General features: G+C 46.3%; 4 protein-coding genes and 1 non-coding gene across 6 annotated transcripts; 1 reads left to right on the top strand and 4 right to left on the bottom strand.

Moving 5' to 3' along the window:
* Positions 1-9,270: 9,270 nt before the first annotated feature.
* Positions 9,271-37,571, bottom strand: PARP6 (poly(ADP-ribose) polymerase family member 6). Its single transcript, XM_070953914.1, has 23 exons — positions 37,418-37,571; positions 34,822-34,899; positions 34,267-34,361; positions 32,237-32,297; positions 30,712-30,802; positions 30,065-30,131; positions 28,355-28,498; positions 27,927-27,932; positions 27,309-27,486; positions 25,905-25,958; positions 24,239-24,334; positions 23,473-23,565; positions 22,579-22,704; positions 21,008-21,073; positions 20,681-20,748; positions 19,064-19,112; positions 17,399-17,511; positions 16,609-16,681; positions 14,038-14,107; positions 11,676-11,755; positions 11,135-11,198; positions 9,935-10,019; positions 9,271-9,772 (listed from the first exon to the last, which is right to left on the bottom strand). The coding sequence occupies exons 1-23, from the start codon at positions 37,418-37,420 to the stop codon at positions 9,670-9,672; spliced, it is 1,863 nt and encodes a 620-aa protein (XP_070810015.1). The 5' UTR covers positions 37,421-37,571; the 3' UTR covers positions 9,271-9,669.
* A 10,175-nt stretch (positions 37,572-47,746) lies between these two features.
* Positions 47,747-55,709, bottom strand: SHF (Src homology 2 domain containing F). Its single transcript, XM_070953633.1, has 7 exons — positions 55,428-55,709; positions 54,052-54,181; positions 52,904-53,134; positions 52,093-52,287; positions 50,030-50,159; positions 48,448-48,567; positions 47,747-47,986 (listed from the first exon to the last, which is right to left on the bottom strand). Exons 1-7 carry the CDS (start codon positions 55,707-55,709, stop codon positions 47,779-47,781), a joined length of 1,296 nt encoding a protein of 431 aa, XP_070809734.1. The 3' UTR covers positions 47,747-47,778.
* Positions 55,710-57,952: 2,243 nt separating this feature from the next.
* TRNAH-GUG (transfer RNA histidin (anticodon GUG)) lies at positions 57,953-58,024 on the bottom strand. Its single transcript has one exon. It is a non-coding gene; the product is annotated as a tRNA-His (tRNA).
* Positions 58,025-64,584: 6,560 nt separating this feature from the next.
* LOC139323988 (sodium/nucleoside cotransporter 1-like) lies at positions 64,585-83,052 on the top strand. The gene is made up of 19 exons (XM_070953600.1): positions 64,585-64,653; positions 64,732-64,818; positions 64,897-64,956; positions 65,037-65,116; positions 66,084-66,184; positions 67,234-67,423; positions 68,645-68,786; positions 70,263-70,376; positions 71,676-71,753; positions 73,147-73,227; positions 74,528-74,608; positions 75,246-75,371; positions 76,708-76,838; positions 77,774-77,942; positions 78,034-78,231; positions 79,171-79,252; positions 79,479-79,577; positions 80,495-80,606; positions 82,923-83,052. The coding sequence occupies exons 1-19, from the start codon at positions 64,585-64,587 to the stop codon at positions 83,050-83,052; spliced, it is 2,130 nt and encodes a 709-aa protein (XP_070809701.1).
* Positions 83,053-84,811: 1,759 nt separating this feature from the next.
* ALPK3 (alpha kinase 3) lies at positions 84,812-125,969 on the bottom strand. 2 transcript variants are annotated; one of them, XM_070953768.1, is made up of 14 exons: positions 125,686-125,969; positions 118,673-118,711; positions 113,382-113,503; positions 107,590-107,707; positions 104,621-106,028; positions 96,574-98,437; positions 95,477-95,624; positions 93,764-93,891; positions 93,511-93,546; positions 92,165-92,439; positions 90,859-90,947; positions 90,340-90,560; positions 88,966-89,014; positions 84,812-87,815 (listed from the first exon to the last, which is right to left on the bottom strand). In XM_070953768.1, exons 1-14 carry the CDS (start codon positions 125,844-125,846, stop codon positions 87,473-87,475), a joined length of 5,001 nt encoding a protein of 1,666 aa, XP_070809869.1. In that variant the 5' UTR covers positions 125,847-125,969; the 3' UTR covers positions 84,812-87,472. The 2 variants fall into 2 exon arrangements, with proteins under 2 accessions (XP_070809869.1, XP_070809870.1); XM_070953769.1 differs by lacking the exon at positions 118,673-118,711.
* Between the last annotated feature and the right edge of the window lie 16,070 nt (positions 125,970-142,039).

Genomic DNA, 142,039 nt, shown 5'->3' with positions numbered 1-142,039 from the left:
GGTAATTTGTAGGGTTTTTTTTTTAAAAAAGGGGGATGGGATGGGATGCCAGGTTGAGCCGCCGAAAGGCGTATAACCTCCCTAAGAAACTCACCCTTGGAGAATAGCTTGACTGGCACAGTTGCCTGGAACTAACAGCTGGCTGGACTTTGGATCGAGATCAAAAGCCAACGTGGTGGTTTATTCTATCCATATTTCCTTCATCCCGCTGATCTCTCTTCATCATTTCTTAAGGTAGCTTCCCCAAAGCTGGGGACATTTGCCAGAATCCATAGCCAATCATCAGGCTGGAGAAAGCTAAGTTGGAGGGTGTTGTTTCCCTTGCAACTACTTCTATCCACCTTGAAGAAGACCTGCAAGGATCAACCTGCAAGACGCTTTCAACCGATGCACCTCTCCTTGCTGTTTTTGTTGGCAAGCCTTGGAATACGTGACTTGAAAAAGGATGCTTGGAGTAACGACAGAAACTTAGAATAGCTAGGTGGCAGTAGATGTAGGACTTGGGGGCTGTTCATTTTGGTCTTTTCCTAGCAGTTTTAAACCATTTCTCATTTCTGAAGGGTAGGAGATACTTAGTTGGGAAATGAAACATCTGCAAGCCAACGACCAAGTTCAGAGAATACCAAGAACTCCACACGGGAGGAAATCGTTCTGTAGGAAAAGGATGGACACATCATCTGAATACACCTCTCAGCTTCTTCTTATCAAATCAAATCTTTATGGTCAATGCACAACATGTGTACAATGAAATTTGAATTCCTTCAACCTTCACCTACTAGGACCCCATGTTTCATTTCCATTCTTTGGTCGCCCAAATAGTAGGTCATTGTTCACAAGCAAGGAAGCCGTCCTCGGGTTCTGAAGGTCTCTCGGTCATTGAACCATCATCAAAAAATCTTTCATTCACATAGGAGACTAGGCAGTGTGGAAAAGACAATGGACAACTCACTCATGAGAGGCAAGTTCATTGCCTATCTTCATCACAAGATCAGGACTTGGGAGAAGATATTCCTTGAGATAGTTCTTTTTCTCCAAGCTCTTCTGTAAGGGAAACATGGTGGAACACATGATTCCCTGGAGGGAATGTTGGATGGAAATTAACTTGTGGCTCAGGCCAAAGGTCTGAGGTTTTATTAATTCCAGGGGACTCGTGGAAGCTCTTAAGTGCTGTGGGGCCTTTCACTTTCTTCAGTGTCTAGGCCAGTGTTTCTCAGTCTTCTTTTGAATCAACCATCTGGCCTTTTGAAGGACACGTTCTGGCTCCTTCTTCTCTAACCCTGTTCACCTAAGATGATAGACCCTGCTAAGCTCATGTTTATGGCTTCAGAGGGTGTTAGTTCATGGCTCCCTCTTCATGATTATTTTCTACGGAGGTCTAGAACATAGAATCTTAGAGTTGGAAGGGATCTTGGAGGTCTTATAGTGCAATCCTCTGCTCAGGCAAGAGACCCTTGTACTATTCTAGACAACTGGCTGTCCAGTCTCTTTTTTTGAAAACCTCCAACAATGAAGCATCCACAACTTCCAGAGGTAAGATTGATTACCATTGATTAATTGTTCTCGACGTCCGGAAATGTCTCCTTGCATCTCTCCACCCATTGCTTCTTGTCCTGCCCGCTGCTTGCTTTGCAGACTAGATCGACCACTTCTCTGTGACAGCCTCTCAAGACTGCTATCCTATCGCCCCTCAATTGTTCATCGTAGGGCTTAGCCTCCAGACCCCTTTGTCACGTTTCTATGCACTCTTTCTGGAGTCTCAACATCTTTTTTGTTATCATGGCGAATAGAATGGGATGCAGTGTTCCAAATGTGGTTGCGATACTCAGAAATCCCTGCTGATGCTTTCCCAACTTTAGAGAGAGTCAAGAGAGAATGAGGAAAGGGAAGGTTGTTCCACACAACTTAGCATTTCAGTCTTGTCCGTATCATCGGCTATCTTGCCATCCACCACCTAAATAGCCACTCAGCCTGCTGTTACGCTGGTAAGGAATCTTGGTAGGCGTGCTAATCATAGACAAGGGAGGCTAGAGAGGCTTCTTTCAAGGCCAGCTGTCGAAAACCATCCAAGTTCCACTCTATAGTTTTCCAGCTACATTCACAAAAAAAGAAGACCATGTTATATCTACAAAGACAAATCTATAAATTAGATTTAGGGACAGTCCTGGTTACTCTCGCCAGATAGGCCTCTGTAAAGGGTAACTGGTGGGTTACAAGAAAATCTGTCCTTTGTCACGCTTGATTTTTTTTGGCCAAGGTCAAGGAGGGTTGGGGAGGGACAATGTTGAAGGGCTCTTGTAAAAAAAACCTGTCAAGGAAATCTGTCAGTTTTTTTTTTCCTTCCATTCATTCTATTAAAAGCACAGAAAGATGCATGCCACTTTCAATAATATCCCTTCTTTGCCAACCATTTCTTTTTCTTCCCAGATATTCGATCAGGAAACTATGAACACTATAATCGGTGGAATATGTTGGATGCACATATTGTGCCGTTGCGAATGTTGCGGGTTGCTTTTTTTATGTATCCATTCTCTACAACTGCTTGAATACCTTTTAACAATGATGACCAAGGACAAGGAAAAAGATTGATACCTCTGATTTTTTTTTGTTAACTCTCTAGGCTTGTCAGAATGAAGGGATCCGAGTTTTGCCTTACAGCAAAGCATTTTTTTAATGTAAATAACATTCCTTTTAGTTTTAGAAAAAAAAGAAGTCCAGGGATGGTGGAAATGAACATCCTTGCAGGGTATGAGGTGAAGGCAGACAATTTAAGGTGCCAAAGCCTGAATGTGTCCAGTTCTGTATATAAAATGGAAGAAAGATAACATATTGTGGTATCTCCTTCTTATTTCTAATTTAAGGACCTTCTCAAACATAGGTGCCCTCTAGATCAGGGGCCTTCAACCTTGGCAACTTCAAGACGTGTGGACTTCAATTCGCAGAAGCCAAAAATTCTAGGAGTTGGAAGTCCACAAGTCTTAAAGCTGCCAAGGTTGGAGACCCTTAATCTAGATGGGTTGACTTCAAGTTCAAGAACGTTCAGCAGTGGTCATGTCGCTCTTGAGCATTCTGGAATTTAAGTCCACACATCTGAAGAGTGTAAAAGAATGCTATCTATTCTGTTGGCTACCGTTTTCATAAGCTAAACCCCCAGTGTCCGTAACTCCTGAGTGAGCGATGATGAGTGGTGTGTGGGTCAGAGGTGGCTTCCACCCCCATATTTTAATTTTTTTTTTAATGCTAAACCATAAAAATGGCCACCGCAAAATTGTGATATAAATGCTTCATTTCGGCTGGACGCCTTCCAAAGCATTGCAAAGCACACAACAGGGGGTACCGGGCCAATGGCCTTGTTCTGTGCAGGCCACCACAACCTGGTCAAATGTGGGTCTGTGGTGCTACTGGACATGGGGGAGGGGGCATTAGCTGTCTCCTGGGGAAGAGGAGAAAGGGTTCATGGAAGGGTTTAACTCTCTCTGGAAGGAGGCCAAGTCGTAGAGTAGCCCTTCCCCCAAAAGAGTCAAGGGGGCTGGGCTTATCTATGGATTCTGTCTCTTGAGTTTTACTTCCCATCATCCCACAATCATCTTGAGGAAGGGGGTGGTGATGAAAGGAAATGTTGGTGTTGATCCTGTTGTAAGTATTCATTTCTCAGCTTCGTTTCAAAGACTTTTTTTTTAAAAAAAAAAAAAAAGGAAAGAGCCTGGCCTGCCATTTTCCCAGCCACTGAAAGTCAGGCCACCCCGTGGCATCAAGATATGGGGGTTCTCCTCTCCCTGCGACAATATATGGGGGCTCTCCTCTCCCTGCCCAGACTAACAGCTGACTGGATCAGCTGGGTCATTATCCAAACCCATCCGGAAGCGAGAACTCAAGGCACACAGACGCATCCCACCGAAAACGGTTGCCCGCTACTGCCATAAAGCACAAACCGCTTACATCTTTTTAAGGGCTATGTTTTTGTTATTATGGTCTAGACGTTAGATGGGACGCAGAGTGGGTCTTACTGCAAAAGCTACCTCCAATACAGAACCATCCTCCTTTTTGTGTGTGTGTGTGTAGCCGAGTCCTTGCTGAAGATTTTGTTACTCATCGTTTCCTAGAAAGCATGGTTTTGAAGAAGGTGACGTTAAAAGATTTTTTTAAAATAAACAAATAAATAAATGTATAAGGGATACTGTAAAAGAATATCCATGAAAACAAATATTTTGGGGAACTTGAGGGGCTAGGCTATGCCGCGAATTCAGATGGGATCGAGAGGACTTCCTGGTACGGATCCCTATGAATTCCAGCAGAACTGGCCCTTGCAACTTAAAGAGGAGGTCTATTAAAACGTATTTTGCTCAATACCCATCATCAGAAATAGTGCCATAAAATTAAATCTCCCTTTCTGGTTTCTTCAGTACAGACAACCTCCACATAGCTGGAATTAAAAGATCTTTTGGATCAAAGGTCTCCAAAGAGCCATTTTCCCTACATTGGGTACTAAACCAGATCTGGAAGGCACGTGTTTGTTCAATAAATCATTCTAGGAGAGCAAAACACAAATACTTCTACTGTTAATATGTCTATCCTGATGAATGGGAGTTGACCAACCTGAGTTTCTTTTACAGCAGTTGGAATATGTAGAACCTCTAAGCAAGATGTTAGAGAGGCTACCTGGAATGAGAATTTGCGGTTTGGCAAATGCTCTACGTTGTTTTCAGTAAACGAGTAGAAGGGATTTCTACTTTTGACACCAGGTTGGCGTTCCTTCTGCTGTTCCAACCTTCTCCCTTTCCTCCAGCTTCTGCTTGGGTCAATGGGTCAAGGCCTACGATGCCTCCTGCCCCCTTGAAACATCATCCTTGGTTGGGAACCCTCTTGGCACCACACTTGGAAGTCATGAGGACCCAGGGATGAAGTCTATGCCGAGTATAATCGTAATCTTTCTTGACAACCAAATTGATGGTGGATGTAGCGATGACCAACTCGCCCATGTGTCTATGCACCTCTATAGAGGGAAGAGTGCTTCTTTTCATTCACAAGCGTGACAAATTGGTGTCTCTAGAATTTAGCCCAACAGAAGGCGTGGCAAAGAGGCCACTGTTTCTAATATGATGTTTAAAGGCCACCGCCATTGAAGTGGCCCGTTTATGTAAAGGATTATGTTTGGGGAAATGACCCGTTTCAAAAAAAAACTTTCCACAATTGTTGTTCCTTTAAAAAAAAATCATGGTATGAATTGTAGATTTGGCTTTCTGTATGCAAGATATTTCTGCTCTTTCCCCCCCCCCCAAGCCCTTGAATAACCATCGGGTTCCCATCCAGATTACAAAGCACAGGGGAGTGGAAAAAAAAATTGGTTGTGAATACGGTTATATTACGGAGTCACAAAACCTTTTAAGAAAATCTGTACCTCCTGCATTTTTCCTCCCCATCAGGGTCATTTGAAAGCTGCCAAAAACTCGAGTGGACACACGGGATTTCAATAAAAATTACCTTCCCTCCAATCACTTCCTGACTCCCATGCTCCTCTGCACCCCTTCTGCATAATTGTTATTGTTTTCTTTCAGCCCCCACAAAAATTTAAAAAACGTCAACAGCAGGAAGAGGTCAACAGAGCAGTGGTTAGAGTGCAGTACTGCAGGCTACTTCTGCTGACTGCCGGCTGCCTGCAATTTGGCAGTTCAAATCTCACCAGGCTCAGGGTTGACTCGGCCTTCCCTCCTTCCAAGGTGGGTAAAATGAGGACCCAGATTGCTGGGGGCAAGAGGCTGACTCTGTAAACCGCTTAGAGAGGGCTGTAAAAAGCACTATGAAGTGGTATATAAGTCGAAGTGCTACTGCTAACAACTATTCCCCACTTCCTAAAATGTAAAGGTGTGCAGGAATTATGCAGGAAATGGGAAGGTTTGGGGAAGGTAAGAATGCATCTAAGGAAAATGGAAACGTCAGTCATCATTCCCCAATGTGGTACCTGCTTAGAGGCTGATAGAAATTCAAAATATCTCCATGATGGGGGAAATCTGAATTAAATGAGTTGATAAAAACAGCCACATTAAGATCCTCACCATCCAAAGTCTGCTGTTGGACCAACTGATGAGATTCCCACACCCCGCACTCCCGGTAGTTGGTTATTCATTTTAGTAAGATCTTTGGCTACAGAATTCTTATCCTGGATAGCCAGATTGAGGTCTCATTGAAGGTCCACATGCAACAATAGCTTGTGCCTAGTTTGGCTGTCTCAATGGCAATGCTCCCAATCTTAAGTCTCTTTTTCTGCTCTGCCCCACCCCCACCCCCCAACTCCTGAATTTGGAAACAGGAGCTTTCTTTAGGCCATCTATTTCCCCCTCCCCTCCCCTCCATTCCCATTCCCATTCCCATTCCCATTTCCACGCACACAAACACACATCCTCCATCCTCCATAGGAACACTGCCTCCCAACGGTGGGGAGCATTTTTTTGGCATTCCAGTGGATTATACGATTCTTTTGATTGGTCTTTCTTATGATTTCCTTGTAGTATAATAATAAAGACAGACAAATGGGCGTTGTGATCTCTGTAGCTCTGTAGTTAAAATGATATTCTGCTTAGACTGAAATAAAGCACAGTCCAGTGGGAATTTGACCGGATTGTTTGCGTGAGTCTCTTCTCAAAAGGTTTCTTCCTCCAAAGCTTCTTCGCTCTTTGGAAGCAGTCTACCGCTTTATTTAAGTAGTCCTACTTTAAATTTCACCGTACTCTTGTATTCTCGCTGGGCGAAACAGCACCAAAAACTTCAATTGGCTCATTGTTTATGCTTCATAAGGGATGCGGTGGCTCAGTGGCTAAGACGCTGAGCTTGTCGATCAGGTCGGCAGTTCAGAGGTTCGAATCCCTAGTGCCACATAACGGGCTGAGCTCCCGTTACTTGTCCCAGCTTCTGCCAACCTAGCAGTTTGAAAGCAGGTAAAAAATGCAAGTAGAAAAATAGGGACCACTTTTGGTGGGAAAGTAACAGTGTTCCGTGCGCCTTTGGCATTGAGTCATGCCGGCCACATGACCACAGAAACGTCTTCAGACAGCTCTGGCTCTTCGGCTTTGAAACGGAGATGAGCACCGCCCCCTAGAGTCGGGAACGACTAGCACGTATGTGCGAGGGGAACCTTTACCTTTACCTTTCCTTATGCTTCAATATCCAGTCTCTGGGAAATTCCTCAACAAAAGCCCAAACTTGAATCAGGGGACAAAGGAATTTCCTGGCTCCACAGAACCATAAATATGCTTTTGGGTTCTAAATGTTGAGAAGATGTAGCTGCAGGGCGGATCATTTGCCTCTGTGAGTTTTGAGTCCAAGACAGAAATATCCCTAGCTGAGATGAGGTCCCTAGCTCCAAAGGGATGGAGATAAGCAGATGAGGCCTAAATTTGACCAGGTGTTAAAAGAATCCAAAATGCACCTCCTCATAAGTTGCAGCTTACTTAGAAGAGGGACCCATTCATAGATACTGTCATCTGATAAGCATACTGGACAAAATTTTGGAAGACTGGTAGGTTTCCCGAATGACATATTGTTTAGACCAGCGTTCCTCAATCTTGACCACTTTAAGATGGGTAGACTTCCACTCCCAGAATTCCCCAGCCGGCATTCTGGGAGTCGAAGTCCACTCGTCTTAAAAGTGGCCAAAGCTTGAGGAACGCTGGTCTAGAACCTCTTGTGCTCGTCATCAAGCTTTGTCCCTTATTTTTTGCTCCACGATCTGTCAAGAGTATGAGGACTGGATTCCAGGTTCTGACCCCCAAATTCCTAACACCACAACTTTTTCCCAAGAAATCTGGTCCTATCTGATCTCCTCGTCATCTTTGATTTTCTTTCCTATCGGCCCTTCCTAAGACAGCACAGAACACAGCAGACAACAGAAAGTGGGAGGGGGAAGATCCAGGAGGCAAGGGGGCAGGGACCTTAACCTCCTCTTCTCCTAGTCCAGAAGTCCAAAACATACGAAGAACAGTTGCAGGATTCGGGTTAGAGAAAAGGACTAGGGAGGGACATGAGAGAAGTCTTCTAGTATTTGTGAGGCTGCCACAAAGAAGAGGGGGTCAGTTTATTTTCTAAATTATCAAAAGGCAGGACAAGAAACAATGGATGAAAACTAATCAAGAGGAGAAGCAACCTGGAATTAAGGAGAAACTTCCTAACAGTGAGGACAATTAATCAATGGAAGAGCTTCCCTTCAGAAGTTGGAGGCCGCCAACTTCTGAACCTCACTGGAGGCTTTTAAGAAGAGATTGGACAGTCACTTGTCTTAAATGGTATAGGGTCTCCTGCTTGAGCAAGGAGCTGGACTAGAAGATCTCCAAGGTCCCTTCCAGCTCTATTCTGATTCTGAAGTGGACAATCCACAAATATGGATTGACAATCCATAATTATGCGAATTATGTTGGCTAAAACCTGATTGTGTTTTGCTGCCATTGGCAGCGAAGAATCAATGAAAACTCAACACAAGGTGTCACAGTTCGGAAACCAAACAGAAAGAGCAACAACAGATCCTCACCTCCTATATCGATATGTCCATCAAAATATGTGTGATACAGACGAGAGGTGGGCTTCGTATAATTTAACAACCGGTTCGCCCCAGCACCGAAAATGTGAGAGCGCGTGCTTTGCTCGCGTGCCTTTGCACACATGCGCGCGGCTTAAAAAACACAGCTAAATAGGAGGGCATAGGGCCAGGGGGAGTGGGCAGGCCCACCTGCAGGTCACAACTACCGGTTCGCCAGAACCAGTACGAACCGGCTGAATCCCACCCGATACAGCCGCTCCTCCCTCCTTCCAACCTGCCACAAAAATGGTTAAATGTGGTCGTGGGTACACATCCAGAGATGGATTCCCCAGACCACCTGGGTAGAGGGAAGTATATTTCCATGGGGGGGGGGGATATATGTGAATAGAGTCCTTTCTTCATGTAGTCTGGGAAAAGGAGGGGAATAACAGAAATCCAAACCTTGGCACTTCCTAAATCCTAATCTGAACAAAAACCGGATTGTTCCATAAACGACTCGAAGGTCTGAAAGTATAATTGCAACAATGACAAAAACAACCACCTCATCAGACACACACACACACACACACAAATGGAGAAAGTGGGCGCAAAGGGAAGTGCACAGCTCTCCTGCAGAAACAAGAGAAAAAAAAACCTTAACATCTGTTGGCTGGTTTTGAAAAAGGACCGGCACGGGGGCACCGAGAGCTGCGTTTTTTTTCAAAGAGAATTTTAATAAGCTAAAACCGCTTGCTCGCACGCGCGCGTTCTCTCTCTCTCTCTCTCTCTCTTTCTCTCTCTCTGGGGCTGTTTCATTGTGGGGTTTTTTGTTTTGTTTTTGCTTTTTTGCTCGTTTTCACGGTTAAAAACGCCGTCGCCGAAAACGTGGGCATGCAAACTCTTAACCACTCCAACCGTTCACAGGAATTGGTCCAAGTCCACCCGCTCAACTCTACGGATGGGGAAGGATGGAGCTGCTGCGCCCCCTCCGGGGCTGCCTGCCCTGGCATCCGCGGTCCAGACGTTGACAGTGGTTGCTCCCTCCGTTTGGGTCTCAAGTCTTCAGCCAGGCAGAGTCCATGTACGGTCTCCAACAACGGTCCCTTTTCCTGCCCCCCCCCGGGGCAGCGCCAGCACAGTCTGAAGGGAGGGGCTCCTCCACCCTCTCAGTTTGTATAGACCTGAGTGCCAATTACACGCATGATCTCCTTCTGAATTTTAGGGTCCTGAGTATTGATGTTGGCGTCCCCGACTTGGCCGTCTTCGTACCTGTGAGGAAGGGGGCGGAAGGGGGGAGGACTATGAAACGGGTCTCTTTTTCGAGGGTCCCTCCTTCCCATCAAGCCCACTGTTGTGTATCTGGCTCCTGAGCTGTCCCACCGAGAGAGCAGCCTCTCCTCCCACGTGGTTAAGGGGACTGAGCTTACTCACACAAAGAAAAAGCGGGTGCAGACGTGGTCAGACACAGGACAAACCCAGATGTTGCCATGCTTCTGGAGATCCTTTGATGTGATCACTGCAAAGGAAGAAGGGCTCAACAACAGAACAGGGAGAGATTGACATAGCTTGCACCAATTTGCCCCCTTTATGCCAGAGAGGCAAATTGAAGGGTTCCAGAGTACTGTTGTGGCCCGCCAGCAGAGCTGGCAGCAGATTCAGACAGTGAGAGGTTGGGGAGGAAGATGGGCCAGTCCTGGAGTCTGGGGAAGGCTCTGATAAGGGCTCTGCGTCGGAGGCAGAGAGGGGGCCAGGACCGGATGCCAGTTATCAGCTGCCTTCGGAGTCAGACATCAGTGAGGCAGACAAACAGCTGGAGCCTGTTCCCAGTGTGTGCATGCACAGGGTTGCCAGACAAAGGGAACAGCTAAAGAACAAGGGTCGACTTGGGAGTAAGGCCACAGGTGGACAATGAATGGCTCCTCCCAGAGGGAATAAAAGAGGAGCGAACGGGGAGTGGAGTTTACAGGAGACAATTAGTTCACTTAATTGGTTTGTGACTCTCTGAGACTCCTTGCCAAGTTTTGAAGATATCGGCCTGGCAGCTCTCCAAGCTAGATAAGGTCTGTGACTGTAAATTCTCCCTTTGCTGAAGGCGAATGAGAGGAATTCACTGTTTGCTTAATAAAAGGGGTTTTCTTGGGACCAGGATTCTGCTTTGTGCTTTTTGGGGAAGCCTGGGTCAGAAAAGGTACCAGCTTGGCCACTATTGAAATGAACTGCAGGAGTAATCGGGCCCTCAGATTAACTCTGCAAAGCCTGCATGATGTCCCAAAGGTGCTTTTTCCAAAAAGTTTCCCAACTGGACTGCCTTGGTTTTTCCCTTGAAAAGAACTGAAGAAGCTCCTTGGATGAGAAGCAAAACTTATCCCTTGCCACTAATTTCCCCATCCTGCCCTGCTTCAGGGAAAATCAAAGACAGTCCAGTTGTCTTCTGAAAAAAAGCTTCTTTGGGACAACCATGACCTGAATGACTGAAAATCTCCATAGATAAGATGTTTCCACCTCTTTTCTTTCTGTGAATAATCCATCCATTAGCATTTGCACAAACAAAGGAAGTGGACGAACAGGATGAGTAAAATCTCACAGGAGTGAACCGGAGAAGTCAACTGAAGGCTCGCTTTTCAAACTCACCTTCACAAAGCGCGATGCAGTTCAGATTGCGACTCTGCAGGAATCTGGACTGGATGGATCGCGTCTGGGGACGAAAGCAGAGATCCAGAATCAGCCTCCTCGCCCCTCTCGTTTGGCCCTTGCCACAGATTTCCCCATCCTGCCCTCCTTGGCTTCTGTCCCTGAGCTCCCATAGGTGCTCTCCCTAAAAGAAATGGGCGTGTCCCCCCCCGCATCACAACAAAAGTGCAACAAAGAGAGAGCATGGGAAATCAGGAAATCCAGGCAGTTCAAACGAATACAAGGGTTGATTGCAAGCTTAAAGTTCTCTACAAGAATCTGAACTACTAACGGTCAAAGCAAATTGGCGGTAGATAAGAGTCGACGGAATTCAAGGTGGGCTGGACTTAGATCTTTTGTGGGCCTGAAGGGACTGACGACGCGGCTGACCCCTCCTTCAGGCTCAGCTGGGTCTCCTCCTACATCTGCTTATGACACCCAATGTGGTAGGTCCACAGCAGATCCAAAGATCTGCATAACCACTGTGCATGCAATCCGTTACCTGGGGAATCGTGTTCATTCGGTTGTACCTCTGCACCAGCTCATCCTTGGAGGGCATCCGGTGCTGCCCTTTCCCCATCCCTGCGTGGACAATAAAGAAGGTAAGAAGAAGCCGCCATGGGGGACACCGGGACGTGCTTGATCTCCTAGCCTGCATGCGAGCGGTGCTCTTAGTCACTGATGCAAAGCTTTGTGGCGAGTGGAGTAATGCGAACAGCGAACATGATCAAAAGAGATCCAGTGAGTCAAGCACCCTTGACCTAACACGTGGCTTCACAACAGATTCCTTGCTGCCTGCCAAGCTTTCCCCCCCCTTCTTTTAATCCTTCAATCAAAATAAAACGAGCACAAAGCTAACACGCCGCAAAGCTAAACTCCAGCCTCAGTGATATAATTCTGTATCCCACAAAGACTTCAAAGGCATTTTCAGAAAACGAAGACTTTGTAAGTGGTCATCAAGAAGAAACAGGGTTCATCTCACATTCTCAACTAATTTGTAAGGCAAGGTCTAAACATTCATTTGGCGTGTGGTTGGTATCCAGCTGCTTTCTTTATTCCTACACAGGAATAGACCTTAAAGTCTGCGTTCATAAGTATATGTAACCTGGTTACCGAATTAACCCATGTACAGGCTTTGCACAATACACTGAACCTTAAACTAATCAACAAGCTGAGCTCACAATAACATATTCGGCTACAAAAAAAAAAAAGAAGAAGGATTAAAACTAATTTAACACGTTGCCACCTGCAACCCCTTGATCGGGGATGGCTGCCCCTCACTTTCTCACTCCAGAACCAAATGGTATCGTGTCTGTGAAACAAAAAAATGGGAGGTATCTATCTGCAGATCTTCATTCTTTGGAGGAGGATGGGCATTTTTTAAAAAAAATAAAATAAAAAATAAAAAAAGGACTCTGTGACACTGTCTCATTCAGTGTTTTTCCATTTTGATCCATCTGCTTAAAGAGCCAGCCAACTGATTTGGATGAACGAGGAGGTTATAGTATCTATTCTTAATAGTACAAAATAAAATAAAATCAGAGGATAAAACGAAGAAGCATGAAGTCAACCCTCCTGTTTTGTTTGCTTAGCTGCATTCCAAATGTGTTCCTCTCAGTTGGAGACGGAAGAGACGGAAGAGTTGGGGCCCAACCTATCTGTAGGACATCAACCTCAGGAAGCTGGAGAGAAGCTCCTGGCAGGCAGCAGAATAGAAACCGTAAAAAGCAGGACGTCTGGGAGGGCTAAAGGCCAACCGTGCCTCATTTAATAAAAATAAAGTCTCTGTGGAGACTTGGAGGCAAATGTGCAAGTAAGGCGGGCCCCAGGTGCATCATGCAATGGTGACGGGGATCGCATCTGTCCCAATTGTGTACCTGGTGTACTTGGGATATTCCCTGACAGTCTTAAAACAAGCTTAAAACAAGCCAAGGCACACCGTATCCAGGGGTGGGCTCCTGGGGGTTCGGCAGGGTTCAGGCGATCCTCTAGCCAAGGATTGCTGGAGTTCGATGAACCCCCAAATGCCACCCCTGGCTGGCCCCCCTCACCCCGTCCCCTCCCCTCCCAGGAGTCTCCACATGGCCCGTTCATCATTCCAGGTAAGTGCAGGGGCCGCGTGGAAGGTCTGCGAAGGCAAAAAACAGGCCTACCAGAGGTTCTGGAAGTCCAGAAACGGGCATGTTTCCAGCCTCTGGAGGGCCTCCGGACTACGGGGGGAAGCAGTTTTCGCCCTCCCGGAGGCTCAAGTTAAAGCCTCCGGAGCCTGGGGAGGGCGAAAAATGCCCCCCTCCCCACTGTGGTGCAGGCAGCCGACTAGGCCAGGCCCACCATGGCCATGCCCACCCAGCAACGGGGCAGCGAACCCGTTGCTAAAGGATCTGAAGCCCACCCCTGACCGTATCCCAAACTTCATGACAGCCCACTGCGACGGGACGGCAGAATCCACCCATTCCGATGGCCTCAAGCGAGCAACCTGCTCCGCACGTACGCAACCTTCTCAGGACACAACGGAGGGAAATCATCCTTAAGGGCAGGAGAACCTTCTCAGGAGGAGGAGGAGGAGGAGGAGAAGGGGCCCTAGGTCAGGCTCCCCACCCCAAAAGGGGGGGGAAGAAGACAGGGCCAAGGTTAGTGCCGGCTGCCGACCCCAGTTCGAGATGCTCGAGATGTCCGCCAAAGGAATCAACCCAGATGCGTGGAGTGAATGGTCCCTTCCCCACCCTCGGAGCATGTGGATGAAGAACAGAGGGGGGGAGGGGAGGGGAGGGGAGGGTGAGAGCGGCTCTTGGATGCAAGGCAAGCGCATGTGCAGGACATGAGGTGCACTGACAGATGGAGGGACGACGGGAAGAGCCGCTTACCTGAGTATCCAAAGGAAATACTGGAGATGGGGCTCAGATAGATGCCTTTGCCATAGGCTGCTCCATGCAGCTTGCAGAAAAACACCAATGTGAGCCAGAAAAAACAAAAAAACAAAAACAAAAACAAAAACAAAAACAAAACCAGGCTAGGGCAGGAGTGTCAAACTCAATTTCATTGAGGGCCGCATCAAGTTCAGATCTCACCAGGCTCAAGGTTGACTCAGCCTTCCAATCCTTCCGAGGTAGGTAAATTGAGGACCCAGATTGTGGGGGCAATAAGCTGACTTTGTAGAAACACCGCTTATGGGGGGGGGGGGGGCAAAAGCCCTACTAAGCAGATATATACAAAAGTATGAAGGCTATTGCTTAACGCATTGTAAGCCGCCCTGAGTCTTCGGAGGAGGGTGGCATATAAATTGAACTAATAAATAAATAAATAAATAAATCAGGGCTGGGGTTGCCCTCGGGGGGGGGGGGGAACAGGGCGGGCATGGCTGACTGGGTGGGTGTGGCCAGCTTGACGCCACTCCCCAAACTGCTGACATGTTTCCTCTTCGCATTGGGTAAACCAAGATAGCCCCGCGGGCCGGATCCAACCACATCGCAGGCTGGATCCGGCCCACGGGCCTTGAGTTTGACACCCCTGGGCTAGAGGATAGGACACGGGACGGTCTGGGCCCTGAGAAGCTGCGGTGTTGTCTCTCTCGGGAATTATCTAGAAACATATTGGCCTTTCTCCAGCCCGGCTGCGGAGTCTCCTGCTATGGCTAGTAAGTTCCATTCTGCACAGTAGCCAATCACTGATCAGGGGGTGGGGGTGGGGGGTCTTCCCCCAGGCTACCTCATTCTAGAGAAGCTGGCTGCCACTGAGCCAGCCTTCCATGCGGGGCCATGGGATGGTGCATCCCAGCCCACCCCTCCTGGAGACAGCACGGGGAAATGCGGGGAGGGGCTCTCCTGCAAGGCTCTCTCTGCTAACTTCTCAGCGTATAACCACGTTAAGGTTGTTGCTTCGATCCGCTTGATAAGAGCGTTCAGCTCTTCAAATGAAGACAGGGGTTTTCTGCAGGGGGAAGTAGGCGTGGGAAAGAAAGAGTTAAAAACCTGTAGGGGAGGGTGGCTGAAAAAGCCTCCTCCCCCCCCCCTCGTATTTCCTTCTTCGCTCTGTCCAAGCCAAGTCAAGAGTCGGTTCTTGGATTCCCCAGAATTACTTGGTCTTTTCAGGTCTCCTTTTAGGGACACAGTATCATCTGCTCCCACCCCCCCACCTCCCCCCTAAATGTCACAGCTGCAGCTATTCACTGTTAGGCTCATAATCAGAAGAAATTCCCCCTCAACCACAGAGCTGACTCCGTGGTTTAAAGAGGAGGGCTAGTTGCTGCAAGGAACTATTTAAAGTTGTTGTTGTTATTATTATTATTATTATTATTATTATTATTATTATTATTATTATTATTATTTATTATTATTTATTATTATTTACTTTATTCATTAAACATGAAACAGGGTAACTGAACCTTCAAAAATGCATCACAAATTATTATTATTATTATTATTATTATTATTATTATTATTATTATTATTATTATTATTATTATTACACCACTCCATAGTGGCGCAGTGGTTAAGAGTGCTACTTCTGCTGATCACCGGCTGCCAGCAGTTTGGCAGATGGAATCTCATCAGGCTCAAGGTTGACTCAGCCTTTTATCCTTCCGAGGTGGGTAAAATGAGGACCTGGATTGTTGGGGACCAGAGGCTGATTCTGTAAACCGCTTAGAGAGGGCTGGAAAGCTCTGTGAAGCGGTATATAAGTCTAAGTGCTATGGCTATGGCTTATTATTAGTAGTAGTAGTAGTAGAAGTAGAAGTAGTAGTTGTTAAGGACAGGAGGACAACGTGTCCTCTTGAATCCCTCAGAAGAAAGGGTAAGCAGAAATAAAATCAGATTTTTAAGGCCATAACGCACTTGTATGGAAAAATAATGTTTGGCGTGTCTGTAGGTGTCCAGGTGTGTGGGTGTATTTATTTCAATGAACATAACTGAAAGGTGCGAAGTGCAAAGCATTTCCTCCAAGAAACACCATTAGGGATGCGATGCAGTTCATCCACGCTGAGTTGCTAAGTCATGCCAGCCTCGAGGGCTGGCACAAGGCCCTGATGCATCGAGTCACACGATGCTATTTCACAAGGGCACCGAGGGGATTGAAGCTGGCTGCAGCCCAGCACACCGAGCCCTTATGCTTTACCAGGGGACTCGGACTGCTGAAGGGCTGGCTGAAGAGCGGCTGGGGAGGAGAGGTCAGTGTCCAAAAGGTCGCTCCGAGAGAATCTTGGGAGTGGGGAGGGGCAGGAGTATCACGGGGGCGGGACTGAGGGGAGGACATCCAGAGCTGCCTGTAGCCAATTGGACAGGAAGGGATCCCAGATGAAGCAGGACCAGTCAGCTGGCTGGCCATGATTATCAACTGAAGAATGGGGGGGGGGGGGGTTGTTAGACTAGGAAGCCCACAGCCTCCTGCGATTCGAGCTGTCCCGTTGAGAATGTCAGGAGCCCACCACAGTCCCTTACCTGCAATTTGGTGTAGGATGCGTTGACCAGCCCATTGCGCAGAATGGAATGCCAATTCTCAATGTGAGAGCCACTGGGGGGAGCGGGGGAGAAGTGGGGGGAGAGAAAAAGAAACTTGTCACTCGCCAGCACTGTCTGCTGCCATAGATAATCACACGAGCATCAATATAAGATCTTGTGGCAGAGTACAGACCACCAACCCCCCCAGGCTAAGTGGTATCTGCAGAAATTGCTTGAAAAACCACTGCTTCCTGAAGGAAAGGCAAAAAACGAGGAGAGAATGCCGGGGGGGGGAGGGGGAAGAGAGAGAGAAGAGAAAAAAATAGAAAAGAGAAAAGGAAAGAGAAAAAGAAAAAAGCCAAGAAAAGAGAAATGAGATGGGGAGGGGAGGGGAGGGGTGGGGAGAGAGAGAGAAGAGAAAAAAAGAAGAAAAGAAAAAAAGAAAAAGAAAAGGAAAGGAAAGAGAAAAAGAAAAAAGGCAAGAAAAAAGACAAGAAAAGAGAAATGAGGAGGGGAAGGGAAGAAAAGGAAAGGAAAGGAAAGGAAAGGAAAGGAAAGGAAAGGAAAGGAAAGGAAAGGAAAGGAAAGGAAAGGAAAGGAAAGGAAAGGAAAGGAAAGGAAAGGAAAGGAAAGGAAAGGAAAGGAAAGGAAAGGAAAGGAAAGGAAAGGAAAAAGAGAAAAGGAAAGCCTGAACATTCTCTTGATAAAGCACCATGAATCACCCCTTCTCATCCTGATCAGACTGGGAGAGGGACTGGGAGAGACTGGGAAACGGAGTCTGGAGACTTACTGAAAGGCGAAGGTGCTGCCGTACAATTTCTTGGCTGTCCGGAAGCGAGCCTCCTTCGCAGGAGGACTGCTCAGCAGGAGAAATTGGTGTGAGGTGTGCATAAATTTCAGCTGCTACCAAGGGAAACGGACCCACGTGAAAAGGAGAAGGGGGGGGGGAAGAGGGGCACAACAGCACAGAGAGAGAGAAAGAGAAAGAGAAAGAGAAAGAGAAAAAGAAGGACCATCATGCAAGGTAGTTTCTGCCAACAATCTCCAATTCTGATTTAACAGCCTGCCTTTTCCTAATCCTGTTTTGTTTTTAAAAAAAGGTTTTAATGAGCATTTTAGAAGTCTTTTTACAAATGGTAAAATATAAACACAGGGCTTCAAGGGGGTATCCGATACGTTCGTTGACTCTTACTTAGAAACGGTAGTGCAACTGTGCTGTTCTTTTTACCGAGTAGCTCTGGGAGAAAAGTATAAGTATCGCGAAGTGCTAGTGCTAGTCGTTCCTGACTCTAGGGGGCGGTGCTCATCTCCGTTCCAAAGCCGAAGAGCCAGCGCTGTCTGAAGACGTCTCCGTGGTCATGTGGCCGGCATGACTCAACACCAAAGGCGCACGGAACGCTGTTATCTTCCCACCAAAGGTGGTCCTTATTTTTCTACTTGCATTTTTTACCTGCTTTCGAACTGCTAGATTGGCAGAAGCTGGGACAAGGAACGGGAGCTCACCCTGTTACGCGGCACTAGGGATTCGAACCGCTGAACTGCCGACTTTTCAATCAACAAGCTCAGCGTCTTAGCCACTGAGCCACTGCATCCCTTAACTTAGCGATAATTAGTAATAAAATAACAAATCATTTGGAAGGATCCCAACGAAACCCAATTAACAAAGGCCATCGATAAGGGCACACTTACAGCATGTTGTAAAGAATGCGAACTCCAAAGGGGGGGGTGGGGGAATGGGGGTTACTCCCAGGGAAGTGGTTACAGGAGGACAGCTTAAGGGGGCCTAACTTCACAGCATTTAAAAGGTGTAGATGTTTAGGGAACCAGGTGAGATGGTTGCCAGGTGAGTGGTTTGCCGCATCCTTTTAACTGGAAGAGATAGGAAAGGAACGCGGGACTGGCTGCGTGCAAAATCTGTCATTTACTACTGAGTTACGGGCAGGGGTGGGCTGCTGGGGGTTCTCAGGAGTTCAGGAGAACCTCTAGCTAAGATTCTGTGCAGTTCGGAGAACCCCCAAATCCCACTCCTCACTGGCCCTGCCCACCCCGCCCCTCCCATCCCCGGAATCCCCACACGGCCCGTTTTGGATGGTACGTGCAGGGCGTGCATGGAGGCTCGTGGAGGGTGAAAAACGGGCCTAAAAGAAGTTTGGGAAATGCAGAAACAGGCCCATTTCCAGCCTCCAGAGGGCCTCTGGAGCCTGGGGAGGCTGTTTTCACCCTCCCGGAGGCTCAAAAAAAGCCTCCGGAACCCGGGGAGGGCAAAAACACCTCCCCCCCCCCTCACCATGGTGCAGGAGGCCAACTAGGCCACACCCACCCAGCAACTGGGCAGAGAACCCCTTGCTAAAATCTCTGAAGCCCACCCCTGGTTACAGGATGCTTCGCTGTTCTCGTGCTCGGCCTTGAGCGGCTGGACTGACTACAAGCGAAAGAATGGAGGCTGGTGACATACCCTGCTGAGAGGTAGCTTGACAATGTGAGATCTGTTGCTGGAAATGATCCTAGGAAGGGCAGAGAGAAAGTCAAGGATAGGGAAAAAAAGATCATTTAATCAAACACAATCCAGAGAACGGCAATCTAGGCTACCGGAAAAGCATTCGTCCACCGAGGCCAATTTAGGAGAAGATGCCTGACCAGAGTGTGGAAAATTTATCTCCCTGCGAGCAGCTCGTTTATTTGGCCAACCAGCGCCATGATCAATCTATGGCACCCATTCAAACCTCAAATGTCCTGAAATCAAACCAAGATCTAACGCAGAGGTGGGCAACTAAGCCCCCCTTTTAGGACCTGTGGACTTCAACTCCCAGGATTCCTGAGCCAGCGTGGGTCTTAAAGGGGCCGTAGCTGCCCAGCCTTGGTCTAGTGGGAGAAGTGTCAATATGGAGGTGCTTAAGGACCGCACCCACCAGGTCAACCCCTGAAGTGAACCTGGCTGAGGCCATCTTGAAGGCTTCAGGGTTGCCACACAACAGTGGGAGGGGGAGTAATGGTTAGACGGGGCCAAAACCAGGAGTCCTCAAACTTGGCAGCTTTAAAACTTGTGGACTTCAACTCCCAGAATTCTATAGCCAGCATAGCCTCAATTCTGGGAGTTGAAGTCCACAAGTCTTAAAGCTGCCAAGTTTGAAGACCTATGGCCAAAACAATAAAAGTTTTCCTGTGGGACCCAAGGACATTCTCACAGGTGGCTGGCCAGAGGAGGAGCGAAGTAACCAAGCAACCGGCCAGCAACTGGATTGGACAGCATGACCAGTGACTTGAAGGGAAAAGGGGGAAACTTTTAATTAGGGGAAAGCCGCGGGAACTTTCAGAGTCGGCTTTCACCCAGTTGTGCCAATAGGATGTATCCAATAAAACCGTTCTTTGGGGAAAGATTGCCTGCCTCGGAGTTCTACACTCTATGGGTGCGTTACTTGGAACGCTGACACATCGCAGAGATCATCCCGCTTACTATCCCAAGCCCATTCTCATGCCTTACTCTTATTTGACTTCCCAGCAGCCTCTGCACCATAGTTACGATCTGCTTGCTTACCACCAGGGGTGAAATGCTCCTGATTCAGATCGGATTGCTTGATCCGGTAGTGATGGTGGCTGGTGGTTCGGAGAACCAGTAGCAAAAATCCCTACCCATCCACCCACCCAAGCCGCGCGATCATCAGAGGCTTTTTTTTTTTTTACTTTTAAAAGCATTTTTTCTACAACTTCTTCGGCTGAAAAAATGCTTTTAAAAGTAAAAAAAAAAAAAAAAAAGCCTCTGATGAGGCTCAGCGGCTCAGCTGGTATCATCAGAGGCTTTTAAAAGCTTTTTTTTTCTTTTTTTCGGCCGAAGAGGTTGTAGAAAAAAAAAAATGCCTTTAAAAACCTCTGACGATACCAGCTGAGTTACCTGATTGTCAGAGGCTTTTAAAAGCATTTTTTTCTGCAACCTCTTAAGGTTGTAGAAAAAATGCTTTTAGAAGTAAAAGGAAAAAAAAGTTGGCCACGCCCACCCAGTCACATTACCCCCACCACCACCAAGCCACGCCCACAGAACCGGTAATAACAAATTTTACATTTCACCACTGCTTACCACTGTAGGAGGGGATGGGCCAAAGGATCTAACTTGTCCATTTGCTTCTTGATCTCCAGGTAAGAACCCTGGGAAAAAAAGAAAAAATAAAGGAAGGCAGCCAATTCAGAGGGATGGCATGGCTCCCTGCCATCCCTCTGAACGAGCCAATGTACTGATTTCACAACTCTATACAGGAACGCGCTATGTACAAACCTACATCGACACATACAGGGGGTTCGTGCGCTCTAGTTCGCACAACTTCTACGCAATCCCATCCACATCGGAGCTCCATCCTGACCAGAGATGGGCTTAATCTAACCCAGACATAAAAGTGCAAATGCCTACTTGAGTCATTTCACGGATTGACATGACGCTGTCCAGGGCCTTCTGCAGCCTCTCGTAATTCTTTTTCTATATGTCAATGAAAAGAGATACGGATCAAAAAATGCAAACAAAACACGTTATTTGCCCATAGCAAGAAAGCTCCGAGAACCAAAGGCTGCCCTGATTCAACCAGTTAAACCAGAATTGCTGATAGGCTACAATGTTCCTGTCGCTGACCATGGCCTCTCGGCAAGGATCTGAGCCCCCCTAGCTCAATGCTTCCCATCCGTAACAGCTTTAAGAGAGCAATAGCACAAATTTAGTTGAGATTACTAAAAACTGCTTAAATTTGTGAACCCGCCTATACTCTGTTCAGAAAAAATACATTGTATGTTTGTTTGTGTGTTTGTGTAAAAAATTTAAAAAAACTTTCTTAAAAAAAAAAGATAGCAATAGCACTTAAGACTTATATACTGCTTTACAGGGCTTCACAGCCCTCTCTAAGCAGTTTACAGAGTCAGCATCTTTGCCTTCCACAATCTGGGTCCTCATTTTACCCACCTCGGAAGGATGGAAGGCTGAGTCAACCTTGAGCTGGTCAGGATTGAACTGCTGGCAGTTGGCAGAATTAGCTTTTAATACTGCATTCTAACCACTGTGCCACCACTGCTCTTCCTTCCTTCCTTCCTTCCTTCCTTCCTTCCTTCCTTCCTTCCTCCCTTCCCTTCCCTCACTCCCTTCCTCTTTCTCCTTTCCTTTGTTTTTTCTTCTTTCATCCTTCCATCTCCTTCCTTCCTTCCTTCCCCTTTAGACTTATATACTGCTTCACAGTGCTTCACAGCCTTCTCTAAGCTGTTTATAGAGTCAGTCTATGGCCCCCAACAATCTGGGTCCTCATTTTACCCACCTCGGAAGGATGGAAGGCCGAGTTAACCTTGAGCCGGTCAGATCAAAGTCCTGACTGAGCAGTGAGTTAGCCTGCAATATTGCATTCTAACCACTGCATCACCACGGTCCGTCCTTCCTTCCTTCCTTCCTTCCTTCCTTCCTTCCTTCCTTCCTTCCTTCCTTCCTTCCTTCCTTTCCTTCCTTCCCCTTTAGACTTATATATGCTTCATAGTGCCTTTACAGCCCTCTCTAAGCGGTTTAGTGTCAGCCTATTGCCCCCCAACAGTCTGGCTCCTCATTTTACCCTCCTCAGAAGGATGGAAGGCTGAGTCAACCTTGAGCCTGGTGAGATTCAATCTGCCAAATTGTAGGCAGCCGGCAGTCAGCAGAAGTAGCCTGCAGTACTGCACTCTAACCACCGCACCAATGTGGCTCATATGTGGACTTCAGCTTCTAGAATTCCCCAGCCAGCATGGGTGGGGAATTCTGGGAGTTGAAATCTAGCCATTTGTGATTTCAATTTTAGGAGTTGGCCCACTCATCTTAAAACTGCCAAAATTGGGAGACGCTGTTCCAGCTAAACAATAAAGCAACAGGTTAAGTGGCTTCTATAACGGAGACACTGGATTCGTAGTGTGAATGTTATTGGTGATTGTAAATCCCATCGCAGATAAGGCGGCTTCCTCCCGAAGAATCGCACCAACCTTGGGGTTGAAGGCAAGGGTCTTGGGGTCACTGGGATCCACAACAGATGGGTAAGGCTCAAAGATGATGCTCTTGCGTGGGGATTCCAAAGCCGCCCGGCACATGGCCACCAGCAGATCGACTACCTGAAGGAAAGCAGACACGGAGGAAAGACTGGGATGGGGCTCGTCTCCATTATAGCATCTCTCCTACTCTGACATTGTCAATTGATAGCCCAGATTGTGAGCCGCCCAGTGTCATTTGTTGAGATGGGGAAAGAAAGAAGGAAGAAAGAAAGAAAGAAAGAAAGAAAGAAAGAAAGAAAGAAAGAAAGAAAGAAAGAAAGAAAGAAAGAAAGAAAGAAAGAAAGGAAGGAAGGAAGGAAGGAAGGAAGGAAGGAAGGAAGGAAGGAAGGAAGGAAGGAAGGAAGGAAGGAAGGGGAGGGAGAGAAGGAGGGAGGGAGAGAAAGAAAGAAGGAAAGAGAGAGAGAGAGAAAGAAAGAGGGGGGGAGGAAAGAAGAGAAGAAATGTAACATTTCATTTCCATCATAGATAGATATGATAGATAGATAGATAGATAGATAGATAGATAGATAGATAGATAGATAGATAGATGATAGATATATGGTATGATATGATATGATATGATATGATATGATATGATATGATATGATATGATATGATATGATATGATAGATGGATGGATGATAGATATAGATGGATGATAGAGAGATAGAGATAGATAGATAAGACAGATGATAGATGGATGATAGATAGATGATTGAGCGGGGTCAGCCAGTCCTTGGAACAACCGGTTCAGCAAACCAGATTAAAATTAATGTCCAGTTCGCCAGAACCAGCTGAAGCCCACCCCAGTATCCCACCGCTTCTGGTTTGGCATCCCAACTCTTGTACCTCTGCTCCTGTGGCCACCTCTTCCGCAGCACCAGACATCACACCCAAGGTGTAGAAAGAGAAGACACAGAGTTCTCGTGTGCACACGGCTGGCTGAAAACAAAAGACCCACCACTAGTGAGAAAGGACCCCAAAGCCAAGCTGAAGAAGCTTCTCGGATGAGAAGCAAAACGTCTTCAAAGAAAAACCAGAAAGTCCAAAGTTGCCTCTTGAAAAAAGAAAGAAAGAAAAGCACCTTTGGGACTGTTATCTGCTACATACAGGTAATCCTTGAGTTACGACCGCAACGGAGCCCAATATTTCTGTGGCTAAGTGTGACGTTTGTTAAGGATACTGCAAAATCCCCATTCCTTCTCCACTCCTGGGGAAGGATACTACAAAATCCCCATTCTCTCCCCACTCCAGGGGAAGGATACTGCAAAATCCCCATTCCTTCTCCACTCCTGGGGAAGGATACTGCAAAATCCCCATTCCCTCCCCACTCCTGGGGAAGGTTGCTGCAAAATCCCCATTCCCTCCCCACTCCTGGGGAAGGATGCTGCAAAATCCCCATTCCCTCCACCCTCCTGGGAACTACTCAAAATTTCCACTACTGGTTCTCCAGAACCTGTCAGAACCTGCTGGATTTCACCCCTGGAGCAAACCCGACACACCCACCAGCACTGATGATATAACCTAGTCCGGTAATGAAACGTCGGCAAGCCAACAACCAAGCCCAGGAAGCACCTCCTCAGAGAAACCAACACTTATGATCAAGGTGCAGTACCTTCAGCATGGACCCATTCTGGAAGACGTGCTGCTCGTCACATACCACACAGTACTCATTCAAAGTAGGAATCCTCTGCTCTGCATATTTCATAATCTGAGAGAGAGAGAGAGGGGGGGGGAGAGAGAGACCACAGCTAAGTCAGTATCCCCCCTAAGCCTGGGGAAGAGAGCAGAAGAGTGGAGCCTTAGCACGGAGAAGGTTCAGAGCCGATCCTTTCCCATTAGTGGATCTCAAAGCAGATTTGGGAAAGCACTGCCAGCCCACTCAAATCAACCTCACCTCAGAAGCAAGGGATCAGTTTAAGAGCCGCGCTGGCGCAGTGGTTCGAGTGCAGTACTGCAGGCTACTTCTTCTGCTCACTGCCGGCTGCCTGCAACTTGGCACATCGAATCTCACCAGGCTCAAGGTTGACTCAGCCTTCCATCCTTCTGAGGTGGGTCAAATGAGGACCCAGATTGTTGGGGCCAAGAGGCTGACTCTGTAAACCGCTTAGAGAGGGCTGGAATAGCACTATAAGTCTAAGTGCTATTGCTAGAGCTCTGCTAAGAACAACACAGCTGCAGGGGAGTACAGAAGGACCATGTCTAATGCTGCCCCTTTTGGACCCATCAGAACCAGGTGCTTCCAGCCGATCAGCCTATGAGAATATGGCCCTCAAGGGAAAAGAGAAAGTACAGCCCACCCCCTCCAGTTCAATCCCACCGAACTATATACACCAATCTGTTGACCGGTCATAACTCACCAGAATTCCAGTCTCACTACAGATGCTGGAAAAACAATCCCCAGGATTCTCAGACAAATCAAAATTTTGGTGGACATTATGCAGTTTGTGGACCCAGACACAAGGAAGGCAACTACCGTATTTTTCAGAGCATAAGACGCACCTAAAAGAGGATGAAAATTTGGGTGCGTCTTATACACTGAATGTAGCCCCGCCCACCCGCCAGCCCCCACCCTTTGGCCTCTGCCGTCTAGCAATTTACCTCCTTGCAGCAAACAGCCCGTTCCAGCTTCAGCACAGCCTAATTAGCACAAGCAGCTGATTGTCGGTTGGATCAGCCTCCCGACCCTCAGCTGTTTCAGGCTGCAAGGGATTGCCATAGCCTATTGCCATCTCCACGGGCCTCCGCTGCTTGCTGCAAGGAGGCAAATTGCTGGGAGGCAGATTTTTTTTTTTTTCTTTGTGCTAATCAGGCTGTGCTGAAAATGAAAATGAAAACTAAAAGAGGCTGTTTGCTGCAAAGAGGCAAATTGCTGGGAGGCAGATCTTTTTTTTCTTGTGCCAATCAGGCTGTGCTGAAAATGAAAATGAAACTAAAAGAGGCTGTTTGCTGCAAGGAGGCAAATTGCTGGAGGCAGAAGCAGATTTTTTTTCTTGTTTTCCTCCCCAAAAAAGGTAGGTGCGTCTTAATAGTCCGGAGCATCTTATACTCCGAAAAATACGGTAGCTGTCAGCTTTCCCACTTGTGCTTGCTGAGACACAGGTTTTTTTTCTTTTACTGGAATTCCTAAATTCTGCCCAGACAAAGAAGGTTGGGTTGGATCAGTTGGGTCTTTGATTTCAATCAAATCAAAACCAAATTGGTCTATTACGGGACAGGGGTAGGATATAACACTGAGTGTAGTAGAATATGAAAGCGAAGGAAGATGCACAGATATTTACCTGGACGAGAAAGCCATACTCCAAGGTGGGGATGTTTTTGCAGTGGCCACCAACCTGTGGACAAAACACAAGGAAAGAGACCACCGCATGACTTGGCACCTGCTCACTCATCATCTGGAGGACCCCTTCATCCACAGCTCAGACTTGTTGTCATTCCAGGAAATCTCTTCAGGAAGGAACTCTGGGAATCTCAGCTGAGAACTCAGTAGCCTCAGTGGGCTCACTATCTTTCTAGGGAGGGGAACCCGTGGCCCTCTATAAGTGGAGTCTACCATTTCCATAATCTGCAAGCATTAACAACTCGGGTTGAAACTGTCATATCTGGGAGGGGGCAACAGGCTTCCTATCACTACCAATGTGCCAAGGAAAACTGCTTGCTTATCACCACGGGGTGAAGAAGGAAAATTGTTCCTTCAACTTGTAGGAAGGAGCACTTCGAGAGGATGTATCCAAGATGCGTGGCTGGAGAATTCTGGGAGTTGAAGTCCACACATCGTCCAGCGGCCAAGGTTGAGAAACACTGAATTAGATGGACTAAGTAGATAGATTGACTATGGCATTTGCTCTGCTTTCCTCAGACAGCCAGTCAAATCTGGCTTCCTACATGTGGGGGATATGAACATGGAAAGAGGGATGCTACTGAATTCACAAGGCAGTAGAACCTCAACATTCTGCTCAAGGTGCTAATTTTGAAATTGCAGGTAACGGTTCCCCTCGCATATAAAGGTATATGCATAAAGGTAAAGGTATATACAAAAGTATGAAGGCTATTGCTTAACGCATTGTAAGCCGCCCTGAGTCTCCGGAGAAGGGCGGCATATAAATCGAACCAATAAATAAATAAATAAAGGTTCCCCTCGCACATATGTGCTAGTCATTCCCGACTCTAGGGGACGGTGCTCATCTCTGTTTCAAAGCGCCGAACAGCCAGCGCTGTCCGAAGACGTCTCCGTGGTCATGTGGCCGGCATGACTCTCAATGCCAAAGGCGCACGGAACGCTGTTCCCTTCCCATCAAAGGTGGTCCCTATTTTTCTACTTGCATTTTTTACATGCTTTCGAACTGCTAGGTTGGCAGAAGCTGGGACAAGGAATGGGAGTTCACCCTGTTATGTGGCAGTAGGGATTCGAACCACTGAACTACCGACCTTTCGATCGACAAGCTCAGCGTCTTAGCCACTGAGCCACCGCGTCCCTTGAAATGGGGTAGTTTAGTAGAGAGAAGCTTTCAAATCTGTTCTTTTCCCACCTGCAACCCAAAGTCTTTAACACAGGTCTATCTCCAGGAGTCTGCTGATGATCACCTCTTTCGATTCTAATTTCTCCAAGGAGAGAGGCACAACCCCCCCAAAAAAGGAACTCTACCCAACCAGCCCGAAGGGACAAGGGCAGAGAGGGAACCCACCAGGATGTTGAATGGGACGACACCTGCCTGGGTGCTGGGAGGGTAGCCAAAAACTTCCACCTTAGAATTCTTCATCGTGCAGGAGATAGAGCGGTTCATCAGGCGGTTGACCCGTAGATCTGGCACGCCAAGTTTGCCCTTGAGCATCGAGTCCTGGATGACGGGGAAACTGGGAGACCTGTATAGCCCAAAGAGATGTGCATCAGTTGAGGGATGGCAATTGGAAAAGGAAAATCGTGAGAATCTTTACTGGGTAGGGCTGGGTTTCAAAGCTAGGGGGCCAACAATTGTGGTTGAGCATTTTGGCTTCCATCCATTTCCACGTCCATGTTCTACTTCCATGTTTCTGTTGTGGCCAGCCAGTGGCCAGCAGATCTGGCAGCAGATTCGGACAGTGAGGAGGTTGGGGAGGAACATGGGCCAGTCCTGGAGTCTGGGGAAGGCTCTGATGAGAGCTCTTGCCTCGGAGGCAGAGAGGGGGCCAGGGCCGGATGCCAGTTATCAGCTGCCTTCGGAGTCAGACATCAGTGAGGCAGATGAACAGCTGGAGCCTGTTCCCAGTGTGTGCATGCACAGAGTTGCCAGACGAAGGGAACAGCTAAAGAACAAGGGTTCGACTTGGGAGTAAGGCCACAGGTGGACGATGAAGGGCCCCCTCCCAGAGGGAATAAAAGAGGAGCGAAAGGGGAGGGGAGTTTGCAGGAGACAATTAGTTCTCCGAGACTCTTTGCCAAGTTTTGAAGATATCGGCCTGGCAGCTGTCCAAGCCAGATAAGGTCTGTGACTGTAAATTCTCCCTTGAAAAGACTTTGCTGGATGTGAATAAGAGGAATTCACTGTTCGTTTAATAAAAGGGGTTTTGTCGGGACCAGGATTCTGCTTCGTGCTTTTTTGGGGAAGCCTGGGTCAGAACAGTCTCCCTTAGGAAGGAAGGAAAGAAGAGAGCAACCCAACCACCTCCCACATCCAATGGAGGCTTCCAACCACCTCCACAATCCCTCTTAGGAAGAGAGAAAAGAAGAGAAGAGAGCAGCCCTACTTGGGATATGGGTGAAAAGATGCTGAGACCGGCACGGAATTTTTTGATTGTGCCACTGGCTTTGAACCAGCTGTGCCGCTTTTCTTGCTGGGTCTTGAGGAAGTCGTTGCTGAGGTGTTTCCATTGCTGGGATGTGAACATGCCCAGGATTCTGTGAAGATGATTTGACAAGGATTAGATAGAACAAGATGGTAGAGAACATACCCACAAGGCATACTCTGGGGGTTTCCCTCCCACCCACCCCGATTGGAATGGGCGAATGAGAAGAGGAAGGAAGGGCAGAGAGAGAAAAGACCTCCGGGCTTTGTCCTCCCCATCACTACTATCAACTTGCAAAGCTTTCAAGTTGCCATGAGCAGGAGGGAGGGAGAACTGATAGAGCCGATTGATTTCCCTAACTGAAGTGCATTCCATACATTCTTCCTGACCGCAATCAGCAGGAGGGTGTTGGATTTCACAGCCAGCCAAAGTGGTTAATTGGAGAATGTGATTTATGACATGGCCAGAGAGGAGGGGAGAGACAGGGTCATAGGGGAACGTAAATCTACGTGGGATTAGTTCAAACTGCATCCGAATATTGCCAAAATGGTGCTCCTAATAAATGACTGTATTTCTTTTGAAGTTCGGCTCATGGCTCATGAATTAATTAGGGCATCTTTCGGAAACTTCACAACTACATCTCCAGGCACATAAAAAGACACAAAACCAAGAACATTCCTATGCCACCTACCCTTGAAGTTTGTCACACCCTGGTCCTCTCTGAATGGGTGTCGTTCTAAAAATAAATCAGTTCCATCACTAGAGAGATAAATTTAAGAGGAGTAGCGATGAAAGCGTCTATGGAGATTCTCCGTCATCCAGGTCATGGTTGTTCCAAAGGTGCTTTTTTTCAGGAGGCAACTGGACTTTCTGTTGTTTTTTTTTTCTTTGAGGGCGTTTCGCTCCTCATCCAAGAAGCTTCTTCAGCTCAGAAGAAGCAGCTTCTTGGAGGAGAAGCGAAACGCCTTCAAAGAAAAACCAGAAAGTCCAGTTGCCTCCTGAAAAAAAAGCATCGGATTTATTTGCAGAAAGATGCCCGTTCAGAGAGGACTGAACAGGGTGTGACAAACTACTTCGGGGATAGGTTCAGGGGTGGGCTTCAAAAATTTTAGCAAGGGGTTCTCTGCCGGGTTGCTGGGGTGGGCGTGGGTCATGGTGGGCATGGCCTAGTCCACCTCCTGCACTTGCCCTCCCTGGGCTCCGGAGGCTTTCCTCGAGCCTCCAGAAGGGCAAAAAACAGCCTCCCCAGGCTCCAGGGGCCCTCTGGAGGCAGGAAACAGGCCTTCCTGAACTTCTGGTAGGCCTGTTTTTCGCCCTCCCCGAGTCTCTGCACGCACCCTGCATTTACCTGCATCCAAAACAGGCCACGTGCGGATTCCTGGGAGGGACTGGGTGAGCGGGGTAGCCAGGAGTGGGATTTGGGGGTTCTCCGAACTGCACAGAATCTTAGCTAGAGATTCTCCCGAACCCCTGCGAACCCCCCAGCAGTCCACCCCTGGATAGGTGGCAGCACAGGAATGTTCTTGGCTGTCTGCCTTTTGCATACTTAGGCATTTTGAGGCAGGAGAGGGATTTGGTTTTTCCTTGGCAAGAAATCATCCCTCGGTTCCGCACTCAGAGGCCTTAGGAACGGGGTTGCTATATCACAGAGGATTCAAAGGACCAACCCTTGACTCACTTCTTCAACTGCAGGCCCAGTCCAAACCCTTCCTTGTTGGATGGTTGGAAAACCTCGATGGATGGTTCTGGAGAACAAAGCCAGAGTTAATGCTTAGCATTTGAACAAGGATTCTAGGGGGAAACCCTCCGTAACCTTGATGGGAATGTTTTTTCTGCACCAACTCAGGAAGCTCAAGTTCTACAGAGGAATGATTAAATGTGTCATCTGCACCTCCATAACTATCTGCTGTGGTTCTGCAACCCAACAAGACAGACACAGACTTCAGAGGATAATTAGAACTGCAGAAAGAACAATGGCTACCAACTTGCCTTCCATGGAGGACCTGTATACTGCACGAGTCAAAAAGAGGGCTGTGAAAATATCTGCAGACCTCTCGCATCCTGGACATAAATTGCTTCAACTTCTACCCTCAAAACAACTCTATAGAGCACTGCACAACAGAACAACTAGACACAAGGACAGTTTGTGAAGTTGAGGCCTCCTTGAAATGGCAACTCAAGGACTGGACATCCGTTCCTCAAATTAAGGACACGTCAGATAATAAACAGCTAAGGTTTAACGGTGCCCCTAATCTTGACCAAAAGGTCAACAAGCAAAAAAATGAGACTCTTTAATTCTCCTTCATCAAGAGGCATGTTACTCACCGGGGCCATCCAGATACTGGGAAAGGGAGAACCGCAGTCGGAGAACGATGGGTTCGGTCCGTAGGACCTTCCAGGCGGTGGCAACTTCTTCCTACAATGCGAAACAATAAACTTTTGAGGTGGGAGGGGGATTTTTCTCATTTGCCAGTTTTGATGAGCGACAGAGCAATTCCAGACCAAGCACACTAGGCGCTTTTCTGGGCAAAATAAAAATTGGCCAAGTTTCAGCAGTGCTAGCTCTGGGTCTCTGAGGAACCACTGGAAAACCTACCTGCCAACGGAAGAGAGTGTTTGCAGCTCAGGGTTGAATGGTGGAGACCTTGGGGGCTCGCTGGGCTTGGCTGTTTTGTTGCAGACATTTCATTACCCAAGTAGGTAACCTCATCAGGGCTAGAAAGGAGTGGGGTCTTTGGAGGAGGATTGGGGGGCCCTGGGGCTCCCTGAGCTTGGCAGTTTTCTTGCAGATGTTGCATTACCCAATTACCATATTTTTCAGAGTATAAGACGCACCTTTTCCCCCCCAAAAAAGAGGGTGAAAATTTGGGTGAGTCTTATACTCCAAATGTAGCCCCGCCCAGCTTCTCAAACAGGAGGTTTCAGAGGCTGAAAAAGCATCAGAAACAGAGCTTCAGAGGCTTTTTTTCTGAAGCTGTTTTGGAGGCTTTCAGAGGCAGAAAAAAAAGTTTTTTCTGAAACAGAGTTTCAGAAGTTTCAGAGGCAGGAAAAAAAAGCAAAAAAAAAAGCAAGGCACAGAGCTCACAACCAAGGAACCTGTTGCTAAAATTCACCTCTGGGAACAGCTGATTGGGGGTATTCCGGGAGGCCGATCCACCTGCCAGTCAGCTTTTTTCTTATTCTCCTCCCCAAAAACTAAGGTGTGTCTTTTTTTTTTTTTAATTTGATTTATATGCCGCCCTTCTCCGGAGACTCAGGGCGGCTCACAATGTGTTAAGCAATAGCCTTCATCCTTTTGTATATTTATACAAAGTCAGCTTATTGCCCCCACAATCTGGGTCCTCAATTTACCTACCTTAGAAAGGATGGAAGGCTGAGTCAACCTTGAGCCTGGTGAGATTCGAACCTGCAGTAATTGCAGGCAGCCGTGTTAATAACAGGGTGCTTTAAACCACTGTACTACCAAGGCTCTTTAGGAGTCTTATACTCCTGTGTATCTTATACTCCGAAAAATATGGTAGGTAACCTCATTAGGGCTAGAAAGGAGTGGGGTCTGCATAATTGGGTAATGAAACTTCTGCAAGGGGGGGAAAAAATGAGCTCAGAGAGCACCAAGGGCTCCACAGACTACTTGCTACCTACTGCCCACTTCTGATTTCAGCAACTATTTTAGTCCATCTCAGCTCTGCTTCATGCTTGCACGGGGAACAACAAGAGCGTCGTTCTCTGTTCAGGACGAAATAATACCAACCAGGGGAGGAAAGAAATCCACAAAGGGGCAACCAGGCAGCCCTTTGCCAGCCTCCCTCCCTTCAGCACAAGAGAGGCACTAGCGTGGCCGGCAACTTACATCTAGGAAGCCGATGTTGATAAGAAGGTCAATGTCCACATCATCAATGGTCCCATATTCCCTACAGGGGAAAAGAGGAGCTTAGGAAAAAGCCTGGCACACCAACGCTGTGGGGGCAGAGGCAGAAGGAGGAGGAGGAGGAGGAGGAGGAGGAGGAGGAGGAGGAGGAGGAGGAGGAGGAGGAGGAGGAGAAGGGGCAGAGGCAGAAGAAGGAGAAGGAGGAGGAGGAGGAGGAGGAGGAGGAGGACGAGGAGAAGGGGAAGGGGAAGGGGAAGGAGAAGGAGGAGGAGGAGGAGGAGGAGGAGGAGGAGGAGGAGAAGGAGGAGGACGAGGAGAAGGGGAAGGGGAAGGAGAAGGAGAAGGAGAAGGAGGAGGAGAAGGAGAAGGAGGAGGAGGAGGAGGAGGAGGAGGAGGGGAAGGGGCAGAGGCAGAGGCAGGAGAAGGAGAAGGAGGAGGAGGAGGAGGAGGACGAGGAGAAGGGGAAGGGGAAGGGGAAGGGGAAGGAGAAGGAGAAGGAGGAGGAGGAGGACGGGGGGGGAAGGGGAAGAGGGCAGAGGCAGAAGAAGGAGAAGGAGGAGGAGGAGGAGGAGGGGGAGTGGGAGGGGAAGGGGAAGAGGAAGAAGAAGAAGAAGAAGAAGAAGAAGAAGAAGAAGAAGAAGAAGAAGAAGAAGAAGAAGAAGAAGAAGAAGAAGAAGAAGAAGAAGAAGAAGAAGAAGAAGAAGAAGAAGAAGAAGAAGAAGAAGAAGAAGAAGAAGAAGAAGAAGAAGAAGAAGAAGAAGAAGCTGGCTAACCCACAGAAGTTTCTCCCGTGTTATGATTTATGGCTTAAGATGATTAGACAGGGAAAGATTATGGAAAAGAAGAGAGTTAAGTTGTAATCACAGAATAAGCAGTAAATTTTCTGCCAATAACTGCTAGGTATCCTAGCCATTCCGACACTACCTATCTTCAGTGGCTGCTTCAGGATGAACAGTCCATAACTACAGCGCAGGTGGCCAGATTCTGCGCAGCAGCACTGGGGATTCGTCGCAAACATGTGTCTTCTCCACCGTAGCGATGTTATATGACAATTGTGGCAGATCCCTTTGCACTGCTTGGGCATTTCCCTTTTAGCTTTGGACCTACAATGGGCCACACAGTTTAGGGATTGCAACTATCGTATAGTCAGACCATGTATAATTGACACTGGATTTTATTATTGATTTTAATTGTTATTTATTATTTTATATTAGAATATATATGTATTAGAATTTTTAAGGGTATATATACTGAGTGCTTTTATTTGTTCTGGTCTAAGACTGTAATAATAAATTATTATGAAGGGAAGGGAAGGGAAGGGAAGGGAAGGGAAGGGAAGAAAGGAAGGGAAGGGAAGGGAAGGGAAGGGAAGGGAAGGGAAGGGAAGGGAAGGGAAGGGAAGAAAGGGAAGGGAAGGGAAGAAAGGGAAGGGAAGGGAAGGGAAGGGAAGGGAAGGGAAGGGAAGGGAAGGGAAGGGAAGGGAAGGGAAGGGAAGGGAATCCAGTCCACTCACCTAAGCCTTCAGCACATAGCTACTCCTTTCAGGACTGTTTCTGCTCTTTCCCAGCTCTGCAGGCCACATCCCACTCCCTTTGGCTTTGATACGCTTCACTAAAAATCCTCCCTGGTTTATTTCTCTGACCTTAACATTTCTGCTGCTGCTATCTAATAATTGCTGCTTCTGCTTCAGAAGGCAACAAAAGAAGCAACTTGTCCTCAGGGCACAAGCAGCTCTCAAATACACACAAACACACACACATACCAAGACACACACATACAGAGAAAGAGAGAACATTGTCCTGGAAATCACCTGAGAGAGATTTGATTGCTTCTCCAAGGAACTATATTTAGGCAGGAAATGATACAGTTCTTCTCCATTGCACGTATTTAAGCTTAACTTTGCATTAAACCAGCACATGCATGTTCTTCAACGCTCCAACCTCAAAGCAATTCTTGTTTTGTCTCGTCTTGTTTAATAAAAGGCAGTGGCCAGACTGCAGGACAGGACTTACCGGACAGAGACGGAATTCTCGCTGTAGAGTTCCTTTACGGCTTCGATGTCCACATCCAGTTGAGGATGTCGATATAGGTCGGCGGCACAGGTTCCCTGCAGAACGACAGAGAAAACCGTCATGGAGTTGTATCCAGAGACATTGGTAGGTTCGCACGTTTCGTCAGCCGTAGTTTGGCGGACGAGCCGCGATGCTTGGTTCGCACAGCGGGCTAAGCCAAAATCTCATCTAACCACATCGTGGTTTAGCCTAAACTGTCCAGAGCAAAGACAGTGAGGCGCCAAGTCCTTAGTCATTTAATCGGGATTCGTGATTAGACTTTGGTATGAAACGATAACATTATATCTAAGTTATTCCAAGTCAGAGCATTTGAAAAACAGAGGGCTCTGCATTGGGGATCCAATAATCCAGGTAGGATATACAGAATGATTGTTATTTTATTTGAGTGAGTGCGGTTTTATGCTGTCCCAATGTTTCTAGGAAATCCTACTCACTCCCACCTTAAGTAAGCCACAACTCATCATCTTGACCCTTCAGAGGTCACAGGGGCCTGACCTGTACTCCATATAAAAATTCCTCGGACTCATTTTCTCCATCAGAATCATCATCGGTCCAGTACTGGCCTTTGATGTCCTAAAAAGACAAGAAAGGTATCTGAGATTTAGAGCTGGAAAATCAACATGTTCACCCCTGCTAAAATTGCATATCCTGAATCACAGAAGTGCTTCATCTTTGGGTTTTTTAAAGGTTTTTTAACAACAAAAATATTGTTACTCCTCGGCAATGAAGTTAACACCCATCTTAAATTATTTTAAATCTGCACGCAAAATATAAATTGGCATATTTTCCCCCATCGCTCTTCTACTTTCCTTCCTGTTTGTTCTTCCATCTGTGGAATCAGAAATTACATATTCCTCAACGAGAATCCAACTGCCTTCTTCTGGTTACAAACAGTTAACCAGGAATCACCATCATTAGCCACTATGACTATGCCATGAGCTGACTCACACACACACACATATAAAAATATAATTTTATTTGTATATAATTTATAAATAACTTAATTGTTTATAATAAAGTACTAACTGATTTATAAATAGTGTGATTTACACACACACTTAAATAAACAAAAAAGGCTGAAAATAACAACAACAACAAAACAATAATAATAATAATATAATGCCATGGGACTTTTAGATTCAAAGAGACAAACATTTGGCCCACAACACACCTGACATCACTATTGTGGAAAAGAAAAAAGTCTGGTTCATTAATATTGCAAAACCAGGTGAAGAGAAACGGCTAGAAAAAATAACAAAAGATCATGATTTGCAAATTGAAGTTGAGCAATTTTGGAGGAAGAAATAAATGGTTGTACCAATAGCCATAGGAGCCCTGGGAGCAATACCCAAAGGGCTGCCTAGATACGTGGAAAGTTTGAATTTATGAGACCTGAATATCCTGACTTTGCAAAAAACCACCTTACTCAGAACTGCCTATGTACTTAGATGCTACCTTAACGGCTCTTAGGTCCTAGTTAGGACTTAAACTGTCACGTTTTTACCAGCACCAGACTGTGAATTGAATTGAATATTAAATATTATTATTGTTGCTGCTGTTGTTATTGTTGGTATTATCTCCTTTATTCATTAAACATGCAACTCAGTCAACTGAACATTTGTGATAAAAATGTATCACAAATATCACTGACTGACGCTGAGGGTTGACACGGGTTGAAGCCAGCATCCTAGGTATCGACCAAGTATCTTCTTAAAAAGTTGTTGTTGTTATTAACCTAGATGTATTGTTATTATTTTATTACCCAGATTATTTATTATCGTTATAATTTGTTATTACTTTATTCATTAAACATGAAACTCAGTCAACTGAACATTCAAAAATGCACCACAAATTATTATGATCTCTTTTATTCATTAAACATGAAACTCAGTCAACTGAACACTTAAAAATGTATCACAAATATCATTGACTGGAGCTGAGAGTTGATACAGATTGAAGCCAGCATCCTAGGTATTGACCAAGTATCTTCTTAAAATGATGATGATGTTGTTGTTGTTAACCTAGATGTATTGTTATTATTTTATTACCCAGATTATTTATTATTATCGATATGTTATTATTATATACTTTATTCATTAAATATGAAACTCAAAGTCAACTGAACATTTAAAAATGTGTCACAAATGTTCAGTTGACTGAGTTTCATGTTCAATGAATAAAAAGATAATAATAATTTGTTATATATTATTATTATTGTTATTATTATTATTATTGAGCCTTGGTGGCGCAGCGGACTAAAGTGCTGTTAAGTAGCACCAGCTGCCTGCAATTACTGAGAGTTCAAATCTCACCAGGCTCAAGGTTGACTCAGCCTTCCATCCTTCCGAGGTAGATAAATTGAGGACCCGGATTGTGGGGGCAATAAGCTGACTTTGTATAAAAAAAGAACACCGCTTGGGGGGGCCGAAAGCCCTACTAAGCAGGTATATACAAAAGTATGAAAGCTATTGCTAATGCATTTAAATAAATAAATAAATAAATAAATAAATAAATAAATAAATATCATCATCATCATCATCATCATCATCCAGATGCCATCATCATCATCAACAACAACCAGATGCCATCCCTGGGGGTGGGGGCTGTTTCAAGCCATCTTCCTTTAAGTTCCACCCTCCAGGGACACAAAGGGTCTCCTATTTGCAGGGATTTCCCCCCGCTCCGCCCCACTCCCCAGCTCTTGGGTGGGTTTGAACCCCAGGATGGTGGCAGAAACCGATCTCCTGGGACTCTGGCTGCCACACAGGGCCTGCGAGGGGGTCCTAAAAAGAAACACCTTGAGAAAATAATACCAGAACAAGGTTGAAACCCCCCCACCCCACCCCCACCCTCCAGAGAGGGCTATCAAACCTGGGCTGCAATGCTCGCCATGGGCACTAGAGGGCAGCAAAGACAAGCCGGGCAACGGCCCCCTAGCGGAATCTCGGGGTTCTGCAGGCCAGAATTGCCCTCCCAGAGGGTCCCCTTTCCTCCCTCCCCAGGGCCCAACCCGGGTGGGGGGTGGGGGGGGCAGAGCGGGCCCCTCCCGGGCGCCGCCCCTTCCCCCCCCCCGCCGCCTTCCGCCGCTCACCATTTGCCTGGCGGGTTCAGAGGCGCTGCTTTCTGCTCAGGGCCGGGCCTCGCCCCTCCATGCCACCCTCCGCCGGCCTGCGAGCTGCCAGACGGGCATCCGGGCCGGGCGAGAGGAGAGGAGGCCTCGGGGTCAGGCCGGGCGGCCGATTCCTCCGTCGCCCCGGCAACCAAAGGATCCGTCCGCGAGGAAGCGGCGGCGGCGCGGCGGTGGTGACGTCAGCGCTTCCTCATTGGTCCGGAGAAACTCCGCCTCCTGGAGGTGGGAGGGGGAGAGAGAGAGAGAGAGAGAAAAAGGGGGAAGCCCGGGAGCGTTTGATTGGCTTGCTGCCGGGGCGCATGGGAGTTGTAGTCCCATCTCATCTGGAGCTGGGATAAGCTGCCTGGCCCTGAAGTCTCTCCTTCCTTTCCCTGCCTTGGAATTAATTCGGAATTAATCTTGGGCTTTCTTGTAATAAAGGAGGGAAGGACGGTGAGGTGGATGGAGATGAGCTGCTAGACAATTGGGGAGAGAGAGAGAGAGAGGATAAGATATAAGTAGGCAGGCAGACAGACAGACAGATGATAATATAAATGGAGCTAGAAAGGGAGAGAGAGATGATAAGAGATAAATGATAGATAGACAGACATGATAAGATATAAATGGAGAGAGAGAAGGAGAGAGATGATAAGATAGATATAGAGAGATAGATGATAAGATATAAATGGACAGATAGTAGACAGACAGACAGAAGAGAGAGAGAGATAATGGATAGAGATGGATGGATGGATGGATGATGGAGAGAGTTGATAGATAGATAGATAGATAGATAGATAGATCAATGGATGGGTAGGTAGGTAGGTAGGTAGTAGATAGACAAGAGAGAGATAATGAATAAAGATGGAAGATACAGATGATAAGATATAAACAGAGATAGATGATAAATAGACAAATAAGAGAGAGATACAGATGATAAGATATAAGTAGGTAGGCAGGTAGGCAGACAGACAGACAGAGATAAATGATAGATAGACGGACAGACATGATAAGATATAAATGGAGAGAGAGAAGGAGAGAGATGATAAGATATAGATATAGAGAGATAGATGATAAGATATAAATGGACAGATAGTAGAGATAGATCATTTATATCTTATCATGATATAAATGGACAGATAGTAGACAGGCAGGCAGACAGACAGACAGAAGAGAGAGATAATGGATAGAGATGGGTGGATGGATGGATGGATGATGGAGAGAGATGATAGATAGATAGATAGATAGATAGATAGATAGATAGATAGATAGATAGACGATAGATAGATAAATGGATGGATAGGTAGGTAGGTAGGTAGATAGACAAGAGAGAGAGATAATGAATAAAGATGGAAGATACAGATGATAAGATATAAAAAGAGATAGATGATAAATAGACAAATAAGAGAGAGAGAGAGACAGATGATAAGATATAAAGTAGGTAGGCAGACAGACAGACAGATGATAATATAAATGGAGCTAGAAGGAGAGAGAGATGATAAGAGATAAATGATAGATAGACAGACAGACAGACAGACAGACAGATGATAATATAAATGGAGCTAGAAAGAGAGAGATGATAAGAGATAAATGATAGACAGACAGACAGACATGATAAGATATAAATGGAGAGAGAGAGGGAGAGAGATGATAAGATAGATATAGCTATAGAGAGATAGATGATAAGATATAAATGGACAGATAGTATTTATTTAATTAATTAATTAATTAATTTTTATACCGCCCTTCTCCCGAAGGACTCAGGGCGGTGAACAGTTAAAATAACATACATATAAAATGTGAATATAAGATGATTAAGCCAATTTGGTTCATCGGTTAAGAATTTTCAGCAATTAGAGCAATTAGAAGAGATTTATGCCAGCCTGGCTTGGTGAAATAGAAAGGTCTTAAGTGCATGATGGAAAGTACGAAGATCTCGGATCATTCGTATCCCTGGGGGTAACCTGTTCCAAAGGGTAGGTGCGCCCACAGAAAAGGCTCTTTTAATAGCCTTTTTAGCTTTTTTTTCTAGTAGAGATAGAGAGATCATTTATATCTTATCATGATATAAATGGACAGATAGTAGACAGATAGATAGACAGACAAACAGACAGACAGACAGAAGAGAGAGATAATGGATAGAGATGGGTGGATGGATGGATGGATGATGGAGAGAAAGATAGATAGATAGATAGATAGATAGATAGATAGATAGATAGATAGATGTAGATAGATCAATGGATGGATAGGTAGTTAGGTAGGTAGATAGATAGACAAGAGAGAGAGAGAATGAATAAAGATGGAAGATACAGATGATAAGATATAAACAGAGATAGATGATAAATAGACAGAGAGAGAGAGATACAGATGATAAGATATAAATGGAGATAGAGAGAGATAAGATATAGATGGAGAGATAGGTAGATGATAGACACAAATTGGTAGAGTGTAATAATAGATGATAGATTGATGATAGATAGATAGATAGATAGATAGATAGATAGATAGATAGATAGATAGATAGACAGTCCCCTAATCATCTTTGTTGCTCTTCTCTGCACTCTTTCTAGAGTCTCCACATCTTTTTTACATCGTGGCGACCAAAACTGGATGCAGGATTCCAAGTGTGGCCTTACATGTTGGAATACGATGCAGGAAATGGCCATAGTCTTTTTTTCTTCCTTGGCCATAAATAGTTAATTCAATAGCCCAATTGAATCATTTCATTCTCTTGATATCCTGCCTCGGCAACCTTCAGATCAAATGTGCTTTTTTAACCTACGTGGGGGAGCCAGTCACTTTCAATTCATATATTAAGAAATGAGCAAGGACTAATTTTCTGGCCTAAAACCCTGATGTGACACTCCTTCCTTCCAACACAGCCCTTCGCACACCCCAGTTGTAGGGAAAGGATCTGAATTTAAAAGCCCTCTAAAAGGCCACTTGCGGTTAAATGTCACCTTCTATTCTTCAAAATCCCTGCTTTGTTCCTTAGGAGGTGAATTAGAACTGTGAAGCGTCTAACATAGCCTTACAAATTCCCTGCAGTGTTACTAACCAGCAAGACCCAATCCTCTTATTATTTACACACAAGGACCGGAGGACACCCCCCCCTCTTTTCCAAGAAGAAACCCCCCCAAAACTATCCATATGTGCATGAATATGCATGAGCTAAACCAACACACACACACACTCCCATCCTTTGTGCAAGATTTACAATACCAGATTGTGGTCTCCCTCTCTCCCCAGGCAAACCTTTACAAGCAAAACAGAGGCAACGGTTGTGGGAAAGAGTTGCTATGTAGCAGTTGGAGGGTGGGAAGTGGTTAAGGATCCTGGCTCCCCCCTCACAGCAACTCTTCTCCCAGTCTGATCCATGAGCCTGCTCTCTCTCTCTCTCTCCCTCTCCCTCGCTCTCTTTCTCTCTCTCTCAAAACCATCCTCCCCTTCCGCCTTACTCACAGCGATTGCCACCCTGATGGCGGGACCCTCTGCGAGGAGATGCGCCAAGGGGACCTGGCTAGGAGACGCCGAGTGCCAGACGGAGACCGTAGGATCGGCCCCCCTGCAGGAGGAAGCGGCTCACGAGAACATCCCCGAGCTGGCTTGTCAGTCTTGACGGAAACAAAAGGCTTGCATTTGGCCAGCTGCTGCTCTCTTTGTTGTTCTCCAGAAGCACCTGCCTGGCGGCCCAGATGGTTGTGCCCATGCTCGGTGCAACTCTGGGCTGGGGGGGGGTGTCATGTGATGGTTCCCTGGCAGCAGAATGGTGCTCTGGAGAGGGTCTGCTGGCAAAGGAACAGCCATACACCGGGATCGGTGCACGCACAGGGGGGTGTTGCCCGAAACAGCGCCAGCCGGCCCGCAGTCTGATCAAGAATGCAGCCTTTTTAACCTGCTGGCACGCAAGTCCTCCGATGTGGTTGGCACAGGTGTGCCACCGAGGAGGAGAACAGGTGTCGAGGGTCTGAGCCTGGCACAGGGATGGGCTTTCTTTGAACCAATAAATAAATAAACAAACAATGCAACAGGGGGGAATCATGATGCCTTTAAACGGCGCCTGGAAGACCAATACTCGGATTACAGGCAGTCCTTGACTTATAACCGATATTTAGTGACTGTTTCAAGTTCAGACGGACCCCTCAGGACCCGAGTTTGATCTCTTCCCACAGTCAAGGGACAGATGCTAGGCAACGGCTCGCATTTACAGCCGTTCGCAGCTTCCTGCCGTCACGTGACTGCATTTTATGAGATTTTTGCCTTAAACCGGCATTGACTTCCAATTTTTGGCACAACCGGCCCATTGTGAACAATGGGTTCGCTGTCAGCCCTGGAGCCATTTTCCCCCTGGCACCTTCAGGGTTGCCCCAACGGAGATGAGTCGAGCTGTGGGAATGAGAGGGGGAGGTAGAGATAGTTGGGAGGATTGTAGCCAAAATAAAATTCTTTCCTCTGAGAATCAAGGACTTTCCCACCAGGTGCTAAGGAGGCGGGATCTAGGACCAAGTGACCCTTGGACTGTGACCTGATTGGACCATGTGATGGACTGCATGAGCAGTGGGAGGAAACCTTTACTTTTAACTAGGGGGAAACACGGGGGGGGTTAATGTTGGGTTTCCCCAGATGTGCCAATTTGTTGTTGGTTGCGAAGTCATGTCTGGCCCATTGCGACCCCATGGACAAGGTTCCTCCAGGCCTTCCTGTCCTCTACCATCCTCTGGAGTCCATTTAAGCTCACGCCAACTGCTTCAGTGACTCCATCCAGCCACCTCATTCTCTGCCGTCCCCTTCTTCTTTTGCCCTCAGTCTTTCCTAGCATTAGGCTCTTCTCCAGGGAGTCCTTCCTTCTCATGAGGTGGCCAAAGTATTTGAGTTTCCTCTTCAGGTTCTGGCCTTCTAAAGAGCAGTCATAGTTGATCTCCTCTAGGACTGACCAGTTGGATCACCTTGCAGTCTAAGGCAGGGGTGAAATCCAGCAGGTTCTGACAGGTTCTGGAGAACCAGTAGCAGAAATTTTGAGCAGTTTGGAGAACCAGCAAATACTACCTCTAGCTGGCCCCAGAGTGGGGTGGGAATGGAGATTTTGCAATATCCTTCCCCTGGAGTGGGGTGGGAATGGAGATTTTGCAGTATCCTTCCCCTGCCATGCCCACCAAGCCACACCCACAGAACCGGTAGTAAAAAAAATTGGGTTTCACCACTGGTTCAAGGGACTCGAAGGATTCTTCTCCAGCACCAGAGTTCAAAGGCCTCCATTCTTTGGCGCTCAGCCTTCCTTACGGTCCAACTTTCCCAGCCATCCATTGCAACTGGGAAAACCATCGCCTTGACTGTACGCACTTTTGTTGGCAGGGTGATGTCTCTGCTTTTTAGTACGCTGTCTAACTTTGCCATAGCTTTCCTCCCCAGAAGCAAGCGTCTTTTAATTTCTTGGCTGCAGTCTCCATCTGCAATGATCTCAGAGCCCAGGAAAATAAAATCTGTCACTACCTCCATTTCTTTCCCCATCTATTTGCCAGGAATTGAGAGGGCCGGATGCCATGATCTTAGTTTTCTTAGATGTGCCAATATGACATGCCTAATAAATCTATACTTTGAGGAATACGTCTGCCTCGGAGTTTTGATTCCGTTGAGTGTCTTACTTGGAACCCTGACATTCGCTTTGTGACCGCTGCAAAAAGATTGTAAAATCTGATAAGGGGGAGGAGGGGGGGGAATTGACTTGTTTTATGACCGTTACGACTGTAATGGGTAGTCCTCAGGACAGTCCTAGCGGGAGAATTACCTGTATTATGCAAGCTTCACCAATCGTGTCATGCCTTCTAGAGTTCTTCTCCCAGGAGCTGTTGGCAAGCCCATCTCTGGGAGAGCTGATTGACGAATTCTTCGATTCTGCCAGGGATAGGTTTCAAACTGGGGAACACCTCGACACCCCCCCCTCCCCGCACTTATCACGATAAATCCATTTCTGTCAGTCCTCCCACCCGTCCCTCCAAGAACGACAGCTAAAGAACAAATAACAACGGTTGGCAGATGGTTGGTACAGATGGCAAGACCCACAGATTAAGCTCTCTTTCCAACCCGCTGTGGGTTTCGCCCAGACAAGCCAGGATCCAATCATGACAGCGTTCTCCCCAGGAACCGTCTTCAGAGGTGGGGGTGGGAGATACCCAAAGGGGACATGTCATGCTCCTTCTAACATCTTGCCTAATTATGATTCTGCCTGCAAATGTTCCTAGTTTCCCCTCAGGCTGAAATCTGTGTTGTTGTTTTTAAGTGACCCATTTGAATTGTTTGTGATCCTGATCCCCACCTGGGGGAAGGAGGGTAGTCTAAGCAGGCTTTTTCAAAGTTTGTCCTGCAAAACGCCCCCCCCCCCCGCCGAGAGCCAGGAGATCCTGAGGAGAAACCAACGGCAGAAAAAGAAAGAAAAATATTCTGTTGAACAAAGCCAATTTTCTATCAATAGAATGGAATGGAATGGAATGGAATTAGAATAGAATAGAATAGAATAGAATAGAATAGAATAGAATAGAATAGAATAGAATAGAATAGAATAGAATAGAATAACAGAGTTGGAAGGGACCTTGGAGGTCTTCTAGTCCAACCCTCTGCTTAGGCAGGAAATCCTACACCACTTCAGACAAATGGTTATCCAACATCTTCTTAAAAATTTCCAGTGTTGGGGCATTCACAACTTCTGGAGGCAAGTCGTTCCATGGATTAATTGTTCTAACTGTCAGGAAATTTCTCCTTAGTTCTAAATTGCTTCTCTCCTTGATTAGTTTCCATCTGTTGCTTCCCCAATAAAATGACCTTTATCTATTCTGTGTTTCTGGTTGATAAGACTTGATTCCTCTCCCGCCAAGACATTTGAATCCAGGGAATGGAGTGCCCCTTTGATGGTTTTAATTACCCCATTTGGTCCCATAAGTCCATGGTATATATTTCCCTAGTTTTTAAAAATGCTATATATTTACTCTTATTAATGCTATATATTTACTCTTATTTTCATCACATGCAGCTCAGAAACTTCATTACTTTAGCAGATTAACAGAGTTAATCCAACCCACTGTCCTAGCAGAAGACCCTACACCATTTCTGACAGATGGCAGTCCAGTCTCTTCTGGAAAGCTTCCAGTGATGAAGCTCCCACAACTTCTGAAGGCAACTTCTGTTCCATTGGTTGATTGTTCTCACTGTCAGAAAATGTCTCCTTATTTCCAGGTTGAATCTCTCCTTGTTCAGTTTCCATTCATTATTCCTTGTCTGGCCTTCGGGTGCTTTGGAGAATAGCTTGGCCCCCTCCTCCCTGTGGCAGCCCCTCAAATATTGGAGTACTGCTATCCTGTCTCCCCTGGTCCTTCTCTTCACTAGACTAGCCATGCCCAGTTCCTGCAACCCTTCATCGTTGAGTTGGGCGGTCTTATAGATGTATGAAACAAACATTTTTACATTAGGGTTTTTTCTATCACCATTGTTATCTGAACAACCGGATCTTTTTCTATTGCTACGCTTGAATGTTTGTGGCAGGTGTCACCTCAAATAAAAGATGCCATCACTTCTGCTATTATATTCCAAGCACTGTATTTTTACTTTTAGCGAAGAAGAAAACAGCGTTGACATCCAGTTCTATACAGTCGTTCATTGTTAGTCAGGTAATTTCAAGATTCTTCTCACTTATTCTTGATACAGAATCATTAGAAAAAAAAAAACTGGACATTGCCTGAAATGTTTTATAATTTTAAAATTTCCATTTCAGTAGAAAGTTTTGCTTAAGATGATTGCAAAATAAATGGATGACTTGAAATTGTAGCTTCTCTCTCTCTCTCTCTCTCTCTCTCTCTCTCTCTCTCTCTCTCTCTCTCTCTCTCCCTCCCTCCCTCCCTCCCTCTCTCCCTCCCCCTCCCTCCCTCCCTCCCTCCATCTCTCTCTCTCTCTCTCTCTCTCTCTCTCTCGTGCAGTTGGACAAATACACTTCACATACAGGGATGGTGTAGATAAATTATGATGTTTTCTTCTGCTGTGGCTGAAGGCAAGAGCTTTTTTTAAACTCCCAAACTTGCAGCAATTTAGCAGAGGACAATTTTAATCATTCTCAAAATCTTCTTTCCAGAATTTGAACCTCAAGAGCAGACAGCTACGCATTCCGTTTGAAGGTTCGGGAAGGATTGTTGTGGAACACTAGTAGCCTGTGGAGCTTGCAGCAGAGTCAGATAGTGAAGAGGCTGGGAAGGACAATGGGACAGTCCTGGAGTCAGGGGAAGGCCCGGACAAGGGCTCTGCGTCATAGGCAGAGATGGGGCCAGGACCATCTGGGAGCGTAGCGCAGACTCCGGAGCCTCCAGAGGCGGATAGCAGAGAGGCAGAGGAACAGAAGGAGCCTGTTCTTAGTGCACGCATGCAAAGAGTGGCCCGAAGGCAAGAGCAGCTAAAGCAAAAAGGACAACTCGGGAGTAAAGCCAGGAGATGATTGGCCCCTCCCATAAGGCTTAAAAGAGCAGCAAAGCTCTTGGGCTCTTGTAGGAGAGCAACGTTGCTACATTTGTTTCTTGTCAGTGTCACTTGTTTCTGAACTTCCTGGGGCTTTGCCAAGAAAAGCCTTTGGCAGGGTGCCAAAGAAGACAAAGGTTTGTGATAAGGCCGAAGGACTTTTTCTGAAGGACTTGTTTTGGAATTAATTTGGACTAAGCTGGGAATGCAGTAATTCCCATCTGTTATAATAAAATAGGTTTGTTTAAGACTAACTGTGTCTTTTATGCCTAAGTGAGCCTAGGTCACAACAAGGATTTTGAAAGTTTGGCCAACTGAAATGGCCATTTATATTCCTTGCAGACAGCTGGTCATTTGCATCCTTTTAGAGAGCCGTTGAGGCTACTGTGTCCTCAAGGAATAGAAATCCAGTTAGAGCTGAAGAAGCTTCTTGGATGAGAAGCAAAACATCTTCAAGAAAAACCAGAAAGTCCAGTGGCCTCTTGAAAAAAAAAAACACCTTTGGGACAACCATGTAAACACAATGAGTAAACCAGTTCTCCAATGAGTAAAAGTTACCAGCAACAAAGAAGACAGCAAATTTAGATTATATGCTATTTTGATTTTTTATTATTTGCTTGAAGGAACCAACAAAAGACAACTCTTACCAAAGAAGGATTTCACAACGCATCCTGGATAAATTCATAATACTGAACTGCTTCTAGCCACATGCAAAGACTCTCCAAAACAAGCCATCTGCTTCCAGGCCAGCTTCTTCGTCCATCTAGCCCACACTATTGATGCAACCAGTAGTAGCTCTCCAACACTCCGGCAGGAGTTTTCCACATCATAGTATAACTTGGTTTTTTTTTTTTAGTGGAAGTTCCTGGGAATTAGATTTGCAACCTTTGCACACCAAACATCCAGTCTGGCACTGAGATATGGGCTCTGTTTTTGTCTAGCTTTCCAGTCTATTAGCCATCAATCCAGATAGCAATCTTCTCAATGCATCTGCTCTCCAATTAGCAACAGCAGAAATCCATCAGTACCGAGAATCAGGTAAAACATCTAAGAGAAATCTGTTCTCTTAGTTGAGAAATTAAAACTGCCTTCTCTATCTGTAAAAATAGAGAACCCCCCCCCCCCCCGTTCGATCATGGGATGGAACCCACCAAAATTAATCTCATAGCTCATTAAACCTAGTTATGTTGATCAGGGCTTCTTGGCTGCCTATCAAGTTACCATAGACCGTGATCTAAAGAGTGGCATAGATGTATAAATGACTCGGTGAAGGAATGACATTTCCACAGTCAGGGATGAAATAAAGGGGCAGTTCAGGCATTAGGTCTTCTCTTGATGTCATCAAATATTCAAGCTGCCACCAAAAAATGTTGATGGACACAATATTAGATCCTACAAACATTGGATCTGCAAGGCCTCCATTGCAGAGGCAGCCATGAAGAATTAGAAGAGAGGTACCCAAGAGGTAGGAATGGATGAGCACTGATGGAATTCAGGATTTGGGAGGCGAGGGGGTAGATGCAGGGACATCGGCGCAAAAGTCTGGATCTGATGACGCTCACAAGGTCCATGTCAGAACTGACCACTCCTTACATGGAGAAGGATGACCTGGCACCCTTCAAGAATGCTTTGGAGTCCAACATGCAAGGTGTGGCTGTATTGGCAACTATAAAGCATAAGATACAACCATTCTTGGATCTGCAGACCTCTGGTCCGTCAATGAACGGTTTCCAACCTCAGGTGCTTCCTGCCTGCTCCGTGCAACAAGAGCCTGTGGACCACAAATGGTCCCACCCAACCTGGGATTTTCATGCACACCTCCAATCCGTGGCTTTTGGGCCCTTCCGTGCAAGTCACTGCTCTGCGGCCAGGCAGCTGGAGGGCTGAGTAGAGACCGGGTAGAGCAAGGACATGTGTTCTGCCCCCTGGATGGGCAGCTTGTGGCTGGCATAGTGGTGGATAACTTCTGGGATGTTGTTGAAGGGAGGGCTGTGCTGGCCCAGGACAAACTTATTGTCTTCTGTCTGCAAGAGTTTCATGTGAAGGAACCCTTGGCTGCTCCTAGGAAGAGAGAAAAAACACATATCTGCAATCAGGGTGCCAGCCAGGAGTGGGCTTCAAAAATTTTAGCAAGGGGTTCTCTGCCCGGTTGCTGGATGGGCGTGGCCATGGTGGGCGTGGCCTAGTCGGCCTCCTGTACCATTGTGGGGGGGCGTTTTTGCCCTCCCCAGGCTCCAGAGGCTTTCCCCAAGCCTCCGGCAGGGAGAAAACGGCCTCCCCAGGCACCGGAGGCCTTCTGAGGCTGGAAATGGGCCCATATCTGGCCTTCCCGAACTTCCAGTAGGCCCATTTTTCACCCTCCCTAAGCCTCCGTGCGTGCCTTGCACTTACCTGCATCCAAAATGGGCCACATGGGGACTCCTGGGAGGGGAGGGGCTGGGTGGGCGGGGCCAGCCAGGAATGGGATTTGGGGGTTTAGCTAGAGGTTCTCCCAAACCCCTGCGAACTCGTATTATACTCACTTGAGGGAGAGGGAAAAGGCATCGTGGCTACTTTCACTGTTCCGAACCAGGTAACTGGCTTCCCGGCAAAGTCGGAGAAGGCTCTCAGCATCCACCCGACTCAAGGTCCCATGATACCACCTACAAAGAAGAGATTCCATTTTTTTCCCTTTTTTAAAAAAAAATATACAAAAAGTTAAACTACATTTTTTTTCCCTGTCATTTAATGACCCTGTAATCCTTTGCACCGTGGAGTCGGGGCAACTGAAAGGAGCTGAGTGTTTTACTGGCCAGATGCCCTTCCTGTCACCAATGCTGAGTTTTGTTCAGCAGATAAATTCTCATTGTGCCCAGAGAGAGAAATATCAGCCTCTACCTAGGATCGAACTCACAGCCTCCTGATTGTGAGGCAAGAGCTCCACTTCTAGGCCACTGCACCGCTCCTTCCCAGAGATACTTATGACCCATTTTTTGAAGTTCCAAAAGCTTCAAATCCCTACTCCCCCCCACACACACAACTTCTGAAGTCAAATGAATTTGGACCAGGGGTGAAATGCTCCCAGTTCGGACCAGATCGCCCGATCCGGTAGCGATGGCAGCGGGTGGTTCGGAGAACCGGTAGCAAAAATCCCTGCGCATCCCCCCCCCCATGCCCAGTGAGCCGCGCGAACATATATTTTTTTTTACTTTTAAAAGCATTTTTTCTACAACCTCTTCGGCCGAAAAAATGCTTTTAAAAGTAAAAAAAAAAATGCCTCTGATGATCGCGCAGCTCAGCTGGGATCGTCAGAGGCTTTTAAAAGCATTTTTTCTGCAACCTCTTTGGCTGAAGAGGTTGTAGAAAAAATGCTTTTAAAAGCCTCTGACAACTCCAGCTGAGTTGCCTGATCGTCAGAGGCTTTTAAAAGCATTTTTTTCTTGCAACCTCTTTTTAAAAGTTAAAAAAAAAATGGCCACGCCCACCCAGTCACTTTCCCACCACCACCAAGCCATGCCCATAGAACCGGTAGTAACAAATTTTACATTTCACCACTGATTTGGACCCTTGTCAACTATCTTGCATTTTTGTGGCTAAGAGTTAACATACAAATCCCCAAACATAAAAGAATTACAAGCAAACAAAAACAAAAACACCAAACAAAATGGACAAAACGTTTAAAAAATGCCCCTTAAAAAGAACAGAAAAGAAATATGCAAAGAAGGGATTCCTCTGTCAGGTTTCGATGTCATCTCAAATAAATTACACTCCCAAACAATTAATCTTTGCTGAAGTATTCCATTTATTAAGTACGACAGATCTGGCCCCAACTTTGTCGTAGCCGATACTAACCCTCTGACCCCCAAACTCTTCCCTTTCCGTTCCCCAATTCTCATCTTCTCATTGGCCATCTTCCAAGTCAGTCTCCCCAGCTTCTGACCTCACCCCAAAGGAATGTTCCCCCCTCCCATCCCATCTCCTAGGGGATATTATCTACAGAGAAAATAAGTAGGTGAAAAGTCAAGCCTCGTCTTTTTATGGCAGCATCAGAATGCTGACATCTTCTACATAGGGTCAGGGTCTCCCTGGGAGTGAGGGGGGTGGTCTCTAAATCAGCCTACTTACGCTTGGCTCTCCAGTGGCAGTGCAGGATTGACATATTCGCCAAAAGCTGCCCCATCCTCTGGGCTCAACCAGCAGGGGGTGCTCTTTCCCTCTATGGACACGGGCACGTGGTTTCTCACCGTGGCTGCACCTTGGAGCAGAAGCACATAATGGAATGTGAAAGGTGGAGCGGGAGCGGTGGGACGCGGCTGCAGGACAAGAGTGAAAGGCAGGATCAGGCCCCGGGGGATTATGGGAAGGGGTGAATGAGATGGAGATGAAAAATATCGCCAATGTGCTGAGGATTTGGCAAAGACAGGGATACCTGTAGTAGGAGCAAGAGGATCAGAGGTGGGTTTCAGCAGGTTCTGACCAGTTCTGGAGAACCTGTAGCGGAAATTTTGAGTAGTTCGGAGAACCGGTAGTAAAAATTCTGACTGGCCCCACCCCCATCTATTCTCAGCCTCCCGAGTCCCAGCTGATCGAGAGGAAATGGAGATTTTGCAGTAACATTCCCCTGCCAAGCCACGTCCACTAAACCATGCCATGCCACGCCCACCAAGCCACACCCACAGAACCGGTAGTAAAAAAATTTGAAACCCACCACTGAAGAGGATCTTTACAATTGAGGCTCCACCCCTTGTTGACACATTATATATTGTGATAGGTGAGGAGGTAGATTCCCCCGGAGTTGCATTCCAAAGGAGCAAGAGGTAACTCAGCCCAGATATTTTGTATGAGAGAAAGAGGGTGAAGACAGCGTCTCCTCAGTCGTTCCCAGAGTATAGCGTAGATGCAGATAGGAGAGTTTTCAGTCTGGGAAGATTCTGTCTATAGGTGCGGAACAATAAATAACTCAGCCGGGTAAGAATTGTCATGTGTCATTCCTGGTTTTGGGCCCGAGATATGGTGACTGAGGTGTTCTGGGACTTGAAGTCCACACACAGTAGCTGATGAATTCTGGGAGTGGAAGTCCACAAATGACGTGATAGAAGGCAGTGAGGAGGTGGATTCCCAGGAGGGAAAGGGTGCAATCCAGAGGAGGAAGAGGCAACTGAGCCCTGATATCATGTGTGAGAGAAAGAGGGTGAAGACAGCTCCTTCTCAATAGGTGCCAGATTATATTATAGAGGCAGATAGGAGAATCTTCAGTCTGGCAAGATTCAGTCTATAGGCTTGGAACAATAAAACACTCAGCTTGCAAGATTCACCGTGTGTCACTCCTGGTTTTGGGCCTGACACTCGCATGTGAAAAAAGGGTGTGTGCAGTGGTGAAATCCAATTATTTTTACTACCGGTTCTGTGGGTGTGGCTTGGTGGGCGTGGCAGGGGAAGGATACTGCAAAATGTCCATTCCCATCCCACTCTGGGGCCAGCCAGAGGTGGTATTTGCCCATTCTCCGAACTACTCAAAATGTCTGCTACCGGTTCTCCAGAACCTGTCAGAACCTGCTGTATTTCACCCATGGGGGTTGTCAGGTTTCGAGGTCGTCTCAAATAAATTGCATTTCAAACAAAGTCTTTGATGAAAAACTCCCATTTATTAAGCACGACATTCTAACTCCGACTCCATCGTAGCCAACACTGACTTCCTGACCCAAAACCCTCCCTTTCCTTTCCCCGCTCCTCTGCACTCATTGGCCATCTTCCAAGTCACTCTACCCCTAATCTACTGCTCCAGCTCAAAGGAATTTCCCCCTTCCCATCCCATTTCCTAGGGGATATTATCTCCAGGGAAAATAAGTCGGTGAAAAGTCAAACGTCCCTTTCCAGACGCCTCTGCTTCTCCTTCTTATGTCAGCGCTAGAGTAAATGCAGCCTGAAGTGCTGACATCGGGTGTGTGTGAAGCTTTGAATAAGTGGTTGCAACCAGCTTGACTTCCGCCCCCCGCCCCCACCCCGGTCTCCTACAAAAAGACCCCTTTGGTCACAGGACGAAGCCCCAATTCTGTTGTTAAGCAGCCGTTCATTAAGCGAGGACTACCTATAGCTGACAGTGCAGTTGCCATTTTGCAAAAAGCTATGTGCTTGTTTATACTATTTTAAGGGCTGTAACACACCCACACCCACTGTAGCTTACTCACTATTGATTTCCAGAGGACAGGACAAAGCAGAAGAGTCCGGAGTGCTGGTACTAGCATTCTGGAGGCCCGGGGGAGCATCTCTGGAGCAGGTGCTTTGGAGAAGGAGGTGTTTCTCGGCTTCCACGTGGTTAGTTGAACCATCAAGCTGTCCAACCGGAGGAGGCCACGGCAAGTCTTTGATCCCTTCAATCTCCACTGGGCAAAGCATCCCAAGAGAAAAATTTCAGGAGGAAGGGGTGGCTCTGAAGATGTTCAGAGAGCAGGAGGAGACCACCGGGGGTAGGTAGCCTTGTTGTGACCACGGGTGGGAGAAGACCATCAGAGTCCAATTCTCAGGACCTCTCCCACTCAGACCAAAGGAAAGAAAGGTGGAGGGAATCCTACAGCTGTGGATTCTGGAGGCTACAGGCAATGTATCTTGCAATGGGGTGATGGGGTGGGGAGGGAAGGGAAGGAGAGAATGAACAAATTGGTGGAAGGGTTTTAGCCTCCATTTTATTCCTCCTCTGATCTACACCTACCCAGAGATGCTTCATGAGAGGGAGGGAGGAAGGTGAGAAAGGAGGAGTAGGAGGAGGAAGGAGGAGGGGAAGGAGGAGGAAGAGGAGGAAGAGGAAGAGGAAGAAGAAAGGAGGAAGAGGAAGAAGAGGAGGAGGAAGAGGAGGAGAAGGAGGGGAAGGAGGAGGAAGAGGAGGAGGAGGAAGGAGGGGGAGGAGGAAGAGGAGGAGGAGGAGGAGGAGGGATTTGACATCTGTACTTCAACTGGTCCCTATGGTACTAACTAAGGGTAGAGCGTCTTATCTTGGCTTACCAGCAAAGACTCTGGAGATCCGTTCCTTCTTCCACTCCCACGGCTGGTCATACTCCTCTGGAGGCCTCTCATCATCTTCTGGCAACCACGAGTAGCGGCAGGAGACGGCCGGCTGAGAAGAAGCCTGGTCCTCTGGGCCGGATTCATTCTCAGGGGCTTCGTAGGGAGTGTCGTACAAGTGCAGAGGTTTCTGAGTGGCAAGTTCTTCCTGGGCTCCATCCTTCTGAACCTCTAGGTTGCAAAGAGGGAAGAGAGTCTGCTTGAAGACTTCCCACGCCTGGTTATGCAATGCATCACGACACCAACTCTCCCCTCCAAATAGAACTTCTTCTAGCATCTTGGAAGGACATTCTGCTGTGGAGGAGGAGGAGGAGAAGGAGGAGCAAGAGGAGCAAGAGGAGAAGGAGGAAGTAAAGGAGAGAAAGGAGATTGAGGAGGAGATGGGAGGAGGAGGAGGAAGAGAAGCAAGAGGAGAAGGAGAAGGAGAAGGAGAAGGAGAGAAAGGAGGATGAGGAGGAGAGGGGAGGAAGAGGAGCAAGAGGAGAAGGAGAAGGAGAGAAAGGAAGTTGAGGAGGAGAGAGGAGGAGGAGGAGGAAGAGAAGCAAGAGGAGAAGGAGAAGGAGAGAAAGGAGGAGGAGGAGAGGGGAGGAAGAGGAGCAAGAGGAGAAGGAGAAGGAGAGAAAGGAAGTTGAGGAGGAGAGAGGAGGAGGAGGAGGAAGAGGAGCAAGAGGAGAAGGAGAAGGAGAGAAAGGAGATTGAGGAGGAGAGGGGAGGAGGAGGAGGAGGAAGAGGAGGAGGAGGAGGACTGTGTCTCTCTGAGCTTGATAGTTTTCTTACAGACTTTTCATTACTCAACTACATAATAGTCTCTGTGCACTGATGGTATTATCTACTTGGGTCATGAAACGTCTGCAAGAAAACAACCAAACTCAGAAAGCAATAAGGACCCCACAGTCCTCCTCGTCCACTCCGAAAAGCCCCACTCCCTTCTAGCACTGATGAAGTTACCTAGTAGGGTCATGAAACGTCTGCAAGAAAGCAACCAAGCTCAGAGAGCAACAAGAACCCCACAGTTCAACCCTGAGCGACCAACATTCTCTTCCATCAATTAACCCTCCCCACCACCACACACACACACACACACATACCAGCCAGGAGCTTCTGAGCTTCGAAAGGTTCCATGTAGCCTTCATCATTGTCCCTTTGCTGCTCCTGCATCTGACTGTGAGTTTCTGGCCTTGTGTCGAAGGGCTCTGAATAGTCTTGCAGAATCGTCATCTACAAAAGGAAAGGACCATCGGATTCAGCCGTAGCAGGAGAAGACCATCTTTGGCCTGGGGACTAGGAAGAAGGACCCTCCAAGCCATGTCTTTAACTCTGAAGATCCAATTCGACGTATTTTGTCCTGGCCATGCTGGAGGATTTTGAGATCTATTTATTTATTTATTTATTATTTGTTCAACTTGTATGCCGCCTTTCTCCGAAGACTCAAGGCAGCTTACAATGCATTTAAAAACCATATATAAAAACATTAAACATTAAAACATTAAAAACAATTAAAACCCATTCACACCATTCATGGCCGGATCTCGCCAGATCGCAAGAGCGAGATCAATGGCCCCAGGCCTGCCGGAAGAGCCAGGTCTTCACCGCTTTTCGGAAGGCCAATAGGGTGGGGATGGTCCGGATCTCAGGAGGTAACTGGTTCCAGAGAGCTGGGGCAGCCACAGAGAAGGCCCTCCCCCGCGGGCCCGCCAGCCGGCATTGTTTGCTGTTTGCTGTTGCGATCTGACGAGATCCGGCCATGAATGGTGTGAATGGGTTTTTTAAATGTATTTAATGTTTTTAATTTTTAAGTGTTTTTATAGTGATTTTTTTTGAATGTATTGTGAGCCGCCCTGGATCTTCGGAGAGGGGCGGCATATAAATTGAATGAATGAATGAATGAATGAATGAATGAATGAATGAATGAATAAATAAATAAATAAATAAATAAATAAATAAATAAATAGAATGGATGAATGAATGAATGAATGAATGAATGAATGAATGAATGAATAAATAAATAATTAATTAAATAAATATACATCCAAACCAACACACACCTACACACATGATCCCTTGACCCCCGCTACCCTCCTTTCTCTCCCAACACGGGGGTGGGGTGGGGGGCATCAAAGACAGAGTGTGCCCTCCTCCCAGAGGCTTCCCACAGGACCAATTCCGCAGACCCTCGCCTTTAGCAGTGGCCCATGGACGTTGGAATCCCAAACAGCTCAGCTTGGGCGCAGCCCAGCCAAAGCAACCAACCCACCCCCCACCCCCCCACTCCTCTTCTCCCAGCCCTGGAAGGCGAAGGGGGGGGTCTTTCCCTCGCCCCCCCCACCCACCCACCCACCCACCCACCCCGGCGGGGAGAAAAGCCCCTTCCCTTCCTTTGCAGGGGGAAGCGCACGGCGGGGATGCTCAGCCTTATCCAAGCCCCCCCCCCCCATCCCCACCTCCTTCCTTCCCACCGCAGGACCTTGTTCTCCTTCTGGTCCGGCGATTCCCCCATCCCGAGGGAGGGGGGCGCCCCCCTCTCCGCTTCCACCCGGATGAGCCTCCGGCGAGGGGATCGGCAGCGTCGGGGGGCGGCCGGAGGGGTGGCGGAGCCCCCGCCGTAAGGATCCTCGAAGTCGCGCTCGCGTTGCAGGCGGTAGGCGGCCAGCAGGTCGGGCTGCTCGGGACCCGCCGCGTAATCCGGCTGCGGGGGCTCCGGCTTGGCGCTGCGGAAGAGGAGGCGGTCGCGGAGCCAGCGAGCCATGATGCGGAGACCCCCCCCCCACACCCAGCGGACCTCCAAGCCGCGGGCCCGGGGACTTAGCCGGCCGTCCCCACCGCCACCATCATCCCCGATCCTCTGCAGACCCCCGGCTCGCCTTTCCCCGCGGATGCCCGCCGGCCCGGAGCCCCTCGCCCACCCACCCTCTCGCTCGCTCGCTCTTGCCCGGCCCGGATGGTCTCTCTCCCCCCCACTCCCCCCACCCCCAGGCGCCCAACGCCGTCTTTAAACCCGCATCCTCCGCCTTTTTACCTTCCAGATGCTGCGGGACTACAAAGCCCGGCAGCCTCGGGCGGGCGGGCCCTTGGTGAGGGATGATGGGAGCTGTAGTTCGCAACTTCGGGGGAGTCTTCCTTCCCCCCCCCCTCCCATCCACCCCCACCCCGCGCTCAGCCTCTGCTCAGAGAAGAAAGCGGTGCCCCTGCCAGATGTTGCAGGCGTGCAGGAGTTCCATGGGGCCCGGCCATTGGCAGTGGCCGATGGGGGTTTGGAGATCCCCCAATAGGGGTCCATCATGCTGGACTGGTTCGGTCCGAGCGACCCAGGAGAGGCGAGCCCCAAATGCGATACGATAATAAATTCTGATCGTTTCTATCAACCCATCTCCTCCCACTTATGACTGCATGACTGTAACTTGTTGCTTGTATCCTTAGGATTTATATTGATATTGTTTCCTGATTGTTTATTTGTTCCCTATGACTATCATGAAGTGTTGGACCTTATGATTCCTGATGAACGTATCTTGTCTTTTTATGTACGCTGAGAGCTTCTGCACCAAAGAGAAATTCCTTGTCTGTTCAATCACACTTGGCCAATAAAGAATTCTATTCTATTCTATTCTATTCTATTCTATTCTATTCTATTCTATTCTATTCTATTCTATTCTATTCTATTCCTATACCTATTCCTATTCCTATTCCTATCCTATCCTATCCTATCCCATCCCTATTCCTATTTCTATTCTATTCTATTCTATTCTATTCTATTCTATTCTATTCTATTCTATTCCTATTCCTATTCCATCCTATCCTATCCTATCCTATCCTATCCTATCCTATCCCATCCCATCCCATCCCATCCCATCCCATCCCATCCCTATTCCTATTCCTATTCTATTCTATTCTATTCTATTCTATTCTATTCTATTCTATTCTATTCTATTCTATTCTATTCTATTCTATTCCATTCCATTCCATTCCTATTCCTATTCCATTCCATTCCATATTTTCTATTCTATCCTATCCTATCCTATCCTATCCTATTCTATTCTATTCTATTCTATTCTATTCTATTCTATTCTATTCTATTCTATTCTATTCCTATACCTATTCCTATTCCTATTCCTATCCTATCCTATCCTATCCTATCCCATCCCTATTCCTATTTCTATTCTATTCTATTCTATTCTATTCTATTCTATTCTATTCTATTCTATTCTATTCTATTCCTATTCCTATTCCATCCTATCCTATCCTATCCTATCCTATCCTATCCCATCCCATCCCATCCCATCCCATCCCTATTCCTATTCCTATTCCTATTCTATTCTATTCTATTCTATTCTATTCTATTCTATTCTATTCTATTCTATTCTATTCTATTCTATTCCTATTCCTATTCCATTCCATTCCATATTTTCTATTCTATCCTATCCTATCCTATCCTATCCTATCCTATTCTATTCTATTCGTTATTCCAAAATTCTATTCTATTCTATTCTATTCTATTCTATTCTATTCTATTCTATTCTATTCTATTCTATTCTATTCTATTATTCTATTCATTTCAAATTCTATTCTATTCCATTCCATTCCATTCCATTCCATTCTTCCATTCCTATTCCTATTCCTATTCCTATTCTATTCATTGGCCTTAAATGAGTTAAATAATCTTAAAAACAGCAAAATGCACACCTCCAGTGCAAAATGCAGGCGAGGGTATTGCGCGTTGCTTTCCAGCAAGCTTACAACGACACCTCCAGCAAACGCACGCAAAAACATACATTCAGAAGCAATTCACTCCGAATCTAGAACCGGTTTCCTGCAGGAACCCAAGTTCGTTTTCCGCCCCGACGCTGGGCTTCATTGGTGCATTGACGTTTGCAAGAGCCCTTCTCTTTTCCTTTACTGTCGAATAATTTAAAAAGCACAGAGAAAGTCCCTTTGTTATTAAATGTTGTAAATCCGAATTTAGAAAAAAAAAAAAAAAAAAAAGGTACACACCCCTGCCGTGACTCGGATTCGAACCGAGGTTGCTGCGGCCACAACGCAGAGTACTAACCACTATACGATCACGGCGAGCCACCCAGGCGCTGGGGAAACAGCTTGGCAACCACCTTCTTCATTTCTACGGTCCCTGACGTCATCGCTTCTTCGAATAGGGATTCACGCCCGTCTCGCACAGCGCCACCTCTGGTGAGTTAGGCTGCAGGACAGGATGGGAGGAAATAAACGGAATTTTTGGAACAATAGATAATTTGCAGAGGCTGGCAGTGGCTTTTAAACGGTACTGCAGAATCCCAGAGCACCACTTAGGGATGCTTTGTATCTTTCCAACCCTATGATGATTATTTCCCTTTGCATCTTTAAGAATTTTGCATGCTTGGCTTTGCATTTGGCTGCCACAAAGAAGAGGAGGTGTCAACCTATTCTCTAAAGAACCTGAAGGCAAGACAAGAAGCAACGGATGGAAACGAATCAAGGAGAGAAGCAACCTAGATAATGGAAGGAGAAATTTCCTGACTGTGGGAACAATTAACCAGTGGAACTGCTTGCCTCCAGAAGTTGTAGGTGCTCAATCATCGCTGGAGGCTTTTAAGAAGAGATTGAACAGCTCCTTGTCCAGAATGATATAGGGCAGAGGTCTTCCAACTTGGCAGCTTTAAGACTTGTGGACTTCAACTCCCAGAATTCTCCAGCCAGCTAGGATATGAATTCTGGGAGTTGAAGCTATGTTGGCTGGAGAATTCTGGGAGTTGAAGTCCACAAGTCTTAAAGCTGCCAAGTTTGGGGACCTCTGATATAGGGGTCTAGAAGATCTTTAAGATCCCTTCCAACTCTGTTATTCTGTTATTTCCAGCACACTGCTAAATTTCAAGGCACTTTGCTCAGGATGGAAATACGCATTCCATCTTGTATTGCGTACACATTCTCTTCATTGTCACTTATTATATCTGTGACAGCTTTGGAAGAAACCACAGTCTCAGATTAGGTCCCATCGCGAAAAATCTAGTTGTACTTCTGTAAACACACAAAAGTTTACTTTCTGCAGCTTTCCCTTTAGTGGGTTGTAGTGCTGCAAATTGCTTTTGCATCTCTTATCTGTCTAGGTCAGGGCTTCTCAGCTGATGTAAGATGAGTTACGTTCTTTACTTTCTTTACTTATTATCACATTTCTACGACGTCCATCTCATCTGCGTGGCTTTGATAATATATCACAGAGGAAGTTTATAAAGTTTTCAAAATGAGGTCTTGGTGGATTTCGCTCACTTGCTGGACCCAAGATTACAAAACGCAGTGTTAAGGATATTCTTGGCTCATAAACGATGTTATGGGTTATTGAGCAGATTACCCCTTGAGTATGCACATGAAAGCGGCTGAGAGTGAATAACCACAGTTAATATACTGACACACTGAGTTGTGGTAGTCTTTTACTTTTTAGAAAAAAGTAAAGCAAAGTCCAATAACAATCCAAGTCATACACAGATAAGGAGATAGTTAAAATATCAATTCAGGGATATTCCAAGTACAAAGTCTTCTTACCAGTTGTTGTCATTACACAATAAAACAGTTCTTCTTGAGTTTCAAACAGGAACAAGTTCAGCATTAAAACATTCAATAAATAATAGAAAGCAACAAGTAGCAATGATCAAACAGTGATCATACAGAGAGAACAGGTAGAGAGTAACAGCAAATAAGCAGATAAAATGGTGTAGTGTCCACAAGCCATGATTCAGGCTTCCCCTTAAGTACATTGGCTACAGAGCTTAGCCAATCAGGATACAGGATGATACAATACAGTCTTAAAGCAATATAATACCTTTTGACAAACATGTATCGATAGTTTATATATTGCCTGACCAACTAGTTAGACAATAGCCATTTCCTAACATACAGTGGCTTGTGTTCGCATAATACTGATATAGGTAGTTCTTGACTTACATCCATTCATTTAGTGACCATTGGAAATTACAACACTGAAAAAAGTGACTTATGACCATTTTTCACACTTACGACCATTTTTCACATTTATGACCGTTTTTCACACTTACGACCGTTGCAGTATCCCCATGATCACGTGATCAAAATTCAGATGCTTGGCAACTGATTCATATTTATGACGGTTGCAATGTCCCGGGGTGGTGTGATCTCCTTTTGCGACCTTCTGACAAGCAAAGTCAACAGGGAAGCCAAAGTCACTGAACAACTGTGTCACTAACTTAACAATTGCAGTGATTCACTTAACAACCAAGGCAAGAAAAGTCATCAAATGGGACAAAGCTCACTTAACTGTCTTGTTTAACAAAAGATAGATAAAGGTAAAAGCAAAGGTTCCTCTCGCACATATGTGCTAGTCGTTCCCGACTCTAGGGGATGGTGCTCATCTCCGTTTCAAAGCTGAAGAGCCAGCACTGTCCGAAGACGTCTCCGTGGTCATGTGGCCGGCATGACTCAATGCCAAAAGCGCACGGGACGCTGTTACCTTCCCACCAAAGGTGGTCCCTATTTTTCTACTTGCATTTTTTTAACCTGCTTTCGAACTGCTAGGTTGGCAGATTGTTGTGGCTTAATTGTGGCCCTAAGTTGAGAACTACCTGTACTGACGTGAGATTGATTAAGAAACCTTTTTTATCTGGGTGGCACCCAAGCGTAAAGTCTATCAGACATTATGGCACCTAAAATTGATATGGGCAGTGGTGGGATTCAGCCAGTTCGCACTACTTCGGGAGAACCGGTTGTTAACTTTCCGAGCAGTTTGGTGAACTGGTTGTTGGAAGAAATCATTAGGGCAGAGAACCGGTTGTTAAATTATTTGAATCCCACCACTGAATATGGGGTGTGTTTAAGTGAGTCCTCTGGAGCTGCCGTCCCCCCCCCCCCCACTTTTGATAGAATTGCTGGGTTGTACTTCTGAGATCTGGTTGTTATCTCCACTGTCCAAAGTTGATAGTTACGCAGTTGGCACCTACAACATGCAAATAACATTCTGCAAGGAAGCGTGGCTGCATTGTGTTCTCCTTAAGCGATTATTGAGAAGCGTAAAGGTCATTCTTCAGCTTCTGATTACATGTTCTTATCATTTTATCGAATGCCCTTTGATGCTGGCTATTTTTGCAAGCCGATGTGCAATTTTTGTTTATTCATCGGATATGGCATTCATTTGTCATGCCACAGACTCCCAGAATACATCTTATAAATATTAGGTACGAATACTACGGTAATAAAATTATGACTCATCATCATATGTAACCCTCTCTACATGGGGGGCCCCCTTGAAGAGCACCTGGAGGCTCCAGCTGGTCCAGAATGCGGCCATGCGGGTGATTATGGGGGTGACTCGATGCTCCCATGTAACACCATTCCTGCGCGAGCTGCACTGGCTCCTGGTGGTCTTCCGGGTGCGATTCAAGGTGTTGGTTGCCACCTTTAAAGCGCTCCATGGCTTAGGATCTGGATACTTACGAGACCGCCTTCTGCCTCCGATAGCCTCCCATCGACCAGTACGCTCCCACAGAGAGGGTCTCCTCAGGGTGCCGTCGGTTAGACAGTGTTGACTGGCGACTCCCAGGGGGAGAGCCTTCTCTGTGGGGGCACCTGCCCTCTGGAACGAGCTGCCCCCGGAGATTCGTCGGATTCCCGACCTTCGTACCTTTCGCCGCGTCCTTAAAACACTATTACTCCATCAAGCAGGGCTGGCCTAAAATATTATTTTAATGGGTTATTTTATTTTAGATTGTTGGCCAAATTATTTAATAATTTTACATTGTTTTTTAACTTTTATATTGTTGGTTTTTAATCTTGGCTGTACACCGCCCTGAGTCCTTCGGGAGAAGGGCGGTATAAAAATTTCAATAAATAAATAAATATATAAATAAATAATAATAAATAAATAAATAAACAGGAACCTTGGTAGTACAGTGGTTTAATGCACCCTGTAATTAACACAGCTGCCTGCAATTTCTGCAGGTTCGAATCTTACCAGGCTCAAGGTTGACTCAGCCTTCCATCCTTTCTAAGGTAGGTTAAATGAGGACCCAGTTTGTGGGGGCAATAAGCTGACTTTGTATAAATATACAAAAGTATGAAGGCTATTGCTTAACGCATTGTAAGCCGCCCTGAGTCTCCGGAGAAGGGCGGCATATAAATCAAATTTAAATAAATAAATAAATAAATAAATAAATAAATAAATAAATAAATAAATAAAAGTAAGAACTGGCACAGTTAAAGGAAGAACTGAACAAGCTTCTTGGATGAGGAATGAAACATTTTTAAGGGTTACAAGAAAGTCCAGTTGCCTTTTTGTATGTCCTTCGGGACATACAGCTGGGAGAAATTTCAAGACCATCCAATTGTAGATGCTTCAACACTGGAGGTTTTAAAGAAAAGATTGGACAGTCGTTGGTCTGAAATGATATAGGATCTTCGGTTTGAGCATGGGGTCGGACCAGAAGATCTCCAAGGTCCTTTCCAACTCTGTTATTCTGTTCTCTTCTGTTTGACATTTTTTCTTTGTTTCCTTAATGGCTTGGTTTCTTCTTATCTATTTCCCTTTCTTATCTGTCTCCTGAAAGGATCTTGTAGAGTAGATTCCTGCCTTTTCTCCTCCCTGCTTACTGTACGTATCTGCTTCGTCTTGAGGTATGGCAATTTCAACCCAAAGTTTGGGAATGAATTGTCCATTGTTGAAGATCCATCTTGAGTTTTCCTGGGCTTTATTCCATCCAGGCAAATTTATGTGGCTTCCGATTGTTTTCAAGCTATCCGAGAGTTGCGTTGTTTAATGTGTAACTATCACCTGAACAACTCCAAGGTTGTTGTTGAAACATCAGCATGTTTTACAGTACAAGGGGGCACGCACCTGTCCTGCTGAGCACATGGTCAAAAATTATGGGAAGGTGGTGGTTTACAGAGTTTTCAGTTTTTTAAAGGAGATCCTAACATTGCAAGGACTACTGGAATTCCAGTTGATTGGAATTTATTGGAACCTGCCCAAGTCTACTTGTATTCCTTCTTTTTTACCAAATAAAATCAAGGCAGGGTTATTTTCCTTTTCTTTTTTCATGCTTTCCATTTTTCCAATGCTGACTGGGCTTTTCTTCTCTTTTAATTGCTCCTGCGTACCGAGGTGATCTTGGAAACAGAAGATCAAGATGATTTTTGCATTTCTCTACAAGGGTTACACCGAAGACTCTGCCTAAAACATGACTTGAAGAAGCTAGAGAGAGCGAAAAGGTTGGCATCCATTCTAGCTCTTCTCTGCTCTTGACCCTAACTTATTTATTTATTTATTTATTTATTTATTTATTTATTTATTTATTTATTTATTTATTTATTTATTTACAAAGTCATCTTATTGCCCTCACAATCCGGGTTCTCATTTTACCTACCTCGGAAGGATGGAAGGCTGAGTCAACCTTGAGCCTGGTGAGATTTGAACTCGCAGTAATTGCAGGCAGCTGGCAGCGAAGTGCTACTTAACAGCACTTTAGTCCACTGCACCACCAAGGCTCCCTTGGTGGTGCGATACTTGAATGTATCATTGGCATTTAGCCCTAGGTAGCCTTTTCTGCTACAACCTGTTCTGTATTTAAGGAGTAGGGTCCCTTTTCTGTCTAAAACCAGGTGGGTTTCATATCTAAAGGACATCAAGAGGACCTCAGCAGGACTAACAAGTCTCCAGCAAGCCCTCCTGGAGATTCTGTCTGCAATCTACTATGTCCTTGCCACCCCATTCCTTATAGTTGTTGGAGAACGGATCTTGACTTTGGCTGGATGGGGATTTTCCTTCTCAGTTCCGTGTGTGTGTGTGTGTGTGTGTGTGTGTGTGTGTGTGCGCGTGCGTGCGTGTGTCTGTGTGTCTGTGTGTAATTAAGTTCTTCCTGGAAATAGGTAGATTGAAATAAATGGGATGTTGAGACATAATAAAACTCCCAGGTGGGTGAGAATGGGGAGGAGGAGGACTTTTACGGGCTGAAAGGACTTTGGACTGTGAAGTTAATTGATTGCTGATTTATGATCCTTAAATTACTGACTTAAGGATAAGTAGTAACAAAAGGATTTCTTCTTGGTTCTGAGGGTAAGCTGGGAAGAGACTGATTTTGTTGGGAGTTATTTACCATGGATATGGGTAGGATCGCTGTCAACATTGGGAAGAGAATTAGACCCATTAAAGGGGGATTAAGGAACAACTGGTTCCCCTAAATGAAGGAGCCACACAGCAAAAACTGTGGGATCTGGCGTGGGATCTCCTTCAGTTGTGGGAGGAAATACAGTGGAAAGAATCACGGTGCGTCTTGTTGCTTGAGAAGGAGAGCTGCACATTGCGATAGCAAAGGTGCAACAAATTCACCATCCGGTACGCTCAACTGAACTAAAATAGGTAGTGTCAGGTAATTGATTAACTCGACAGGTTTGTAGCCCCTACAGATCTTTGTGGCCCATGGACGGAGGCACTCTACCTGGAACTGGGATTATAGGATTGAACAGCTAGAGGGAGGGAGGTTGGGAAGGATAGGGGTGTGACCATGGCTGTTTTGACATCAGGAAGGTGCTCTGGGGTGCTACTTGCACAACAGACAGTGGGTCTTGTCTTCCAGAACACACCAAGGTGGAGGTAACAGCTTCAGAACCACAAGACGATGGGCGAAGTCAAGATTTCACTTAAAAACAGTGATATGGGCGTGGCAAACCCAACATTTGAGCCTTCGGTAAGTTTTTCTTCTTCTCCTTTGCTTTGTCCTTCACACTTTCTTCAAAGATGGTAATGGTGTATGTGGTTTTGGTAGGAATCAGAGACAAATGGAGTGGAGGAAGTCAAGATTCCACCTAAAAATGGAGATATGGGCATGGCAAACCCAACATTTGAGCCTTCGGTAAGTTTTTCTTCTTCTCCTTAGCTTTGTCCTTCACACGTTCTTCAAAGATGGTAATGGTGTTTGTGTTTTTGGTAGGAATCAGAGACAAATGGAGTGGAGGAAGTCAAGATTCCACCTAAAAATGGAGATAGTGTTGTAAGTTTTTCTTCCTCTCCTTAGGTTTGTGCTTCGCACGTTCCTCGGAGATAGTGAATGGGGTCTATGTTTTTTGGCAGGAATCGGAGACAAATGGAAAGGAAGCACCATCTCTTGAGTTTGGGGAAGAAAATTCTGTCCAGGACCGTCGCTTTGGGAGGTACTAAATATGGATGACCAAGGAAATTTGGTGATGTTGTTTCAGCTGGACAGTTAACAGTTGTTTAATACTATAAAATCCCCAGATGTTTCCCTTCTTAGAACAGCTGTTTCGTGTGAGCCCCTTTAGATTGGCAGCCCTAATCTGAGATTCCAGTTTGTCTTTTCATCCCAACTCTTGCAAGGAAGAATAGAATAGAATAGAATAGAATAGAATAGAATAGAATAGAATAGAATAGAATAGAATAGAATAGAATAGAATAGAATAGAATAGAATAGAATAGAATAGAATAGAATAGAATAGAATTCTTTATTGGCTAAGTGTGATTGGACACACAAGGAATTTGTCTTTGGTGCATATGCTCTCAGTGTATATAAAAAGACAAGATACATTCGTCAATTACCTCTCAGAAATGCCGCAGAAATACGATAGCTTCTTTGGATATTGTTTGTTATTATTACTATCGTTTGTATGCTGCTCCATTTCTATAAACTCTGAGCTGTTTACTGTATTAATGGAGTGAGATTTTTAAAAAGAATAATTAAGTCATGGGATTAATCAAGCTGATGTGGTCCCATATGGAAAGAGCCTGATTTTATTCATCCTTGAGGGTCTTTGGGGAAAGCCATGTTTTAATGTTTGCAACTCCCAAAAGAACTGTTTTACTGCATATGACTACAACAACTGGTAAGAAGACTTTGTTCTTGGAATATCCCTGGATTGACAAATTAACTATCTTTATCTGTGTATGACCTGGATTGTTTATTGGACTTTGCTTTACTTTTTCCTGAAACTAAAAGAATATCACAACTCAGTGTGTCTGTGTATTAACAGTGCTTATTCACAATCACTCTCAGCCGTTTCTCATGTGCACACCCTTGCTACTCAAGGGTTACTCTGCGCATATTACTTAACAATATCCCTTCCAGATGTTCTTTAACGTTGATTTTCTTGATGTGCCTTTCAGCAGGTTCAAGAACGTGACTCAACCTTTCTCGAAAGCAAAGAGATTTTGCAAGGCTCATCGTGAATTACTCCACAAGGTCTTCTTAGGCATCTTATGTCTAGGTAGGTCTTTCATTCTCAGGTCAAAAATGGTGATCATATGACCCCGGGAAGCTGCAACTGTTATAAATACATGTCAGGTGCCAAGCGCCTGAATTTTGATGACATGACCATGGAGATCCTATGATGGCTGTAAGTGCAAGGATCGCTTGTAAGTCACTTTTTTTTCCAGTGGCGTTGTCATTTTGAATGGGTCACTAAATAAATGTTCATAAATAGAGGACTACCTCCATTCCAGCTGCTGCTGGAACTTCTGCCCCAAACCTTTGAGAATGGCACCGGTCTAAATGAGGTGTATGGATAAGCTGAACCTAATTTGCAATGGTTTCTGATGACTGGGCTGTTTGATGCTTTGATGTCTTGATGTTCAATGCCTTGAGCCTTGGTGGTGCATTGGTTAGAATGCAGTATTGCAGGCTAACTCTGCCCGCAGCCTGGCGTTCGATCCTGACTTGCTCAAGGTTGACTTAGCCTTCCATCCTTTTGAGGATTTATTTAGTAAAGCAAGGACTTTGAACGGACTTTGTGTGTGCTGCGTTCCTTGGGGTCCGTAGCTGGGGCAGAACAGTCGGTAAAATGAGGACCCAGATTGTTGGGGGCAAGAGGCTGACTCTGTAAACCACCCAGAGAGTTCTGTAAAGCACTGTGAAGCTGTATATAAGTCTAAGTGCTATTCCTTCCTTCCTTCCTTCCTTCCTTCCTTCCTTCCTTCCTTCCTTCCTTCCTTCCTTCCTTCCTTCCTTTCCTTCCTTCCTTCCTTCCTTCCTTCCTTCCTTCCTTTCTTCTTTCCTTCCTTCCTTCTTTCCTTCCTTCCTTCCTTCCCTCCCTCCCTCCCTCCCTTCTTTCCTTCCTTCCTTGTGATTAAAATGCAGTATTGCAGGCTAATTCTGCCCACCGCCAGCAGTTCAATCCTGACCGGCTCAAGATTGACTCAAGTCTTCTTCCAAGATGGATAAAATGAGGACCCAGATTGTTGGGGGCAAGATGCTGACTCTGTAAACCTCCCAGAGAGTGCTGTAAAGCACTAAGTGCTGTTGCTATTCTCATTTTAGGCTACCTGGCCTACTTCATTGCTGCTTGTTACCTGGACTACCATCGCGCTTTGGCGCTGATCATTCTAACAAGCTTGGCTGTTGCTTTCCTGGCTTATAGCATAGTCAAAAACTGTTTGGGAGCCAAGATTATCCAGATGTTGAGCCCCTGCAGGAAATGCTGTCAGAAGGCCTGGCCGTGGCTGAAATGGTAAGGGGCTGACCAGCTGCACAGATCAGTTTTATAGTCAGGTTTTTTTTCAAGAAGCCATGGTGAGCCAATCTTCACTTTGCTCCTTTAGATATTGGAGCATTTTAGAGAATTTTTAAAGCATTGAGCTGATGGTTGGATTGAGTGCAGTGGTGGGATTCAAATTTTTTTACTACCGGTTCTGTGGGTGTGGCTTGGTGGGCGTGGCATGGCTTGGTGGGCGTGACAGGGGCAGGATACTGCAAAATCTCCATTCCCTCCCCACTCCAGGGGAAAGTTACTGCAAAAAACCCATTTCCTCCCAATCAGCTGGGACTTGGGAGGCAGAGAATAGATGGGGGCGGGGCCAATCAGAGGCGGTATTTACCGGTTCTCCGAACTACTCAAAATTTCCGCTACTGGTTCTCCAGAACCCCTGATTGGGTGACCCTACAGGTGAGTTTGCATCCTGTGATTCTATGATCATAGAATAAATGCAATGCAGTGCAATGCAATGCACCACACTGTCACTGCGTTTTTGTATTTACCAGTTGAGCTCTTATTTTTGAACTTTCAGACTTACCGTAGCTTGCCAAGTTCTTATCTCTAAGCTAACTGCGCATGTCCACATTCTTTCACTTTCTTCTAACTTTCTTTGTTCTCCGGCCAAGAGAGGTCCGGCAGGAACGCTGCCAAGATGTAACTAATTAGATTAGTAAGATGTTTTATTTTCTTTATAACAAATAAATGAGTTTTTCTTAGAAAATATATCTTCGGGTTTATTTTCTTAAAGTATACTTCAAGGAAATAGTCACGATCCATTCTCTAAATCAAGGTGCAATTACCCAAAAACAGAATGGGATTAATTGCCACCCTGACAAACACAACACAACACAGCACAACACAACACAACACAATGAAAGAAATAATATAAGTGAGGGAAAATAAACATAATATCGTTGATTAAAAAAAGACTTAAAAATTGGATTCTGCCCTAGGATCCTCAGCCAGGCAAATAAAATATAAATATACTAGCACAGAATATAAATATCAATATTCTGGAAAGTAAGATGGGATAAATTTAAGTCTTGCGATGAGGACTTTTCTTATATCGCAACCTATTATCTTTTGTGTTGTCCCCCCCACCCAAGGCTTATAAAGAATGTATATTTAATAAATGGCTTATCGTGGATGGATGTTTAATCTAATATATATTATTCTGCTTCCCCTGTAATTTTCTAGGGTTTTGTGTGCCATTCTTCTAATAGCTTTGATCACCTGGCTGGTTCTGGACATGTCCCAGAGGAAAGAGCAGTTGGTCTCATTGGGTGGCTTCTGTGTGCTCGTCTTCTTGTTATTTCTCTTCTCCAAGCATCACATGGCTGTAAGCACCATCATCATCATCATCATTATTTTTTTTTTTTAGTTTGGTACCTTAAACCTAACCAAGATTCAATATAACAGGCTTCGGCTTTGGCTACTGCTTCTTTCTTCACTCTAGCTCCAGTCAGGGGTGGGGCCTGCTGGGGGTTCACAGAGGTTCGGGAGAACCTCTAGCTAAGATTTTGAGCAGTTTGGAGAATCCCCAAATCCCACTCCTGGCTGGCCCCGCCCACCCCACCCCACCCCTCCCAGGAGCCCCCATGCAGCCTGTTTTGGATGCAGGTAAGTGTAGGGCACAGGCGGAGGCTGGGGAGGGTGAAAAACAGGCCTACCGGAAGTTCGGGAAGGCCAGAAACAGGCCTCCAGAGCCTAGGGAGGCCATTTTCGCCCTCCCGGAGACTCAAGGAAAACCTCTGGAGCCCGGGGAGGGCAAAATCCCTCCCTGCCATGGTGCAGGAGGCTGACTAGGCCACGCCCACCATGGCCAGCCCACCCAGCAACCAGGCAGAGAACCCCTTGCTAAAATTTTTAAAGCCCAGCCCTGCCTCCAGTTCCACTTCACAAAGCAGTCTATAAATTCTCCATGATGTTGGCTTAGGTAGAAGTGATCTGTTCATTGAAGACAGCCAACTGTTCCTCTGGAACCTGGTTTGATTTGCAGCATTAGGAAAGTTTGAGTTAAGGCGACGCTGAGCCCTGACTGATTTTTCAGTCATATATTTGTCTGTCTTTGCCTCTTTGGCTACTGAATGTCTGTGGAGATTCTCAGCCATCCAGGTCATGGTTGGCCCAAAGGTGCTTTTCCAAAAGCTAACTGGACTTTGTTTTTTCCTTGAAGACCTTTCACTTCTCCTCCAAGAAGCTTCTTCAGTTCTGACACGAGTCCAAGAAGCTTCTTGGATGAGAAGCGAAACGTCTTCAAGGAAAAACAAAGTCCAGTGGCCTTTTGAAAAAGCACCTTTGGGATTTAGGTTACTGAGTTCTAGAGATCAATGGTGGCTTAACCTCAAGGCTTCCATCTCTCCAATGTGCAAATCTGCCGTCTCTCGTGGGTCTAGAACAGGGGTGTCAAACTCAAGATCCGGGGGCCAGATCTGGCACACGGGGTGTTTAGATCTGGCCCGTGGGGCTGCCATGGAAACAGCAAAGGACCAGCCCGCAGTGCCTCTGCCAGCGAAAACGGAGCTCCGGAGGGCTGCGTGTGGCCCTCCCGAGCTCCGTTTTCACTGGCAGAGGGTTGCAGGAGGCTGTCCCAGCCGAAAACGGAGCTCGGGAACCTATTTTTGCTAGCAGAGCCCTCGGGCCTCCACAGGCGCCCCCGACACGAATGATGTCGAGTTGGCCATGCCCACCTTGGCCCCCCCCGCCCCCCCCCCCCCATTCCTCCAAGGCCCACACAACCCTGATGCGGCCTGGAATGAAATCGAGTTTGATACCCCTGGTCTAGAAGATGTTCACAAAATGTCCTGGATTGCAGGTATCCTGGAGAGCTGTGTTGTGGGGCCTTGGTCTACAGTTCGCCCTTGGACTCTTCATCATCCGAACTGAACCTGGATTTCAGGCTTTCGAATGGCTGGGCCATCAGATTCAGGTATGGTAGAATAAGGTTTGAAGACGTTATATCCAGAGGTGGGAGTCACTCACCTTCCCTACCGGTTCGCAAATATGAGCGTGCGCACTTTCCACTTTCCTTCTACGCATGCTCTTTGCTCACACGTGCACCTCCCGTGCATGCGCGCCTCCCGTGCATGCACACGGCCTCCAAAATGTGGCTAAATAGGAGAGAATTGTTGTGACCCAGGCCCAAGTAAGTAGTAGGAAAAAGAGTAAGTGAAAAAACAAACAAACTTTATTCGAACAGCTGAGAATGACTTCATTCCCAGCGTCGTTCAACTAAATTAAAGCAAATTCCTCCCAACACAAATTCCTCAGTCCTATCGCAAACCTTGGTCCAATTAGGCAAACTGCCAAAGGCCTTTCTTGGCAAACGTTCAGAAGTCCCAGATACAAAAATAAATACAAGACGTAGACGAAGAAGAAGACGAAGCTACCAACGTTGTTTTCCGGCAAAGCCCAAATGCTGGTCTGTTTTAAGCCTTATGGGAGGGGCCAATCATCTCTTGGCCCTACTCCCGAGTTGTCCTCTTTGCTTGAGCTGCTCTTGCCTTCTGGCAGCTCTTCTCATGTGTGCATTAGGAACAGGCTCCTCCTGTTCCTCTGCCACACTCCTATCAGTCTCTGGAGGCTCTGGAGTCCGTACCTCACTCCCCAATGGCCCTGGCCCCATCTCTGCCTCCGACACAGAGCCCTCATCCGGGCCTTCCCCAGCCTCCAGGACTGGCCCATGTTCTTCCTCAGCCTTGTTGCTGTCCGACTCCGCCGCCAGCTCCGCAGGCTGCTGGTGGACCACAACAAGAATTACATCCGGGCATGTGGGCAGAGTCTACCGCAGTTGGTGCTACCGGTTCGACAGAACCAGAGAGAACCAGCTGAATCCCATCACTAGTTATATCCCACATTCCTCAAAGGGACAAAATCTCACAGGTCTTACAAGTCACACGTCCACTAGCTTCAGTTCAGAAAGATCCCCTTTGAATCATTAGCCAAATCAACTGTCTGGCTTCACACAAGACAAGGCCCAGCTTATGATGGAAAGATCTAATGGGGAAGGAGAAGACTTAGACAGGTTCTCGAGCAACAAGGACAACGATTTTGAGTGATTATCATGATTATCATTGAATTTGCGCTTGAGCTTCTGTAGATCCAAAGGCTGCTAAAATGATCAGGAATCCCTCGCGTTGAATCACAGGTGTGCCGTAATGTCATTTAAAAAAAAAATGAACATGACTCTTATTTCCAAACATTCCTTCTAATATTGTTCCTCTCACAGACATTCCTCAACTACACGACGGCAGGATCCAGCTTCGTCTTTGGGGAGAAACTGATTCAAGAAAGTTTTGCCTTTCAGGTGAATGTAGATAAACATATTCTCCTTCCCCTCCTCTTTCTGGCTCCCACTTTCTCTTGAAGGTCTTAAAAATGGCTTCACAGGTGCCTCAGCCAGGTCTTCAGTTCTTTATGCTTGGGTGAAAGATGGAGTGGGACACTTCAGCTGGTCCATTCTGTGTCCTTGCTTCTGTCCACTGCTGTCTGCTTCTGTCAATTAGGGCAGGGGTCCCCAACCTTTCAGACCTCAGGGACCACTAAATTCATAATTTTAAATCCCACGGACCACTAATACAATCTGCCTAATGACTGGCTGGGTGGGCGTGGCTAGATGGTCATGTGACTGGGTGGGCATGGCCAAGTCGATGGCCAACTAAATGTCACTCACATCGAGGGGCGCCTTGCCAGCCTCTACTCACCCCTCCCCTGCCAGCCTCTCCTCGCCTCCTGACCTGGGCTCCTTAGGGCCCCAAGAGGAAGCAGTTGTTGGAGCTAAGCAGCCACCACGAGAAAAAGTTGGCAAAACAGCTGGCTCAGTTCAGATTGGATCTCACTGAGAAGGAGGCTCAGCAGAAGCACCTCACTGAAGACTAGGAGCATAGGCTTTCCAAGCAGAGGGAAGACCTGCGGGAGTGCAAGGCCAGGTACCGGCGTCTGGAAGCTCAGCAGGCTGAGATGGTCAGCCAGTTCCAGGCCATGAGGCAGTCCCACTGGAACAAGGCCCTCGGGCTCTTCGCCACCAGTGGCACTTCCCTCCAGTCTTCACCCAAAGCCCTGCACCAGGAGGCCGAAGCAGACCCCAAGTTGGAATTTCTGTCCCCCTGTGACCCACACAAAATGACCCCGAAGGGGGAGACTCTCTGCAGCAACACAAACGTTCATTGCACTTATCCGGCCCAGGGGCCGTAGTTTGAGGACCCCTGATTTAATGCAATATAAAAAAATGCAAATAATTTTTCTCGCAGACCACCAGTGGTCCACAGACCACCAGTTGGTGATCACTGAACTAGGGAGCATAACATCACGCCCCCAAATCCTCCAAACTGGATGTGGGCCCCACTGAGCAACTTGCTTTCTTCCCAAATTTGACCGAGCAAATCAGAAGATGGTTGCTCACCATTGTTTTCTGCACAAGAGGTCCATCAATGTGCAGATATATTTTAGAACATCTGGTCTGTTCAGGGTGCTCCGTGTTTTAGTAGGAACCTAAGTTTAGTCTGACGGATTTTTTTCCCTAGGCTTCAAACTTTGCAAGAACCATATGATTTCTGTATACGAGAGTGTGATACTTTCCTCCAATTATCCTTCATTATTAATCATATTGGCTAGGGTTGATGGGAGCTGTCATTCACCAACATCTGGAAAGCTGAAGATGTCCTGTGCTAAAGATGCATACTATTCTATTTTGTCTCCAGGCCCTGCCTATTATCGTCTTCTTCAGTTGTGTTATGTCCGTCCTCTACTACTTGGGAGTCATGCAGTTTATAATCCTGAAGGTAACGCTGAGCTTTCAAGAGTAAGCTTATAATTTTCCTGGTGGAGCTAAACAATATATTGATCATCCATATATACCAAACATCTGGCCATAAGGCACCTTGGAGAGGCCAAGATCCATTCTAAGGTACCCAAAGAGAGTAGTATTACTTCTTCCGCTATTAGAAAGTACTAACAGAAGGGACACAACAGGATAATTTGCAAGGAAAGGGGTTATGATGAAGTAGTCGGTGCAAAACAAAGAGTTGCCAAATCAATGGGGGGTATCAGAGATTGAAGAAGAGAGAAAAACATGGAAGATGCTACCTCAAAATGAACATGAGGGAATCTTGGTTGATGAACACCACAAGATGGGGGCGACACAGGCGGTGGGGTAAATTCTGTTGACTGTGACATCTCTCCTGCCTGTGGGCTTCATTCCAAGTCAGACCCCACTGCTCCATCTAGGTTACTCTAGACCAGTAATGGCTAACCTTTTTGCCATCGCGTGCCAGGAGCGGGGGGGGGTGTCGTGCATGCGCATGCCCACACCCATAATTCTATGCGCCCTGCCCCTGCGCATGCGACCCCCCCCCCGCTCTCCTTGCTCCTGGCATGTGATGGCACAGTAGGCCCATTTGTTGCTCTCCCCAGCCTCCAGAGCCTTTCTAGGAGTCTGGGGAGGGTGAAAATGGCCTTCCCCACCCCCTCGGAGGCCCTCTGGAGGGCAGAAACAGCCCATTTGCCAACTTCCGGTGGGACCAATGGGACCGGAAGTTGGCAAATGGGTTGTTTTTGGCCGCTGGATGGCCTCCAGAGGGTGGGGAAGGCCGTTTTTGCCCTCCCCAGACTCCTAGAAAGGCTCTGGAGGCTGGGGAGAGAGAAAAAAATGGGCCTTCCCCACCCCCACCCCCAAGGTCCTCTGGAGACAGGAAACAGCCTGTTTCCCTACTTCTGGTGGGCCCAGAAGGCCCGAAAATCAACTGGGAGCTAAGCTCATGTGCCCACCGATATGGCTAAGTGTGCCACCTGTGGCACGTGTGCCATAGGTTTGCCATCCCGGCTGTAGACTGACTTTCTGGAAGAAGCTCTTCAGGATTTCAGATCCTTTAATTCCATTGAGATGTATCAATAGGAGCAAAGGCTTTCTGGAATGCAAAGCATATGCTTGCCACTGAGCTATGGCCCCAATAGCTAAAGATGTGTCATTGCTGCAAGATTGGCAAATGAACCAGCAAGAGAATTAAATCTAGGATATTCTGGGCAATGACCCATAAGCTGCCAGTGTCCTCCAAGTCACCCTCTCCAACCTTCTTCCAACAGTTGTCCTGGCTCCTGCAAATCACAATGGGCACAGCGGCCACCGAATCTCTGAGTGTGGTGGGGAATGTATTTGTGGGGATGGTAAGTGGTAAGTGATCTTGACTTCCTCCATGAATGCCCATGACTGGTCCTCTCAACCTTCTCCTCTCCAAACAAGAGAGGGAACAGACTTCCATTCTAATTTCTTTCTGTTTTTCATTTTCCGAAGCTATTTTGTTTCTGCATTCGAGAATAGTCTCTTTTCTCCCCCCTGACGATTTGGGGAAAAAAAAATTGCTGGGAAAAGGGATACGTACTTTTGATTTGAAAATACATACATACATGGATTTTCTCCGAATATCTGCATCTTTGCCTTTTTCTTCGATATAACCTTTCTTCTTTTTATTCTGCTTTGCAACATTTAAAGAAATGCAGATTTTAGAACTGGCTAATGTTTGGATTGCATTTTGGTTCTGAAGTGCAAAACGAGGTTAAGTTTGCATTCAGACGAATTTCTCTTTCATTTTTTGTTTTTTTTTTTTTTGTAATGTGAAACAATCACAAAACTGGACACTCTCTTTCTCGTCGTTTGTTCCAGAACTGAGTATTTTATTCTCCTGGGCTGTGGGTTTAAGCAAAACATCGAATCATGCTATCTCCTTGTTGTTTCTGAGATATATTTCTGGGGTCTGCAGATGTCTTGGAAAACCTCTATTTGATTTTATCTTTTGTCCTCCAGACTGAAGCACCCCTGCTCATCCGCCCCTACCTGGGGGACATGACACTTTCAGAAGTCCATGCTGTGATGACTGGAGGCTTTGCTACCATTGCTGGTAGTGTGATGGGTGCATACATTTCATTTGGGGTGAGTCTGATGAAGTATGATATCCACTCAGTCGTATCTGACTCTTGGCGATTCTATGGGCCAGGTCTCTCCACATCTTCTGATCTTGCACTGTTTCTTTGAGTTGCCCTATGCTCTGGCTCTAGGCCAACTTACGCTGGATCATGGAGAAAGCTAGGGAGTTCCAGAAAAACATCTACTTCTGCTTCATTGACTATGCTAAAGCCTTTGATGGTGTGGATCACAACAAATTGTGGCAAGTTCTTAAAGAGTTGGGGGTACCAGACCATCTTATCTGTCTCTTGAGAAACCTGTATGCAGGTTAAGAAGCAACAGTGAGAACTGGACACGGAACCACTGATTGGTTCAAAATTGGGAAAGGAGTCCAGCAAGGCTGTATACTGTCACCCTGCCTATTTAGCCTATACTGCAACGCTCTCTACATGGGGCTCCCCTTGAGGAGCACTCGGAGGCTCCAACTGGTGCAGAATGCGGCCGCGCGGGTACTTACGGGGGCGACATGGCGCTCCCACGTGACACCTCTCCTGCGCGAGCTGCATTGGCTTCCGGTGGTCTTCCGAGTGCGCTTCAAGGTGTTGGTTCTCATCTTCAAAGCGTTCCATGGCTTAGGACCCAGTTATTTACGAGACCACCTTCTGCCTCTGATAACCTCCCACCGGCCAACACGCTCCCACAGAGAGGGTCTCCTCAGGGTGCCGTCTGTCAGGCAATGTCGGCTGGCGACCCCCCGGGGAAGAGCCTTCTCTGTGGGGGCACCCGCCCTCTGGAATGAGCTGCCCCCAGGGATACGACTAATCGCGGACCTCCGGACCTTCCGCCGGGCCCTGAAGACTTTATTTCAGCAAGCCGGGCTAGGTTAAAAAATTTTTAATTGGGTGAATTTTATGGGTAACGGGGTTTTAAATTGGAGAAGCCTAAGATAATTTAATTTTGTTTTAATGTATTTTAATATTTGTATTGTGTGTTTTTAAGTCTGGCTGTTCACCGCCCCGAGTCCTTCGGGAGAGGGGGCGGTATAAAAATTTAATAAATAAATAAAATAAATAAATAAATATGCAGAGCACATCATGAGAAAGGCAGGGCTGGATGAATGAAAAGTTGGATTGCCGGGAGAAATATCAACAACCTCAGATATGCAGATGATAACACTCTAATGGCAGAAAGCAAAGAGGAATTAAAGAGCCTCTTGATGCAGGTGAAGAAGGAGAGTGCAAAAGTTGGCTTGAACCTCAACATTAAGAAAACTAAGATCACGGCTTATGGCCCTCTCAATTCCTGGATTAAAGAACACCGTATCTGTCGACTCTTCTGTGACAATTTGTGATCCTTTTTGCAGATTGATGCTTCGTCTTTGATTGCAGCCTCAGTAATGGCAGCCCCTTGCGCTTTAGCTATGTCCAAACTTGTCTATCCAGAAGTGGAACAGTCCCAATTCAAAAGCCAGGAAGGCATCAAAATTGCCTGCGGGTAAGAAGCAGCTAAAATCCATGAGGTTCCCATGGCTTGTATAGAGAGATCTAGGAAGCAGGTTTCAAGGAGAAGATGGAGAGAAAAGACGAGAAGACCAATGTGTCAAGCACAACTGGGTGGGGAGAAGGTTGGAGAGATACAAAGGGAAGGTGTGGTCCCAGCTTCCCAGCTATTTTTACCTGGGCTGGCAGGAAGGCTATGGTTCAGGTCCCATCAATTAAAGAATGCCACCTAGCAGGATCTCTCTGTCACAGAGCCTCCACAGCCTCTGAGTGGGATTAGATTGGCCCTGACTCTGTATAGCTTTTTTCAGCATGCATCTCAGTTGTCTAGAAAGGTATGGACGACAAACAAATTTAAGAAGGAGGGAGGAAGGAAGGGAGGAAGGAAGGAATAGGGAATAGGGAAGCCTATTGCCCCCTCTCCCAACCATCTGGGTCCTCATTTTACCAACCTCAGAAGGACAGAAGGCTGAGTCAACCTTGAGCTGGTCAGGATCGAACTCCTGACAGTGGGCAGAGTCAGCTTGCAATGCTGCATTCTAACCACTGCGCTACCACAGAAGGGAGGAAGGAAGGAAGAGAGGAAGGAAGGAATATTTGATGTTTTTTACTTCTGGCTGTTCACCGCCCTGAGTCCCTCGGGAGAAGGGCGGTATATAAATTTAAATATTAAATTAAATTAAATTAAATTAAATTAAATTAAATTAAATTAAATTAAATTAAATTAAATTAAATAATTAAATTAAATTAAATTAAATTAAATTAAATTAAATTAAATTAAATTAAATAATTAAATTAAATTAAATTAAATTAAATTAAATTAAATTAAATTAAATTAAATTAAATTAAATTAAATTAAATTAAATTAAATTAAATTAAATTATTCTGGACCATCTCTCCATTTCCTTCTCTCTTTGTACCTTCCCGCAGGGAGGAAAAGAATATTCTGGAAGCTGCTGGTAACGGTGCCTCTGTCTCTGTGGGACTGGTGGCCAACATTGCAGCCAACCTCATTGCCTTCCTGGCTGTGCTGGCCTTCATCGATGCTGCCCTCAGTTGGCTAGGAGGCATGGTTAACTTGCCCCAACTCTCCTTCCAGGTATCTCCCACAAGACTTAAGTTGCTAAGTTGCTTATGACAGGATAACGAAAACATCAATTTCTTAAAAGAAATTGTCTTCTGGCTTTCAGCTGATCTGCTCATACGTCCTGATGCCTTTAGCCTTCTTGTTAGGGGCCAGCTGGGAAGAGGCCTCCCTGGTCGCTGAGATGCTGGGAATCAAGTTCTTCTTAAATGAATTTGTGGCCTACCAGCAATTGTCGATCTACAAAAAGAATCGTCTGACGGGTCTTCCCGAATGGGATGGTTCTCAAAAGCAGTGGATTTCGGTAAGTACCCGGGTCATAATAGTGTCTGGAAAAGAAAGCCACTGCCCCTTCTCCTCCTAGCCCACCTGCCCTGCCCTCTTCTTCATCTCAGAAACAAAAGTCCTGGACGTCCCGATTGGCATGGGGTTACAGGAGGTTCAATGGGCTTTTCTTCTTAAGATCAATGCTTTTGGCAACTTTAAGATGGGTGAATTTCAACTTCCCCATGCGGGTTGGAGAATTCTGGGAGTGAATTCCACGCATCCAGAAAGTCCACCCACCAGGGATGAAATCCAGCAGGTTCTGACAGGTTCTGGAGAACCGGTAGCGGAAATTTTGAATAGTTTGGAGAACCAGCAAATACCACCTCTGGCGGGCCCTCCGAGTGGGGTGGGAATGGAGGTTTTGCAGTATCCTTCCCTTGCCACGCCCACCAAGCCACGCCCACGGAACCAGTAGTAAAAAAAAAAATTGGATTTCACCACTGCCACACATCCTAAAGTTGCGGAATGGGACAACTCACCAACTCGCTGCGACCAACTCGCCATGTAGTATCTTTGAGATTAGCGTAACTCTTGTCCTGCTGCGAGTTGGCCGTGGTGAGTTGGCCACGGCAAATAGTCATAGACCCCCAAAGTTGACTATCCTTGGTTGAGTACCCAATAGCAAGTGCTGAGCAAGGAAAACTGGAAGATGCCAACTGAAGGAGGAATGAATGGGTAGAGGATTTATTCTTTATCACAACACTGATTTCTCTCCCTCCCTCCCTCCCTCCCTCCCTCTCTTTCCCTCTCCCTCCCTCCCTTCTCCTCTCTCCCTCCTTGTTCCCCCTCCCTCCCTCCTCTCTCGTTCTTCCTCCTTTCTCCTGACTCTTTCTCCTCTCTCCCTCCCTCTCCCTCCCTCTCTCCCTCCCTCTCTCCCACCCCCTATCTCCCCCTCCCTCCCTCTCTCTCTCCTTAGCCCAGAGCCGAAACCATTGTAACTTTTGCCCTGTGCGGATTTGCCAACCTGAGTTCTATTGGGATCATGCTGGGTGGCTTGAGTAAGTCAACAAATGGTGGGAGGAAAAAGACTCTCTTTGCTGCCAGGGGCGGGGAAGGCATGGACTGCCCCATAGCTACGTCCTCTGGTCTTAAGCATCCCAACCTCTCCTCCCAACCAAAGGCTTGGTTATTCCCAGCTACCAAAAGGGGTTTGGTCCTGAGGAGAGCAATTTCAAAGTTATATAGCTATTCACGTCTTCCCTCTGCTTTTCTTTTAACATGAAGCTTCGATGGCACCACAACGCAAGGGTGAATTTTCCAGCATCGTTGTACGAGCTTTGCTTACCGGGGCCTGCGTCTCTCTAATCAATGCCTGCATCGCAGGTACTGCCTGGGGGAGGTTGGGGGGGGGGGACACGGTTAAAAGGGAAACAACTACAATTGAGCCCCACATTTTTATTGCTAAGTGAAACGTGTGTTAAGTGAAACGTGTGTTAAGTGAAACATGTGTTAAGTGAAACGTGTGTTAAGTGAAACGTGTGTTAAGTGAAACGTTTGTTAAGTGAAACGTGTGTTAAGTGAAACATGAGCTATGTGTTAAGTGAGTTTTGCCCCATTTTACAACCTTTTCTGTTAAGCGAATCACTTGCAGTTGTCAAACTAGTAACCCGGTTGTTAAGTGAACCTGGCTTCCTCACTGACTTTCCTTGTCAGAAGGTCGTCAAAGGGGAATCACGTGTGACCGCCCAGGACGCTGCAACCGTCATAAATAGGAGTCAGTTGGCCAAGCGTTTGAATTTTGATCACCTGATCATGGGGATCCTGCAACGGTCGTGTGAAAAACGGTCACAAGTCACTGTTTTCAGTCCCGTTGTAGGTTCGAACGGTCACTAAATGAAACTGTCGTAAGTGGAGAACTACCTGTATAGGGTTCTTACGATCTCTCAGCACAAGCTCGTGTTTTTTTTCTGCACGCGGTTTTCTTTGCAACAAGACAGACCGGTGGGTTTGAACCAGGGGTGGGTTGCTCCCGGTTCAGTCCGGTTCTATAGAACCGGTAGTAAAACTGGCGGGAGGCTCCACCCACCTGCCATGACGTCATCATGGGTGATCTGCGCATGTACAGAAGCGCGAGAGAGAGAGAGAGTGAAGCAAGCGCAGGCAGGTGCGAGCTCCCGCTGCGAATCGGTAGTAAAGGCAAGTGGAACGCACCTGTGGTTTGGACCCACCAGTTGGTGACTTCCGTTCTCTTTAAGCAAAGGTGTGGCTTTTCCCACAAGCTCTGAATTTCCTACCCACAGGAATCCTTTATGTGCCCAGAGAAGTCCCCGACTGTTTAGACTTCTTCAGCAGTACCACCATCAACTCTACCAGCTACTCTCTCCATGAATGCTGTAAAGATTTGTTCAGCAGGTGAGAGCTTCCAGGTGTGGCGCGTGGGAAATACGCGGTGAAAGAAGTGACTCCCCCCCCCGTGATGGCGAACCTATGCCACGCAGAGCCCTCTCTGTGGGCATCCGCGCTGTCGCCAGCTGCTCTTCAGATTTCCGGCACGTGCATCAGCAGTGGGTTGCAAAACCTGTCGCTACCGGTTCACTCGTGCAGGCCTGTGCACTTGCACGCATGTGCAATGCTTCTGTGCATGCACAGAAGTTTCTGCACATGCACAGAAGCGTCCGGTGCAGGTGGGCGGAGCCTCCTGCCGCCGCCGCTACCAGTTCGCCGATCTGGGTAGAATCAGTAGCAACCCACCCCTGATCCACAGCTTCCAAGATGCCTGGAGGTTCCCATGTTTGAAAACTGTGTTTTTGAAATCCTGGCCATCAATGCAGCCCTAGGAACCCCTCGACTGTTGTGTACGTGGTCTTCCGTTTCCTTAAAAATCCTTATTTTTTTTTTTTTTTAAATGACCATGAGATGGCACCCTTTCGCCTTGGGAAAAAAAAACCCCACAGCAAATCGATACTCAACTTCGTAGTGGCTTAAAAAGTACTATGTTATCCATAGTGGAGTTAAGGTTTCAGGGGGGGATTTGGTAGTTTAAGAATAAGTTAATTTAGCTTATGATTGTTAATTGAAATGCCCTGTATTTTGCTCTGGGAAGTCTGGGGGTGAGGGAGGGAGGGTGGGGGGAATATTGGGGGGGGGATTTTCTTTGTAAAACTTTTCAATAAAAAAAAAAAAAAACTCAGGGAAGTCTGAGACCCGGAAACCATCGTCAGTTGTCCATAAAAAGATTAATAAACCAAGATCATTAAAGCAAAAAAAAAAAAAAAAAAACAGTTCGGCATCACTATGGCCGGTCATTTAATTTCCAGAAAGAAATATTGCAAATACCTATCAAGCGCCGAATAGATTTCCACATCACATTGGTTGCCTTTTTTCTTTTTTCTTTTTAAGTGAAATGACCTGCATGACAGGTTCTCCTATTTTTTTATGTTGGCATTATCCATGGAAAATGAGAGGCTGGAGAACCGCATTTCAGAGAAGGCAGAGAGCCCTGGTGACGCGGTCATTAGAATGCAATATTTGCAGCCTAACTCTGCCCGCTGTCACTGCGTTTTTGTATTTACCAGATGAGCTCATATTTTTGGACTTTCAGACTTTCCGTAGCTTGCCAAATTTCTTATCAGTAAGCTAACTACGCATGTCCGTTTTCCTTCACTTCACTTTCCTTCTATCTTTTCTTTGTTCTCCTGCCAAGAGGTCTGGCTGCGGAGAGGTGGCCGGCAGGAACGTTGCCAAAATGTAATTATTTAGATAGCGAGATATTTTATTTTCTTTCTAACAAATAAATGAGTTTTTCTTAGAAAAAAAAAAGATCTTCGGGGTTTATTTTCTTGCAAAAGTATGCTTCAAGGAAAAGTCTCGATCTACGTCTCTAAATCAAGGTGCGATTACCCAAAAGCAGAATGGGATTAATTCGCACCCTGACACCCGCAGCCAGGAGTTCGATTCTTAGTGGCTCAAAGTTGACTCAGCCTTCCATCCTTCTGAGTTGGATAAAATGAGGACCCAGATTGTTGGGGAAACCACTCAGAGAGGACTGTGAATCAGATCACATGCAACCCCAAACTTGGAGGACTAATTTGGTTTGATTTTTGCATGGACTGTGGGGACGGTCAGAGGTGGGCTGCTGGGGGTTCGCAGGGGTTCGGGAGAACCTCTAGCTAAGATTCTGTGCAGTTCAGAGAACCCTCAAATCCCATTCATGGCTGGCCCTGCCCACCCCACCCCACCCCTCCCAGGAGTCCCCATGTGGCCCGTTTTGGATGCAGGTAAGTGCAGGCTGCGTGCGGAGGCTCTGGGAGGGCGAAAAACGGGCCTATTGGAAGTTCAAGAAGGCCAGAAGCGGGCCTGTTTCCGGCCTCCAGAGCCTGGGGAGGCCGTTTTCGCCCTCCCGGAGGCTCGAAAAAAGCCTCCGGAGCCTGGGGAGGGCAAAAACACCCCCCCACACACACACACCGTGGTGCAGGAGGCCAACTAGGCCACGCCCACCATGGCCACGCCCACCCAGCAACCAGGCAGAGAACCCCTTGCTAAAATTTTTGAAGCCCACTCCTGCCTGGCACCCTGATTGCACATATATGGTGTGTTCCTCTTTTTTCCTCTCTCTGGTGCTGGTCCCTGGCCCAGGAGTTGCAGTCCCCTTCAGAAAAGCACTATGGGTCAGTAAATAAGTGCTGTTGCTATTTAACCCTCTAATCTCTCAATTTTTCTTTTCCGCAGTGCCTTACCCAGTTTTAATGGATCTCTCTCCTTCGGTGGCATCTGGGAGACGCTACATGCCAACACAACGCAGGGCTATCTCCAGGAATGCTGCGGTCATTATACCTCCCTCGTATGTCCCAAGCCTTAACGGATGAAGAACGAGATGGCGGAGCACAAGACAGCACATTGGATGGATACGTAGAGGATGAATAAAGGAGGGAGGTGGCAGTTGAAAAAGTTCACAGGATTGTGAGAGAAAGAAGAGGGGTTTGGGGGAAAGAGCGAGGAGCAACATTTCACCTTCGACTGTAAAAGGAAGGCTTTTTATCAACGCCAACGAAGAATGCAAAGGGCTCAAAGCTGCACTGTGATGTATGAAAAAGAAATCCTCTGTTTTTGGGGGGTTGGAAGTACTCCAGGCCACACATCATGCAAATACAACACTCCTTTCAGTGGTTTAGTTTTGTGGCCATGCGAGAAAGAGTTGAAGCAGTCAAGTTGTTCCTGGCAGAGATGGGCAACTGTTTTTTTTTTTTTTTTGCAATTGAACCCCAAGAGTTCATCCAGCCTTCCTTTGATCTCTTTGCACTCATTTCCTATTGGCTCTTCAGTTGCGGAGGTGACTACGACACGCCAGAGGTGGGTTTCAGCAGGTTCTGACCAGTTCTGGAGAACCGGTAGCGGAAATTTTGAGTAGTTCGGAGAACCGGTAGTAAAAATTCTGACTGGCCCCGCCCCCATCTATTCTCTGCCTCCCGAGTCCCAGCTGATCGGGAGGAAATGGGGATTTTGCAGTAACCTTCCCCTGGAGTGGGGAGGGAATGGAGATTTTACAGTATCCTTCCCATGCCATTCCCACCAAGCCACGCCCACCAAGCCAGGCCACGCCCACCAAGCCACACCCACAGGACTGGTAGTAAAAATTCTGACTGGCCCTGCCCCCATCTATTCTCTGCCTCTTGAGTCCCAGCTGATCGGGAGGGAATGGAGATTTTACAGTATCCTTCCCATGCCACTCCCACCAAGTCACGCCTACCAAGCCATGCCACGCCCACCAAGCCACACCCACAGAACCGGAATTAAAAAAAAATTGAAACCCACCACTGCTACACGCGGTCCACCCACGGATACGCCCCACTGAATTTCAATGAGATTTGTGCTCAAGAGAAAACCCCACTCACACCACGGGAGTTTCTTCCCAAGTAACAATAATATTTTTTTTAAAAAAAACCCTCAAACTTGCAGATGGCAAAATTACTTGTTTTGGAAATAAACCAATGTCCTCATTCGTATTTTCCAAGAAACCGTGTTCTCAAGTCTACGCTTACCAAAGTCTTGGCCACCAGCCAGATTTCAACAGAGAAATGTGCACATACAGTACGTAAAATTCAGAGACGATCTCAGCTGCTTCCACAGACAAGTTACATCCTGTTTCACTTTATTCAGCAACTCTTGAACCCCAGGTGGTTTATTATGATTATGAATATTATTATTATTATTATTATTATTATTGAGTCAGCATTACACAACCCAATCAGTCCCATTTTTTTTTTTAATTTGATTCATATGCCGCCCTTCTCCAGAGACTCAGGGCGGCTTACAATGCGCTAAGCAATAGCCTTCATCCTTTTGTATATTTATACAAAGTCAGCTTATTGCCCCCACAAACTGGGTCCTCAATTTACCTACCTTAGAAAGGATGGAAGGCTGAGTCAACCTTGAGCCTTGGCGAGATTCGAACTTGCAGTAATTGCAGGCAGCTGAATGTTAATAACAGGCTATTAGTCTGCTGCGCCACCAGGCTCTTGTTTTTCTCTCGGTATTCTTGTAAACCAGGGGTATCAAACTCAAGGCCCGGGGGCCAGATCCAGTCCGCAGAGTGCTTAGATCTGGTTCATGGGGCCACCTGGAAACAGTAATGTTCTGGCCCGTGGAAGCCTCTGCCAGCAAAAACAGAGCTCAGTTTTCGCTGGCAGAGGGTTGCAGGAGGCCATCGCAGCTGAAAACGGAGCTCGGGAGCCTGTTTTTGCTGGCAGAGCGTTTGGGCCACCACAGGTGACCCTGACATGAGTGATATCGAGCTGGCCATGGCCACCATGGCCACGCCCACTCCAGACCCCCAAGGCCAAACACAACCCTGATGCAGCCCTCAATGAAATTGAGTTTGACACCCCTGTCGTAAACCCTTGTCCTCTAGGAGGGCGTGTAGCTTCATTCCTGCACCTGAAGGAGCTTCGAAGACAAGGTTTTGGCCCTGCCACTTCGACATCACAGCTTCAACAGAAGTTCCGATACATCAAATGAGGTTCTACGTGGTTTCTTGGATGACCCACCGTGGGGGAAAGAGTCCACAAGGGGAACTCGGCTCCCTTCTTTGGCTTGGGGCAACTCAAGCACGACTATCAAGCAGCCATATTGAGAATGAATTTGTTTTCGAATTGAATGGCACGTGAAGGTAACATTTTAGAAGGACAACCCATACTCCTTGATGTTACTCATCCCGCCCTGCTCCTTACATCGTATCGGAGGTCCCTTTGGGGTTCCTAAAATGTTCTCTGTCTAAGGTCATGATAGAGGACAATAGAGATTTATTCACAAGTTTCCAGATGGTGATGGATTATACAGTAGTCTTTGGTGAAGAAACAGCTGATGGGGCACCTATGTTCTATAGGCTGTTCCAGGGTTTTCTTGCTCAGTGACATCTCCATCCTACCTGTAATTCGATTGAGCTCACAGCTATAGGGCAATTTTATTTGACAGTAAAAGGTAAAGGTAAAGGTTAGGATACATGCTAGTCATTCCTGACTCTAGGGGGTGGTGCTCATCTCTGTTTCAAAGCCGAAGAGCCAGCACTGTCCGAAGACATCTCCGTGGTTATGTGGCCGGCATGACTAAACGCCAAAAGCGCACGGAACGCTGTTACTTTCCCACCAAAAGGTGGTCCCTATTTTTCTACTTGCATTTTTTACCTGCTTTCGAACTGCTAGGTTGGCAGAAGCTGGGACAAGTCACGGGAGCTCACCCCGTTATGCAGCGCTAGGGATTCGAACCGCTGAACTGCCGACCTTCTGATCGACAAGCTCAGCGTTTTAGCCACTGGGCCACCGCGTGCCATTATTTGACAGTAGGGGGTGCTTAAAATCTTGCTGGTTGCAGCCAATTGCTACACAGCCTACATTTATCTGCTAAAGAGAAATTTGGAAAAAAAGCAAAATATATAAAGTGAATCAAGAGAATGTTGTTCAAGAGAGAGATTTCTATCTAAAAGGCCTTCCCTAATTCTACATCCTCAAGAGGTGACCAACCTGTACTTCCACAATTCCTAGGGTTCTGAATCCTGGCTAATCCCAACACATCTAGAAGAAATTAGGCTGAGGAAGACTGCACACTATAGCTATATATAGTTCATACAATATCCTTGTCAGCTGTAAATTTAGGAACTGCATTCATACAGTCTGAACTTGGTTCCTGTTAACCCGGTTTATGGGAGGAATTTGGAGTGCGAATCCAGCTTCTTTGGTTAACTTATGGGTCCGTGTGTGATGTGAATCCAGAAAAAGAAAGTTAGCTCAGTAACCAAGTTAAGCCCGTTATGTGAATGCGAGCTATCTGTGGTCATTAACGGGTAAGAAATATAACAAGAACTGCTTTGAATATTCAGCAGCAAGTTCCAGAGTCTCGGATAGCAAGGTTTCTCTTACTCTTGGATCTCTTGACTGGTTGACCAAAACATCAACTGAAATCAGAGCTTTCGGTGTGCAAAATATGTGCTCCATCTGCACCCTGAGTGGATGGAACAGGAAGGGTAGTTGAGCAAGAAGCGTTTAATCTTCTGTTAATCTCAGCAGCCTCACTTGATTGACCAAATGTCCTCTCCGTGACATATTTGACACTTTAATTGTCCCCAAACACAGGTGCAAGGAGGTACCACCACAGCCACGTCACATGGAGTCCCGTCAAGGAAGCAGCATCTCCCTCCGAAGGAGAAGGGAGAAGTCAACTCTCTTCTCCTAGGTGCTGTTTTGGGGATGGACGGGAAGAGAGGATTGGGCCGAAGTTAATTCTCAAGAGTCTCACTGGGGTTGTGGTGGCCCACACCATCATGGGGAAAAAAACAGAGAGCATTGGGTCTTTGGTAGGGGACGTATTGCGGTCAAAGTCCTGAATTACAGCCCAGCAGAACATAGGTCCACCTGGCCACCTGGCATCCAGTCCCCATCTTGGACTTCAACCTATTGGGAGCTGTAGGACAGGCTCAATATTCAAAGCACCAAGGAGAAACAGAATCACACGGGCACTTAAGTCGGGTGCCAGGCTCCTGCCTCGTGTGATGGGACTGTGAAGACAGACGTCACTCTCTGCAGGGTCAGCAGTAGTGACCACACGTTGCATTCACACATCATTCCTGAGGGCATCTAAACCTGCCCAGAGAGCCATGATCAGCATGGCTCTTTCCCTCAAACACCACACACAGACCTCACGCAAGGAAAGGTGGGGGGAGCCACAGGAGGACAAGGCGACCCTGTCCCCTTCCTCAGGCACACACAAGGTGCCCCCACTGCCCATCATCACTGCAGCTGTCCCATCTTGTCGCTGTCTCTTCCTTTGGGCCATGCCGTCGATTGTGATTCCACCACATGTTCTGGACATTTCTGGGCATTCTTGGGGCTCACAGACCCTTTTCTGGAAGCCTGGGGACTAGAGAGGCCTTTTTTCTGGAGCTGAGGGCTGGATTGAGCCGATGAGGATTTTCTGCCCACGTTGGGGCTTCGAGAACCTTTGCTTCTCGGCGGAGGTTGAGGAACCTCAAGGCTTTTCAGAGCCAGGAGCTCACAGTAACGGTTGCATTGATGGGAGGTAACAAAGTGATTGAGGAGGTTGGGGTAACAGCTCTCCTTCAGGCCTTGGTACCTGGCAGAGAAAGAAGGTTACTCCCCAAGATAAATTCCCCATCCATCTTTGACATGCTTGTAAATTATGGGAGTCACTGATGCTTCCCCCTGGTCTTGTATCTGTTAATGGATTAGCTGCAGGGGTGAAATGCTACCAGTTTGCTCAGTTCCGGTAGTAATAAAAATTACCGGTTCAAGTGAACCGATAGTAAAAAAAAATGCTTTAAAAAGTAAAAAAAAAAAAAGAGATTCCGACAATCACAGCTGTGCCGCGCGAATATCGGAACCTTTTTTTTTTTTTTTACTTTTTTCAAGCATTTTTTACTACCTATTCGCCCGAACCGGTAGTAAAAAAATGCTTTAAAAAAGTAAAAATAAAAGGCTCCGACGATCACACAGCCCAGCTGTGATCGTCAGAACCTTTTTAAAACTTTTTTAAAGCATTTTTTTTACTACCGGTTCGGGCGAGTAGGTAGTAAAAATTGCTTTAAAAAAATTTAAAAAAAATTAAAATGTCCACACCCACCCAGTCACATGACCCCACACCCACCAAGCCACGCCCACCAAGCCACGCCCACAGAACCAGTAGCAACAAATTTTACATTTCACCACTGATCAGCTGGCATCTGAGAGACAGCCTCTGCGTTAGTAGGCACCGTAGAAAATTGCAAAGGATATATCTGAAGAAAGATTTCAGGAGACCTGTGGGTGACTAATCAGGGTTTAAATGCCCATATCTCAAAAGATCTCCTGGCCTGGATTGTATAAGAGTTTAGCATGGAGCTGGCCAATCTTTGTCTTTTGCTAAGCCATGATGGACAAAGATGTCATGGATTCCCAGTTCAGGAGTATGAGCTGCACGGAAATCTGGTACAGCAAGAGATTACTATCGTGGTTTCAACCTAGAAGGAAGCTATGGATACCCTGAAATACCCTGAGATTTGAGTAAAAAAGGTGCCAAAGCTGTTTATTATTTGGCGGGAAGACAGAAACTGTTAGTGAGCGATATTGGCAGATTCCTTTATGTGCCAAAAATAGAGAATTATAGGGCTGGAAGGGATCTTAGAGGTCTTCTAGTCCAACCCCTTGCCGAAGCTCTTGTCTTGGCTCGCTCCGGTTGAACCCACTTATCCAGCCTGGAATGAAAGCTACACAATGTGATTACTTACCCCTTGATTTTGGTAGCAATCTTCACGTTGGTGACTTTCCACCCGACTCCTGCAAGAGAAGCTCTGTGTCAGTTTTGGAAGACAATTTTCTTTTTTGCTTCTTAACTGCCACCTATTTTAGCTGGGGAAGTTGGGAGGTTGTTGGAGCGGTAGAAAGTTAGTCATAACAACATTCCGTCTTCAAGGACTTTTGCCTGCATCTGATGGAGACTGCCTGAAGATTGCATCCAGCGGAGTGTGAAGAGTTGATTGGACAATGTGATGAATTTGTGGGTGCGGGGCGGGGCTGTAAACTGTTAGCTGGGTGGAGAAAACCCGGAAGCTTTCAGATTCGGGTTTTCCCAGATGTGCCAACATGACCTCTCTAATAAATTGGAACTTTGAGGAACCTCAGGCCTCAGAGTTTTATTTCGTTGGAGGTGTTCCTTGGAACCCTGACACTCCGATGAAATCATAAGGTAGGTCCACCACTCCTCATCTTTGTTTGAGCGACAACATAATGGCTGACTCTTAAAAGGTCACACTGAAGCCAGCCTCAATCCATTCATCTACAGCAGAGATGCAAAAATCTACATTCCTCCCAGTGGTGAAATGTAAAATTCGTTACTACCGTTTCTGTGGGCGTGGCTTGGTGGGGGGGGTAATGTGACTGGGTAGGCGTGGTCAACTTTTTTTTTTATTTTTAAAAGCATTTTTTCTACCACCTTAAGAGGTTGCAGGAAAAAAAAAATTCTTTTAAAAGCCTCTGATGATCAGGCAACTCAGCTGGGATCGTCAGAGGCTTTTAAAGGCATTTTTATTTCTACAACCTCTTCGGCTGAAGAGGTTGTAGAAAAAATGCTTTTAAAAGCCTCTGAAGAGCCCAGCTGAGTTGCCTGATTGTCAGAGGCTTTTTTTCCTTTTAAAAACATTTTTTCTATAACCTCTTCGGCCGAAGAGGTTGTAAAAAAAATGCTTTTAAAAGCCTCTGATGATCCCAGCTGAGCCGCGTGATCATCAGAGGCTTTTTTTTTTACTTTTAAAAGCATTTTTTCCACTGAAGAGGTTGTAGAAAAAATACTTTAAAAAATTTTTTTTAAAAAGGCCTCTGATGATCGCGTGGCTCAGCTGGGCATGGGGGGGAGGCAGGGATTTTTGCTACTAGTTCTCCGAACCACCCGCTGCCATCGCTACCGGATCCGGCGATCCGGTCCGAACCGGGAGCATTTCACCCCTGATTCCTCCCACTGTTGCTGACCTCCAACAGTGTCTAAAACTCCCAGCATTCCTCAGAACATCAGGCAGACAACAGATTATCTATCTAGCGATCTGACCTAGAGAAGCTTCCCTCTAAAAGTTAGAAGGTGCACCAAGTTGCCCACACAAGAACCTCACCTTCCAGGTCTGTCACCAAGATATTGCCATTTGTCCACTGGTAAAGCCAGTGCTGGAAAGCAGAGCATTTTTGCCCAATCTCGGAGGGGTTGGGTGGAGCCAACCTGTTGCCGTCTCCTTCTCGTCCACAGTAACACTGAAATGAGCCGGGCAGGTCTTGCTCCATGGTTGCATAAGGAATATTATTGGCTGGGCGATAGATTAGGTAAAGTGGGATTATCCTGTGTCAAAAAAGAGAGAAAAGAGTGCTTCTATTAAAGGTAAAGGTTCCCCTTGCACATATATGCTAGTCGTTCCCAACACTAGGGGGCGGTACTCAACGCCGTTTCAAAGCCGAAGAGCCAGCGCTGTCCAAAGACGTCTCTGTAGTCATGTGGCCGGCATGACTCAACGCCAAAGGCGCACGGAACGCTGTTCCCTTCCCACCAAAGGTGGTCCCTTGGTCAGAGGTCTAGGACCACCTACAAACCTATGAAGATTTAAACAGGCAGTTCACAGCCCTAGAAAGAAACAACTTACTCAGGTATTGAGCCAAAGTCAGCAATGGCTCTCGTCTCTGCCGCAAAGATCTTGCAGTATTCCCGACTTGAATTCTGGATTTTACACTCCTGCAAGGAAACAGACAGCTCTTGACATCTAACCAGACGGTAATGGGACAGAAGTTGGCTTCGGAAGTGGTGGGAGCTTCATCACTGGAAGCTTTCAAGAAGAGATTGGACTGCCATTTGTCAGAAATGGTGTAGTAGGGTCTCCTGCTCGGGCGGAGGGTGGGGGTTGGACGAGATGACCTACAAGATCCCTTCCAACTCTGTTATTCTATATTCAATGGAACAGAAGTTGCCTTCAGAAGTTATTGGAGCTTCATCACTGGAAGCTTTCAAGAAGAGACTGCTTCTTGAACCCAAGCTTGTGGGCAGAATTTGCCTGCAATACTGCATTCTAACCACTGGGAGGGAGGGAGGGAGGGAGGGAGGGAGGGAGGGAGGGAGGGAGGGAAGGAAGGAAGGAAGGAAGGAAGGAAGGAAGGAAGGAAGGAAGGAAGGAAGGAAGGAAGGAAGGTAGCAATAGCACTTGGACTTCTATACCACTTCACCACTTCTCTAAGCGGTTTACAGAGTCAGCCTATCAGCCCCAACAATCTGTGTTCTCATTTTTACCGACCTCGAAAGTATGGAAGGCTGAGTCAACCTTGAGCCTAGTGAGATTCAAACTGGCCAAACTGCAGGCAGCTAGCAGAAATAGCCTGCAGTACTGCATTCTAACCACTGCGCCACCACGGCTCTTAATAAATAAATATTGCCCCCAACAATCTGGGTCCTCATTTGTCTGACCTCGGAAGGATGGAAGGTTGAGTCAACCAGGATCGAACTGCTGGGCAGAGTTTGCCTGCAATATGGCATTCTAAGCACTGTGCCACCATGTCCCTTCCTTCCTTCCTTCCTTCCCACTTAGCAATAGCACTTAGACTTATATACCGCTTCACAGTGTTTTTACAGCCCTCTCTAAGCAGTTTACAGAGTCAGCCTTTTGCCCCCAACAATCTGGGTCCTCATTTTACCCACCTCGGAAGGATGGAAGGCTGAGTCAACCTTGAGCCGGTCAGGATCGAACTGCTAAACTGCTGGCAGCTGGCAATCAGCAGAATTAGCTGCAGTACTGCATTGTAACCACTGCACCACCACGGCTCTTATGACGATAATTCCATGCTCAATTGCGGTTCGTAGGGTCAAGCACCACCTGTACTTTGTCTAATTCTTGATGACTGAACTTGAAGATCTGCTTGACTACAGAACTGGGGTCAAGGAAGGGATCCCCTTCTACCCACCTGAATGGTGATATCGTAATTCCTCTCCACCAACGTGTTCTCACTGCGTCCACCAAATGCAATGAGGTTGTGGACTTTAATAATGCCAGTGTGCCCAGACTCGAAGACTGGCTCAAGGCCATAAATGGCACGGGCACGGCAAGCCTTGCGTAGAAATCCTTCTCCAACCTCCAGGTCCTCCACCATGATCCGACCAAAGAGTTTATCCCCCCAGAAGCCAGAGTCAGCTAAACCTTTGGCAAACACCATGGGGGTCATCTCGATCTCCTCTCCAGCTGAAAAGAATAGAAGAAGTGCCTTAATTTTAAGACTGGGATTCCTAGCAGTGAAGGAGGAGGAGAAGAAGGAGAAGAAGCCACCAGATGGTCATCTGGGGCCATGTCTACTGCTTGCAGCAATGGCTGAAGTAGGAAATCAGGCATGGGTTGATGCCACCAAGATTTGCTGGTCTGATTCCATAAACAACATCGTCTGCAATGTTGGTTCATGTATGGACCAAATCAGTGGTGGGTTTCAAAAATGTTTACTAAGGGTTCTGTGGGTGTGGCTTGGTGGGTGTGGCTTGGTGGGTGTGGCAGGGGAAGGATACTGCAAAATCCCCATTTCCTCCCCAATCCAGGGGAAGGTTACTGCAAAATCCTCATTTCCTCCCGATCAGCTGGACTTGGGAGGCAGAGAATAGATGGGGCGGGGCCAGTCAGAATTTTTACTACCGGTTCTGTGGGTGTGGCTTGGTGGGCGTGGCAGGGGAAGGTTATTGCAAAATCTCCATTCCCTCCCCAATCCAGGGGAAGGATACTGCAAAATCCCCATTTCCTCCTGATCAGCTGGGACTTGGGAGACAGAGAATAGATGGGGCGGGGCCAGTCAGAATTTTTACTACCGGTTCTGTGGGTGTGGCTTGGTGGGCGTGGCAGGGGAAGGTTACTGCAAAATCTCCATTCCCTCCCCAATCCAGGGGAAGGTTACTGCAAAATCCCCATTTCCTCCCGATCAGCTGGGACTTGGGAGGCAGAGAATAGATGGGAGCGGGGCCAGTCAGAATTTTTACTACCGGTTCTCCGGATTACTCAAAATTTCCGCTACCAGTTCTCCAGAACTGGTCAGAACCTGCTGAAACCCACCTCTGGACCAAACCAATGAAACAGGAAAAAGGCACAGCATTTTGCTCCAAACATCCATGAATAAAAATATCTTCCTTGCTTGGATCTTTGGCCTCAGTATGGAACAGGGTCACCTCAAGCTCTTTCCTTCAACTGGAAAGTCATCCGTGGTGAGGAGCTTGATGGGGGTCAAGTTATCTCCAAGGGCATTGACTCACCATACCTTTTTTTGGTGTACTTTACCTTCTATTTCTTCTTTGGAGATAAATCCGGACAGCACTAGGAAAAAAGAGCAAGATAGGGAAAGAGATATATTATGATTATTCTCTTACTTAGAAGAAAATCGGAAAGAGATCTTAATAGAGTTGGATCCAAACTGCATTCCTGGACTTGTTCTTTTAGAATGTAGGCTAATTCCCGAGGGAGGGGTCAAGCAAGTCATTAGCCTCAAGTCCCTTCATGCCCACGAGGGATCTACTGAGCGACTAAATCTCACCTTCAGAGCTCAGCAGGAAGTCAGTATTGTCAGTCCCGTATTCATTCTGGATGGTACACTGGTACACCCCACAATCCTTCAGGGACATCTGCACAATAGCCAGAGCTGCCTGTCCTTCATCTCCAGAGCTGAAAGACATCAGAACTAGAGTACACACTGCAGGAGTGACTAACCAGATGCTTCAAAATTTTCATCGAAAAAAAAATTAAAGAAATGAAGCTGGGCCTAATCCAATTTATGGGGGCCGTGGTGAGAGACCATTTTGTGGAACACAACCATCGGGACGGGTGCAGGGGTGGGCGTGGCCATGGTGGGCATGGCCTAGTCGGCCTCCTGCACCACGGGGGGAGGGGGGTTGCCCTCCCCGGGCTCCGGAGGCTTTTCTCAAGCCTCCAGGAGGGCAAAAACAGCTTCCCCAGGCTCCAGAGGCCCTCTGGAGGCAGGAAATAGGCCTTCCTGAACTTCCGGTAGGCCCGTTTTTTGCCCTCCTTGAGCCTCTGCGAGTACCCTGCACTTACCGGCATCCAAAACAGGCCACATGGGGACTCATGGGAGGGGAGGGGCGGGGTGGGCGAGGCCAGTCAGGAGTGGGATTTGGGAGTTCTCCAAACTGCACAGAATCTTAGCTAGAGGTTCTCCCGAACCCCTACGAACCCCCAGCAGCCCATCCCTGGCCAGGTGCAACTAGCTTCTCACCAGGCTGAGTGAGGCAAGGGGTGGGAATTGGTAGAAGCACCTTGACAGAGAGAATAGCAGTGACACTGGTGGGGGGCTCCTAGCTGCAATGGCTATTTCCTCTTCTCCACCATTTGGTAGGTAAGTAGGAGATAAGTAGCAAGGAGAATTTTTAGGGCTCCTTTCTGAGGATCAAAAAGCTAGAAGAAGAAATGGAGCTACCATGACCTCTGTAAATCCAAAGTGGACCTTTCCAAGTTCTCAGGAGGAAGAGCAATACTGCCCTCCTAAACTAGGGATGATGGACAATGTGGGGCCTCAAAGCTATCCTCTGGCTTGCGAAAACCACCTTCAACCATGGCTTCCTGTCATTTTGAGATGAGGAAACATTCGAAAGACACAGTCTAACTCCAAAATAAGTTCAACATTGTTAAGAAAAGGAGATCCTGTCCCTTTTTCCATTTCATCACTGGCCTCATTTGCTCCTGGTCCTTCAAAAGATTGTCCAACCCTTTCAGAAACAAACAAGAAAAGGAGCTTAAAAAAAAAAACAATCGACAACGTCCTATTGAAGTTGGGCATTATATATGTATGGCATATAAATATTTTATTATATCAAAACTCCTGCAGGCATTGAAAAAAAAATCTGGCTTTCAGAAAAGGCTAATTAGCTTGTGGTTGACACTTTCTTCCCTGGAATTACTGTTAGGGCAAAAGGCTAACAAAATAAAAATAGATTGTGAATCAAGATAACTTTCTGGTTGAATTCAGTAAGGTAATAGCCCTCTCCAATTTGCTACCTGCCAGAGGTGTGGGATTTAACTCCCAGAATTCTTAACAAGCATGATCTGCTGATGGCTGGGAATTATGGGGGGTGAAATCCATCCCTAATCTATTTAGAATGTTGGAGAAGGACTGAAGATAGGAGTTAGGGGTGTGGTGGGGAAATGTAAGACAGGGCAAGAATTATGCGGGAGACACTGCTCAGACCATGACATTTCTACTGCAGCCCACTGGAGACGTTTCCACAAGGCTCACCTTCTTTTGACCTCTGCTATGGGCACCTCATCCTTGTACCAGATAAGCTTGGAGTCACTCAAGATATTGAAGAACTGACACCATAGCTTCAAGTTCCCAGAGGCATCCGAGAACTGTTCTGCTCGGATCTTGCGAACGACTTGCGGTGCTAAGAAAAGATGACAAATTAGAGCAGTCAATTCTCAAAAGTCCACCAAACGTGAGGTTGGGATTAAATGAGTTGCAAGTCCTCAACTCGCTTGGCTTTGAAAAGAACATTTTGGATTCTAAAATATACATCCGTATTGTGTGTGAACAGAGTTGGTTCTGGGTATCATTCATATTAAGCCAATTCTCAATAACAGTACTAGTAATCTCTATCTCATTTATCAAATTTAAGTAATCCTCATTATATTGTTCAAACATATATAAGCAAGAAATGCCTTAACTCCTCATCTTTGTCTCTATCTTCATCTATGTCTTTCTTGTTCAATCTGAACATTTCTCTATTATACTGTATATGAACAAATTTAGCTAGGTATCATTCATGTTGATCCAATTCATACTAACACTGTTAGTGATGCACCGACTCCAGAGCCTCCAGAGGCGGATAGCAGAGAGGCAGAGGAACAGGAGGAGCCTGTTCCTAGTGCACGCATGCAAAGAGCTGCCAGAAGGCAGGAGCAGCTAAAGCAAAAAGGACGACTCGGGAGTAAGGCCAGGAGATAATTGGCCACTCCCAGAAGGCTTAAAAGAGCAGCAACAGCTCTTGGGATCTTTGTAGGAAACCAACGTTGTTACATTTGTTTCTTGTCGGTGTCTCTTGTTTCTGAACTTTGTGGGGTTTTGCCAAGAAAAGCCTTTGGCAGGGTGCCAAAGAAGACAAAGGTTGGTGATAAGACCGAAGGACTGTTTATGAAGGACTTGTTTTGGAATTAATTTGGACTAAGTTGAGAATGAAGTAATTCTCAGCGGTTCTAATAAAATAGGTTTGTTTAGGACTGATTGTGTCTGGTAATAATTACTTGGGCCTAAATCACGACAGGTAGGTGAAAATCACCACTGCTCAGAACAGTCACCAAGGTCTGACTCTCCTAGAAAGAGGTATGCACACCTACCTTTAAATGGATCATTGGTTTTCCTAGATTCTCCCACCTTGGGCCCACTTTCTTCTACACTCTCCGGAGCCAACGGGGAGCAGCTGTCATCCTCCTTTTGGCTTTCTTCCGTCATCTCCTGATACATCTTGGGAACTTCCAGAGTCGCCATCTTCCTGGCAAAGTTCGGGGAGCGCTTCTCCACAGGAGGAGATCCCGGGGCCGAGGTCTGCAAGAGAGCCTGGCTCTTACGGCCCTGCTGTGGAGACACACTGGGACTGTCCCTTTTGGGCCATGGATGGCCCTCCAGGGCCCCTTCTTCCATCTCATCAGCTGTCTTGGTTTTGGGGAGAAAGATCTTCCGACGGGCTCCAGATGCTAGCTCCTCAGGTGTGGCACTTGGAAGAGCTGCTGGGGTCTCACTAACTGACTCGGAAGAAGGGAGATGGGGTAGACCTGCTGGTTCACCTCCAATGCCCCCTACCACAATTGAGGGAACACAAGGTAAAGGAGGTATCTCCAGTTCAACATTTAGGTTCTTCTGGCAAGCAAGCAGTTCTTGGTTGATCATTCCTGTGAGTTTCCGAGAAGTTTTGGGAGTCAATTGCAAGTTCTCAGCACTTTGGAAAAGTTGATCGGTCTCCACCTGTTCGAAGATCTTCCTGGAAGTCCTGGGAGTTAATCCCGCAATGCCCACATCTGGCAGATGTTTTGGAATAGCGCTCAGTGGAGTCTTCTCCTCCATCATCTTGGCTTCTTGCTTGGGGCTTCTTGCTTTGCTTTTGTCTGACTCAGAGGTGATCTTCAAGAGCAAAAGCAAATAATTTTTCAAAGAAGACACAAGGTCATTGTTCTGGTCTTTCTCTGGGGTTCGATTCTCCTCGACTACAACCTCAGGAGGACGAGAATTCTCTCTTGAAAGAATATCAGGAGTCATTGTGTCCTTTTCCTTATCTCTAACCTCCATCTTCTTGGTGTACGTTTTAGACTCTTGCTTCTCTTTTTTACTTCTTGGAGGAACCAGGAATTCTTTCTGCACACAGATCTCCTTGGTGACTTGCTGGTCTGGTTCTTCTGAAGCCACCATCTTACCAGGTTCCCGAGATTCCGTTTCTCTCTTAATATCTTTTAGCAAGTGGGCTACGGATTGGTTGCTCTCAACAACGTCTCCTTTGATTGGAGAAAGCAGAGCTGGTTCTTGGGAATCATGAAGCACAGGAGGGATCGTCACGGTTGAAGCTGGAGGAGGACTTTCTGAAACCACTTGAGAAAGATCTGGGGTTGTGGTGGCAACTTCTGAGATCAGTTGTGACTTCTTTATTGCTTCAGATGATCTCTTCCTCTCAGGAACGAAAGGCATTTGGGGGCTGGGTGTATTGTCTCTCAATAACTTAGGGGCTCCTCCTTGTCGTTCTTTTTCTCCTCTTGTGCCTTCGGTCCAAGGAGCAACTTGGTCCAACTCATCCATGGGTCTTCCCTGAAAATGGGTTTCTTGGGCTGCTAATGCAGGAGTAATTGGCTGTTTACTCTCACGATTAGGAGGTAGTCCACATCGGATTTCATCCTGGCCCCAATCTGGAGAATATTTCTCCATATCTTCCTTCTGAATCCGATTGTCCATCCCATTTGGAAATGGGACACCAGAAGAAATGCCTGAGATATTCTGAGAAGTCACCGGACGATTTTGGAAAATTGCTGGCTGATGATCTTCCAGGTGTCGCATTCCCATACTTGAGTCCTGGATGATTGGGCTGGAACAAGATTTCTTCTCCGACCACTTTATTCCTAAATCTTCCGGGATATCTTTCCTTTCTTCCCCAAACCTGGAATTTGGGGACTGCAAAACAGAAGTCACGGACAAGCTTGGCTGTGAGTTTTCGGAACCCTGCAAAGAATAGAATAGTCATGATTTCAAAAACCAGGAATCAAGATCAGCAAACCTTCCTCCCTCTTTCAATTCTGCATTTGAAAATTTTTTTGCATTTGCCACCTCTTTTCTCCTCTCCAATCCCTTCCTCACTTTTGATACCCCTCTGGATTGCGTCATAGCAGACTGTTTTGCTTGTATCATTATCAAAAATGGTCTTTTCCTTCTTCTCAGCTGTTCTTTGAAATGCTACGCATTTTTAATTTAATTCTTAGATGTCAGTTGCCCTTGGGAGAAAGCCAACCTCAGAAATAATTTGGATCTTGGTACATTCAGGTATGGATGTATCATACATATGTATGTATGTATGTATGTATGTATGTATGTATGTATGAAAGGGACGTGGTGGCTCAGTGGCTAAGACACCGAGCTTGTCGATGGAAAGGTCGGCAGTTCAGAGGTTTGAATCCCTAGTGCTGCATAATGGGGTGAGCTCCCGCTCCTTGTCCCAGCTTCTGCCAACCTAGCAGTTTGAAAGCAGGTAAAAAATGCAAGTAGAAAAATAGGGACCACCTTTGGTGGGAAGGGAACAGTATTCCGTGTGCCTTTGGCGTTGAGTCATGCCGGCCACATGACCACGGAGACGTCTTCGGACAGCGCTGGCTCTTCGGCTTTGAAACGGAGATGAGCACCGCCCCCTAGAGTCGGGAACGACTAGCACATATGTGCGAAGGGAACCTTTACCTTTACCTGTTCTGCCCCAGCTACGGACCCCAAAGTACGCAGCACTACACCAGCCTCCTCGCTGTCGGAATCAGCTACTAACTGCACAGGCCGCTGACTGGCCACAACATTACCTTACATTCAGGTGTTGGGAGCAGAGTAAACTCCATTCTGCACCAGAAACAGAAAATTATGTTTTCCCTCTCCAAGTTCAGTGGGGATCAGATGGCTTTCCCCAAAGCCCTTTAATAACCTTTTTCTCTTTAACATTTGGTTCCAAGAACCCAAATTAACCTTGCTGACAACTCTTAAGCTGATGGACGGATCAAGAACAAGCAAGCCATGACATCCAACCCTCCGTTGAGCACATGGCTTACACAAAGCACACTCACATACAAGGCACTGTATCAATCCTTTTTTTTTCTGGTTTGCACGATATATTTTAATGGTAAACTGACCAGCTGGGTTTCAACAACCTGCTATGCCCTTGAAGAACTAACTCAGGTTAAAACTAAGCCCAGTTTTATTGAATAAATGCATGAATAAAGCCGCCAAGCTTTTAACTGGGGTTGGTGCAAATCTCAGTTAAAGGTACGAGGTCATTGCAATTTAAGTATCTTGACAATTTTGCATTTTAGCTGCTGGGAATTAGTGTGCTAGGTTAGGACATCCTCACAAATCAGCAATTCGGCAACTGAATCAGTTGGAAACTTGCCAAACCGTGCAGCATTCTACCTCCTCCGCAGTTTCTCTATTATTAAAAAATCCTTTTCTCTTCCAATGAAAGGCATCCAATGACTTTGGGGCAGGGGTGAAATCCAGCAGGTTCTGACAGGTTCTGGAGAACCGGTAGCGGAAATTTTGAGTAGCTTGGAGAACCAGCAAATACCACCTCTGGCTGGCCCCAGAGTGGGTTGGGAATGGAGATTTTGCAATATCCTTCCCCCAGAAGTGGGGAGGGAATGGGGATTTTGCAGTATCCTTCCCCTGGAGTGGAGAGGGAATGGAGATTTTGCAGTATCCTTCCCCTGCCACGCCTACCAAGCCACGCCCACAGAACCGGTAGTAAAAAAATTTGGATTTCACCACTGCTTTGGGGCATCTTTGGCTGCTCGCGCAGTTCTTTGTGCATCGACTCAGGAATGAGTATCACAACGTATAATGTAACTAGGACTAACCCCTTTAATAGGAGACTTTTGTTTTGTGTGTTTTAAGCCTAGCTGTTTAAAAAAAAATAGGCTAACTTGGCTTATTTGGTTAGAAAAGGAAGAAAAACTACTTTGATAAAAGACTGGAAACCCTTTATGGGCTTTTTGCTGGAAACGGACAAAAATGTCCGAAGCCTGGAATTAGCTCCCCTTTCCATGGTTATGCCTGTTCCCATTCTTAGCTTCAGGTCTTCATCAAAGGCTGAAGCTCTCCTGCATCTCCTAAAATGGTGACAGGCCAGACAAATTCCAAAGAGATTGCAGTCCAATCATCAGTACACACCCAGGTGCTGAAAGCTGCTTGAAGAGAGCGATAAGAAGAAGGAAGTCAACGGAATAGTCCCTCCACAGGGTGAGGGGCTCCTGCTCACATACCACTCTACCCAAGCAAACTGCTCCTGGGCAAGAGGGAGGGTGACGTCCTTATAAGATTAATTATCCATTTTAATTAGTGTTTTTTCCATACAATAAAAGTGTTAAAAAGTTAAAGGAAAATAAGGAAAAAGGATAATAAGAAAGAAGGGAAGGGAAGGGAAGGGGAAAGGGAAGGGAAGTAAAGGGAGGAGGGAAGGGGGAAGAGGGAAGAGGGAAAGAAAAAGAAAGGAAGAGGAAAGGAAAAGGAAAGGAAGGGAAGATGGAAGGGAAGGGAAGGAAGAGGGGAGGGAGAGGGAAGGAAAGGAGGGGAGGGGAAGGGGAAAAGGAAAAGGAAGGAAAGGAAAGGAGGGAGGGGAAGGAAATGGAAAGGAAAGGAGGGGAGGGGAGGGGAGGGGAGGGGAAAGGAAAGGAAGGGAGAGGAAGGGAAACGAAGGGTTAGGGTTAGGGATGGAATGGAATAGAATAGAATAAGAATGGGACGGGACGGGACGGAACGGAACGGAACGGAACGGAACGGAACGGAACAGAACAGAACAGAACAGAACAGAACAGAACAGAACAGAACAGAACAGAACAGAACAGAACAGAACAGAATAACAGAGTTGGGTGGGATCTTGGAGATATTCTAGTCCAACCCCCTGCTCAGGCAGGAAACCCTACGCCACTTCAGACAAATGGTTATCCAATCTCTTCTTAAAAACTTCCTGTGTTGGAGCATTCACAGCTTCTGGAGGGAAGTTGTTCCACTGATTAATTCTTCTAAATGTTCATTGTCCCTTGCTCTCAAGTAAGTAGATTAAAGCGCTGTCAGAAAATTTCTCCTTAGTTCTAAATTGCTTCTCTCCTTGAGTAGTTTCCACCCGTTGCTTCTTGTCCTGCCCTCAGGTGCTTTGGAGAATAGCTTGACTCCCTCTTCTTTGGGGCAGCCCCTCAAATATCAGAACACTGCTATCATGTCCCCCCAGGTCCTTCTTTTCATCAAACTGGACAAACCCAATTCCAGCAACCATTCTTCCTATGTTTTAGCCTCCAGTCCCCTAACCATCTTTGTTGCTCTTCTCTGCACTCTTTCTAGAGTCTCCACATCTTTTTTTTTACATCGTGGCAACCAAAACTGAATGCAGGATTCCAAGTGTGGCCTTACCAAGGCTTTATAAAGCGGTTTTAACCCTTCTGATCTTGATTCTATCCCTCTGTTGATGCAGGGATTCACTCAACCACTGTGGCCAGAAAAGTCGTAAAATCGAGCAAAACTCAACTGAACCAATGTCTCACTTAGCAACCGAAGCGTTGGGCTCAGCTGTGGCCGTAAGTTGAGGACTACCTGTAGTCAATGGAGAAGGGTTTTTTTACTTGCCTCTTCTCCTTTTTCTTGGTTTAAAGAAGTTTGGGACCCAATTCGCCTGATACGCCAGTTGCGTCCCTTTCTGGATCGGGACTCCCTACGCACGGTCACTCAAGCACTCGTCACTTCCCGCCTGGACTACTGCAATGCTCTCTACATGGGGCTCCCCTTGGGGTGCACCCGGAGGCTGCAGTTGGTCCAGAATGCAGCTGTGTGGGGGAATATGGGAGCGACGGGGCGTTCACATATAACACCTCTCCTGTGCTAGCTGCACTGGCTTCCTGTGGTCTTCCGGGTGCGCTTCAAGGTATTGGTGACCACCTTTAAAGCGCTCCATGGCTTAGGGCCAGGGTATCTGCGAGACCGCCTCCTGCCGCTAATATCCTCCCACCGACCAGTTCACTCGCACAGAGAGGGCCTCCTCAGGGTGCCGTCGGCCAGGCAGTGCCGGCTGGCGACCCCCAGGGGGAGAGCCTTCTCTGTGGCAGCACCCGCCCTCTGGAATGACCTGCCCCCTGAGATACGCACGATATCAGACCTCCGGACTTTTCGTCGGGCCCTGAAAACACACTTATTCCATCTAGCTGGGCTGGCTTGATCCCACCCTCTTAGTTTTTTAATCGAATTTCGGTTTTAACTAGGTTGTTTTAAATTCGGGCCAAAATTATTTAATTATTTTTTAAAATGTTTTTAAATTTTATATGCTATGTTTTATCTTGGCTGTATACCGCCCTGAGTCCCGCAGGAGAAGGGTGGTATAGAAATATAATAATAAAATAAATAAATAAATTCTGGAACTGAAAACAAAGGACATTCCAAAGCCAGACATCTACTCAATTGGCCTCGAACAGATGAGTCAATTATCTAACTCAGGACAAACAACAGCATCTGTTCACATTCCAGAGGTCTGCCAACCACACACACACAGACACCGTGGAAATCTGGAGTTCCCCAGGAAGGAAATCCTGCATCTTGTAGAAACACGAGACAAGCCTCCTTCTGCAGCTTCAGCCTTCCACCTCCAAAAGTAGCCCACCTACACGCCTCCCACTCCTCCTCCGGCAGGTTGCTTGACATACCACGAAGGCCCACCTACGCACACATTCCATGCCTTGGTTAAGCTCTTTGGATGCCTAGACAGTCAGGAGCGTGAACCTTGCCCCGTGAGACCCCGAGTTAGGAAACTCCAGAGTGACTAATGCATGCACAGCCACCCACCCGCCCCTTCTTCCCTACGGGCAGAATCGCATGGAAAAAACGTGCATCAAAGCGATGGAAATAGATGCTGGGTGAAGCAGGCTGATGAGTGTCAGAGACAGCTGGGGCTGGGCTGGCAGGCACGGTGAACATGCTGGTTGAGAAGTCAAGAGTACAGCTTTGAGTGCTGACTCCGCTGCACACCAGAACAACTAGACAAGGGGTTAGCAACCTTAAACACTCAAAGAGCCACAAAGGTCCTAACAGGAAGCCCCCGTTCAATTCTGGAGCCGACCGGAAGTCCGGTTCCCCCATCATAGTCTCCTCCTAGCACAGTGTCTTTTTTCTTCTACCTATCCTAACCGAAAGCCTTATCAATTGTGGAGCCGACCAGCAACAAGGAGCTGCAACAGAGGGATGAAAGAGCCACATGCGGCTCCAGAGTCACAGGTTGCTGACCCCTGAACTAGACACAAGGACAGTTTTTTCCCGAACGCCATCACTCTGTTAAACAAATAATTCCCTCAACACTGTCAAACTTCACTAAATCTGCATTACTATTAATCTTCTCATTGTTCCTATCACCCATCTCCTCCCAGTTATGACTGTATGACTGTAACTTGTTGCTGTATCCTTACGATTTATATTGATATTGTTTCCTTATTGCTTATTTGTACCCTATGGCTATCATTAAGTGTTGTACCTTATGATTCTTGAAGAACATTTCTCTTTTTATATACACTGAGAGCGTATGCACCAAGACAAATTCCTTGTATGTCCAATCACACTTGGCCAATAAAGAATTCTATTCTATTCTATTCTATTCTATTCTATTCTATTCTATTCTATTCTATTCTATTCTATTCTATTCTATTCTATTCTATTCTTATTTGTACCCTATGACTATCATTAAGTGTTGTACCTTATGATTCTTGACGAATGTATCTTGTCTTTTTATGTACACTGGGAGCGTATGCACCAAAGACAAATTCCTTGTGTGTCCAATCACACTTGGCCAATAAAAAATTCTAACCTAATCCAATCTTCTAATACCAGCCCACATGCACACCAAAGCTGGCCTTCGCCCTCTCTCTATGCCTGTACTTGGTCCGTCTGGTTGCCAGGCTACGGAAGAACCGAGGAAGCCAGCTACCTATTCTGGTTGCTTCAAAGCCAGGGATCAGTCCTGGCCTTCCAGGAGACCACTCACTCTCATCTTTCCTTGGCCTCCCAGCTCCTGCATGTCCCTGCTATAAATAGCGGGCAGGACTCAGGCAGTTGCTGTAGAGCTGGTTGGCAAGCATTTTGCATGAGGTCAGCCTCACCCAAGAAGAAAAATAGAACTTACAGTACCTCAGAAGGCCCTGGATCAGGCAACTGTTTCTCCTCCAAGGCTACTGGGGTAAGGGCTTCACTCCCTTCCTGCAAAGGCCGGGGCCAATCCACAGGTCCAGCCTCTGGGAGCTGCAAGTCCGGCTCAGCTTCAGGGAGAGCAGAGTCCAGCAAGTCCGTTTCACGGATGAGAAGGACTTCCCCTTCTTCGTTCTTCTTTTCAAAGAGAGGTGGTCTTGCAACTCTTGGCGGACCAGCTTGGCCTGGCTGCAGAACATCTCTGTCCGGGGCACTGCTTCTTGGACATTCCATCTTAGGTCCCATCAGGATCTCTGTCGTGGGCTCCGCTGCCCACCTGGGATGATGGAATTGCTGGAGATTCGATTCCCTGTCCGTCCCAGGGGCTTCCGTTTTGCCATGCTTTGTCTTCACTCCCTGAGATTTTTGCCTGGCTACGGTTTCATTTCTTTCTTCTTCTGCCTTGGCCCTTTTCAAAGTTGTCGGAAGAGCGTCCACATTGGAAAGGTCTCTGGTGGGAAGAGTCTTCTCCATAGCCTTCGCCTTACTTTCCGGCACCTTCTTCTTCTCCGCTTTAGGCTTTGCTCCGTCGTCATAATACATCTCTTTCAACGAAAAATGCATCTCGGGTTTGGAAGGGGAGGAATGCAGCGGGGATTTTCCTTGGGGTTGGGTTTCCACTGGCCTTCCGTTGACTATAGGAGATGCGACTTTTGGGGATGACACAGCAGGCCCAGCCTCCTTTTGCATGGAGACCTTTCTCCTTGGTTGCATGCCATCGTCCAGTTGGGAAACATCTTGGCTTGCATTTGGTGGAGCTGCCTTATCTTCCTCTTTCTTTTTCTTCTTCGCTGAATATTCCTTGGGCACAATCCCCGCCGTCTCGTAAATATAGTGAAGAAAACCGTTGTCGTTCCTCTCTCCATTTTCCTCCCCGCTTTCCAGAGAAGAGTCCCCGTTGGTGGTGGCCCCTTCCGTTTCCAGATGTCCTCCTATGAAGTCATTGGGGAACAGGGCGGGGCCGGTCAGAGAGGCCTCTCTGTTCTTGGCCTTCTCGTCTTCACCAAAACAGGCCTTCCCATCTGGGATCCGCACCTTGGCCGCTTCCTCCGTGTCCCAGAGAGAGGAGCCCGAACGCATCCCCACATCCCCCGTCAACCGTCTCTTCCTCTGGAATCTGTCTGGGCTGACTCGTCTCAGCTGTTCCATCTCCACGTTCTCCTTCCCTCGCTTCCTGCTTTGCTCGATCTCATACAGCTTGGCTTCGGCATTCCTCTTGAGCTTGGCAAACCATCGTTGGTGAATTTTGTACTCCGTCATGGTTCCAACCTCCAGAACCCCAGAACACGACACAATGCCCTTGTTGTTTCTTGCCGAAGCCTGGTAAATAGCTGCATCTTCCTCTTGACACCTGTGAGTAAAAAAGAAACACCAACCGTGAGAGAACTCTGGACACAGAGAGTTGAATTTGCTATGAGTAATGAACAGTGAAGGGGATGAGAGAACAAGGTGGTTGGATGGAGTCATCGAAGCACTCAGTGTGAGCTTAAATGGACTCCGGAGGATGGTGGACGGCAGGAAGGCCTGGAGGAGCATTGTCCATGGGGTTGCGATGGGTCGGACACAACTTCGCAACAACAACAAATGAACAACCTTCTTTTTCTTGATGCTCTCCAGCAATATCAGGATTCAGTTCCCAGAACCTCCCAATTAGAATGGCCATAACTGAGGGAGTCTGGATTCTGAAAGGGAACAGCAATGTTCCACATATCTCTAGAGGAGGAGTCTCCAACCTTGGCAACTTTAAGCCTGGAGGACTTCAACTCCCAGAATTCCCCACCCAGCTGCCTGGCTGGGGAATTCTGGGAGTTGAAGTCCTCCAGGCTTAAAGTTGCCAAGGTTGGAGACCCCTGCTCTAGAGCAATAGATTATGAAAATAGATTATGAGCCACCTTCTCGTTTTGTACAAAGATGCTTTTTGGCTTTCCAGGGCACCCCCTCCAACCTGGCCAGGAGACAAGAAATTAGGCTGCTAAATCCCCATGGCTTGCAAGGACGCCTTTCTTAGAATACCTGGAATCATCTGCTTGTTTGTAACAGGGCATTTGACCTTGTGCTTAGGAAACGGTAGACGTTTGGACAGATGGTCTACGAATGGTATCATTCTGGGCTTAACTGAACAATACTACAGGCTTTTCCTCTCCTCTCCCCAGAGACAGCTGGTGAATAGGGGTCACCAGGGGTGGGTTTTAATTTTTTTTACTACCGGTTCTGTGGGCGTGGCTTATTTTGTGGGCGTGGCTTGATGGTCATGTGACAGTTATTTAGGATTTAGCAGAGGTATTGGTCTACCAGGGTTTAACTGCTTGCAGAGCTATACCAATCTACCCATTTATTTTTGCAGGCACTGATCTACTCATGTATTTTTGCAGGCACTGGTCTACCCATTTATTTTTGCAGGCACTGATCTATTCATGTATTTTTGCAGGCACTGGTCTACCCATTTATTTTTGCAGGCACTGATCTACTCATGTATTTTTGCAAGCACTGGTCTACTCATGTATTTTTGCAGGCACTGGTCCACTCATGTATTTTTGCAGGCACTGGTCTACCCATTTATTTTTGCAGGCACTGGTCTACTCATGTATTTTTGCAGGCACTGGTCTACTCATGTATTTTTGCAGGCATTGGTCTACTCATGTATTTTTGCAGGCACCGGTCTACCCATTTGTTTTCTTTTAACACTGATCAGCTGTAGGGCGGCCCTTTGAAGCCTCGTGGCAAGAGTTTAAACAATTTTTTTCCCTGTAGCCGATCAGCTGGGACTCAGGAGCCAGCAATAGATTGGGGGTGGGGTCAAATAAAAGGTAAGATATATAGTCACTGCTACCGGCTCAGCGGAACTGGGCCAAACCGGGAGGAACCCACCACTGGGTGTCACCCAAGGCATAGACGCTCTCCTCCTTCCTTACTTGTATAACTGCAAGGTGTGTCTGTTCCCATGTCGCAAAATCTCATATTTCGGCAATCCGCAGTATCGATCCATCTCTTCATTATCTTTGTACCAGGTCACCTCTGGCGCTGGGTATCCTGATTAGGACATTACACATTAGCAGAATCAAGGAGCATTCGTGCTGGAGAAACATGATCCCGTTCCAAAACAAACATGGAAACCACAGCCTTTTGCTTGCGAGGCCAGCTTAAACAAGTTGTCCTTTTTTTCTGTATTGACTTTGGACACAACAGGAAGGTCAATTTGGTTTGGGGGGGGAGGAGGAAAAAAAAACAAGGAATGTTGAAAAGTGATACTTCCGGTCCAGCCACCGAAAGGGAGATCCGAATCGAATAAGCGTGCTGAGAATAATGGCGAGAAACTGTTGAATAACCTTCTCCAACGTGATGTCTCCCGAATGCAGGCGTCCATGCATATTGACAAAGCCTTTTCCCAGAATTGCTAGCTAGGGATTCTGGGAATTGGAATTTCAACACATTAGATATACACCAAGATTTTTTTTAAAAAAAAGGTAAAGGACTCCCTGTGGATTTTACTCCGCTAGCTGTTGCCGACTATTGGGAACCGAGGTTCATCTCTGTTTCAAGGCCATTGAGCCAGCACTGTCCAAAGACATTTCTGCGGTGGTGTGGCCAGTATGACGTAAGGGAACACTGCAGGGGGTGGGTTCTACTTACCTTTACTACTGTTTCGCATCGCACACATGCACGCATGCTCCCTTCGCGTGTGCAGGAGCTTCTGCGCATGCACAGATCACACCGGTTTTACTACCGGTTCTTGCGAACCTGTCCGAACCAGGGGCAACCCACCACTGGAACACTGTCACCTTTCCACTGAAGTGGTACCTATTTATCTATTCGCATTTGCATGCTTTCGAACTGCTAGTTTGGCAGGAGCCGGAGCGAAGACGGGAGCTCACCCCCATCACATGGTGTTCAGGTCTTGAACCTGGGCAGGTAGCTTTCCAGCCAACAAGCCCAGTGTCTTAACTGCTGAGCTACCATACTACTGCCCTTTATACACAAAGACAGGCTGCTCTGAAGAATTATTGGATAAAAATACATACATGGTTAGAAAAAAAATGTTAAAACTGCATATAGATTAGAAGGAAGGAAGGAAGGAAGGAAGGAAGGAAGGAAGGAAGGAAGGAAGGAAGGAAGGAAGGAAGGAAGGAAGGAAGGAAGGAAGGAAGGGGGTTGGACTAGAAGACCTCCAAGGTCCCCTCCAACTCTGTTATTCTATTCTATTCTATTCTATTCTATTCTATTCTATTCTATTCTATTCTATTCTATTCTATTCTATTCTAAGGGAGGGAGGGAGGGAGGGAGGGAGGGAGGGAGGAAGGAAGGAAGGAAGGAAGGAAGGAAGGAAGGAAGGAAGGAAGGAAGGAAGGAAGGAAGGAAGGTCTCCAAAACCAGGTTTACCAACCAAAGTTAAGAGGGATTTCACTAAGATGGACTTTTCCTGTACTTCGAATACTGCACTATCAATTTTCGTTAAAACTAAATGTCAAAGTGGTTTGTGCAAACCTTACAAACAACTTCAGTGAAATAGAAAACTAACTTTTAAAAGGAGCAAAATCACAAAATTGCAATTAATCCGTATCAACAATTAGGGTGACTGTTAATAAAGAAGACAAAAAGTTCAAGGAAAAGTTTGAACCCTTGCATTTTTAATTTTTTGGCAAAGCGATGGCCAACATTGGGAATGCATCTAATGCGCTTGGGTTAGTTTATTCTCGGTGCACGTTCAATCAGCACTGAGATTAAGTCTCCTGTGTGAACACAGCTGCAGAAGGACTTCACCTGATGCAACGATAACCCATGAAAGTTAGTCTCCTTCATTCAAACCAGGAAGAGAAGTTGCCAATTTCACATTCCTTGGAGGAAAAAAAAAAACCCCACCTGTTTCCAGACTTGTAGAGCAGTAGAATCAGGTGATCGTTCCTTCTCACCCTCAACATAAGCAGGAGATGAGAACATCTCCACCATTCTAGGAAGTGAGACTGCTTTGGTGGATTTAAATCCGAGGTTAAAAAACAAACACTTGGTGGAAGGCCAGTCTCTCCATAGAGAGCCACACGTCACAGCCTGTAAACTGAACCCAAAGTTTCCATTGGGCCAAAGCAACAAGGGTTGCATCATAGCCCTCTTGTGTCCTTTAAGTGCCTTTGGTCAGCAGATGCCTTTTCAGGACAATGATATCATACCATCTGCATGACTGCTTGCGCCTGAGCCAAAAGGGGTCCTGTGTGCTCTATGCCTAGAGGGCCAAGCTCAAGGGAGGGGTTGTCTAGCTCAAGAACTGTCTTCTCCAAGCAAAATTAAAAAGGATCCACCTCCCATTGTGGTCCAGCTTGCACCAACTGAGGCTTCAGGTGGGAAGAGAAGTCCATCTCTGAAAAGCATGAGCCTACATGAGTTGCATTAACAGAGGGATGAAATCAGGATCAAGGGAGGTACTAATACCAACTCTATAAAGCCTTAGTAAGGCCACAGCTGGAGTACTGCATCCAGTTTTGGTCGCCACACTATAAAAAAAGATGTTGAGGCTCTAGAAAAAAAGTGCAGAGAAGAGCAACCAGGATTATTAGGGGACTGGAGGCTAAAACATACGATGAACAGTTGCAGGAACTGGGCATGGCTAGCAGTGGTGGGTTTCTACTGGTCCATACCGGTTCAGGTGAACCTCTCTGCAGATGGAGATGGAGATAGAAGTGGAGATAAAGGTGGACATGGGGATGGAGGTAGAGGTGGAGATAGAAGTGAAGATGGAGATAGAAGTGGAGATGGAGATAGAAGTGAAGATGGAGACTGTCCTACCAATAGTTCTCCACCTAGGGCAGATCAAACCTAGAACGTCTTACATGAAAGACACAAAGCTCCATTCCTGACTTTTGCTCTCATCCCCAAATCCAAAGAATGGGGGCAGAATTAAATTCACCAGCTCTTCCAGGCACGGATCTGGGACATGAGTCCTTGTGATGCACTGCTTTCTGCACCACCCATCTCGTCCCTTAGACATCAGTGGCCGCTGACCCATCACAATAAGGAGGCTACCGAAAGCAGCCTGAAGCTGGAGGAAGGAGACGTGCCAGCTGGTTTGCCATCCGTACCTTTTCAGCGATTATGCTGGCCAAAGATCAGAGGAGTGACGTGGTCCAAGAGAATGAAATAGGATCTGGCTTGCTCTCACTCTGCTCCAGATTCGTTATCAAGAGGAGCTATCCAAGAACTTGATTAGTGTCTTTCCCAACAGGAGCTCCAATTACCTATCCCAAGCCCAATACCACTAAGCACAGATGCTGTGAAGAGTAGGTGGCATCAGCAAGCAGCTTGTGTGTGGTTGAAATCCATCCAAAATCTATGGAGGTCTGCTCAAAAGATAGTTTGTTTGTACATTTTCATTTAGAAGTGAAGGAAGAGTCAAGCTATTGTGATTGTGATCACCATAAATATATCACTGTCCTTGTCCATCGTTTCTCATTGTTTCACTGAAGGACGTCGGTAGGTACAACGAGTACAGAGAAAAGCAACAAAAGAGGATTGGGGGACTGGAGGTTAAAACAGATGAAGAACAGTTGCAGGAACTGGGTATGTCTAGTTTAATGAAAAGAAGGACTAGGGGAGACATCATAGCAGTCTTCCAATATCTCAGGGGTTGCCCCAAAGAAGAGGGAGTCAAGCTATTCTCCAAAGCACCTGAGGGCAGGACAAGAAGCAACGGGTGGAAACTAATCAAGGAGAGAAGCAACTTAGAACTAAGGAGAAATTTCCTTACAGTGAGAACAATTAATCAGTGGAACAATTTGCCTCCAGAAGTTGTGAATACTCCAACACTGGAAGTTTTTAAGAAGATGTTGGATAACCATTTGTCTGAAGTGGTGTACGGTTTCCTGCCTAAGCAGGGGGTTGGACTAGAAGACCTCCAAGGTCCCTTCCAACTCTGTTATTCTATTCTATTCTAGGTCTACTAAATGGAAGTAAGAATTTCCTGCCTGAGTTGGACTAGAAAGCTACCAAGGCCCCTTTCCAACTTTGTGATTCTGAATTTTTCGAGGGAGAACTTCGCCTCCTATCCAAACGGAAGGGAATCCTGTTTATGAACAGGGTACCAAGACTATAACTTGTTGGGAAAAACGAGGGAGAGGTCAGACATGAATCCAGAAGGTGTTATTTTTACACGAGGATGGCCAGAGCGGAGAGCTTAAAATATCAGCCACTGATCAAAGCAACGAGGGTGAAGACAGAGTTTCCAGTCCTCAGAAGAATTCTAGGACCAGGAAAAGGGCAAGGAGGGAGCCCTGCTGAGAACATGAAGGAAGAAAGTTACAACGGACCAGAGACACTTTGGAGTAAAACTGAATTAGGGACAGAGCAAATCAGAGGTGAAATTCAGCAGGTTCTGACAGGTTCTGGAGAACCCGTGGCGGAAATTTTAAGTAGTTTGGAGAACCGGCAAATAAGAGATGGAGGTGGGGATGGAGGTGGAGATGGAGATAGAAGTGGAGATGGAGATAGAAGTGAAGATGGAGATGGAGATAGAAGTGGAGATGGAGGTGGGGATGGAGATGGAGATGGAGATAGAAGTGGAGATCCAGAGATCCGTTTTAAGGCAACTTAATTGACATGAAAGGAATGAAAACAGAGCTGAACGGGCTCAGAACGTGCAAATTGGGCTGGTGGGAAGGGATCTCTTTAAAAGCTTTCTCCTAAGCCACACTGGACTTTTGAAAATCAAATCAAAAGCTTCAGCAGGCATAAATCATATTATCACACGGGCTATGTCTATCCTAGGCACGACAGAGGCAGAGAAACTCTTGATAATTCAAGGTGGGAGCAGAGGCTAAAAAGTGAGCGAGAAAAGCCATGGAGGGAGCAGAATTTGGCAGACGGGGGAGTTCAAGATTAGGCCTTAACAATACACCTCGGGGTTGTCTTGGGATTCTATACCATACAAGGCGTATACGTATGTATGTATGTATGTATGTATGTATGTATGTATGTATGTATGCATGTGTGTATAAAAGGAGAAGTTCAAAGAACAAGAAGCAGATCCAGAAGAAGATGGAAAGACAACAGCAACGATACACTACAACAGCATCAAATGACAATTGTTGAGGCCACTAGAAGAGCAAGAACCAGAACTTCGTACGTCCCTTGACACCCGAAGTGGTAAAAGAGGAGGAGGAGGAGGAGGAGGAGGAGGAGGAGGAGGAGGAGGAGGAGGAGGAGGAGGAGGAGGAGGAGGAGGAGGAGGAGGAAGAGGAGGAGGAAAAGGAGAAGGAGGAGGAGGAGGAGGAGGAGGAGGAGGAGGAGGAGGAGGAGGAGGATGCAATTTTTAACAGTCCCTTTTCCTTAAAAATGACAAGAAATGTACTATTATTTTTAGAATAGAAAAAAAACCTTATTGTCACTTTAAATGTACACTAATCAGCATACATTAAAATGAAAATTTTGTTGCATTCAGCTCTCAAAAGATAACCATTATGCCCATACCCACATGCACACACAAATCATATCATCATATTTTCAGCCATCGTATCATCGGAGAGATTCGGAAATCCGCAAACATCTGGGCTCAGAGGCAGCATGTTGGAGAAGGTAGGTAGATATCATTCTAAATATATGTATATATCGGGACATAACGTCTGCCAGCTAGGATAGGTATCAGCCCTGTGGTAGTCCAAAGGAAGAATTCAACGCTTGCTCTTGAGAACATCCATGCAAATGTTGAGTTGTGTCAACTCACCTATCACAATGCACGTGAATTTGGCATCGGCGTCCTTCGAGACGGCATAGGATTTGAGAGTTGTTTCAAAGACGGGCTGGGTCTCCTCGGTCAGCTGAGCAATGATGGCACAAAAAGTGCCCCTACAAGAATCAAAGGACCCCAATTAGAACTTGAGCAAGCCGGTTAAGGAAAACGTGAAGAGCCATCTTCTCTCCAGATGCTTCCATTGAGTACTCACACATTTCTAGCGGTTGGAAAATGCCTTTCCCCTCTCTTAGAAACCTTCTGGAGCAGGGGTCTCCAACCACTTTAAGACTTGTGGACTTCAACTCCAAGAATTCCTCAGCCAGCAAAGCCAAGGTTGGACACCCCAGTTCCAGAGAACTTAAGAGACAAATAACTGCAATGAAGCAACTCCAAGTTCATTCCAGACATGGACAGTTGAACAACTACATAAACATTGCAACACACAAACTCATCCTGGTCACTCCACGGGACAGATGTTGCCAGTGGGCCCAGGAGCTGTAACATAGCACACACATCGAAAGAGGCAATTGGGGGCCAACATCGCCGATTAGGGTCTCTTGTCTTTAAAATTGATGCAGTTAGTTTGGTACTAACTTGGCGTTGTTGGTCTCAAGAGAATCAAAAGAAACGGGGCTGGGCTTGTAAGCGAAATATTAGACACAGCCATGTGGAGGGTCCTACAAAATGGATCGGGAGAAAACCATCACTGGAGGTTTTTAAGAAGAGACTGGACAGCCATTTGCCCACAATGGTATATAGGGTCTCCAGTTTGAGCAGGGGGTTGGACTAAAAGACCTCCAAGGTCCCTTCCAACTTTGCTATTCTGTTAAATGTCCACATGGAGGACAAGGGCCTTAAAACTCCATTGGAATATTTTACTTGAAACGACACTTTGGAATATATATTATGTTATATTATATTATATTATATTTATTATATTTATTATATTATATTATATTATATTATATTATATTATATTATATTATATTATTATATTATATTATATTATATTATATTATATTATATTATATTATATTATATTATTATATTATATTATATTATATTATATTATATTATATTATATTATATTATATTATATTATATTATATTATTATTATATTATTATTATATTATTATATTATATTATTATATTATTATATTATTATATTATTATATTATTATATTATATTATATTATATTATATTGTATTGTATTATATTGTATTATAATATAATATTATATTATATTGTTATATATACTATACTATACTATACTATACTATACTATACTATACTATACTATACTATACTATACTATACTATACTATACTATACTATACTATATAGTACTATATATAGTATAGTATAGTATATACACCAGGAGTCTGGTGGCGCAGTGGACTAAACTACTGTTAAAGTAGTATTTAGCTGCCAGCTGCCTGCAATTATTGCGAGTTCAGTTCTCACCAGGCTCAAGGTTGACTCAGCCTTCCATCCTTCCGAGGTAGGTAAAATGAGGACCCGGATTGTGGGGGCAATAAGCTGACTTTGTATAAAATAGAACACCGCTGGGGGGGGGGGCGAAAGCCCTACTAAGCAGGTATATACAAAAGTATGAAGGCTATTGCTTAAAAGCATTGTAAGCCGCCCTGAGTCTCCGGAGAAGGGCGACATATAAATCAAACTAATAAAATAAATCAAACTAATAATATACTATACTATACTATACTATACTATACTATACTATACTATACTATACTATACTATACTATACTATACTATACTATACTATAGGAATTGTATTATATTATATTCTATAGGAATATAGAATTTAGAATATTTTGCAGTATAGAAGGCAGCAAAACCATAGAGAGTAGGATATTCAAGCTATTATCTTTTTAAAAAAATAATAATAATATCAAAACTCTTTCTGGCCAAGGCTTGGTTTTGTCAATCAACACAGTAATAACCTTTTAAAAACTGCACTTGGGAAACTGAATGGGCCCCAGTAATTTGACGCTAGGAGATAGGAATCTTAAATATTTCTCAACCTTAAACTAGAGGACTAAACATGTGTTTTCAGGAGGAAAGAGACGCATTGAAATTCTCCGAAGTCCCAATTCTTCATCCCGTATCTGGTTTCCACACAATGCAATGTGCACCGAAGTGGAAGATATGAATAGCACAGCCTTGGGAAAAGAAAGGAAAAAGGAGATGCTTCCCATGTTATGTCTCCTTGGTCCTCTCTTTTTCCTGGTTTTAATCCTTGTTTTTTTATAGCATGTTCTCTGGGAATTTGCAGCCCCAAGTTTGGTTTTGCGTAACACAAAGTTCGTTGTTCCAGTTGCTTTCATGCGTTTGTGTGCACGCGCCCACTCCGTTTGTGGGGAAGGGGGGATAAAGGGAGAGAGAAGGAGGGGGAGATGAGATCACAGAATCCCAGGCTTTGCTTATGCAGCTATGCTAACATAAAGAAGGGTCGTGCACAGGTGCAAATTCATCTCAGACGGAAATGCTGGATGATCCAAGAAACCACATCAGGCTACAGTCTACATCCACGGTGCAAACAAAAACCCGCCTACGGTTTGGTGCAAGTCTACACACACTCCACACAGTGAGAGGTCGTGCGCAAACAGGGACAAAAATCAAGTCGCGGGGTGGGCTATCGAAGATCGCTTGCGGGTGGGTAGGGGGGAAACAGATTGCACCGAGACCTCCCTGGCTAGATCGAATGAAAACATATTATCGGCTTTCGGGATAATACATTTTCTAGGGTTTCATTTCCTATCTTGACTCCCTTTGGAGAAGATTCCGTCACCCACTCGCAGATCGCATGCTTGGCCTGCTGCAGATCCTGGGCTCAACTCTTGGCATCTCCGCTTTGAAGGATGGCACAACAGGTGACAGAAAAGTATGCTTGTCCAGGATCTTTTAAGAACTGACACCCAGTTTGGATGAACAACAGACCCGTCGGCCAGATCTGATTTAGGGGAGTTTCCAAGGTTTATGTCCTCCCCTCTAGAAATTCAGCTATGCTCCACGGTACCCTAGTTTCATCTTGCCTGTCCCCATTAGATTTACAGCAATGCCATGTTTATTTTGTAACAAGGAGTGAGATGGGGGGGGGGAAGGATAAGGTTGGCAAGGAATCCCAGCAACGCCTAACCTCTGCCCCCTTGCCAATAATCCCATCCAAGGTGATTGTAAAGGACAAGCATTGATCTGGCTGATAGATCCATTAGAGAGCCTTCCCTTTTCCATTCCTTGTCCACCCTGTTAAAAGGTGGAAGGCCACCTAAAGGAGAAAGGACTGGAATGTCCTGCAAAAGAGAAACAGTTCTCTGCTCCGTGAAGTTAAACTCTTGGCCAATGTAGTCTAGTTGTTGAGAAGTGGGCTGTTTTCTTGCAGGCGTTTCATTACCCAACTAGGGAACAGCATCAGTGCTGGGAGTGAGTGAGCTTTACTCTCTGTTTATATATAAGTAGTTTGCCCTGTCAGTGTTGGTAGGAGAGTTCTTGGTAGTTCCTTGATTGGAGCATTGTTTACTGTTTGATTGTTGGTCTAGTGTCAATCTTCGTGCTTGTTGATTGCTGAACGCAACGCGCTCTACAGGGGGCTACCCTTGAAAAGTGTTCGGAGACTACAGTTGGTCCAGAATGCAGCCGCGCAAATTATAGTGGGTGCATCTAGATACACCTACATTACACCAATTCTCCGCGAGCTGCACTCGCTCCCTATCGGTCTCCGGGCGCAATTCAAGGTGTTGGTTATTACCTTTGAAGCCCTACATGGCTCAGGGCCAGGCTATCTTCAAGACCGCCTTCTACCGCATAGCTCCCAGCGACCGGTAAGATCCCACAGAGTTGGTCTCCTCCGGGTCCCGTCAGCTAAACAATACCGGCTGACGGGCCTGTGGGGGAGGGCCTTCTCTGTGGCTGCCCCAGCTCTCTGGAACCAGTTACCTCCTGAAGTCTGGACCATCCCCACCCTATTGGCCTTCCAGAAAGCGGTGAAGACCTGGCTTTTCCGGCAGGCCTGGGGCCGTTGATCTCGTTATAGTGATCTTGCAAGACCTGGCCACAAATTGGAGTGTATGGGTTTTAACGTTTTAATGTCTTCTTTTAACTTTTGTATGGGGTATTGTTGCATTGTTTTATTCTTGGTTGTAAGCCGCCCAGAGTCCCTTGGGAGTGGGGCGGCATAGAAATGCAACTAACTAACTAACTAACTAACTAACTAACTAACTAACTAACTAAATAAATAAATAAATAAATAAATAAATAAATAAATAAGTGTTTTGGTCTTTTGTCTGCTTCTTAGCTTTTGGATTGTCTCTTTGGAACCATCAACAGCCCCTCTCTACGATATAAGCAGAAGGCAAACCTAGCATTGAAGATGTTACCCAGTTGGGTAATAAAACGTCTACAAGGCAACAACCATGTGTCAGCGTTCCAAGTAACGCACCCATAGAGTGTAGAACTCCGAGGCAAGCAATCTTTCCCCAAAGAACGGTTTTATTGGATACATCCTATTGGCACAACTGGTAAAAGCCGACTCTGAAAGTTCCCGCGGCTTTTCCCTAATTAAAAGTTTCCCCCTTTTCCCTTCAAGTCACTGATCATGCTATCCAATCCAGTTGCTGGCCGGTTGCTTGGTCATTTCGCTCCTCCTCTGCCCAGCCACCTGTGAGAACGTCCTTGGGTCCCACAGGAAAACTTTTATTGTTTTGGCTACAAGACCCCATCTAGCTATTTTCCCCCTCCCCCTCTGTTGTGTGGCAACCCTGAGGCCTCCAGGATGGCCTCAGCCAGGCTCACTTCAGGGTTGACACCATGCTTAGAGAACACCAGGAACCCGACAGGTCAAGTCTAAGAAACTGATATTCTCTTCTATTTGGCACTACTTGGACTAAGACACAGGAGCCCGGATTCAAATCTCCACTCAACCCAGGAGAACTTAACCGATCCTCTTCTCCCAGCCCAAACGAGCTTATAAATCTTATTGCTAGATTTGAGCAAGGACCTCTTTCCAAACTGAGCTCCGTGTCTGTGAAGTGGTTGGACTCTTGGTCCTTGAGCAAACACCACATGGCTTTAACCAACACTTAGCAAGGAAGGTACCACTGAACAGAAGCAAGCGCGGGGAGGGGGGGGGTGAGGGAGTGGGTGTAAGCTCCCTGGCAAAGTAGGCAGAGCTGTTAGTACTCCTGGATGACAGTGAGCCACACCAAAAGTTTGGATGCCACCGAGTCACAGTTGGGCAAGACATCGGAGAAGATTTACCTTCCATAGCTGCTGGGGGACACCCGCCGGGGGAGCAAGCTAAGCAGAAACAGCAAACAGAAGAATTAGGCATGAGAGAGAGGGAGTGGGAGAGGAAGAGAGAGAGAGAGAGGGAGAGAGAGGGAGAGAGAGAGAGAGAGAGAAGGAGAGAGAGGGAGAGAGAGGGAGAGAGAGAGGGAGAGGAAGAGAGAGAGAGGGAGAGGAAGAGAGAGAGAGAGAAGGAGAGAGAGGGAGAGAGAGGGAGAGGGAGAGGAAGAGAGAGAGAGAGGGAGAGAGAGAGGGAGAGGAAGAGAGAGAGAGAGAAGGAGAGAGAGGGAGAGGGAGAGGAAGAGAGAGAGAGAGGGAGTGGGAGAGAGAGAGAGAGAGAGAGAGAGAAGCAGAGAAAAGAAATGAAATCACAGCATACATGATGAAACCACTCTTCTGGCCGAGGTCAAGGATATTAATATAATTCAGCTGCTTTTGACGACCAGTGAGGATAAGCAAAGGAGGTTGACCATGGTAACCGAAGCTGTGAATGAAGAACCTCATGGAGAGGAGCATAAGGCAGTTATCACAAGGCCCAATGTCTCCCTCCCTCCTTCCCTCCCAACCACCAGCAAAGCCCACTCAGTGTTTAGCGGCAGCGGCAGCAAAAGAATCACTCGCAAGAGGATTAGTCGAAACCCTTGTAATGACTCCAGCTTTCTTGAACTCCAAAAGCTCTGGCTGAGACTATTGAAAAATCACAACAGTCCCAAAGGTGCTTTTTCAAGAGACAGTTGAACTTTCTGGGTTTTTTTCCTGGAAGAAAAAGAACTTCTTGGATGAGAAGCGAAATGTCTTCCAAGAAAAAAAAAAACAGAAAGTCCAGTTCAGTGGTGAAATCCAATTTTTTTTTTTACTACTGCTTCTATGGGTGTGGCTTGGTAGGCGTGGCAGGGGAAGGATACTGCAAAATCTCCATTCCCTCCCCACTCCTGGGGGAAGGACATTACAAAATCCCCATTCCCTCCCCACTTCTGGGGGAAGGATACTGCAAAATCCCCATTCCCTCCCCACTCCTGGGGGAAGCATATTGCAAAATCCCCATTCCCTCCCCACTCCTGGGGGAAGGATACTGCAAAATCCCCATTCCCTCCCCACTCCTGGGGGAAGGATACTGCAAAATCCCCATTCCCTCCCCACTCCTGGGGGAAGGATACTGCAAAATCCCCATTCCCTCCCCACTCCTGGGGGAAGGATATTGCAAAATCCCCATTCCCTCCCCACTCCTGGGGGAAGGATATTGCAAAATCCCCATTCCCTCCCCACTCCTGGGGAAGGATATTGCAAAATCCCCATTCCCTCCCCACTCTGGGGCCAGCCAGATGTGGTATTTGCCGGTTCCCTAAACTACTCAAATTTTTTGTTACCGGTTCTCCAGAACCTGTCAGAACCTACTGGATTTCAACCCTGGTCCAGTTACCTCTTGAAAAAAGCACCTTTAGTGCAGAATGGAGTGCTGAGACACGAGGAACAATGCAGCGTTGGCCGTGACATGACAGTTCGGCCTTAATCGGTTCCTAGGTGTCAACATACCCTCTTGGGAAACCAGAGAGCGAGTTGAACACTATCTGGTGGAGGCCCCGTCAGAGTGCAGCATTCCGGAAAGCAGGCATATAAATAGCTCGTCTGTTCTTCCTTAGCCAGCTCTCCAACTTCTCTCCTCCAACTGGCCTATTTGCGAGCCAGACTGTGACCCCCTTCGTCGCGAGAAATGCCCTGCTCTTAATTTGTTTCTTCGAATGGATCCCAAAGTCCTTCTCCAAAAGCCAAAAACTTTGACCGGATCTCAGGGCCATCGCTAGACAGCCAAGGGGATGGAAAATAGGATTGAGATCCAGTGACACTAACACACAACAGCTCCAGGTTTAGGAAGTGGGAGAAGATTGTCCCATACTTTTCCAAGCGGGGAATACAACAATCTCCAGTCTAGGTCCCATGTGATCTCTTTGGGCATTTCCTATCTTAGAAGGAAGGGTTGCTTTCTAAAACAGCAGGACGCTTTGGAAGGAGTGAAGGACGTGTCCGCTTGGCTAGAGAGAGGCAACTGCCATAGCTCTGGCTTCAGCCTAAGGGAGGCAGAGACCATTGCCATCTTGTCACTCAATGTTTTTAGAACCGTGAGATTTGAGGGTGGAGGCGGGAGGCTGGGGTGAAGAGTGAAGAGACAGAATGGCGTCACAGGGTGGACTGGAACTATAGAATTCACAAAAGTATGGATTTTATCACAAGAGCCTGGGACAATCTTTGCCTGGTTTGAAAGATACAACATGATAATAACAACAAGCAGAAGGGGGAGGAGGCAGCAAGGAAGAGGAAGAGGGGGAGAGGGAGAGGGAGAGGAGGAGGAGGAAGGAGGAGGGGGAGAAGAAGAAGTGGAGGAGGAGGGGGAAAAGGAGGGGGAGGAGAAGAAAGGGGAGGAGAAGGCAAGGAAGAGGAAGAAGGCAAAGAAGAGGAAGAGTGGGAGAGGGAGAGGGAGAGGAGGAGGAGGAGGAAGAGGAGGAGGAGGAGGGGGAGAAGAAGAGGAGGTGGAGAAGAAGTGGAGGAGGAGGAGGAAGAAGAAGAAGAGGAGGAGGGGGAAAGGAGGAGGAGGAGAAGAAGAAGAGGAGTAGGTGGAGAAGAAGAGGAGGAGGAAGAGGAGGAGAAGAAGAGGAGGAGGAGGGGAGGAGGGGGAGAAGAAGAAGAGGAGGAGGAAGAGGAGGAGGTGGAGAAGAAGTGGAGGAGGAGGAGGAAGAAGAAGAGGAGGAGGAGGGGGAAAAGGAGGGGGAGGAGAAGAAAGGGGAGGAGAAGGCAAGGAAGAGGAAGAAGGCAAAGAAGAGGGAGAGTGGGAGAGGGAGAAGAAGAGGAGGAGGAGGAGGAGGAGAAGAGGAGGAGGTGGAGAAGAAGTGGAGGAGGAGGAGGAAGAAGAAGAGGAGGAGGAGGGGGGAAAGGAGGAGGAGGAGGAAGAAGAAGAGGAGGAGGGGAAAGGAGGAGGAGGAAAAGAAGAAGAGGAGGAGGTGGAGAAGAAGAGGAGGAGGAAGAGGAGGAGAAGAAGAGGAGGAGGAGGAGGGGAGGAAGGGGAGAAGAAGAAGAGGAGGAGGAAGAGGAAGGGGGAGAAGAAGAAGAAAAAGAGGAGAAGGAGGAGGAAGAGGAGGAGGAAGGAGAGAAGAAGAGGAGGAGGAGGAGGAGGGGGGGGAGAAAGAGACAAATAAAAATGAAAAAAGAGGGAAGGAAAAGTAGGAAAAGGACTATAAGGACCAGGCATCCTGGACTGTGTAAAACTCATGGGACTTATGCAACCTTCAATAACCATTTGGAAGAGATTCTTCTCTAAACATTTTTGCTTAGTTTTCCCCTTCTGCTAATACAGCAAAACCAAAAAACAAACAAACAAAAAAACAAAAACAAAACCACCATCTGCTTTACAGCCAATACATTCCTAATCCATTTTCACAGTGAACCGACTCAGGATAAGAGGTCCCTGCACTTTCCCACTCGTTATCATCTTTTTTTACAGATGGCAGTAAAAATGGTGGCTACTTTCCTATCCGGAAATACAAGAAGCTTTTGCAGCATTTCCTCCCCATGGTGACCGTGTGTTTGTGTGTGAACACGGCATCTCTAAGGAGCTCAGATACTCAGCAAGGCTCCAAGCACTGTAGGTAAATCATGCCATAACGGGATTAACATCAAGTCATTTTTATACTTTTATCTTGATTTTCCACCCCTTAATTGAGGGAAGCATACACCTGCGTTTGTTTTATTCCTGCTTTATCCTCTCAACAGGCTTTTAAGGTAGGCTAGGGTGAGATATAAAAACTGGCCCAAGGTCAATAAATGAGGGTCAGAGGAAGAAATCCAGATTTTCCAACCCTTGTTTACTAGATTTATTTGCTACTTCCTACGATATCATGATCCCCCAGATCATTAGAATTTTGTCACCCACGAACCATTACAAGTTAATGACTGCTTTAACATAAAGGAGTGTCCCTTCCAAGCTCAAAGTAGATCCACTATTGGATCAACAGGAGTCTAAGAGTTGAACTAAATTAACAAGAGCCTTGGTGGCGCAGCAGACTAAAGTGCTGTTAAGTAGCACCAGCTGCCTGCAATTATTGCAAGTTCAAATCTCACCAGGCTCAAAGTCGACTCAGCCTTCCATCCTTCCAAGGTAGGTAAAATGAGGACCCGGATTGTGGGGGCAATAAGCTGATTTTGTATAAAAAAGAACACCGCTTGGGGGGGGCCCGAAAGCCCTACTAAGCAGGTATATACAAAAGTATGAAGGCTATTGCTTAACGCATTGTAAGCTGCCCTGAGTCTCCGGAGAAGGGCGGCATATAAATCGAACCAATAAATAAATAATAAATAAATAGATCCTGTTCTTAATTCAAATAAGCCTTATTATACCATTTAAAATGGTATAGGTTCTCCTGTTTGAGCAAGAGGCTCGATTAGAAGACCTCCAAGGTCCCTTCCAGCTCTATTCTATTCTTCTTCTTATTTGAGAGAAGCAACCTGGAATTAAAGAGAAACTTCCTAACAGTGAGGACAATTAACCAGTGGAACAGCTGGCCTCCAGAAATTGTGGGTGCTTCATCACTGGAGGTTTTTAAGAAGAGACCGGGCAGTCACTTGTCTAAATTGGTATAGGGATTCCTGCTTGAGCAGAGGGGCTGGACTAGAAGACCTCCAAAGTCCCTTCCTGCTCTATCCTGATTCTTAAAACTTCAACCTATCCGACAATATCGGTCCAAAAGTAACTGAGCAGAAAGTACCCTCATCATCATTATATATTTTTTTTTTTTAAAAAAAGGAAATTCAATTCTGAAGCAAGCAAACCCAACGCTAATCCATGCCTAAATTAAAATGACTCTTGGATCCGACTTGTCGCTTGCAGTTGACACCAAAGCTGCCAAGGATGGTGTCTGTTTGTTTATGTCTGTATCCACACAGGCAAATCCATGCAGATTTTTTTTTTCCTCCCAACTTTTTCCAAGCCAGGATGCCCTTGCCTTTTTCCTAGGGCTGAGAGAGGGTGACTGGCTTTGTCTCTTTGGAAGGACCCGAACTTGAGGTCTCCTGATGGCTTTAACCACTAAAGAGACTCTCGGTACCAAGATCACACGGTCCATTTCGGAACGCAAGGGCCTAGACAGTCCCATTGTTTTCCTATCCTGTGGGAAATTGTGGACTTTCCCGAAGGCGCCTGGATCAATATATGGGAAAGAGGATAAGTCACCCAGTTTGATTTGCTGTCTAAGGACTAGAATTCCCAGCTCTCGTTTCTAGCCTGGTGCCTTTTGACCCCAAAAGGGTCAAAAATGATGAAGAACTTTGCACAATTCTAGCCAAATGGATTCCTAAATTTATAACCCATCCAGTTCGGTGAGATTTATTCCCCTAACAAACAATTTCACAAAGGAGACTTTAAAGGGAAGATCTCTCTTGGTCTACTCCAGAGGTCTTCAAACTTCTGTTTGAAGTCCACAAGTCTTCAAGCTGCCAAGTTTGAAGTCTATTCAGTGCCACCAATTTATTGCTCCTGGCTCAGCTGGGAGAGAAACACCAGCCTTCAAAACTGTACGAAAGAAACCCCCCCCCCCCTGCAAGCTGTGCAGCTCAGAGCTCCTTCCCAAAAGATTGTCAAGGGAGAAAAACAGACGAAAAGCCGGTTTCCGTGGGAAGCAGCTAATTCAAGAAACTCTTCCACGCTGTTCAGAAGAGCCCTTAAGACTTCCAAGAATGAATAGAAACACGGGGCATTTTAGCTATCTGGGGTTCTAAGAGGCTGGAAAAAAAAATCAGACACCTGTTTACAGCTTCATTCAGAAGCCCAGAGTAGTATCTGGTCTCCTCCATCCCTCACCTTTCTCTCCCCTCCCCTCCTCTCCCCCAGTCCTCTCCCCCCTCCAGCTCTGTGACGTAGACCCCTCGGCTATCTGTTTCTTGGCCTCGCCCTCCTCCCTCTCCCCTTCAGATTGGGGGTCTGGTGGTTCCAACTCCAGAATCCTCACCCCTTCCCCATTTCTTTAAAAGTTGGGTGAAATCTTGCTGGGACTGCAGGAGGGAGGGAGGGGGTCTTGGGACCCAGGAACTGGGCCAAGGTCGTGTTTCTGGGGGTGGGAAGTCCAATCACACTTGGCCAATAAAGAATTCTATTCTATTCTATTCTATTCTATTCTATTCTATTCTATTCTATTCTATTCTATTCTATTCTATTCTACTCTACTCTACTCTACTCTACTCTACTCTATTCTATTCTATTCCATTTTCTATTCTATTCTATTCTATTTTCTATATTCTATTCTATTCTACTCTATTCCTTGTTCTGTTCTACTCTACTCTACTCTACTCTACTCTACTCTACTCTATTCTATTCTATTCTATTCTATTCCATTTTCTATTCTATTCTATTCTATTTTCTATATTCTATTCTATTCTACTCTATTCCTTGTTCTACTCTACTCTACTCTACTCTACTCTACTCTACTCTACTCTACTCTACTCTATTGTACAAGCAGCCCCAGCCCGACAGAAAGAGCCCCTTTCTCTCTTTTTTTAGGGTTCCAGCCCTCCCAACGCCTTGTGTACTCGGGGTAGTCTGTCCCTGCAAGAAGTTGGGGAGGGGGTGAGGCTCCATTTCGGCCACTTGGGCTTTTTATCCGGAGCTCTTCCGCCCGCTTGAATCGGCCTCCTCCTCCTCCACCTCCTCCTCCTTTGGAAACTAGACCAGCGACCCCCCCACCACCTCTCAACCCCTGAATCTTGTGGCCGCGAATTCCGCAAGCCACCGCTCTTCCAAAGGAGTCCTCGCTCCGTCCTACCGCCTTCCAACCTGATCTGGTGCCCGGCACAGAGGCTTCCCAAGCGAGGGCCACCTTGGGACCCTCCGGGAGACGCTTCTCCTGCTGAAAAAGACCCCCTCCCCGGCACCTGGCAAGGGGAGCGCAGCGCCCTTTGGCTTCCAAGGGGGCCCTGGAGCTTCCTCGTCCCCAGCGGAGCCCTACCTGTTCTCGGGGCGCACGCTAAGCAGGTAGCTGCGCCTATCCGGCCGGTACTCCACCAGGGGCCCGTTATCCTCGCCATCGCTGCCGGGCCCGGGGCAATACCCCACGGAAGACCCGTTGCCCGAGTGGGAGCGGCCCAGGGGTCTCCGGCGGGAGCCCATCGCGATCAGCCCAGCTGCGCAAAGGAACGACCGAGGCGCTTAGTCCGGCGAGCGGGGAGCAGGGCAGGCAGGCAGGCAGGCAGCCTCGGGCACAGGCGGGGGGTCCCGGGCGGCTCCCAGTCGGGGCTGAGTGGGCTGCGGGGGCCGCTCCGCGCAGCCCCAGCGCCGCAGCCGTCAATCACCCCGGGAGGGCTGCGACCCGGCTATTTATAGGCAGCCCACTTGGGGCCGTCACTCAGGCGGAGCCGAGGGGGCTGCCCGGCTGGGGGCTCGGCCAGTCGGCAGGGCCGGGCTACGATGGGACCCTCGCGAGGCAACAGAGGCCGTCGGGGGTGGGTGGGTGGTCCTTTGCGCTGCAGGGAGGTCCCCGCCGGTCGCCTAAAGGGGGTCTTGGATTCTCCTTTTCCCAGCGCTTGTTCCGTGGCAAGAAAACGGACCGTCCCCACTGAAGCAGGTCTCCCACCAGAAGTGGGTTTCAGCAGGTTTTGACCAGTTCTGGAGAACCGGTAGCAGAAATTTGGAGTAGTTGGAAGAACTGGGAGTAAAAATTCTGACTGGCCCCGCCCCCATCTATTCTCTGCCTCCCAAAGTCCCAGCTGATAGGGAGGAAATGGGGATTTTGCAGTAACCTTCCCCCTTGGAGTGGGGTGGGAATGGAGATTTTACAGTATCCTTCCCCTGCCACGCCCACAGAACCGGTAGTAAAAAAATTTGAAACCCACCACTGTTTCCACCTCCCCCCCCCCATCCTCGCTGCCAAGAGAACTCTGGATCGCGGCAAGTCCAAAATAGAAAGCGGAATCACTGACTTGGAAGGGACCTTGGAGGTCTTCTAGTCCAACCTTCCCACCACCACCACCACCACCACCACCACCACCCCGTGGTTCTAGTTCAACCACCACTTGCAGTTTCACACCGTCCTTGTTAGGATCATCGTGGCACCCTGACTGGCCCGCCCTCCTCGCTCTTCCCCACCCAGTGGTGTCCTCTCCCTTTTCGAGTAATCGGTATACTGAACCCTTAAAGACAATGAGCAATGTATTGGGAGCACATTGGAGCTCCGGGTAGCTGGTCTTCAGGTTCTTTTCACTGGAGAGAAATGTCCAGATTTTGCACCTAGGCATTGGCTGACACAACTGTAATGACCTAATGGGTTGAGAACATTAGGAGCCTTGGTGGCGCAGTGGACTAAAGTGCTGTTAAGTAGCACTTAGTGGCCAGCTGCCTGCAATTACTGCGAGTTCAAATCTCACCAGGCTCAAGGTTGACTCAGCCTTCCATCCTTCCGAGGTAGGTAAAATGAGGACCCGGATTGTGGGGGCAATAAACTGACTTTGTATTAAAAAAAAGAACACCGCTTGGGGGGGCCCGAAAGCCCTACTAAGCCGGTATATACAAAAGTATGAAGGCTGTTGCTTAATGCATTGTAAACTGCCCTGAGTCTCCGGAGAAGGGCAGCATATAAATCGAACCAATAAATAAATAAATAAACATCTGATAGAGTTCTCTAGGAGACAAACTTCACACATGCACCACACACACACACACACACACACACACACACACACACAGAGAGAGAGAGAGAGAGAGAGAGAGAGAGAGAGAGAGAGAGAGAGAGAGAGAGAGAATACAAATTGCAAGGAAAATGGGATGAGGTCTTGCTGTAATGGAACAGTAGCCTTGAAGATATTTGGAGAAGAGCCTGTATCTTTGTATTCCTTCGGTGTTCAAGATGCAAAACAGAGCATTGCCCAGATCCTATTCTTTTGGGATAATTGGAGTTGTTCTCTGAGGACTACCTGGGGATAAAAGGGTTAAAGCTAGCATGGCCAACCTATGACCCTCCTGTTGTGCACCCTAAACCTATAAGCCCCAGCCAGCATGGCCGAGGGCCGAGGGTCCAGCTTCCATAACCTCACACTTGGCCCCTTTCCCATTAACCCAACCGCCTCTCTATCACCTTCGCATTTCTGGCTGGGATTGGCTACTTTGGGATCCAGTAGTAGGCCACGCAATCCAGCCAGTGAAATGACCAGATGACCTGTTCGGCTGTGAGGTTAACTCCATGGGTGCGAGAGGCCCCCAAGGAAGTGTTTTCAGCTCCTGTTGTTTGTTTGTTTGTTTTTAATTCTTGCATTACAATCTGATTCAACAAGTCCCACTTTAAGCAGCATCATGTGCCGTGGGGTATGCTGGAGAGAGGGCAGAGCAGAATGTCTTTTGCGTCACCGGCCTGGCTAGCTGCCTTCCCTGAATCTACCTCTCCGGATTCCCTGCCTTTGGCTGGTACACTTGTAAATGTTAGGATGCCGGACGGCTTCTTTTTCTAGCGGATTAAAAAGACTAGACTTTTGGATAGGATACTCACAGGAACAGAGGATAAATCCATTTTAAAAATTTATAATTTTTTACGTAGCATCGAGTTAGAGGAAGAACAAGTAAAGGAAAACAATGATAGCTTGGGCAAAGAATTTTGGACACTCAATTGGTTTAGATAAATGGCAACAGTTATGGGAAAGGAATTGCAATCCAACAATGTCCACTGCATATAAAGAGAATCAATATAAAATGTTTTACAGATGGCATATGCCCCCTGAGAAACTGGCAAAAATGTTTAAAGATAAATCAGCTAAATGTTGGAAATGTTACCAGTTACCAGGATTTTATCATCATATGTGGTGGACATGTTCCGAAGCTAAAAACTATTGGAATAAAATTAAGAGATGGTTAGAAGCAGTGCTGGGATTCTCACCACTTCGGGAAAACCGGTTGTTAACTTTCTGAGCAGTTTGGCAAACTGGTTGTTGGAAGAAATCATTAGGGCAGAGAACCGGTTGTTAAATTACTTGAATCCCACCACTGGTTAAAAGAAATTATACAATAATGTATTGATTTTAAACCAGAGCTGTTCCTGCTGGGTATCCTTCCAGAGAAAACTGGCAAAGAAAATACTTATTTGCTTATACATATAATAACAGCTGCAAGGATTGTTTTTGCACAAAATTGGAAAGCAGAGAAAATACCTCTGGAAGGAGAAGTAATTAAAAAAAAAAAATTAGGCTGTGCAGAAATGAATAGATTAACTCTGATGATTAAAGAAAGAGAGCATTCAGAATACTTTAAGATATGGGATCAATTTTACCATTGGTTAGAAAAGAGATATAGATAAATAAATTAATAGTTATGTAAAAAAAACAACGGTATAATTAAAATGTACTTTTGGAGAAAGGTAAAAATGAAGACAGAAGAATCAACAACAACGAAAACAAAGATGAAGTCATGGAGATAACACCGAGAGGTCGCACGGAAGGGAAGAATGATGTATGAAATGTTTGTTTGTGTATAAAATAAAAAACTTTTAAAAAAAAAGACTAGAGGTTTTTTTCCTACAGCTTAATTGTGCGTGGCACCTTTATGAGCTGTGTCCGTCATGGTGGGGTTGAGAGACGGAGATGATTTAAAAGAGTCCGTGCAGGCAGCAGGTATGATAAAATTCCTCTCGCAAATCAAGGAGGAATTACGCAGTTCACACGACATGTGCTTTGATCTTGATCCTTCTTTTTTTTAAAAAAAAAAAGATACCTTCCTCCAAGGGAACACTGGTCCAAATTTAATCTCCCTCGTCTCCGGGGCGTGATAAAAGTCTCAAACTGTTCTTGGCTCCAGAATCAAAGCAAAACTTTCCCCTCTGAGTTCTACCCTACGAAACTCCTTGCGATTTCGACTCGGCTTCCTGCAACCTTACCAAAACAAAAAGCATCCTTTGCCAATTGCAGCAGATAGATTTCGCAAAGCGCGCTGAGTCATGTTGGAGCAAATCAGTTTTTGGCGTGGGTTGCGTTAGGGAACGCCAATTTCTGGAAAAGTTTCTTCACTCTTAGGAATCTTCCTTTGGAAGGAACTCTTAGCCTATCCTCCCCCTCTACACGCACTCATACACAAACACGCGCATAACACTGTGAAGGGCAGTGGTGTCATCTTTTTGGGCAGATGTTTGGAATCCCAAATGGAACAGGACTGGCTTCTGGTATCTTCAACTAAGAGAAGCATGATCAATAACAGCTAGCTCTGTAATATATCGTATTTTTTGGAGCATAAGATGCACCTACCTTTTTTGGTGAGGAAAACAAGAAAAAGAAATCTGCCTCTACCTCTGCCTCCCAGCAATTTTGCCTCCTTGCAGCAAACAGCAAACAGCCTGCTTTACTTTCATTTTCGTTTTCAGCATAGCTTGATTAGCACAAGGAAAAAAAATCTGCTCCAGCAATTTACCTCTTTGCAGCAAGCAGCAGAGCCCTGCGCAAAACAGCTGAGAGCAAAACAGCTGAGACTCAGGAGGCCGATCCAATCAATTTGTGCTAATTAGGCTGTGCTGAAGCTGAAAGGACCTGTTCTTGCTGCTTGCTGCAAGGAAGTAAACTGCTGGGAGGCAGAGGCCAAAGAGTGGGGGCCAATGGGTGGGTGGGGCTACATTTGGTATATAAGATGCACCTAAATTTTCACCGCCTTTTAGGGGGGGGAAAGGTGTGTCTTATACTCCAAAAAATACGGTAATCAGAAGGGGATCCATACTTCAATATGCGTATATGCTACAATATAAGAATATACACCACAGTGCAAATACTACAACCCCTCCCTATCCCAATCTATTAACGCACAATGCCTTGAGCCACAAACTGGTGAATTTAGCGGGTCCTTGGTGCTCTCTGAGCTGGGTTGTTTTGTTGCAGACTTTTCATTACCCAATTGGGTAACAAAGTTTTAGCACTGATGAGGTTCCCTAGTTGGGTAATGTGATGTCTGCAAAGAAAACAACCAAGCTCCGAGAGCACCAAGGAGCCACTCATTTCAACCCTGAGCTACAAAACATTCTCCTTTATCAGTAACTGCATTTTAACCCAAGGTGCTACTTACGAATCCAGCTTGAGTGATGAGTTTATCATTCAGGCTGTGTTGTCTGAATCCAGAGAGCCGGACGAATGCACTAAATCGTTAACCATGTGTGAGTTGGGCAGCCATAGAAATATCAACAACCGCAGATATGCAGATGATACCACTCTAATGGCAGAAAGTGAAGAGGAACTAAAGAGCCTTTTGATGCGGGTGAAGGAGGAAAGTGCAAAAGTTGGCTTGAAATTCAACATTAAGAAAACTAAGATCATGGCATCCGACCCTCTCAATTCCTGGCAAATAGATGGGGAAGAAATGGAGGTAGTGACAGATTTTATTTTCCTGGGCTCCAAGATCACCGCAGATGGGGACTGCAGCCAAGAAATTAAAAGATGCTTGCTCCTGGGGAGGAAAGCCATGGCAAATCTAGACAGCATACTAAAAAGCAGATGTCAGCATTCCAGAAAAACCCCCTTCTCCAAGTAAATACGCGGAGGCAAGCATTGTCAAAGTTCTATTTACTAGAATAGGTAAACTGGCACATCTGGGAAAACCCAAATCTGAGAGGTCCAGGTTTTCCCTCAGTAAATCAAAACCAGCAAAACCATCCCCTCACTCCTCAGTCGATTACATGCTCCAATCAACCGCCGTCCCATCTCGAGACCTCACTCCGACCACTCCTTCTCCAGCTGCAGGATCGCCCTGACCTTGACCGACAGGAAGAATGCTATTATGTCTAGAGACAACCCCTCTACTAAATCCCCCCTCCTACTTTCCCACGCATGAGAAGGTGGCAGCATGGAAGCTTCCGGCCTAATATGGCTTCCAAAGCTGACAGCAGAGACATCACCCTGCCAACAAAAGTGTGTATAGTCAAGGCTATGGTTTTCCCAGTTGCAATGTATGGCTGTGAAAGTTGGACCATAAGAAAGGCTGAGCGCCAAAGAATGGAGGCCTTTGAACTCTGGTGCTGGAGAAGACTCCTATGAGCCCCTTGGACTGCAAGGCGATCCAACCGGTCAGTCCTAGAGGAGATCAGCCCTGACTGCTCTCTAGAAGGCCAGATCCTGAAGATGAAACTCAAAATACTTTGGCCATCTAATGAGAAGGAAGGACTCCCTGGAGAAGAGCCTAATGCTGGGAACGATTGAGGGCAAAAGAAGAAGGGGACGGCAGAGATCAAGGTGGCTGGATGGAGTCACTGAAGCAGTCGGCGTGAGTTTAAATGGACTCCAGAGGATGGTAGAGGACAGGAAGGCCTGGAGGAACGTTGTCCATGGGGTCGTGATGGGTTGGGAACGACTTTGCAACTAACAACAACAAAAAATAAATTTGTTTTTTAAAATCAGGATGAAGTTAGGCAGGTGTGTCCTGCCTAAAACTAGGTAAGTGTATCTCTATCTTAGAGAGATTCTCTCATTGCATTGTTCCCACAGTCATAGGGATGTTAAAGTGAGTTGGGGTCCCAATTGTGACCGAGGCCTGGAACGATTCAATCCAAGTCTTTGTTTTTCCAAACCAAGAATTAGCATGTGCTGACCCCAGCTGGCAGCTGCAGGAACATAGCTCCTCCAAAAAGGAGGAGTGTCTAATCAACCAAGTCTATAGCCTTGGTAGTACAGTGGTCTAAAGCACCCTGTTATTAACATCAGCTGCCTGCAATTACCGCAGGTTCGAATCTTAGCAGGCTCAAGGTTGACTCAGCCTTCCATCCTTTCTAAGGTAGGTAAATTGAGGACCCAGTTTGTGGGGGCAATAAGCTGACTTTGTATAAATATACAAAAGGATGAAGGCTATTGCTTAGCGCATTGTAAGACGCCTTGAGTCTCCGGAGAAGGGCGGCATATAAATCAAATTAAAAAAAAAAACAGTTAGACCAGGGGTCTCCAACCTTGGCAACTTTAAGACTTGTGGTCTTCAACTCCCAGAGTGTTTTTTTTTTTCCTGCAGGTCGAAACTGCAGTTCATTAGACTGTTTTTCTGCCCAAAATGAGAACATCCTAGCAGGGACCTCTTGCAACACATTTAATCTCAATTTTCTGTAAGGTTTAATCGCTTTCCTCTTTCATCAGCTTGACACTGAGGTGCGCGTACACAGACACAAAACTCTCAATGCAAGCAGAAAACCAGAGAGATTTTAATTTGTGTGTGTGTGTGTGTGTATGTTTCTGAAATTGCCATCTGTGCTTGTGTTTGAGTGAAATCTGGTTAACATTGAAAGTTTTCTCGATGCCTCACGAGGAGGCCATGTTGCCCTTATGTCTAGTGATATGTGGGCGTCATGACTCTTCAAAGGACATGGGGAGTATGTGAGTGACTCAGTTTATGAGCTTCACGAATTACAACCATGATGATCAGGCTCCACACAGTCACAGCTCAAAGACTTCCTGCATACATTTATTTGAGAATAAACTCCACTGTTTTCAGTATGGCTCCCTCTGAATAAATGCACACGGGATCGCATTAATATCATGTCTATATCGGATTCAAAGCTGTCTTATTAGATGCAAAATGCTCATACCATATCTTGGAGAATTTGTCGTTAAAACATATCGTAAAACCATGCCCTTCTGCGGTGAGAGCATTAGCATTCACAGTCAAAGAAGCGAAATTGGTGCAGACCCAACTTTTTAAATGTGGCCTTTTGTAATGTGTCTGCTAATTTCCATGCTGTTTCTTTTAGTAGGGCAAAAGCATTCTAAATAATGGTTACTGACTTTGATGGCATGTGGTGGTAAATGAACACTGATGTGACAATATTTCAAGGAACTTTGCCTCAATCTCATAATTAGAGTTTTGTCTGCTACGTTTACCATGTTAAATCTATTCCCCCTGTTCTGTTACTTTAGCATCTAGATAAATTATTGGTGGTGAGTTTCTTCAAAAATCAGCATAATCTTTTAATGATTCCATAATCTCTTGCGAAGTGGAGTTCTGGGCAACTGAAAGGAGCTGAGTGTTTACTGGCCCAATGCCCTTCCTGTCGCCAATGAGGAGTTTTGTTCATCAGATAATATTCTCATTGCGCCCAGATAGAGAAATATCTGTCTCTACCTAGGATTGAACTCACAGCCTCCTGATTGCAAGGCGAGAGCTCCACCTCTGGGCCACTGTACCATTGAGTTTTTTTCAAAAATGTATTTAATTAATTATATTGGTTCTAACAGTGGTGGGATTCTCGATTAACCAAATCTTGCCAAAGAAGGACACTAAATCAATTCACCTTTCCAGTCCTTGCCACCTGAGATATCAAGAACCACCAAGAATGGGATACACATAGTCCTCGACTTGCAATAGTTCATTTAGTGACCATTTGAAGTTACAACAGCACTGAAACAAATGATTTACTATTTTTCACACAACCATTGCAGCCTCCGCCTGGTCACATGATCAAAATTCAGACACTTTCCAACTGACTCATATTTATGACGGTTGAAGTGTCCTGGGGTCAGGTGATCACCTTTTATGACGTGCTGACAGCCAAGTCAATGGGAAAGCCACATTTACTTAACAACCATATTACTAACAACAGCTGCAGTGATTCGCTTAACAACTGTGGCAAGAAAAGTTGTAATATGGGGAAAAACTCACTTAACCACTATCTCACTTAGGAACAAAAATTTTGGCCTTAGTTGGGATCGTTAAGTTGAGGAATACCTGTACCTGGTTTTTTTAAAGCTGGCTTCAGCACTTGAGAGGGATTTCTGAGGACTATCCTGGCCAAGTTATAAACTTGATCAGTACCTAAAATTTCCATGCCAGTAGGGCCATTGCTGAGGATTCTGGGACTTGAAATCCATAGATATGAAAGATTAAAAATATGAAATATTGGGAAACACTGCTGGAATAACGTCTATCCAGTAGCTGCAGAGTTGCTCTCCATGGTCCTGAACTCATCTGACAACTGCAATACTTATTGGAACTCATTCTCCATCACTTCAGCTCTTTACGTGGTTGTCTCTTCCTTTGCATTCTTACCTGGAGAAGTAAGCCATACTGGGAATTTTTTGCAGGCGAACCAAATTATAGAACAATGCCCATTGACAGGGTAGTGGTAAATTACAACCACTAATCTACCACAGCCCTGTCAATGGGCACTGTTCTATAATCTCCTAGAAGTCTGAGCTTATTCATTTTTTTTTACTACCGGTTCTGTGGGCGTGGCTTGGTGGGCGTGGTGTCACTTGGTGGGCATGGCAGGGGAAGAATACTGCAAAATCTCCATTCCCATCCCACTCCAGGGGAAGGATACTGCAAAATCTCCATTCCCGCCCCACTCCAGGGGAAGGATACTGCAAAATCCCTATTCCCTCCCATGCTGGGGCCAGCCAGAGGTGGCATTTGTCGGTTCTCCGAACTACTCAAAATTTCCGCTACCGGTTCTCCAGAACCTGTCAGAACCTGCTGGATTTCACCCCTGGTTCATCCTCATCAGCATGAGCATTACACTGTTCTAGAAAGTCCAAAAAACCCAATCTCGTTTCAACATTAGGAGTGATGTTGTTGTGTTGTCTTTTCATCATCTTTCTGGACTTGTTTTCCTTGTCTGTTTTAGTATCTGGGGAAGATGTGCATTTAAACCAGATGACTGCTTGGAAGGTTTTGATGTGGTTGTTACATTTTACTGCGTAAACCAGAAGTCTTTAAACTTGGCAGCTTTAAAACTTGTGGACTTTAACTCCCAGAATTCTCCATCCAGCTATGCTCTCCAAGCTGGAGAGCATGTAAGAAATAAATAAGTAAGCCATAACTAGGAGTTGTTATTGTTGTTTTTAATCATACTATGCGAAGTTAACAATGATAGTGTTGTACTTACAGCTCAGCACAATATGCATGGCAGGCTTTTAATGCCTTATTCAAACATCCCGGTTAAAAGAGATTTCCTTAGGGCATTGCAGAAACTCCATGAGTGTGTCTGTATATACTAAACTGTACGTCTACTTATTGGCTGGGTTTGCATAACTAACAAGAGCTGGAGAGGAGCACGATGAGCTCCGAGAGTTCAGCTTAGTTAATTCTGTGTGGCTTGGCACCTTGTTCAAAGCCAGACCCACTTAGTTGATTTCTCAACATCTTGTGCAACAATACACCTCAAACAGGTTCATTCAGTAAGCAGGAGAGGCATATTCCTGTGACCTCGATCTCTCTCTATTCCTAATCACCACGCCACGAGGTGCACAGCTAAGCACGAATTTCTTATCTCCCCTTGTTGAACAGATAAAAATGAACCGCAGAGTGTACGGTTGGGAGGTTTATCGAGCCCAATGCGCTGCCAGAATCTTTCTTGCATTAAATTATAAAAAAAAACGAAGAAAACAAAGGTAGCAACAAGTTATTTCCGTGTTAAAATCACCCAGCTAGGCCCGGAACTTCCCACGTTGAGTGGCGACATCTCCCTACCTATGGGAGTCTCCTTGGTTCTGGTTTCCAGATAGTATTGTAGTTGTAATTCTCATTGTTTTTATATTTATCTTTTACTGTTTGTAAGCTGCCCAGAGTTGCCTTATCTCTGAGAGGTGGGGGGGGCATGTAAATTTAATAAATAAATAAACGACGCTTACGTGCTTTTAAATTTCATCTGGACAATCTAATATCATAGAATCACAGAATGCACGGATTGAAAGGTTCCTTGGAGATTGATTGATTTATTATTTATTTATTTATTAATCAAATTTCTATACCGCCCTACTCCCGAAGGACTCAGGGCGGTGAACAGCCAAGATAAAATACAGACAATACAAATATTAAAAATCCCTTAAATTTATTAAATATTTCGGCCGAAACACAGATTAAAACACCCAATTTATAAAATCACGAATTCAAAAATTTAAAATTTAAGAATTTAAAAGAGGGGAGTTAGGCCAGGCCAGCTTGCTGAAATAGAAAAGTTTTGAGAGCACGGCGAAACGTGCGCAGGTCCGGGATCTTCCGTATCTCTGGGGGGAGCTCGTTCCAGATGGTAGGTGCCCCCACAGAGAAGGCTCTCCCCCTGGGGGCCGCCAGTCGACACTGTTTGGCCGACGGCACCCTGAGGAGCCCCTCTCTATGGGAGCATACTGGTCGGTGAGAGGCTATTGGTAGCAGAAGGCGGTCTCGTAGATACCCCGGTCCGATGCCATGGAGCGCTCTAAAGATGGTAACCAAAACCTTGAAGCGCACCCGGAAGACCACCGGGAGCCAGTGCAGCTCGCGCAGGAGGGGGGTCACATGGGAGCGCCACGTCGCTCCCATAACCACCCGCGCGGCCGCATTCTGGACCAGCTGGAGCCTCCGGGTGCTCCTCAAGGGGAGCCCCATGTAGAGAGCATTGCAGTAGTCCAAGCGGACTACCATCAGTCCAAGATTGATTGATTATTAACAGTATTAACAGTAACAGAGTTGGAAGGTATCTTGGAGGTTATCTAGTCCAACCCCCTATACTAGGGATTCGAACCGCCAAACTGCCGACCTTTCTAACCGACACTGCCAAAGCATGAGATAAGGACATAATCAGTGGTGAAATCCAATTTTTTTTTACTACCGGATCTGTGGGCGTGGCTTGGTGGGCGTGGTGTGGTGTGGCTTGGTGGGCGTGGCAAGGGAAGGATACTGCAAAATCCCCATTCCCTCCCCACTCCTGGGGGAAGGATGTTGCAAAATCTCCATTCCCACCCCACCCTGGGGCCAACCAGAGGTGGTATTTGCCGCTTCTCCGAACTACTCAAAATTTCCGCTACCAGTTCTTCAGAACCTGTCAGAACCTGTTGGATTTTACCCCTGGACCTAATGGTAGTTAATGTTATTCTTTATAGGGTTGTGTTCATGGCTGCGAATGGTTAGTTTTTATTAAATTCTTGTTGGTTTTTACCTCTATAAACTACCGTAACTAGAGTCACTTCGGGCAATCATTGGCCTTATGAATTGTCCGTGTAGGCAGGTAGACAGACAGACAGACAGACATTGGTCTGATTCCCATGTCTGCCTCCAATGATAACAGAGATCAGAAGAGACACGTGAGCTTTTGAGGGGGGCTATGTTTACACAAACACACGCTGGGATAGTCTGCTTAAGTGTGTGTTTTACCCAAGGCACGATCGATTAGGTCACGTAGCCAACGAAACTATAAAGCTACAGCTGAGAAATCAGAATGGCCGAGTTTACACGCAGCACGCTAAATCACAAACAAGCCAGACCCCATTGTGGTTTAGCATGTTGGGCAAACCTTACCGATAGGCCAACAAGCAAGAGGTTGAGCAAACCTAACCGAGACTAGTAAGCAAGAGGTTGAGCAAACCTAACCGAGACTAGTAAGCAAGAGGTTGGGCAAACCTTACCAACAAGACTAGTAAGCCTAGGCAAGTTTTCTAAACCAATAACAAGAACTGCAAAGCTACATTTCATTGTTAGGATGACTGGCCCTGCCACCTGTGAAAACTGGAGTAATTAAGAATCCCATCATTTAGAAATCAGAAACTTTCTTCGCTGCGGGGACCATTGGCCACACCAGAACTCTCTAAACCCCCATTGTGTCTTCTTGAAAGCAACTTGATGGGTTGGAGAGAGAGAGAGAGAGAGAGAGAGAGGCTTGAAGCGAGAGGCTGGAGCTGACATGATGCCAGCCTTCTCTCCTAGCCCCCAGAAACCCTCCATTTTCGGAGATAAAAGACGTCATTAGCGAGGCACAAAAGGGCATCACAATTATGTCAATGTGCCTCTCTTTTGAAATGAATGGAATAACCTTTTACATAATCCCATTAGCATTTTCAGGGGGGGAAATGGTGGCATTTTGAGCAGATAGTTAAAAAGAATGCTGCTTCTTGTCTTGGCAGAAAGGCCAAAAGTATTATCTGATTTACTATCTCAGAATTGATATTCAACAGCGTTAAGAGAGCCTGGGGTGAACAGGGAGTCCGCTCCAATCTACCAAGAGGTTGGGGTTTGGTTTTGTTATTTTGCAAAGCATCCTAGCTGCATTTTCTCAGCAAGGGAAAAGTTTGAGAAGACTTTGTATAAACTTAATGTAACTATTGCCATTAGTATACAATGATTGTTTGATTATGAGCCATCAAGTCATTTTCCGCTTCTGTTACAGATGTCTCCTGTTGTTTTCTTCTTCTTGGGCTACTGGGTCTTTTGATTTACTTAGATGTTTTGGAGCAGAGGTCTCCAACCTTGGCAACTTTACGACTTGTGGACTTCAACTCCCAGAATTCCTCAGCCAGCGCAGCACATGCGCTGGCTGAGGAATTCTGGGAGTTGAAGTCCACAAGTCGTAAAGTTGCCAAGGTTGGAGACCCGTGTTTTGGAGGACTATAGTTGGTTTGTGTGTTACTTAGTTGGGTAATGAAATGTGTGGAAGCCAACAAGCTCAGAGAGCACCAAGGACGCCACAACTCAACCCTAAGGTACAATTATCCTCTTCTAGTATAACTCTGCTTTGTTAGCATGTGGTTCTTCCCTTGCTATTTGTTTTGGATCGGTATCTCTGGGACTTGGGTTACATTTCTGGATCTTGGATCTTGGATTTCTGATTTCATTTTTCTTATGAAACATTTTGGGAATATCCTGTTCTGTTCCGTCTAATCCTTGGCATGCCTAATCTGGCTTGCTCAGACAGTTCGTAGCATGGAGGCGGCCACTGACCTCATTCAAACACAGATCCCAAGGGATAAACATTTGACCCCACCCTGAAGAAGATTAAGATATCCATTTCTCCCCTTAGTACCCCACTCCCAAATGGATACGGGGCCCCATCCCCAACCACTCTTGAGAGTCCACTCTTTGACATGATGTGCAAAGCCTAGCTTCCAGAAGCTGCACACTGGGGGTGTAGAAGAATGCTTACAGCAACATGAAGTGTGTAAAACCATTCACGCTCCCAATACTAGAACTACAGGTAGTCCTCGATTTATGACCACAATTGAGTCCAACATTTCTGTTCTTAAGTGAGACATTTGTTAAGTGAGTTTTGTCCCCTTTTACAAACTTTCCTGCCACAGTTGTTAAGCGAAACACTGCAGTTGGTAAGTTAGGAACACGGTTGTTAAGTGGATCTCCCTTCCCCGTTGACTCTACTTGACCTTTTGGATACAGCAATGGTCATAAGTATGAAGCAGCTGCCAAAGGTCTGAATTTCGATCACATGACCATGGGGCTGGTACAAAAGTTGTAAGTGTGAAAAATGGTCATAAATCACTTTTTTTCAGTGTCGTCGTAACTTTGAATGGTCACTAAATGAACTGTTGCAAATCAAAGACTCCCTGTAATAAAAGATAACATAAGCTTTCCAGCTCTGTTCTTTTCAATCAAAATAAATAGGCATTCTCAATATACATTCTAATAAGCTTCCAGGAGTCGCTGTGAGTGAGCCATATAAAATTTCTTAAATAAATAAATAACATCCGTTTCCAAAAAAATCTTTCTGCAAACTGTACTGTTCATAAGTGAATCAAGCCTTAGTATCTACAATAAACTTTCTGCGTTGGACAGAAAGAGAGACAGAAAGAGAAAGAGAAAGAGAGGTGTATTATGACAAAAAAAAATGTTTACTATGAGTTCTTAGCAATAATTGAAGATCTTACTAAAACAGAATCCCTCAAAAGAAATCACGAGAGCATTTAAGATTTTAATTGCAAGATGCTACCTGCGTAGCCTCCACCTGTCTGGAATTTTCAGGAGGCTTCTTGGCACAAATTGGAGCTGATAATTGAAATATTATCTACAATAGCTTATGCAAATAAATCGGGGAATTAGAACTACTCAGAATAATCTCACCTCTGCTTTCCTTATAGACTGGCTCATGTCAAACATCTCAAGGCAATTCACAATAATAAAATCCAATATAAAAATCCAGTAATGATGAAAGTAAACCATACCCCATCTCACAACCAGAGATAATTGAGCAGCTGGGGAGGCACGTGCTTCCAAAGATGACTAAGACAGACTCATGCCATGGTGGAGTCAGGAACTGGGGCCAAGGGTAGTGTGGTCCTCACATTTTTTTAAAGTGCAACCGGGTTCAATGTGATACTCATCACCTTACAATGTTCCTGAGGTCAAAGAAAGACTCAGTGACTGCTAGGACTGTTGGAAAGCTGGCATCGTTACTACCACCCATCTTCGCACGTTCCACAGTTTGTGTGGCTCTCCACCTTCTGGAGCGAACACCAAAGGTGCTGGGCTACAAAACCTAGCACTTCCCACAGCATCAGGGTCTTTGCTGACAGCATATGGGTCTCTCGGGAGATTTTCCCAAGACCTTTTTGGTTATCCATTCGGGACCAAGTTGGGTTCAGGGAGGAGGAAAGGATTGTCCCTTGAACCCTGGATGGATCGGAACTTCAGCAGCCATGCTGGGTGCAGAGAAGGTGGACGAAGCTGCTCTGCAGGACACTCATGTTTTGCTGGGTTTATGGCCCGGGTCTATGCCATGCATGCCATGGCTTGACTACAAAAACATGCCATGCCTCTAATGCCAGACCAGGCCCGCAATAACATGCCATACCCACCATGCCATGCCAGTTAGGGCTATGCCATGCCAGTCAGGGCCATGCCATACCAGCAAAAACATACCATATCATACCATGCCATGCCAGTCATGGTCATGGTCATGTCATGCCTGCAATAGCATACCATACTTGCCATGCCCTGGCAGTCAGGGCCATGCCATACCAGCAATACCATACCATACCCGCCATACCATGCCAGTCAGGGCTATGCCATGCCAGTCAGGGCTATGCCATGTCAGTCAGGGCCATGCCATACCAGCAATACCATACCATACCCGCCATGCCATACCAGTCAGGGCTATGCCATGTCAGTCAGGGCTATGCCATGTCAGTCAGGGCCATGCCATAACAGCAATAACATGCCATGCCATGACAATCATGGTCATGTCATGCCTGCAATAACATACCATACCAGCCATATCATGCCAGTCAGGACCATACCATAACAGCAATAACATACTATATCATACCTGCCATACCAGTCAGCTATGTCATGCCAGTCAGAGCCATGCCATACCAGCAATAACATGCTATGCCATGACAGTCATAGTCATGTCATGCCTGCAATAACATACCATACCATACCATGCCAGGCATATCATGCCAGTCAGGGCCATGACATGCCCATACTATGTCATACCTGCCATGCCAGTCAGGGCCACGCCATACCGGCCCTATAACATACCAGGCCAGGCCATGGCCGCCACGACACCACCCCACCACACCACGCCATGCCCTCCTCCCAAAGCCGGACGGAGCCGAGGCTGCCAGACCCGGCGGCGCTCCCTCTCCCCCCGACCTCCTCCATCCTGAGGC

Source organism: Pituophis catenifer, unplaced genomic scaffold (assembly GCF_029215685.1).
Source record: "Pituophis catenifer annectens isolate HBS135680 unplaced genomic scaffold, rPitCat1.0.hap2 SCAF_14, whole genome shotgun sequence".
NCBI classification, from domain to species: Eukaryota; Metazoa; Chordata; class Lepidosauria; order Squamata; family Colubridae; genus Pituophis; species Pituophis catenifer.
The sequence above is the reverse complement of the archived record's forward strand: the minus strand, read 5'-3'. Positions and strand labels throughout refer to the sequence as shown.

Coding starts and splice junctions, on each gene's coding strand:
- LOC139323988 (XM_070953600.1), top strand. CDS start 64,585: ATGGGCGAAGTCAAGATTTCACTTAAAAACAGTGATATGGGCGTGGCA. Junction 78,232..79,170: donor CTCAAAAGCAGTGGATTTCG/GTAAGTACCCGG, acceptor CTCTCTCCTTAG/CCCAGAGCCGAAACCATTGT. Junction 79,253..79,478: donor GATCATGCTGGGTGGCTTGA/GTAAGTCAACAA, acceptor TTTAACATGAAG/CTTCGATGGCACCACAACGC.
- SHF (XM_070953633.1), bottom strand. CDS start 55,709: ATGGCTCGCTGGCTCCGCGACCGCCTCCTCTTCCGCAGCGCCAAGCCG. Junction 54,182..55,427: donor CGGACCAGAAGGAGAACAAG/GTCCTGCGGTGG, acceptor TTCCTTTTGTAG/ATGACGATTCTGCAAGACTA. Junction 48,568..50,029: donor CTGCCACTGGAGAGCCAAGC/GTAAGTAGGCTG, acceptor TCTTCTTTGTAG/GTGGTATCATGGGACCTTGA.
- ALPK3 (XM_070953768.1), bottom strand. CDS start 125,846: ATGGGCTCCCGCCGGAGACCCCTGGGCCGCTCCCACTCGGGCAACGGG. Junction 90,948..92,164: donor ATTACGATATCACCATTCAG/GTGGGTAGAAGG, acceptor GTTTCCTTGCAG/GAGTGTAAAATCCAGAATTC. Junction 87,816..88,965: donor ATTGCTACCAAAATCAAGGG/GTAAGTAATCAC, acceptor TTTCTCTGCCAG/GTACCAAGGCCTGAAGGAGA.
- PARP6 (XM_070953914.1), bottom strand. Junction 32,298..34,266: donor GAGAATTCCGTCTCTGTCCG/GTAAGTCCTGTC, acceptor TTTCCCCTGTAG/GGAATATGGGACCATTGATG. Junction 16,682..17,398: donor GGCAGCACCTTCGCCTTTCA/GTAAGTCTCCAG, acceptor CGCTCCCCCCAG/TGGCTCTCACATTGAGAATT.